The sequence below is a fragment of the Panicum virgatum genome, chromosome 1K (genome assembly GCF_016808335.1).
Source record: "Panicum virgatum strain AP13 chromosome 1K, P.virgatum_v5, whole genome shotgun sequence".
Taxonomy (NCBI): domain Eukaryota; kingdom Viridiplantae; phylum Streptophyta; class Magnoliopsida; order Poales; family Poaceae; genus Panicum; species Panicum virgatum.
In genome coordinates, this window is record NC_053136.1 from 30,805,718 (window position 1) to 30,949,896 (window position 144,179).

A 144,179-nucleotide genomic window follows, 5' to 3' on the forward strand; every position below is an offset into this window, starting at 1 on the left:
TACCAGAATTTAACTGATGCCCCGATATGAAAACCTTAAGACTTCAATAACTAACAGAAGAATCTAGACGAAACGACAACGATGCGCCCAGAAGTTACAGCCTAGAACACCTGATAGATGAAAACCGTAGTGAACTGGAAACCATGATAAACTTTTCTAGCATATCCTCTTTTTATAGCTGACGACCCCCTCCAAGCTTCTTTATCACGATTGTTCAAAACCAACGTGAAGAATCAAGTCAACCATATTCTTTCTGCCAAATAACTTGGGTTTTTGAAAGATTTTTTAAAATTAAAATAAAACTTTGCTCCTCAAATGACTTTCTTAGATCGCTCAATGTGTATGATTCCTCACCAAGGCATTGGGTCGCCTCTTTCCTCCCTATTTCTAATAAGGCTTTTTGGTGGAGCTCAGAGAAGGAGAAGAAGAGGAAGCATACTTGTACTACATATATTGCGACGTCAAAAACCGGACCCAATAGAGAAAATAGGTCATACAATCAGAGCAAGATGTGCATGTGTGTGGAATCTTTGGATGGAACTCACACTCCTTTCTGCATGACACTATCTTTTATTTTGGGATATTGGCTATCTCTTTTTTTTTCTTTCTTTTTCTCATGCTTCTGGGACGGACACATTTTTTTTTGTTTTTCTTTTCTTTTGCATAACCCATATCTTTTAGCATGATGAATATGAAGAGTCATGTCAAAGGGATGGAGCATTTTTGTGTGGATGGGGGGCATATTTTTGAGCAACTTCCAATGTAGAAGTTAGCATGTATATATGGAGTGTACGTGATCTCAATCTTAAAAGCATGAAATGAATCTCACAAGAGTCGCAAACAATTTGACAAAGCTCAATGCAAAACAAGTAGCATACGTATAAGGCTTTCAAAAACATATCAACATATGACTTTGGTAGGAATTTTATATCATTGAGGAGCTAAGCTATTTTTATTTTCGCAAGATAAAACCCCAAGTATCTTTGCAGCAAGAAGTAAGATTTATTTGATCTTACCAACATTGGCAGTGGAGCGGCAGCATCATAATCAGTTCCTGATGCTCAACAATCATTGGCTGCAGCATAACTAGAGCATTGGCTGATCATCGGCTTCTTGTATCTCCATCGGCTCCTTGAATCTCCATCAGCTAATGCCTGAATCCAAGACCCCTTCTGAATTTGCAACTATTGACCTTGATCTTCGTACAACACGATGGTTGATCAGCCAAGTGACGAGCGTCGGTTCATCAGGCGATCCCATCGGCCTATCCGAGCTGGGTTAGAGTAAGCAACCACCCACAATGCCTCTCGCTTCGTGGAGTGTACGTACATGCCACCACACAAGTAGTGACTTGTTTGTATTGGACTCCAATCTTGCAGCCGTCTCAAATCACAGTTTCATCAGCTACATGGATCATTCAGGATGAGCCGATGAATAGAAGCTCCAAAAGTTAATTAGCCAATTACCTCACCTACTGCATCATCAGCTTTTCTTTCTGTTTCATCATGAGACCCTCATTTGATAAGGACAAAGTCATCTTCAATGGGCTGCCATCAGGTTATTCTCTGAATGTTGAGCCGATCAGAAATAACCTTTCCATCTTTTCTCACGACATGCATGTTATTTTTGCAGAGTCCGGACCTAACAAAACCTGCTGTGTCTGTAGCTTCCTGACTTCGCCTCATTAGCCGATAATAAAAGAGACTTCCACCGGCCGGTGCCTCTGTATACATGATATGTACCTCCTCCTATGCATCATAGCCTGGATATCGGCCACGTACGCACCCCCTGACGGCTTCATCGTGTGTGAGATAATTCCTGCTAGCCAACTCCTGCACGATCGGCTCTTGTTATTTGGGCCATCGTCTCTTTGCCGATCATCATCGGTGATTTGGTGAAAGATTCTGGACCTATCGATTAGGAAGCCATTGGCGATCTTCCAATCGCTGTAGCTACTGCGATCGATGCAATATAAAATATCTATCGGCTGCTGGCTCTTCGCAGCAACGAGGACTCCATATAGCTGATATCTTCTTGCTAGCCTCCTCTTCATCGGCTTAATATTCTGCATGAGCCGATACTTCTTAAATGCTGGCTAGTGAGTCCATCGGCCATTTAAAATATTCCATCTTACATTATGAAACGCCAAGCCGATAATATTCAAGCTACGCATATATAACAGCCGAGATCTTCAGTTACCATTAAAGAATCAATTTATTCCATTGACAATATGCCAGCTGATGATAGTACGGCCACTTGATTTTTCATGTTCTCTGAAACCATCGGCTGCACCAGCAACCTTTTTGGCCTTTGATGATAATTCCAGCATCAATTAGCCGATACCTTCAGACTCAACAGATTAATTCTTAGCCGATTGAAACATCTCATCAGCTTTCCATATTGTAATAGTACTCCACTGTGGTAGAATCGGTAACCAATTCATCAGCATTTCAATCTAACCAATACATGGCTTGTTCAATCATCAAGGCTGATGCAATCAGAGCCACCGATGCATTTGACGCCAACTGGGTCACCGATACTAGGCCGTATCACGCCTGCCGCTTGTGCCGTCGACATCCTACCTTCGGCAGCTCCATCTTGTGATCTAGTCTGATATCCTAGCGGCGGCATCATCTTCATCGGTGGCGCACTGGTTCCTTGGAAGCCTCACAGCATCGTCGTGTCCAATTTGGGCTTGCAGAGATGCATGCACGTATATGTGCAAGACGCATGCCAACATTCTTGCCGCTGCTAGCTTGCTTCTTTCTCCTCCTTGGTTACCATGCTCAAAGGAATATACAATCCATACGGACGTGATCTTGCGGACTTCTCTCAAAAATACTACTTCCATAGATATTGAGTTGATGTCTTGAATTTTGACTGCTCCGATCAGAAACAAGCCGATGAGAATAATTTCTTAGACCCAATAGCTGAATAAAGTGACTTCATCGGCTGAACATAATAGTACGAGTAAACATGCTCAAGCCGAACAGCACACATTGGAGCAGTCAAACTCTAGTTGCCAGAGTAGAAATCGGCTGCTGCGAACTGAATATTGGTAGTCAATAAATCGATATAACCAATATTTATTTCTTATTCAGTTAGCCGATATGTGAACTCCCATTGCCCATTCGGATCCAATTGGCAGTCAATTGTGCCGACGCGCTGAACTGCGTGGCCAATTGATCATAGCAGAGATCATCCATTGCTCACAGTAAAGTTTGTTCCCTGCTTATCGAGAGAGGTCCAATGTATGTAGTCAGCAAATTCTATTAGTGAGCGAGGGTTCCACGACTCGATGCATATGCTAAAGGTAACATCAGACAACCCCCAATGATTTCCCCTCTATCTTCTCAATCGGCTACCCATGTACTTTAAAAAGAGAATACATGGCCAATGGAAGTTTCCGTATGAACACGATCGGCATAAAAAAATAGCGAGATAGCTAACACTTGCAGTTGATCAAACCTTGACAGAGCCTCAAAGCTAATTAGCTTTCCAATTGCCGTTTAAGAATCTGTAGCCTTCCCGTTGCCGACGGAAAAAAATTATATGCCTCCTTGAATAGCTTCTGTCTTCCATGGTTATTTCAATAAACCTTGCTTGATTGTCTGACTCGCAATAAGAGCAACCGATCGATGAAACTATCCATGATGCTTAAGATGTCTGAGACTCCGAGTATCCGGAGAATAAGAAAATCCCAATCGGTCTCTAACACGAGTAATGCGCTGATGTAACCCTGCTGATACCATCCTGTGTCAGGCATTTGTGTGCAGTACCAATCTCGACGTAATGGTGTCGATGAACTGACACCTGACGCACGATGTTTTGCTTTGGCAGCTAAATATCCCATCAAATTGATTGCCGACGAAGGTGAAAGCACCAATTAGTTGCCTTCTGGTTTGTTGGCCTTACGCATGCACGGTTGCTACTTCTCTGCCTGATCGGCTGACTGAAAAACAATATATATATATATATATATATATATTGTGGCCATCCTAATCTTGTACTTTTACCCAGCCGATGTTTACTCCGTCAATATTTCATCCATCGGCTTTGTGCCGTCCTCAGATAATACACACTAGCACACTTCACTGCATATTGAGTTGCTTGATACATTAATCTGTGATTAGCCGAATTTTCTATCGGCCTTTCAATAGTCTGATCAAACGGTCTTTATAGATTACTTCATTTGCCCAAAGGTATTATGATTTCATTAGCTGCGGGTTCATTAAGTATCAGACTATGGTGGCCTTGCAATACCGAATCCATCTCCGAACAATAATCAATATTTCATTTTGAATAATCATGAAGTGTACTGCAGCTGGACTGTCCATAGCCGATCTCTGTTTCTGTAATCAGGAGATGGGCTTGATGCCTTGAAGCTGATGGCTTGAGAGAGATATATCGGCATAATCATTTATTGGGAGGACATCAGCCAAGTATAGAATTATACTATTTTTAAAGTTGCCCTTCATTACCTCCCTAGGCCAAACCCTGTTGATGAAATATAAGCCGATGAATAATGGATTGCCGATACCCTCAAGGCACACGTAGAACTGACCATCAGGAGGTAATTAGCATGGGCATCTGCTTCTTTCTTCTCATCGGCTACTAGCCATCTACATGTGACAAGCTCCTGATACGGTGACACCTTCATGTGATGAGCGATCAATCCAATAATATTTAAACCACCATCACGATTGGATGGATCAGACTTAGCCGAGACAGCACCAACGCGCGGGGTGATGATCCAAATACTTGCAGACTGACAACGTCACGCTTCGAATTCTTTGGTCTAAGGATTTCTTCTTGGATCTTCTTCTATTATTCAACTCTGTTGCACGTTTTCCAATGAATGCTGAAACATCACCTTTGTGTTGAACTTGAGCATCCTTTTTTGGCACCCATGCTAAATTCCTCTCTTTCAGCTCTTGTGCACTTAGCTTCAGCAACTTCTGCTTTTGCCATCTTGATAAACCGAGCAGGCATCTCGGCCGTGATGTCGATGTAAATAATGGCAAATCCTCCTCGGCTTTTGAAATCTCCAACTTCTTTTGTTCAGATTTTGCATTAGAACTATCAAAGGCTGATCGCTTCATATCTTTACCTTTAGCAACCGAAGATTCTAACATCTTGATCGACTTTCCTTTATTTGAATTCAGATCTGAACATTTATTTTTGCGGCCATCTTTCTTGACACGGTACACTTGCCTTACCACTTCTCCCTTTTCTCGTTGAGCTCCGGACCTTTTCTTTTGATCAAAACAGTCTCTAGAAAATGATTCCAACACTGGACTTTTCGGAGCTGCATATTGTACATGATGTAGTCTGAGATGTGATGGAGGATGTGTCCTCGGACCATACCAATCCCTTGGAAAATATGAACAGAAATCAGCGCGATGATGTTCGTGTGATGTTGGCATTGTTGACACAGAAAAAGAATATGGAGCTGCTGCATGAAATCCATTCCTTCGCCAATTCTGGTCTTCAGGCTTGCACTTCTGATGTGATCTTAACTCTTTCATATTATTTGGCCGATAAGAACTCTTTGCTTTATTCTCCCTTTGATACTTAGCCAAAAGTTCTTTGAAAGTGAGCTTTGGCTTTTTATTTTTATGCTTGACAGACACGGCCTTGCACTGGAATCTCAAACCCATCAGCCGATACTTGCTCTTCAAGGTCAACGGCTTCTAACTCTTCGTTTGTTCTCGAAATTACCACTTCAGAGTCAAATTTCTCATCCTGGTTGTTAACTAACTGAAATTACCACTTCAAGTCCACTGGAAACGAGCCGTCATCAACCTCAAATATATTTGGCCGGTGAAGAACTAACTGAGAGCCCATAGCCGATGATTGGTAAATCTCTGACTGCTGGGACTGGTAAGCTACTGACAGTAGCTCCTGAAGAGCAGACTGCAGTTTGACATCTACATCTTTAGGTTGACAGTCCTCTTGCTGCTGATCTTGAGCCGATGGCTGTTGAGATAAAACCATCGGCTGTGACATTTGAGGAGCATACTGTGAGTGTTGCTCTTCTTGTTGCTGAGTCTGAGCTGATGGCCAAAACACCTTCTGTGGCCATTGACCAAACTGCCGCTGATGATCTTCAGACTGATCTTGGGCTGACGCTTGAGTACGCTGCAGCTGAACTCCGGTAAGTTGCAAGTTCTGTACTGATGCATGAAGATCTGAAGCCATCAGTTGAAAGGTCTTTGAAGCATGCTGTAACTGATAATTCTCCAACTGTTGTGATTGATACGATAGCTGAGCATGGGGAACCACAGACAAAGGTGTTGACACCCAAAATTGGCACGATTCAGGTTTTCTGGACAATCTGGACAGACCGGTCAGACCTCTCTTCTAAACCGGTCAGACCGGTCTAGATAAGTTTGTTAAATTGCCAAATGGACTATACCATTGCGTAGATCTCGTTGAGACGATCGAAATGCATATATAGAACGTCCAATTTGGAGTCCGGAAGAGGGAGCTATGCCTCCCGGAAGACCTGCACCACGGTCTGACCGGTCAGACCGGTCTAGAGCGGTCAGACCGGTCCGAAACGCCCAATCCGAGTCAAGAGTTGTATTTTGTCACGGGATTTGATAGGGTTCCGACTTCTAACGGGTACAGACCTCCCCACCCTATATATATGAAGGGCCACGGCCGATTGAGGGTAATCCCAATCGATTCACACATTTATCCTTTACTTTTTACCTCCAAACCCTAACTTTTCCAATCTCATCTACTATTCTTTGCTCGTCTCTACGGCGTTCGAGGATGTTCTGAGTGGCCTGCCGACCTCAGAGCAACCCTAGATCCACGAGCTCCGACGGGGTCCCTCCCGAGCTCGAGGTTTTAGGTTTTCGCGGATCTCCCTGGAGTACCGGTTTGACCGGTCGCTACAACTAGTCTGTGCGCAGGGAGCCCATTGGTGAAGATCATGTCAACGATCCGCGCGTTCTAGCGTTTTCGAGTGTGTTGGCGCAAATTAGTGTCAACACACTTTTTGGCGACTCCGCTGGAGACAGATTAATCTGGTTTTTAAACCGATCTAATCTAGTTCTCAAAGAAGATGGGCGTCATCATCGACCTTGACGAAGGCAACATCTCCACATCTATCGAGGAACTCAGCGAGGAGGAGCGCCAAGAGTACTTGGTGGTCAGGGAGCACTTCAAAGCACAATTCTTGAAGGGATTTAAGAAAAATCAGCAAGGCCAGGTCACGAGGGTTCAAGTCTTCGTGATGCCCTCCTTCACGCTCAAGAATAAGCAAGTCGAGGTAATAAGCAATGTAAGCACTTCGTCTTCCGACTTGTTTAGCCAATTATCATCTATTATGGATCAGAAGATTGCTGATATATATAAGCCCATGAATGATTTAAAAGATCAATTAGACATCATCAAAAAAGGCAAATCTGTAGATGATAATTGTGCTTTCCAAATCGTTAGTTCATCGGCTATGCCAGCATCTGTCCAAGAAGCATCGTATGCCATGCCAATGAACTACTATAAAGGGCAAACACTACCACCGCGAGCATCACAGCCAAACATGGCTAGACTGGTCAGACCGGTCCAACAGACCGGTCAGACCGGTGCATCAGCGGTCAGCCCAGTAACATCTACACCGAACATGTCTACTCTTTGCTCGGCAATCCTTAGCTGAACCAATGAGATGACAAATTGTGTGCAGCCTTCTCCTTCACAAGAATCTGGTTCTCCACATGATCCGATTTTTATTAATGTACATGAAAATTCTGCGGGGCATGCACCGATAAGTTCGGTTCAGACGATGGTACAAGATAATTCTATAGAACATCGTCTTACTTCTGTAGCACAAGCATCCACGAGTGGTAGATGCAAAGCCGATCCCGCTAGGTTAAAAGAGGATTCGGCTAGTGCGATGAAGACTAAATTCGGTGTGGATATAGGTAATTCTACATTATACCAAAAGCCATATCCTCCTGAATTTGATTTAGTTTCTTTTCCTGCTGGTTGGTGTGTTCCTGATTTTGTGAAATTTAGTAGTGATGATAATAAAGGACATTGGGAGCACATTGACCAATATATCTTACAACTGGGAAAAGCTGGTTTTCATGAGGCTTTGCGCATTCGCTTATTTTCATTATCTTTGACTGAAACCGCTTTTTCTTGGTTTTCTTCATTGGCCCCGAATTCTATTCAATTTGGAATTAGTTGGAACGTAAGTTTCATGATCGTTTTTATAATGGGCACAATGAAGCTAAACTGTCGGATTTGGCATCGGTTAGGCAAGGCCAAGATGAGCCTGCTTCGGATTACTTCCGAAGGTTTAAAGATATCAAAAACCGATGTTTAAATTTAATAGTTTCTGAAAAGGAATTGGCTGATTTGGCTTTTGATGGTTTGCGTTCTTATTTGAAAAAAGAACTCGAAGGCTTTGAGTACCACACTATTAATTATTTGCACATGAAAGTCTTGGGTTTAGAATTTAGACTCCAGAACGCAAAAGATGCCCATAATACTCATCGGTCCATACATGTTGATTGTAAATCTGATTCGGACGATGAAAAAAAGGAATTTGCTCAATTCATATGGCCATCAGAAGCTAAGCCATGTTCTTGTTCATCGCTTAAGCCGATTCCGAAGAATCGGCAAGAACAAGTCTGTTTCACATTTGATGTTTCTAAGTGTGATCGCATATTTGATGAATTGCTTAGAAGCGGAAACATCAAGTTGTCACATGTCATACCGCCAATTGAGGACCTAAAGCAGGATGCATATTGCAAGTGGCATAATACTTTTTCTCATGCAACTAATGATTGCAATATCTTTCGTCGAAAAATCCAATCGGCCGTTAATGAAGTACGATTGGCAATGCATGAGGTAAAAGATGATAAGGCGTCATTCCTTGTCCATACGATTGATTTGGATAAAGCCAAGGTACTCATTCGGCCGGAACAAGCCGAAGGAGCAAAAGGAAAAAATGTTATCATTGGTGAGCCAAGGTCGAAAAATGTCAATGACAAGGTTCAGGTTAGGGAAGTAACGATGGAGAAGACTCCTGATGGAGAGGAGTCACTGAAGATCACTGTCAAAGCTTCAAGGCCCGGAGGGCAAGAGAGTTCCTCACAAGACACGAGTCGGCCTGCTGCCCAGGCACGACCGGTCAAACCGGTCGCCTCAACCGGTCGGACCGGTCAGGCAAAAAGCCGACCCAGAACTTTCAAGTCTAAGCACCCGGAAGATGGTACTAGGAAGGTTAATGAGTCAAAGGTGCATGGGAGTTTTACAAAGCAGAAGCTCACCTTTGATCAGCTACTGAACAAGTACACAAAGACCGTTCCAAAAGATCGGCCACTAGAAAAACAACCAAGTTCACCTCCGCATCAAGGCAAGCATTCTTCTCCTAGGGGAGAATCTAGCAAGAGTAGGGGTGATAGCACTACAGTGTTGCCTCCTCAGAAGGTGTATGCTACTACATCATGGGCGTCACCGACATCGGGTTTTTCTTGTTCTACATGGGGGCATGAAGGAATTTGGATGTATTGTTATCCGATGCTATACCCACCGTCTCACCACAGGGAGGAGGATCACAGAAGGCTTGTGTTCAGCAAGGTTTCACGACCAGTGCACAACCGATTGGGACACCACCAATCAGGTCGGAGGCGGCAGCTTGCACCGGTCAGACCGGTCGCCACTGACCGGTCAGATCGGTCTCATCAGAGACCGGACAAAACTCATTCTCCAAGACAGGTTTACCATGTCAAGGAGAAGAAAGAAGAGGTACAACCCACTATTGATCCAGAGAAAGCTAAAGCCGATGATGTTGTGCAAATCGGCAATATCAAAATGGTTGTCAATGATGCGGGTAGAAGACCGATGGTTTTTGGTAAATCGGTCAATCCTTCTATCCAAAGGCCGATCATGGCTAATGATCATGAGGCTAGCAGCAGTAACTCGACATCGAAGTACTTTCAACCAAGATGGTGTCCTTCAGGGTTGACTCGTACTCAAAGAAGGAAGCTGCAGTGTCTACTTGCTCAGGAGAAGAAGGAAAAAGAGTTCAAGAGACTGAGGGACAAACAATCCAACCACTAAAGACCAATGGTCCCTCAAGGCAAGGTATGGAGGGTCAAAGCAGTTGACCAGCCAACACAACTGGTCGAACCACCTCAGGAGATCGGTCTGACCGGTACAAGTGACCGGTCTGACCGCCCAGAGCAACCGGTCAGACCGGTTGAGGTTGCAGCAGAACAGAAAGCCGAATCGGCAATGCCTGTTTCGGTTCCTTGCGATGGAGAAACACCGCTAACATTCTCGGTACAAGGCAATGAGGAGCTAGTGGATCATGAGGCTACACCAAAAGAGCAGCAATATGGAGCTCGACGACATTTAAGTGCTCGGGGGGCAAAATATTGGCAAATGATAATTTACCTCATGAAGTTTCTATGCAACAGATCAGTTTGCAAGGGGCTCTCAAGACTTTGATCATGTATTAGAGGTCTTGAGCTGGTTGAAAATTGCAAAATCAGCGGATAAAAGCCGAATTAGAAGTTTTTCAATTCGAGCTAGAAAATTGGCAAACTATTTGTAATAAGGCATATCGATCCTCTTACTTCTATTCTTCGGTTAAAGAATGAAACCGAATTTACTTGTGGGCAGAATAGTAAGAGGTCTTTGAAAAGATCAAGGTTTATTAGTCTTCACCACCTGTGCTCAAGGCTGAACTCCGGTAAGTTGCAAGTTCTGTACTGATGCATGAAGATCTGAAGCCATCAGTTGAAAGGTCTTTGAAGCATGCTGTAACTGATAATTCTCCAACTGTTGTGATTGATACGATAGCTGAGCATGGGGAACCACAGACCAAGGTGTTGACACCCAAAATTGGCACAATTCAGGTTTTCTGGACAATCTGGACAGACCTCTCTTCTAAGCCAGTCAGACCGGTCTAGATAAGTTTGTCAAATTGCCAAATGGACTACACCATTGCGTAGATCTCGTCGAGACGATCGAAATGCATATATAGAACATCCAATTTGGAGTCCGGATGAGGGAGTTATGCCTCCCGGAAGACCTGCACCCCGGTCTGACCGGTCAGACCGGTCCAGAGCGGTCAGACCGGTCCGAAACGCCAAATCCGAGTCAGGAGTTGTATTTTGTCAAGGGATCTGATAGGGTTCCGACTTCTAACGGGTACAGACCTCCCCACCCTATATATATGAAGGGCCACGGCCGATTGAGGGTAATCCCAATCGATTTACACATTTATCCTTTACTTTGTACCTCCAAACCCTAACTTTTCCAATCTCATCTACTGTTCTTCGCTCGTCTCTACGGCGTTCGAGGATGTTCTGAGTGGCCTGCCGACCTTAGAGCAACCCTAGATCCACGAGCTCCGACGGGGTCCCTCCCGACCTTGAGGTTTTAGGTTTTCGCGGATCTCCCTGGAGTACCGGTCTGACCGGTCGCTACAACCGGTCTGACCGGTATGTGCGCAGGGAGCCCGTTGGTGAAGATCGTGTCGACGATCCGCGCGTTCTAGCGTTTTCGAGTGTGTTGGCGCAAATTAGTGTCAACACAAGGATCCTGAGTATATTGCATCTGAAAATTCCCTTGGTGATGATATGATGGTTGCGGAACCATTGGCTGGTAGATAGGTGTTTCGAACATATGAGGCTGCACCGGTAATATTCCTCACCTGCCTGAGCCGATGATAATAATGGCAATGGCTGCTGACAAGCCATCAGCTGCGGAGCCGATGCATAATATTGATAACCGCCTGTCTGAGCCGATGTTTGATGCTGAAAAACCATCGGCTCTGAGGTATGATAATCAAACTGATGAACAATTTTGCCAGCATCCACACCTTTGACTGTATTATTTGTCGTGTTCGCCAGGCCATTAGACCAGTTGATCACTGCTTGTTTCATATCTCGATCAATTGTCTCTTGTAACTTAGTTGCATCCATTGGAAAATCCATGAGGATAATTAAACTATCAGGTCCCACCGAGCGTGCCAAAAGATGTGTTAACGCAAAAATCAACACACAAGAATTCGAGGGCAAGTGTTCGTCAAGCTTCGAAAAGTCAACCAAGCGTGCCAGTCAATTTGACTTGCAATGGACAAGGAAGATCTAAATGTTAAATTTGAGAGCGTATCGGCTGGAATTCTGAATATCTCTCCTGCAGGCGTATCGGCAGGCTCTGCCGATAGGGAAAATGACAAAAGAATATTTAATGCAAGCGTGAGGTGAATAGCTGTATCGACAGATTCAGCCGATGCAGCAAACGACAAGATCGGCTTGAGGGAACCGATTGCACGTGTTTAACACTATAAAAGTTACGAATGTGTAACTTAAATAATGTTGATCTATATCACCTAAAACGGATCTAAATCGGCTCTTACAATATTACAAGAATATCACATGATTTATAGCTGATCTCACGTGTTCTAGGTAGATAGATCTGATAACTGCCAAAAAGACAGGAAAAAACTTATAAATCTAGCCGATATCGATAAATTGTGAATAATTCTAGACGAGAAAACAGTGATGCGTCAGAGATCAAAGCCTAGACAAATTCGATAACTTTTGAATAGATCTGAACGAAGCCACAGCGATACGCTCGGAAGTTAAAGCTCAGATATACTCGGTAAATGAAAACTCACCAGCAAATCAAGCCGCTCGAATGTGAGGCATCCTTGATCAACTCGAAAGAACTCGTGAAGAAAAAGAAGATGGCGAAGTCGCCGATGAAAAAGTAAAGTGCAAGTAAATTGTAAAGTTGTGTTTGTTGGATGTGTATCCGTTTTTTTACAATGGACGGAGGTGCATATTTATAGCCTGAATTAACTTGCCTGATAAGCAAAATCTAAGCTAAAAAGAAATATAAGATACATGGACTCTATCTTCCATTTCCATAGAATCCTTCTCGATTAAGTCTCTCCTCCCACAGAGAGCGGGCGACAGAGGCGAACCCGAGGCGGAAGCATCTTCCGACGGCCGATTCGTCGGCTCCTTTCCTCTCGGGCGGCCCGGTGGGCGCTGGAGAGGGAGGGGAGCCGGCGAATCGCCGTTCGGACATGTATAGGGTAGGTTTTAGTATATCTACTCCTAGGTTTTGCTCCTCATTGGCGACGACGGCGGAGCTCGTAGATCCGGGGGTGGCGCCGGTGACGGAGCTGCTACTCCGGCGAATAAAGGTCCTTTCTGATTTCGAAGATGGTTACTCCGTCTTCCCTGGGAAGGAGTTCTTGAGGTTTGTGTGCCTCTTCTTTGGGTCGGCCGGGAGTTTGCTATGGGTTCCTCAGTTGTATTTTGGTTGGATGGGAGCTTTGGTGATTCTTGGGCGACTCTTCCTTTGCTTCGTCTCTGCGAAGGGATGTGAGCTTCCGGTCATCCCTGTCGTGGGGTGCGGAATCCGACCGCCAGTTGCCGTCTCTGGCGGTGGCGGACCCGTTCGGCGGATCTCAACGGAGATGATGCCGATGGTCTTTTAGAGGTTCAGATGTGGCTTGGAAGGCTCCGAGTCGCTGATTTTTGCGGCTTTACATGTGCTGGTCGTCTTCGTTGTTTCCAGCAGGGCAAGACGGTGGCCGGCGGCGAGCGGCGGATGCTGTGGCAGAAGCGGTGCGGCGCCGGGTTGGTTGGGGAAGAGTCTGGAAGAAGAGAAGTTTTGCAAAGAAGTCCTTGTTGTACTTTTTTGTAATTTTCTTTTCTTTCCAGGTTACCTGGGGATGTACTCTTCACTTTAATGAATTCCATATCCCTTCGCAAAAAAAAAAGTCTCTTCGCGAGCCATCCGTGCTGAGCCTGATCCTCATGATGCAGGTGTGATATAATATTAATATTCCTATTCCCAACTGATACGCATGCACACCTGACGTATCTTCATATCTCTTCCCAGCACGTGGACCCGTGCCTACCATCAAGCTTCACGTTTCCTTGCATGTGTACGTTAATCACCGTGCCATATTTTATTCTTTAATTTCCTTGCTTGATCCAACAAAGCCAATACACACGCCAAAGCTCCTGGCCCTATGTCTTGCACGAGCACGCTTCCTGGACAAACTAATCTTGCCAGCCGTCATCTGCACGTATGCTGGCACATTGTACACGATCCATGCCGATGTATACAAACACCTGATGATCTTTTGCTCGCTCCGAATAGTTTGAATTTCATTGACAACAACTGTTGATCGGCTTTCATATTGACACAAATAGCCGATTATTTCATAATTCAGATTACATCGGATTTACCAAAATCCGGTGTCAACAGACATGACCAAGAAACAAGACCTCATCCAACCAAAACTCACACTTACTCAACTTGGTATATTACTGATTCTCCCTGAGCTTCTGCAGAACAAGTCTCAAGTATTCCTCATGTTCTTCCTCATTCTTGGAGTATACCAAAATATCATCAATGAACACCACTACAAACTTGTCGAGATACTCCATAAACACCTTGTTCATCAGATACATGAAGTAAGCTGGAGCATTTGTCAAACAGAAGAACATCACAGTATACTCATAAAGCCCGTATCTGGTAGTGAAAGCAGTCTTGGGAATATCTGATGGTCGAATCCTCAACTGGTGATACCCTGATCTCAAATAAATCTTGGAGAATACCTTGGCTCCTCTCAACTGATCGAACAGATCTTCAATGCGGGGCAACGGGTACTTGTTCTTGATAGTGACTTCATTCAATGACATGTAATCTGCACACATCCTCTGTGTACCATCCTTCTTCTCAACAAAGATTACTGGGGCTCCCCATAGTGAAGAACTAGGACGAATGAACTTCTTATCTAACCATTCTTTTAACTGTGACTTAAGTTCCTCTAATTCACCAACAGACATTCTATATGGCCTCTTAGCAATAGGTGCAGTACCAGGTATAAGATCTATGATGAATTCAATGTCGCGTTCAGGTGGCATACCTGGCAAATCATCAGGAAAGACATTGGATATTCACACACTACTCTGATATCTTCAATAGAATTCCCTTGTAGCCGATTCATTGCACAGTCTGTTGCAGTGGGAAGTGTTGCCATGAACTCAAACCGTTCTCCTGCTGTACTAGTAAGTAGCACTGATCTCTTGGCACATTAGATGACAGCATCATACTTGGTCAACCATTCGATTCCCAGAATGATGTCAATACCATTAGACTCCAGAACTATAGGACTTGCATCAAACTCTCTGCCCATAATCTGTATTTTAACCCCAAGGCACTGGTACATAGCCCTCATATTTCTCCCAGGTGAATTTACTAGCATAGCTCTAGGCATAGTGCAAAGAGGAATAGAATGCTTGGCTACGTACTAAGCAGATATAAAAGACTGTGTTGCTCTGGAATCAAATAAAACTGAGGCAGGGGTTGAGTTGACTAGGAAAATATTGAACACAACATTATGTGCCTCCTGAGCGATCTCCGCGGCCACATGTTTCACTCTTCCACGGACGTAGTTTTGCTAGCCTTTGTTGCTCTACGGGGTCTGGTTATTGTTCCTGGGCTGCTGCTGTGGAGTTCGCCTCTGCCCACTATTGTTGAACTGGCCTGGAGTATTCTGTACATTCCGCCTGGGACAGTTGTTGGCATAATAACCAGGCTCACCACACTTGAAACAGACATTACCTCTAGTGGGTACATGGTTGTTGTTCCTCGTAGGGGTGCCGGTGGGAGTGTTCTGGCGGTTCTGTGGGAAGTTGGGGCGTTGCACTGATTGACCAGCACGCGAAGTCTGCGGGTTCTGCTGATTCTGCTGAGTGGGGCGCTGGTACTGATTCTGCCCATAATTGACATTTTGTCCTCCAGGGCGAAACGGTATCCCCTGGGGAGGTCCAAAGCGGGAGCGCGAGTTGCAGGACTGGCCATGTGACTCGAATTTCCTCTTCATTTCAATGCCCATTTCCTTGCGGGCCTACTCTACCATGATGGCGTTATCAACTAACTTCTGGAAGTTCTCAAAAGTGTGCACCATCAACTAATATTTAATTGGTGCACTCAGTCCCAACCTGAAGTGGCCCTGCTTGTCTTCATCATCAGCTACATCTGTGGGAGTGTAGTGAGACAATTGAATGAATTTGTCCTGATACTCACTCACAGACATACCTCCCTGCGTCAATGCAAGGAACTCCTGTCTCTTGAGCTTCATCAATCTCTTGGGTATGTGGTGCTCCCTGAACTGGTTTCTGAACTCCTGCCAGGTGATGGTGTTGGGGTCTGCGTGAGCGGCGGTGTAGGCATCCAACCAATCTGGTGCGGCTCCCTCCAGTCTACCAGAAGCATACATGACCTTCTCCCTGTCAGTGCACCGAGCAATGTTGAGCATCTTCTTTATTGTCTTGATCCAATCATCAACTTGAAGAGGACCAGGTAAGTGAGAGAAGGTAGGAGTATTGTGACTCATAAAGTCCCTATGGCGATCTCTCTATGGTGGCTGAGGTGGTGGAGCTTGGTTCATGTGAGCCTGCATGTTGGCCATTGTGGCAGACATGTTGATCAGCAGCTGCGTCTGTGCGGCGAGGAACTGCTCCATCCCTACCGGTGGTGGTGGTGGTGGTGCCTGGCTATTGTTCTAACCGTTCATGTTGTTGGGGTGGGGGTTGCTGTTGCTGCCTCTTCTCTGACGCTGCACTGCTGGTTGATCAACTCCTGATTCAGATCTGGTGTTCACCATCTGATCAGTTAGAAATGTGAGACTCATGAATTAATTCATGGTAAACATAGGAACAAGGATAAGATAGAGACAGTAAATAAAATAGATAACCCCAAGCACTAAACTAGCTAACTGTATTAAAACTTGATGCAATTATGGTCATCACTTCATAATTCCATCACAATCATTACAAAGATGCAAATCACATTGTTTCACAAATCCAAGCATTAAATCACACTGATTAAACTAACACACTTTAACGAATATTTCCGAACTAGTGATTACAAACTGACTCTGACAAGACTCTTCCTAATACTCTTAAGCCAAACAACTAGAGGTAATGGGTGTGGTAGCCGGGATCTATGTAGCGGACGCGCTTGTGTGCGGGTGAACTTGCCCAGTGGTCCTCCTCCTCATTGTCGTCCAGTGGGGGCGGCTCCTGTACTCCCTGCAGACGAGACTCCAAGATCTTGTTCTCACAACGCAGCTTCCTTAGATCATCCATGACTTCATCGAGCTCCACTCCAGCAGCATCTAGATCAGTGCTAAGGGCGGCGATCAGCTCCTGCATCGCGTCCATGGTGGGGTTCCTCTCCTCAGGGGGTGGAAGAGGAATGTGTAACACCCTAATTTAAATTTCAGTATTTAATAATAAATTTAATTGGCTTTATTTAATTTTCTAAGGTTTATATGCTTAGTCTTGCATTTAAATTAATTTTCTTTCCTAAGTAATTAAAATTTTCTAGGTTTTAACATGTTGTGCATTCATGCTAGTACATAAGTTTTAATTGTTTGAGTGCATAGGAGTTTGAATTCAAAATTGAATTTGAATTCAAATAGTTTGAGTGGTGTTTGGAAAAGGAAAGACAAAGAAAAAAAAACAAGAAAATGAAAGCAGCCCAGCCGGCCCGCTCCCTTCTTTCCTCAGCCCGTGACCTCCTCTCCCCGACGCCGGCCCAGTCTGTTTTCCCCCGCGGCCCACGTCCCTCCCGCTCGCCCACCGCCGCTCCAGCCCATCTCCCGCGCCGACGTCCACCACCGCTGTGGCACCCCTGGGCACGCACACCCAGGATCACCTCCGCCGCCCTATAAATAGCCCCGCTGCCTCCCCGAGCTCGCCCTCACCTCCGCCGCCCTAAACCCTAGCCCAGCGCCAGCCGCACTCCCACAGTTGGAGCAGAGGACGCCGCGCCGCCGTGGACCCGGGGCTCCACTGCCCCTCTGCGACACCCACGCACTCGTGGGGCTACGCTCGAAGGTTCGCAGATCCCGCCCGGAGCTCCGCCGCCGGGTCTGGACGTCTACAGCCGCCTCCGCCTCATTTTTCCGCGAAGCCCGACGTCACTCTGCCGCTCGAGCTCACCGCCGACCTACCTGCACCGCACCCCCACCTGAATCACACCCCTAGTAAGGTCCGCCGTGCTCGTCTCTTGCTCGTGATCTAGTCCCGCTCGGGCCTAGCCGCTTTCTGCTCCCCGCGCGTGCGAAATTGCTCAACGGTGTGTTGCTGCGCCGCCTTGCCGTGGTCCGTTGCTTCTGCTCGCCGTGAGCCCGCACCGAGCCCGTATTTGGGTTCGTGACGTCGCACACGTCACTCCTGAGCCAAACCCGAGTCAAAACGGCCTCCAGGTCACGTTTTGGCTGAACTCCGCAAGCTGCCGACGCTGCCAGCGCCGCCGCCCGCGCCCCCATCCATCCTGGACGTCCGATCTAAAAACTGCGGCCCAGATTAGAACGGCATAACCCTTTGATCTGAACCGCGGGATCGTGATCCAACGGATCAGATCCGCGCGTACCCCTTCGCCCTGGCAATCTTGTTAAAGAGCCCCTGAACTTTCCTATATGCAACCCGCGGTCCACTGCAGTTCAAAAATAATTGCAGAACAGTCCTACTTTTAACGTTTAGGCCCCTGACCTTTTTAAGAATAGGACCTGCCGTCCAGCCCCTGTCTTTTTGCACGTTAGACCCTAGATCTAACCATTAATTATATTTTAGTCCCTGGTTTTTGCACAGAACCCCCTAGAACCCTAGTTTTTCTCGCAGTTTAGTCCCTAGACCTAGTTTTAGCTCTAGTTTTCACGTTCTAGCTCCGTTTTAGGTGTTCTTTATGTCCACGCGATCGTTGTAACACGTAGAATAGTTCTAGACCAGTTTTGTTTGCTGTTTTAATGTAATGTTGTACTGTTTCTTAGCTTTTGCTCTTGTTTGCATGTATGTGTATGTGCTGGACTTGTTTTGGCGTTGCGATCGTGAGTAGACGTTGATCCTTCGGAGGAGTACCAGTATTTGGAGCAGCCACCGTCTTCAGAGCAGTTTGAGCAGTAGGAGAACTTTGAGGAATGCAAGTATAACATGAACCGCCTATCACTTTTAAATACAATTTCATACTGCATTTTATTACTGTATGCCTATAAGGACTTTCCTAGCCACTTTATATCCTTTATATATATCCCTTGGGTTGTATTTTGGTTAGTTGTGCTAGGTGCCGCGCTATAACACACTTGGTCCTTTTTAATTAATTTGTTAATGGTCTTATGCAACTTAATTATGAGCGTTACCCTCTGTCCTCTGTACTTGAGTGGTTTACGTCTCCTTAAAACATGTTTTTCTAGAAACTTGGTTTAGGGGGCTCACACTGTGTTTTGTGCTAGCTACTCTCCATAACGACCGTACGTCATTAGAGCGACAACCTGGGACAACTGCGCAACCACAAGACTGGAATGGGACGGTCTTGGCTTACTAATTAGGTCTTTTTGGTTTGGAGTAACTTACCTGCGGGGTAAGGGTGGTAAGCTTCAATGGTCCCTGCTCCCCCGGCTTGGTCTGTGCTACGTGCTTGTACCCCCGTGAGGTGGGCCCTATCGTCGCTGATCCAACTCTTTGCGGTTATGCCTTACCAACGAGATTCTTTGTAACGGCCTCGTAGTGAGTTTGCTAGTCATCTCACCTACGGAAGTGTGATGAACAACTAGCGTAGCTCACGACTTATGGGTAAAGATGTGCAACCTCTACAGAGTGTAAAACTGGTATACTAGCCGTGCTCACGGTCATGAGCGGCCCGGATCCTCCTTTTGATTAGTGGGGTTATCTTCCTTTGATTAGGGGGGTTCCCCGGGTGGTTTGGTTTGGTTTGGTTCTCATTAGTTCATAATTATTTTTGATTAATTTCTATGCAACTGGGTTATGGTAATTTCATCAACTTGTAGTAATTAGCTTTAATAAAATTTTGCCAAGATTAAAAGCTAATGCAGTTGAGTCAGCCAACCTTAGAGCCTCATAGTTTGTGTTATACTTGTTGAGTATAAGTTGTGTACTCACCCTTGCCTACTCTACTCCTTTCCTCTTGTTCTCTTTGGGGATACCCTACTGCTGCTCAGTTCCCGGCGATGTGGAGGAGTTCACGCAGAGCTACCAGGAGTACGAGGACTTCTAGGCAGTTGTCTCCCAGTCGACGTCCCTGTGGCGCCCAGCTTCTGAGTTTCGTACTTGTTTTACGCTTCCGCATACTCTGTATCAGACATTTGTCATTTATGTAATAAATAACATCCGTACTCGCTTTATTATGTCTTTTTACGTGATATGCACTGTGATATATTGTTCATTCTGTTGTATATACGTGTGACTTGATCCTGGCACGTATATGATTGCTTGGTTTATGTCCTTTTGTAAAGCGGGTGTTACAGAATGTGAGCACTGGCCGCACCCCTACTGCGGCGTGGGAAGAATCTGAACTTAGAGGACTCAAGCTCCTCCCTGTAGATGTAGTAGATCCTCGAGAGAGCTCTTTGTTGATGGTCATTAACGACCAATTTTGACCGTCAACTCCTGCACAAAAGGGAACCACAAAGTGGAATAAATGCTAGCATAGGGTTTATTTATTAAAAAATTCCACATATGGTGCTTGAGAATGTGTGCAGGTGGTTTTGAACTAATTTCGCAGGTTTCAAGTACACTTTGGCCCGACATAAATCGCAGAAATTATCAAAGCACCGATTCAGGCTCAAATGGACCAAGTGTAGCCCAAGAACCCAGTTTAGATCACTCAAGACAGGACAAGCCCAACTGGGTTAAGACAAGAAGGCCCAGGACAGCTTGCTGGACGAAGCTGGGGGCGGTTGGCCCACCTGGTAGGCCGACGGACCTACTGGTCGGCCGACCAGGCCCATGGGCCCCACCGCCTCAGCTTCGACACGTGGTGCCTCCCTGCTGGTTGCTTAAGTCGGTTCCAGGTGCTTCAGCCCGTGGCTCCCTCCTATAAATACAAGGGGACGGGGTAGAGGAATGGACACACACACACACATCACACCCTCTCAACTCACCTTTCTCCCTTGGAGCTTGAGGCCTTCATCCTAGATGCTTAGGTAGACTAGGAGGTGTAGAAGAAGAGGAGGAGAGTGAGGAGGAGTCGGGGGAAGTGCCGGGTCTGTCGGCACTCTTCTCCGCTTGTACCTCGACGGATGCTTATTCATTTGTAAGTGTTCGAGACTTTCTTTGTTTGTTTATTTGGAATTAGTGTTTAGATCGCAAGTTATCATCTCTGCCTTATATTAGTTGATGTGTATGCTAGCGAGTAGCATTTGATCTTAGCTTAAGACCCCGGATAGAAAAGGGTAGTCTTGGCCAGGGCTAAGGTTAGTAGGGAAAGGCGTAGACGTGGTGTCTAGGATGGACTATACCACTCAGTTGTCTGATAGTCCCACGGTTTATAGAGGTAGCCGGCAGGTGGTGACAGCCCTGTTCGAGCCTTTTAGTAATCCTCCACATTTGGATATCAGATAGAGCACATATTGGAACTACCGGTTTGCATAAGTCGGTCGATACCTTTAGCTCGAAGTATAACGGCGACGTGATCTCTTCTTCTAGGCATAGATTCTAGATATAGAAAGTCCTCTCTTCTGTCTTCTCCACACCGGCGTGTGTGTCCTAGGATGAGCCCGAACCTGTAGATAGCGTACTCACATTCCTCAGTGGATACGATACCCTGTAATACTATTGGGTGAAAGCTACAGCGGTATCCGTGCGCTTGCGGATTTTATTCGTGACGTTGCAAAATACCAACAAGCTTTCTGGCGCCGTTGCCGGGGAACGGTAGCTACATTATCTACAGACTCAGTCGTCCTCGTATCTTTTTTTTCTTTTTCCTTGATTCTATCTCAACCCCATCTACCCATGGAGCAGCAATCCCTTTTACAGCTCTCTTCACCCAAGAGCGAGTTCTATGAGCCAGCACCCTTTGCTGACCCAATTCTTTCTACTAGCTATGAACTCGACTCAGGCTACATAGCCTTTGTTCACGAAAATTCCTTTTCAAGAAGGGATTGTGAAAATCCCTACCATCATCTACGCGAGTTCGAGCAAGTATGTTCAGGCAAGAAAATTTCGGGCATGACACACGAAACTCTTAAATGGAAATTGTTTCCTTTTTCCCTTTCGGGAGAAGCAAAGCAATGGTACATTCCTGTCGTAGGCGGTGTGAATGGAAGTTGGATTGAACTTCGGGACAGATTCTGTCCTGCATTCTTTCTGCTTTCACGAATATGCGCCTTATGAACGGAAATTTTAACTTTCCGTCAGAATGATAAGGAATCAATCGGTGTAGCTTGGGCTAGATTTACCTTATTGGTAAAATAAGGCCCAGATTTATCATTACCTGAGCATTTATTGCTCCAGCATTTTTATGCTGGTCTTGACACGAAGTCTGCACACCATCTCCATCTTACCTCTGGAGGATCTTTCGCTCATCTTACCCCAACTGAAAGTAGGGAAGTCCTCGACAAAATCTTGGACAGAACCTCTTTCATTTGTATCCACGAGCCAGTCCCCACAGAGCCCGAGATGCGTCAAGCGGAGCCTTCAGAAATCAAATCGGAATCCCCTGAAAGCCAATCAGTAGATTCGATCTATGAGACCGCCCCTGAACATAAATCCGAAACATCGGAGGAAGAAGACCCTCTACCTCCGGAATTTCTCCGAAGTATCGAGCTAGACGTCTTTGAATATTTTGGCAACACCTCAAGATACTTATGCCAGAAGCGACCACCAAGCCCCGTCACTCCTACAGATCCCTTGAGGAGAATTTTCTTCGGGAGACAGTTCAAGAGTTGACAACATTGATCAGCAACGAATGGCTGTAGGAAGGAGAGTCATCCGTATCTCCAATTTATCTAAACTCTCCCTCCACATCATTCCGTTGCCGTCTCCAAAATCAAAATGTGGACGCTCTCTATAGTCCCACTGTTGGAGCTAATCTCATGTCAGATGAGTTTGCCTTAGCTTTTCTAGGCAATTACAAACTCACTCCGACAGACAGACAGCTCAAGAGACCTTCAAGTTCTCTTACAAGCAGCTACGGGATAATCACCGATGTGCCATTATGGCACAATGATATTAAAATCCGTCTGAACTTCCATATCTTCGAAGATCTCAACTTTGACTTCTTGATAGGACATCCCCTTAAAGCTCTCTTTTCGGATATTCCTAAGGATAGATGTTTAAACATCAAGTTAGGGAAGGACACGTTCCACATCCCCGTGGATCGAGCATTGACATGCTCAGTGGAAGATCTCCCTATTCCAGAGCCAATCGAGGAAATAATGGCCACTTCCACCTCCGAGTTTTTTGACTTGGGACTCGAGGAGGGTATCGAGGAAATGCCGGAAGAAGTCAGCGATGCAGAAGAAGAATCCGGTGAAACTTCTGAACTACTCGCGACTGAGAAGCCATCATGACCTCCGATTGAGCTAAAGCCTTTACCTTCAGGGCTTAGATACGCCTTTCTGAATAGCGATGTAGAGTCTCCCGTGATCATCAGCGACAAACTCTCAGAAGAGGAGATGAATAAGCTCATCGCTGTTTTAGAGAAGCATCGATAGGTCTTTGGCTATAGCCTACAAGACCTCAAGGGTATCAGTCCTGCCCTCTGCACCCACCGAATCCCATTGGATCCCACAATAGCACCTTCTAGGGAACCCCAAAGAAGGTTGAACAATGCTATGAGGGAGGTGGTAAAGAAAGAGGTTCTTAAACTCTTAGATGCCGGATTATCTATCTTGTTCCGCATAGTGAGTGGGTAAGCCCAGTCCAAGTTGTGCCCAAGAAAGGAGGCATGACGGTGGTGGAAAATAGCAAGAACGAGCTAATTCCCCAACGAACCGTCAAGGGATGGAGGATGTGTATAGATTACAGGAAACTCAACAAGGCCACTAAGAAGGATCACTTCCCACTACCTTTCATCGATGAGATGTTAGAACGGTTGGCGAAGCACTCCTACTTCTGTTTCCTTGATAGTTATTATGGTTACCATCAAATACCCATCCATCCCGAAGACCAGAGCAAGACCACATTCACATGCCCCTATGGAACATATGCCTACCAATGAATGTCGCTTGGGTTATGTAACGCACCCACGTCATTCCAAAGATGCATGATGTCCATTTTCTCCGACATGATTGAAGAAATTATGGAAGTTTTCAAGGACGATTTCTCGGTCTATGGGACGACCTTCGATCATTGCCTTGAAAATTTAGACAGAGTCTTGTAGAGATGCCAAGAGAAGGACCTGATCCTCAACTGGGAGAAATGTCAGTTCATGGTCCGTGAAGGCATCGTTTTAGGACACTTAGTGTCCGAAAGAGGGATACAGGTGGATAAGGCGAAGATTGAAGTCATTGAACAACTTCCGCCTCCAATCAATGTGAAAGGAATCAGAAGCTTCCTTGGCCATGACGGATTCTATCGAAGGTTCATCGCAAACTTCTCCCAGATTGCTAGACCCTCGCAAGTCTCCTAGCCAAGGATGCTCCTTTCCAATTCATAGATGAGTGCCATAAAGCCTTTGACACGCTCAAAAAGGCACTCATCTCGGCTCCAATCATTCAACCCCCAAATTGGAAGCTCCCGTTCGAGATCATGTGTGATGCTAGTGATTACGCGGTGGGGCCGTACTTGGTCAAACCAAGGATAAGAAGCATCACGCGATTGCGTACGCAAGCAAGACACTTACTGGAGCTCAGCTCAATTATGCCACCACAGAAAAAGAGCTCTTAGCAGTTGTCTTCACTATCGACAAGTTTAGATCCTATTTAGTGGGTACCATGGTCATCGTCTATACAGACCATGCCGCACTCAAGTACCACTTCACTAAAAAGGATGCTAAACCGAGGTTGATCAGATGGATTCTTCTACTCCAAGAGTTTGATTTGGAAATTAAAGATAAGAAAGGAGTAGAGAATTCAGTGGCGGATCATTTATCGCGTATGACCAATACGAATACCCAAGACCCGCCGATAAATGACTTCCTACGGGATGATATGCTTCTCAAGGTAACAGCTTCGCACCCCTGGTATGCGAATATCGTAAACTTCATGGTTTCGAGGTATATACCCCCAGGGGAAAGCAAAAAGAAGTTAGTGCATGAGAGCAGACGCCACCTATGGGATGCACCATATCTGTACCGAGTCTGTGCAGATGGGTTACTCAGATGTTGTGTACCCACGGCAGAAGGACAAAAGATCATAGAGAAATGCCATGCGGCACCATATGGAGGTCACTATGGTGTATTTCGCACTCAAGCGAAAATCTGGCAGGGTGGTTTCTATTGGCCATCTATGTATGAAGATACAAATAACTTCATCCGCAGATGTCCAAACTGCCAGAGGCATGGAGGGATCACAGCTCGCGATTCAATGCCCCTGAACTACAATCTTCAGGTCGAACTTTTTGGTGTCTGGGGTATTGATTACATGGGACCTTTTGTAAGATCCCAAGGATGCGAGTATATTTTGATCGCCGTAGATTTCGTCTCTAAATGGGTCGAAGCCATGCCATGCAGAGCAGCTGATGCAAAGCATGCCCGTAAGATGTTCCATGAGATTATCTTTCCAAGGTTTGGCACACCACGGATGGTAATCAATGACGGAGGGTCACACTTCATTGACTCAGCCTTCCGGAACTTTCTCAAGGAACTAGGGACAAGGCACAACATCGCGACTCCGTATCACCCTCAGACTAGCGGTCAAGCTGTAACACCCTAATTTTTAAATTTCAGCATTTGTTAATAAATTAATTGGCTTTAGTTAAATTTTCTAAGGTTTATTGTGTTTAGTTGGCATTTAATCTAATTTTTGTTCCTTAATTGATTAAAATTTATCATAGGTTTAAATTTTTGTTGCATTCATGCTGGTGCATGGCTTTATTTTGTTTGAATGCATAGGAGTTGAATTCAAATTTTGTTTGAATTCAAATAGCTTTGTTTGAATTAGAACTAGAAATAGAAATAGAAAGGAAAACCCAAATCTAGAACCCAGCCCAAACCCACCAGGCAGCCCAGCCAACCAAAACCCAAAACCCAGCTAACCCTAGATCCCGGCCCGCTAGCGCGCCAACTCCTCCACCCCGGCCTCTCCCCGCGGGCCCAAACCGCGCGCGCCCAGCCCGGCACCACCAGCGTCGCGTCCCGCTCGGCCCAGCCCCGCTGCAGCCCGTATCGCCCTCGCCTCTCCTCTCTCTGACCGGCCGGGCCCGCTCGTCAGCGACCTCCCCTCCACCTGCCTTCTTCCACCTCGCGCCCGAACTGCTCTGCTCCGCTCCGCCGCACCCCCGCTGACCGTGGTCCCGCTCAGCCCCGCGCGCGCCCGAGGTCCACTGGCCAGCCCTCCGAGCGCCTGTCTCTTCTAGAAGTTTCCCCCACACGAGCCGGATCGAGCCAGAGCCGTTACCGCGATCCCCGCCCGTAAATGTCGCCGGTTTCCTAACTTGGCGCGGACGCCGAGATCTCCGGCGCCCCTCCTCTAAAAACCACCCCGCAGCCCCCTGGAAAACCCATCCCCGCCCCCACAGCCGCCACCACACCCTAGTCGCCGCGCCGCACATTTTCCGCCTTGCCTCTGCTCGGAGCGAGCTCCGCCGCGGAGAGGCCTCCACGCCGGTGAGCCCCTGTTTTGCCTCAACTCGTCACCTCCGGTGACCCCCGGACTAATTCAGCTCTGGACCACCCTCGCAGGACCCTCACGGACCTCATCCGGCAGATCCAACGCCCGGAGCACCCCCGTACCGGCCCCGCCACCGAGCTCTGCTCCCGCTCGCCGCCGGTCTTCGCCACCGGACCCCCCTGCACGACCCCCCCACGCTCGTTTCGTCTCGGTGAGGACCTCCCCCACCCGCTCTTCCTTTTCGACCCGCTGGTGTAGCCTATAGCGCACCCCAGCAGCCCCTGCGCGCGCGCACCGGTGATGCGCCGCCGCGCCGTCCGCCCTCGCCGAGGCGAGCCCTGCCCAGACCTGGCCGAGCCCCGCTCCTGCCTCCAGTACCTTGCGCATACCGCGGGCATGCACCCAGGCCCAAGCCCGGGTCAAATCAACCCCCGGAGTGCCGGATTAGCGAACTCCGGCGAGTCATTCCCCACGCGCCGCCGCGGAAGCGTGCCGCCGGCGCGTTCCGCCGCCGCCCCACACCCAAACCCTCTTGAACCGTCCGATCCGAAGTAAGCGGCCGCGATTAGATCAAGGTTACTTTAGATCCGAGCCGTCAGATCCAAAACCGGCGGCCCAGATTAGAAGATACCCCTTCGCGCGTTACTTTTGTTAAAGAGGCCCTCAGTTTTTCTTTATTTAACCCGCAGTCCACCTCAGTTGAAAAATATTTCCAAATCTGCCCTTCCTTTTATGTTTTAGACCCTGAGCTTCTTTAAAATAGAACCCGCCGTCCATAGCTGCTGTTTTTGCACGTTAGACCCGAGATTTAGTCTTTAATTACGTCTAGGCCCTCGGTTTTAGCAGAAAAGCCCCTGAAACTCCAATTTTCTTACAAATAAGCCCCTAGAACTTGTTTTAGGCCTAGTTTATGCGTTTTAGCTCCGTTTTTAGCGTTCTTTATATCCACGCGATCGTTGTAACGTGTAGAATAGTTCTAGAATAGTTTTGTGCGCTGTTTTCATGTATTGTTGTACTGTTTCTTAGTTTTTGTTAATGTTTGCCTGTATGCTTATTTTCGTGCGTTGTTTTGGCCATGTGTTCGTGAGTAGACGTTGATCCCTCTGAGGAGCCCCAGTACCAGTACCCGGAGCAGCCGTCTTCGGATCAGTTTGAGCAGCAGCAGGAGCAGTACGAGGAAGGCAAGTATAACATGAACAACCTATCATCTTTAAATACAATTTCATACTGCATTTTAATACTGTATACCTTTAAGGATTTCCTAGCCAGTTTATATCCTTTAAATATACCTTTGGGTTGCATTTTGGTTAGTTGTGCTAGGTTGCTGCGCTATAACACACTCTGGTCCTTTTTAATTAAATTGATTAATGTTTTACTTGAACTTAATTCTGAGAGTGGCACTCTGTGTGGCTTGAGTGGCTCACTTCTCGTTAAAAGATGTTTTTTTTAGAAACATGGTTTAGGGGGCCAGCACGGTGCTTAGTGCTTGGTTGGCCACTCTCCATAAGGACCGGTTCATAGAGCGACAACCTGGGACAACAGCGCTACCACAAGGCTAGAATGGGATAGACTTGGCGTAATAATTAGATCTTTTTGGTTTGGAGTAACTTACCTGCGGGGCAAGAGTAGTAAGCTTCAATGGTCCCTGCTCCTCCGGCTTGGTCTGTGCTTGGATTGCGCTCCTGTGCTTGTACCCCCGGAGGTGGGCCCCATCGTCGCTGACCTATCTCTCGCGGTTACGCCTTACCAACGAGATTCTTTTTAAAGGCCTCGTAGTGAGTCGCTGGCCATCTCACCTAAGGAAGTGTGATGAACAACTGGCGTAGCTCACGACTTGTGGGTAAAGATGTGCAACCTCTGCAGAGTGTAAAACTGGTATACTAGCCGTGCTCACGGTTATGAGCGGCCCAGATCCTCCTTTTGATTAGTGAAGTTATCTCCTTCCGACGAGGGAGGTGCTTCTCGGGGTTTACCTTGGTGGCTTGGTTTTGGTTTGGTTCTCAGTAGTAGTATAATTAATTCTGATTAATTGCTATGTAACTGGGTCAATGGTAATTCATCAACTAGTAGTTAATAGCTTTAATAAAATTTGGCCAACACTTAAAAGCTAATGCAGTTGAGTCAGCCAGCCTAGAGCCTCATAGTTTGTGTTATACTTGTTGAGTACAAGTTGTGTACTCACTCTTGCCTCTTCTCTACTTTTTCCTCTTGGCTACGCTACTGCTGCTCAGTTCCTGCCGACACGAGGGAGTTCGTCCAGCGCTACCAGGACTACGAGGACTTCTAGGTGCTTCGTCTCCCAGTCGACGTCCCTGTGGCGCCCTGCTTCAGCTTCGGAGAGCTTTTATCGTATTTTGTACTACGCTTCCGCTGTATCAGACATTTTGTCATTATTGTAATAAATAACATTCGTATTCGCTTTATTATGTCTTTTTACGTGATATGTGCTATGATATACTGTTCATTCTGTTGTATATACGTGTGACTTGATCCTGGCACGTATATGATTGCTCGGTTTATGTTCTTTTATAAACCGGGTGTTACAGAGTGGTATCAGAGCCATATCGACTGTAGGACGAAGCCTAGATAGAACTGGTCGAGTTTTAGGACTTCTTCTCACCAATCCTTGTCTGCTGAAACTATTTTACTATTATACCCCTTGACTTCTATGACTTTTTACCCGTCTTGCCTTGATTTCTCTCTCTGAAGAATAGTTTTCGTAGATTTTGGCCTGATTCAGTCATCTGACCACCATGAGTTAGCTAGGTGACATTTTATTAATAAAACGATAGCACGTTCTGCGACGCGTTGTGTTAGTCGGGTCTTTGCTAAACTCGGCTAAGTTGTGAAAATTGTCTGCTTGTTATTATGCTACATGCTTGATTTGGATTTTTGACTGATTGCATAGCTTAGTAGTTTAAATTTGTTTAAAGAAAATCACTCAGATGTTAAAGTTAACCAATTAATAAAATGAGTTAGATCGTTGGGGGTAAAACAGTCAACTCTATCCTGTCTACTTTATCATGTCTGAGTCTTTTCCCGCAAAGAGTTATCATATCCATCTGAATTCATTCTTGCAATATCCTTACTCGTGAAATCTTTTGTTCAAATCAGATGGTGAACACCAGGAGCACCGGTTCCGGTTCTGGCCAGCAGCAGGGTCAGAACAACCAGGGTACTGGGATCCCGATGCCTCCGCCTTTGACTCCGGAGCAGTACTTCCAGCTCCAGATGCAGATGATGGCTACCCTGAACAACACTGTTCAGGCTCTTCAGCACGCTCACACTCAGCCTCCGCCTCCTCCACCGCCGCAGCCTCGCGACAGGCGTGCTGAGTTCCTGAGGGGTCACCCGCCGACGTTCTCTCACACGTCCGACCCTCTTCAGGCTGACGACTGGCTCCGTGCAGTGGAGCGTCAGCTGGACATCGCCCAGTGCGATGACCGTGAGCGTGTCTTGTACGCAGCAGGACAGCTGCGAGGGGCAGCTTTGGACTGGTGGGAGTCCCACCCAGCTCACGACCGCGAGTCTCTCACCTGGCTCCAGTTCAGGGAGCGCTTCCGCAGCCACAACGTCCCCGCGGGCGTTATGAAGATGAAGCAGAAGGAGTTCCTTGCACTGAAGCAGGTAATCTTAAGTATAATCATTCAGCGTTTTCCTTTGAGCTAATGCCCTTGTTCTATCCTTATGAATCTTGAGTTAATCTTCCGATATCCATCTGTCCTTGTGAATTCAGGGGACTATGTCGGTCACGGAGTATCGTGATCGCTTTCTTCAGCTGGCTCGCTACGCCCCTGCCGAGGTTGCGGATGACCGCAAGAAGCAGGAGCACTTCATGGAGGGTCTTGAGGACTACCTCCAGTACGCGCTGCTCAACCTCCGCTTCGACGACTTCAACCATCTGGTTGACAGTGCGCTCAACACTGAGCGTAAGCACTTGGAGATGGAGGACAAGAAGAGGAAGGTTGTTCCCGTTGCTTCCGGCAGCAACACTCGTCCTCGACTCCAGCAGCCCCAGCAGTACCAGCCTCAGTACCGGCCTCCTCAGCAGTACCAGCAGAGGCCACCGCAGCAGTACCCGCCTCGACAGCAGCAGGCAGGTCAGGGCCCGAGGTTACCGGCACCTCCGGCTCGTGCTGCTCCCCCAGCTCCACCGGCACCACAGGCTCCACGTCCGGCAGCTCCTACCGGACAGCAGGCTCAGGGACCTCCACGCACCTGCTTTCACTGCGGCCAGCCGGGGCACTACGCCAACGCTTGCCCCCGGAAGGCGCAGGCGGGACAGCAGGGGCGCCCCGCTCAGCCCAGGGCGCCAGCACAGGGCAGGGTGAACCACGTGACGGCCGAGTCAGCGGCCGAGGCTCCCAACGTGGTCATTGGTACGTTCATGGTTAATTCATATCCAGCTACAGTGCTTTTTGATACTGGTGCTACGCATTCCTTCATTACTCAGTCTTTTGTCGAGCATCATGGTATTCATACTAGCACATTAAAGAGGTGCCTGTTAGTATCTTCACCGGGAGGACAGTTGAGGTCTCATACTTACTGTCCGAGAGTCAGTGTTTCTCTGAGGGGAGTAGAGTTCTGTACTGATCTGATGGTGCTAGACACCAAGGGCATTGATGTCATTCTGGGAATGGAGACTCTGGCCAAATGGGGAGTTCGGATAGATTGTGCTCAGAGGACAGTCTTGTTATCAGCTTCCAGTGGCCAAGAGGTTGTTATCAGTGCAGTAGAGCCTTCTGGATTTCTTCATCAGATGGAGGCTAGACCCACGGACGGTATTCGCGTGGTGTCTGAATTCCCGGATGTCTTTCCGGATGATCTGCCAGGTATGCCGCCTGAACGCGCCATTGAGTTTTGTATTGATCTCTTGCCTGGCACAGCTCCTATTGCAAAGCGGCCCTACCGTATGGCACCCATAGAGCATGAAGAAGTCAAGAAAACCATTGATGAGTTGCTAGCCAAGGGCTATATCCGTCGCAGCTTCTCTCCTTGGGCTTTTCCATTGTTGCTGGTAGATAAGAAGGATGGCTCGAAGAGGATGTGTGTGGATTATCGTGAGCTGAATGCAGTCACTATCAAGAACAAGCATCCACTGCCCCGTATTGAGGATCTCTTCGATTTGCTTCGAGGTGCTCGTATATTCTCGAAGATTGATCTTCGTTCGGGATATTTTCAGCTGAGGATCCGTCCTGGGGATATTCCGAAGACGGCATTCACCTGCAAGTACGGGCTATATGAGTATACAGTCATGTCTTTCGGCTTGACTAATGCCCCGGCTTTCTTCATGCATCTGATGAACATGGTCTTCATGGATTATCTGGATGTCTTCGTGGTGATTTTCATTGATGATATTCTGATCTTCTCCAAGACAGAAGAAGAGCATGAGGAGCATCTGAGACTCGTATTGCAGAGATTGAGAGAGCATCAGTTGTATGCCAAGTTCAGCAAGTGCGAATTCTGGATTGACGAGGTGCCATTCCTCGGTCATGTTATCTCTCAGGGAGGCATTGCTGTTGATCCAAGCAAGGTGAAGGATGTGCTCGAGTGGGAGACACCGCAGACAGTGAAGGAAGTCAGATCTTTCTTGGGCTTAGCTGGATATTACCGGAGGTTCATCGAGAATTTCTCCAAGATCGCGAAGCCTTTGACTTCCTTGCTAGAGAAGAATGTGGCTTTCGTATGGACTGATGAGCGTCAGATGGCCTTTGATGAGTTGAAGAAGAGGTTGACTACGGCGCCAGTCCTGACTCTGCCAGACCAGACGAAGAGGTTCACGGTATATTGTGATGCTTCGAAGGATGGTCTTGGGTGTGTTCTGATGCAGGAGGGCAGAGTGATTGCTTATGCTTCACGGCAGTTACGCCGGCATGAGCTGAATTATCCTACTCATGATCTCGAGTTAGCCGCAGTTGTGCATGCTCTGAAGATTTGGAGGCATTACTTGTATGGGCAGCGGTGTGATATCTACACTGATCACAAGAGCCTCAAGTATATTTTCACGCAGAATGAGCTGAACATGCGGCAGAGAAGATGGCTAGAGTTAGTCAAGGACTATGACCTGGAGATTCACTATCATCCGGGCAAGGCCAATGTTGTAGCAGATGCTTTGAGCAGAAGGAGTTATGTCAACATGGCCGTTGCTTTCCAGATGCCTCCAGAGTTATGCGAGGAGTTCGAGCAGTTGAGTCTGGGCTTCTTGCATCATACCTCTAGTGCAGCTTTTGAGGCAGTACCGACTCTAGAGGCAGAGATCAGGCAGCATCAGAAAGATGATGAGAAGCTGCAGGAGATTCGTGAGTTGCTCAAGAAGGGCAAGGCTCCTCATTTCAGAGAGGATGATCAGGGTACCTTGTGGTACAAGAACCGGATCTGTGTTCCAGATGTGAAGGATCTTCGGAAGTTGATTCTGAGTGAGGCCCATGATACAGCTTACTCTATTCATCCGGGCAGCACGAAGATGTATTATGATCTGAAGGAACGTTTCTGGTGGTATGGGATGAAGCGTTCAGTGGCAGAGTACGTGGCTATTTGTGACACCTGTCAGCGTGTCAAGGCTGAGCATCAGAGGCCAGCAGGTCTGTTACAGCCTTTGAAGATTCCAGAGTGGAAGTGGGAAGAAATCACTATGGACTTCATTGTTGGTTTGCCTCGTACTCAGAAAGGGTACAACTCCATTTGGGTAGTAGTGGATCGTCTGACTAAGGTTGCTCACTTCATTCCAGTGAACACTACTTACTCCGGTGCTAGACTTGCAGAGTTGTACATCTCTCGGATTGTCTGCTTGCATGGCGTGCCGAAGAAGATTATATCTGACAGAGGGTCTCAGTTCACTTCTCGGTTCTGGGAGCAGCTTCATGATTCGTTGGATACGAAGCTGCGCTTCAGTACGGCTTATCACCCTCAGACCGATGGGCAGACAGAGAGGACCAACCAGGTGTTGGAGGATATGCTGAGAGCTTGTGCTATCCAGTATGGTACTAGTTGGGATAAGTGCCTGTCATTTGCTGAATTCTCATATAACAACAGCTATCAGGCCAGTCTGAAGAAGTCACCCTTCGAGGCATTGTATGGCAGAAAGTGCAGGACTCCTCTCTATTGGGATCAGATCGGTGAGAAGCAGCTCTTTGGTCCTGAGATCATAGATGATGCAGAGCAGATGGTTCAGGCTGTGCGGGAAAATCTGAGGATTGCACAGAGCAGACAGAAGAGCTATGCAGATGGCAAACGGAGAGACCTGACTTTCAGTGTCGGTGATTATGTGTATCTGAAGGTGTCTCCGATGAGAGGAATCCGCAGATTTAATGTCAAAGGGAAGTTAGCACCTCGTTACGTGGGGCCATTCAAGGTGCTAGAGCGGAAAGGCGAAGTTGCTTATCGCCTGGAGTTACCTCTCAGCCTCTCAGGAGTTCATGATGTCTTCCATATATCTCAGCTGAAGAGGTGTCTGCGAATACCCGAGGAGCAGGCACCCCTGGATGGGGTAGATGTCCAGGAGGACCTGACTTATACTGAGCATCCGGTGAAGATTCTGGAGACATCAGAGAGGGTTACTCGGAACAAGCGCATCAAGATGTGCAGAGTTCAGTGGAGTCACCACAGTGAAGCTGAGGCTACATGGGAGCGAGAAGATGAGTTGAAAAAGACATATCCAGATCTCTTTGCTAGCCAGCCCAGCTAAATCTCGGGACGAGATTTCTTTAAGGGGGTAGGGTCTGTAACACCCTAATTTTTAAATTTCAGCATTTGTTAATAAATTAATTGGCTTTAGTTAAATTTTCTAAGGTTTATTGTGTTTAGTTGGCATTTAATCTAATTTTTGTTCCTTAATTGATTAAAATTTATCATAGGTTTAAATTTTTGTTGCATTCATGCTGGTGCATGGCTTTATTTTGTTTGAATGCATAGGAGTTGAATTCAAATTTTGTTTGAATTCAAATAGCTTTGTTTGAATTAGAACTAGAAATAGAAATAGAAAGGAAAACCCAAATCTAGAACCCAGCCCAAACCCACCAGGCAGCCCAGCCAACCAAAACCCAAAACCCAGCTAACCCTAGATCCCGGCCCGCTAGCGCGCCAACTCCTCCACCCCGGCCTCTCCCCGCGGGCCCAAACCGCGCGCGCCCAGCCCGGCACCGCCAGCGTCGCGTCCCGCTCGGCCCAGCCCCGCTGCAGCCCGTATCGCCCTCGCCTCTCCTCTCTCTGACCGGCCGGGCCCGCTCGTCAGCGACCTCCCCTCCACCTGCCTTCTTCCACCTCGCGCCCGAACTGCTCTGCTCCGCTCCGCCGCACCCCCGCTGACCGTGGTCCCGCTCAGCCCCGCGCGCGCCCGAGGTCCACTGGCCAGCCCTCCGAGCGCCTGTCTCTTCTAGAAGTTTCCCCCACACGAGCCGGATCGAGCCAGAGCCGTTACCGCGATCCCCGCCCGTAAATGTCGCCGGTTTCCTAACTTGGCGCGGACGCCGAGATCTCCGGCGCCCCTCCTCTAAAAACCACCCCGCAGCCCCCTGGAAAACCCATCCCCGCCCCCACAGCCGCCACCACACCCTAGTCGCCGCGCCGCACATTTTCCGCCTTGCCTCTGCTCGGAGCGAGCTCCGCCGCGGAGAGGCCTCCACGCCGGTGAGCCCCTGTTTTGCCTCAACTCGTCACCTCCGGTGACCCCCGGACTAATTCAGCTCTGGACCACCCTCGCAGGACCCTCACGGACCTCATCCGGCAGATCCAACGCCCGGAGCACCCCCGTACCGGCCCCGCCACCGAGCTCTGCTCCCGCTCGCCGCCGGTCTTCGCCACCGGACCCCCCTGCACGACCCCCCCACGCTCGTTTCGTCTCGGTGAGGACCTCCCCCACCCGCTCTTCCTTTTCGACCCGCTGGTGTAGCCTATAGCGCACCCCAGCAGCCCCTGCGCGCGCGCGCCGGTGATGCGCCGCCGCGCCGTCCGCCCTCGCCGAGGCGAGCCCTGCCCAGACCTGGCCGAGCCCCGCTCCTGCCTCCAGTACCTTGCGCATACCGCGGGCATGCACCCAGGCCCAAGCCCGGGTCAAATCAACCCCCGGAGTGCCGGATTAGCGAACTCCGGCGAGTCATTCCCCACGCGCCGCCGCGGAAGCGTGCCGCCGGCGCGTTCCGCCGCCGCCCCACACCCAAACCCTCTTGAACCGTCCGATCCGAAGTAAGCGGCCGCGATTAGATCAAGGTTACTTTAGATCCGAGCCGTCAGATCCAAAACCGGCGGCCCAGATTAGAAGATACCCCTTCGCGCGTTACTTTTGTTAAAGAGGCCCTCAGTTTTTCTTTATTTAACCCGCAGTCCACCTCAGTTGAAAAATATTTCCAAATCTGCCCTTCCTTTTATGTTTTAGACCCTGAGCTTCTTTAAAATAGAACCCGCCGTCCATAGCTGCTGTTTTTGCACGTTAGACCCGAGATTTAGTCTTTAATTACGTCTAGGCCCTCGGTTTTAGCAGAAAAGCCCCTGAAACTCCAGTTTTCTTACAAATAAGCCCCTAGAACTTGTTTTAGGCCTAGTTTATGCGTTTTAGCTCCGTTTTTAGCGTTCTTTATATCCACGCGATCGTTGTAACGTGTAGAATAGTTCTAGAATAGTTTTGTGCGCTGTTTTCATGTATTGTTGTACTGTTTCTTAGTTTTTGTTAATGTTTGCCTGTATGCTTATTTTCGTGCGTTGTTTTGGCCATGTGTTCGTGAGTAGACGTTGATCCCTCTGAGGAGCCCCAGTACCAGTACCCGGAGCAGCCGTCTTCGGATCAGTTTGAGCAGCAGCAGGAGCAGTACGAGGAAGGCAAGTATAACATGAACAACCTATCATCTTTAAATACAATTTCATACTGCATTTTAATACTGTATACCTTTAAGGATTTCCTAGCCAGTTTATATCCTTTAAATATACCTTTGGGTTGCATTTTGGTTAGTTGTGCTAGGTTGCTGCGCTATAACACACTCTGGTCCTTTTTAATTAAATTGATTAATGTTTTACTTGAACTTAATTCTGAGAGTGGCACTCTGTGTGGCTTGAGTGGCTCACTTCTCGTTAAAAGATGTTTTTTTTAGAAACATGGTTTAGGGGGCCAGCACGGTGCTTAGTGCTTGGTTGGCCACTCTCCATAAGGACCGGTTCATAGAGCGACAACCTGGGACAACAGCGCTACCACAAGGCTAGAATGGGATAGACTTGGCGTAATAATTAGATCTTTTTGGTTTGGAGTAACTTACCTGCGGGGCAAGAGTAGTAAGCTTCAATGGTCCCTGCTCCTCCGGCTTGGTCTGTGCTTGGATTGCGCTCCTGTGCTTGTACCCCCGGAGGTGGGCCCCATCGTCGCTGACCTATCTCTCGCGGTTACGCCTTACCAACGAGATTCTTTTTAAAGGCCTCGTAGTGAGTCGCTGGCCATCTCACCTAAGGAAGTGTGATGAACAACTGGCGTAGCTCACGACTTGTGGGTAAAGATGTGCAACCTCTGCAGAGTGTAAAACTGGTATACTAGCCGTGCTCACGGTTATGAGCGGCCCAGATCCTCCTTTTGATTAGTGAAGTTATCTCCTTCCGACGAGGGAGGTGCTTCTCGGGGTTTACCTTGGTGGCTTGGTTTTGGTTTGGTTCTCAGTAGTAGTATAATTAATTCTGATTAATTGCTATGTAACTGGGTCAATGGTAATTCATCAACTAGTAGTTAATAGCTTTAATAAAATTTGGCCAACACTTAAAAGCTAATGCAGTTGAGTCAGCCAGCCTAGAGCCTCATAGTTTGTGTTATACTTGTTGAGTACAAGTTGTGTACTCACTCTTGCCTCTTCTCTACTTTTTCCTCTTGGCTACGCTACTGCTGCTCAGTTCCTGCCGACACGAGGGAGTTCGTCCAGCGCTACCAGGACTACGAGGACTTCTAGGTGCTTCGTCTCCCAGTCGACGTCCCTGTGGCGCCCTGCTTCAGCTTCGGAGAGCTTTTATCGTATTTTGTACTACGCTTCCGCTGTATCAGACATTTTGTCATTATTGTAATAAATAACATTCGTATTCGCTTTATTATGTCTTTTTACGTGATATGTGCTATGATATACTGTTCATTCTGTTGTATATACGTGTGACTTGATCCTGGCACGTATATGATTGCTCGGTTTATGTTCTTTTATAAACCGGGTGTTACACAAGCGGAAACATCTAACAAGCAAATAAAAAATGTTCTGCAGAAGACCGTGAATGAGATGGGGAGGGGATGGAAGCTGAAATTACCGGATGCACTGTGGGCATACCGTACAGCATACAAGACACCCATTGGAATGTCACCCTATCAGCTTGTCTACGGGAAAACTTGCCACTTACCCGTAGAGCTGGAGCACAGAGCGCATTGGGCTATCCAGAAGTGGAACATGGATCTTAAAATAGCTAGAGAATACCAAAAGTGTCAAATCTCGGAATTGGAAGAATGGAGAGACAAAGCTTATCATAGTGCCTCGATTTACAAAGAAAGAACCAAGAGATGGCATGATAAGCGATTGAAGCCTAAGAACTTCAATCCCGGAGACAAGGTATTGCTCTTTAATTCCAGGGTCAAGTTATTTGGTCATGGGAAACTACGAAGCAAATAGCAAGGACCGTATCACGTCATCGACACATCACCACATGGAGCCATCACGATACAAGATGATGATGGTAACACCTATAAGGTAAACAGTCAACGACTCAAACTTTTCCTAGACCATAATAAAGCTCTTGATGAGGAGATAGATGTGATTGACTTAGTCGATCCCGTACTTACATTCAAAAAGAGCCATATAAGCCAAATGGGCAAGTGGGCCCATCCTACCACTCAAACTTATAACCCCACCAGTTGACCCGCACAAGCTGGGGCCCACTGGGGCCCAGCCTGAGCCGGCCGACCTATAGGTCGAATCTGGGCCAGCCCCAGTGAGGCCCAACTTCGGGGCACGGCCTCCTTGACCCACCTAGAGTCCAACTCCGCGAGGCATAACGGCATTTCGCGACGAGAAAAATGTGTCTTGTACCCTTCTTCTTCTCTTCAGAAACCCTAAACTCCATACCTTATTTCCATCTATTCCCCAAAATCTCCATTGGTTCCACCAGCATTTCATCACCATCAACCCATGGCCGATAAGGAGATAGTCCCTTACATTGCGCCAGAATCCCGCCAGGACAATCCACTTAGCCCTATGGAGCAGTACTTCGTGGAGGCTCTTCAAGAAAAAGCCTTCTCAGTGGCAGCAAAATTGCCGGCAACACCTCAAAGCATCCCCAGAAGGAAGGACCCGAGGGGCGCTAGGGGTAGGTCGGCCGATCACCTTGGTCGGCTGACTTCCCCACGAGCCCATTCGGCTCCAGGCTCCTCTGGTGGTTCTCCATTGCCTGGTGGAGCACTTCTAGATGAGGTACGGCGAAGCAAACCACGAAACAGGCCCTCCAAAAAGAAATTGGAGGTCTTTGCGGTCAAGTTGTTCCAAGACGAGAATGCAACCGGGCCAAGACTTAAGCCCGACGAAGAATATGTGCACTCGTGAATGACAAAGGAGGGCCGGATAATCAGCCACGACTATCAGCGCAACAAGATATCTCCTGATGAGCTGCCACTCCAACCACGCCTCACAATCTTTGGAGTGAGGCCACCAGCAAGAGCGGAAGATTATCAAGACAAGTCTGAGATAAGGAAACTTTCCAATGAGCTTACAAAAGCTCATATGGCCGGTATCAGATTGGACACATCTCAGCAGAGGTTGAAAGAGGAGGTCAGAGAGATGCAAAGGGACCTCGATCTTTACCTCGAGTTTCTTGATGAGAGGATGGTTCGTCTAGCAAAGGCACTAGGGATCCAAAACTTTGAGTAGGGATCTTAGATAAGACCCCTATCGTTATCATAGGTTTAGTTAGGGCACTAGGCTTAGTCGAGTCGTTTAGGTTTAGGTTAATCTAGTCGCGCCCCGGTCTTTATTTCATCTAGATTTGTGAACTTTGGCTCCCCGGTGTTAATACCGGCAAAGCCCCATTATCTTTCATATTTGGTTTGTTTTTTCTATGATCGAAGAGCAGGTCGAAAACAAGTGTGGGGGGGGGGGGAGATCCCATGATGCTACACATCCATGATCACATTCACACGTCACGTGCACCTCCCGCTCCGACTCATGAGTTTGCACTACCTCACTTGTTTCCTCCCTTTAGCGTTTCTAAACATGAGCATATCTTTTCAAATCCTTGAACCTATTTAAGAAATTTGCTAATAAGAGCACTTGATAGATGCCTTGCATAAATGTTTTTATACCACGCTTAAGTTTGTGAACCATATTTTATAGGACCCATGATGCTTAGTTGTTGACTAACGTGACATGTCTGGTTAATGTTGTTCGTCTTTTTCATGTTGACCAGTCTGGGATTTTTAGTTAAAAAAATAAAAAAATAAAAAAAATTAGAACTAAGTTCTTGGTCTTATCTCTTTATCCACCATGCTACCAGAGCCATATAAAAATCCCATGCTATGTCTCTCGGCTACATGATTGAGCTTGATCAAATTTTGTGACCCATCATGGTTCTACTCTGTTTACGCACTTGATTTAAGGTTTTATGTTCAGATGAATCTTGTGCTCCTTAAACACTGTCTGACAATGTTATCAAAAAAAAAGAGACAGAGATGAAAAGAAGGCATGCCAAAGAAGCATGACCCAAAAAAAAAGAGAGGGAGAGAAAAAAAAGATGGCATGCCAAAGAAGCATGACCCAGCAAATAAAATCAGACATGAAAAGGATCACATATTTATCTGTGCACTAACCTAATCAGTCGTAAATATGAGTATAGACATGTGGATCCAATCTTAGCTGTGGCAGCCCCGCCCGAATTAATCCGGGGATCTCTTTTTGCGCAGAGGCCCCTAGACTTCTGTTTCTTCTCAGGAAAGGTCCCTGGCAGACTAGACAGAACAGGGGAGAGGTTTGAGTTGCATTTTCTGGCGTGCTTGCTCGCCGGCGGCGAGGGAGATGTGGGGGAAAAGGGAGAGGGGACTGAGTGCTACCTGTTGGTGCCTCGGATTGGGTCCGGGGCGGCATGTGGCGGCGGCGCCAGGGAAAGGGGCGGCCGTGGGGGCTCTGTGTCGCCGGCGGCAGCTCGCCAGCGGGGTTTGGCGGGGGCAGCCGGGTGTGGCGGCTTCGGTAGGAGGTGGGGGTCGTGCTGGGGTGCTCTATTTGGAAGGGAGAGGGCCGTAGAGGCGGCTCCACGGAGCAGCGGCTCCGCGCGGCGGCGAATGGCGACGGCGGTGGCGTTCCAGTATGTATGGGCGGCCGGGACCTCGCTGTGGAGCTTCAGGGGGAGGTGAGGATGCCGTTTCGGGGGTTGGCTTGGACGGAGGAGGGCTGGAGAAGGGAGCTTGGCGGTGGAGCTCGTGCGGCGGCCATGGCGGGCGGCTGTGGCTCGCGTTTCGGCAAGGGGAGAGAGTGCCGGGTGGTCGGGAAGCTTCACCAGGCTGAGGCGATGCTAGTGGAGGGGTCGTTCGGGGTTGTGAAGGGGAGAAAGGGAGGGCTCCACGGTGAGCCTTGGCTGGCGGTGGCAATGGTGGGCGCCGGCGAGGTGGGTGGCTCTGGGCACGCGTGTGAGGCTCGGCTTGGCCTTTATAGCGGCCAGTGAGAGGGGAGGGAGGGTTGGGAAGGGCCGGGGCGAGCTGTAGGGGCGCGATGCGAGCAGTGATGGCCCGACGTCGCCATGCCCCCGTCGTGGAGCGGCATTGAAGGCCAGTAGGGTCTCAGCGAGGAAGGGGCCATGCTGTAGCAGTGACGGGACAGAAGGGAAGGTCAGCGGGGGCGGGTACTCATCGTCGGGCAGTGGCCGCAGCAACGGTGCAGCAGGAACGGAGCATAGGAGGGAAGAAGGAGGGAGAGAGAGAGAGAGAGTAAGAGAGAAAGAGATTTGACTTTAAGTTTTCTCGAAATTTTTCACATGAACTCGAAAATCTCCAAAAACAAAAGTTGTTCAAAATTTAAAATCCTACAACTTTCGTTTCAGGCACAAACTCATTTGAAACGTAGTTAAAGAGTTAAATTTAAATTCTTGACAAATGTGCATTATTGCTCTATTTGAATCCAAATTCAAATTTTTCTTAAATTTTTGTGTAGCAGCTTGAAAAACTTTGAACATGAAAGTTGTTCATTATTTGAAACTATGCAACTTTGGTTTTGGGCAAAAGTTTATTTGAGCTATGGTTTGAAAATTATTTTCAAAGCATGTTAGTAAAGATTTGAATTATTTCATCATTTCATGTGACCACTTTAAAATTTGAATTTGATTACTCTTGCAAAAATTTTAAACATCACCTAGGGTGTATATCATTGCATTCTATTTGTCATTTCATGGCGATGGTGAACAATTATATTTAAACCTATAAAAGATGTATTTTACCTAAAGGTACATGCACATACACACATACACATGCATTTATTTCAACTTTTCTTGGTTAATTAGGCATAACACTATATTTAATTTCTCTTGCTTAGCATTTTAATTACCTGGGTTGTCACACTAGCTCTGCTCCTCTCCCCTCAACAACCAGCCTCCGCCTCAGCCTCCATCCACCTCCAGCCGCACCCCCTCCTACCGAACCATGGCCCGGTGCCGCCGCCACCACGCGCCGAGGCACCCTTCGACCGAGCGCTCCAGCATCCATGCTCCCTCACTCTAGTGCCTCCGTCGCCGCAGGGAGCATGACAGTCTCTCACACCTCGTGTCGTCGCCTTCTAGATTCGGAGCTCAGCAGCGACGGCCTTGCCTGGCCATGCGTGGCTGGCAGCGCCCGATGCTGGGGGCTGGCGTGTGCCAGATGCCCAGATCCGGCCGCAACGGACCCCCTGCTTCCGCTCCCCCATCTCCTCCTCCTCTGGTGCTACCCTCCCGCTCCTGCCCCTTCTCCAACTGGCTGGTGTGGTAGCGAGCTTCGACTCGTCGCTTTTTTCTCCTTTTGCTTTTTGGTGCAGGCGCTGGGGAGCGGGGAGGGGGTGGAAGTGTGGAAGCTGCGTGGCGTCCATGGTGATCATTTCCTCCAACTCTGGTGGCCATTGCATTCCTAGCTCCAGCGGCACCAGCAACCTGTTCAACCTGTTCACAGCGCCAGCAACCTGTTCGATCAAATGCCATAAAGGTACGCTGCATCACTCGGGCACATGTTGAAGTTTTCTATGCATAGAGATTTCAATTTTTTTAGAATGATGGAGATTTCAGTTAGGATGAACCATTAAGTGCATAGAAATTTACTGTCCTTTATGGTTAGCTCCTAGTCGGCATGCAGAAATAGTAGGCTTTTTGTGTGCATTACCAAACCGAGAAAAAAGAATAACGAGTGCCATGTTTCCACCATGCCTTTTTTGGTTTAATCACTGTCCATGTCCTTCTCTTGTGTGGACTGTGTATATGGTACTAATTCAGATTTACTGATTTAGTGGCTTTTTTTGTCACATTAGTTTCATATTATTTTAATTTAAATTATTTGGATGAAGGAATATGTTCCCTATGTGGTTTCTCATACTATATACCTATGATTTGCCTGAATTCGTTCCATCTTTGCATAGATGATTCAGATATTTTCTTCTTCGAGTACTTCCAGTGTCAGAGTTATCTACGCCCAGATAAGTCCCCTGCAGAATCCTAAAAACAAATTTCACAAAGCTGGCAAACCTACTGAAGAGTGTGGTTTTTTTTTTGAGGGAGAAGAGTGTAGTTTTTAACTGATCTATAAACATTTATGATAGTTCTTTCCTGGCAAATGGTCAGTCCTGCAGAACATATTCTTTGGGAATGCAATCCTTAATCATGTTCTATAGTTAATTTTGATAAGAACAACTTTCATGCAGTTTATTATCTTGTAACATAGTGTGTCGGCAATAATGCACTTTTCATTTTAGATATATGAGCTTACCTGACTACATTAAGTCAAAGCATCTTTATTGACTGAAAGTTTGTTATGAATTGTGATACTTATTTTAGTTGCATACTAATTTCAGTTGTGCCTAAGACTAGCCTAGTTATACTTGTGATGCTAATTGATTCTTGTTGTCTATCAGGAATAAATCGGCTCTCTATGGAGAAAACAACGACACTGCCAGTCCGACCACATTCTCCTTCTTTGAGCTCCAGAAACGACAACCTGGTTACTACTTTTTAGGGTGAATTGTGGATCTGGATTTTAGAAACTGCCTTTTTGTTGTTTAGACGTGAGAGAGTATCAGATTTGATGTTGTAATTCTGATAAATTATCTAAATACCATGTATGTGTTTTGGGCTGAATTGGCTATTCTAATTAATTTGTTGGAAAATTTGTCAAAATTTTTTGGTGGAATGTTTTTTTAATATGCTGTGTATATTAGTTTAGAACAGTGGGCTAAAAATGGCCGAGTTCCAAAATGGGCTTGTTAACAAATGGGCTAAGAATGAAGCATCATCATTCATGTCACTGGCCACATCATCATCCATGTCACTGGCCGCATCATCTCATTATCCACATCACTAGCCATGTCAGCTGCCATGTCAACATCCATGTCACTTATTGGGGATGTGGCTACTTTGTTCATGACGATGTGGCAACCATCTATGACGTTTATTTTTGTCATAAAAAGTGGGCTCGGGCTGGACTTTGGAGGCCCAAAGACATTCTATGATGATTTCAAAACGTCATAGATCAAGCAATCTGTGACGATTTTTTAAGGAACGTCACGAGGTGTAATCTGTGACGCTCAATACATGACGATATTTGAGATCGTTATAGATACTATTTTATGACGGTTTTTTTTGTGATCTGTGATAAAATTAATCGTCATGGATCAACAGATTTTTTGTAGTGGATGATCCAAAGGTCGAGATTTGCAGGTGACGTGGCCCAATGAGAGGCGTGAGCCAGGGTCAGGTTTCATATTTTAAAGATCCTCTACAATCCTACTATTGGAGCCAACATCATTTGCGGTGATTGTGCGTTACATCATTTGGGAGATGAACCATTGGTCCCGACCAACACCTTTTTGAAGACTCCCTATGTTGAGCTCTTGGAAGGGGTTGGGATTCTCCAGAATGTGTCCATTAGACACGGGGACATTGAAGCAATCCTTGATTTTCATTTTTTTTCAATGTCAAGGACTTCAATCTCATGATTTGTCATCCTATCGAGAAACTACTCATAGATGCCTCATCTCAACAAAAGCTGAAAGTCCAATATGAGAAGGATACCTTTTATGTCCAGATCTCTAGAGCCAAAAATTTCGCGACAGATCCTTCCAATGACTATGAACCGATTGAAGAGGTGAAGTGACTTCTCCCATTTTACTCACCAGAACCCCACCTTAAAAAGGACTCTGAAGAGTTCACAGACAAGGAGGAAGAACATACCGAACCCATAGACATATCTGAGTTTTAGAATCCCCCTAGACCTTCGAACGAGTTGAAACCGTTGTCCACAGGCCTTCGTTACGCCTTCCTCCATGGTGATACTGAGTCTCCCGTTATCATTAGTGACAAACTTTCGGATGAAGAATCCGAGAGAATCATCACCTTCCTAAAGAAACATCGAGCCATTCTTGGATATTCTCTCCAAGATCTCAAGGGAATCAGCCCAACTCTTTGTACTCATCACATGCCCTTAGATCCAGACATCTCACTCTCTAGGGAACATCAGAGGAGGTTAAACAATGCAATGAGGAAAGTCATTAAGAAGGAGGTCCTAAAACTCCTACACGCTGGGATCATATACCCCGTGCCGTATAGTGAGTGGGTTAGTCCTGTTCAGGTGGTGCCTAAGAAAGGAGGGATGACAGTCGTTCCCAATGAGAACGGGGAGGCAATGTCTAGCTTGAAAACTCATGATTACCATCTAATTCTACAGAAACTGTTACCCTTAGTGGTGCGTAGGATTTTGCCAGAAGCTGTTGTCATTGCATTGATTCAGCTTAGTAATTTCTTCGATGCACTATGTTCCAAGGAGCTGGTGGAAGCAGACTTGAACAGACTTAGCAGTTCAATTAGGGAGGCTGTTTGTCAACTTGAGATGCTATTCCCACCTTCATTTTTTGATATCATGATGCATTTGCCTGTTCATCTAGCTGAAAAAGCTAAACTTGGTGGGCCCGTGTGTTACAGATGGATGTATCCAGTGGAGCGTTACCTACGTACTGCGAAAGGATATGTGAGGAACAAGGCGTACCCTAAAGGTTCAATAGTCGAGGGATACATACTCGAGGAGTGCCTTACATTCTGTTCAAAATTCTTAGACGTGGACACCAAACTGAATCGTGTTGATCGACATGAAAGAATTGCTGTGAATGAGCCACCATCTGGTCTGAGCATATTTGCTGAAATGGATTACAAGAGGAGAGGACAGATTATCGAGATCATTGAAGCAAATGAGATGCTGAAGATGAGGCACTACATAATTTCAAATTGTGATGAAGCTAGACCATGGATCGAGTAAGATACATTACTCAACATCATTACTTTTAAATTCTATATTTTAAACTAACAGTAATATTCATTTCTATGCAGTGCACATTTGGAAGAACTGAAGAAATATGGATCACGAAATCTTAATAAGCGACACGAGGATCAATTTGTAAGCTGGTTCGAAGGCAAGATCAGAGATCTATATGCGAAAGGGGATGTAAGTTCAGAGATGTTTGCACTTGCTCAAGGACCGGACAGTCGAGCTCGTACATTGCATAGATGTCATATCAATAATTGGCTGTTTCGAACCGCTGACATTGAGAAAAGCCTCATAACACAAAATAGTGGTGTGCTTGTCAAGGGCGACGGTACTAGTGGCAACATGAACTGGTATGGGGTGATTAAAATAATGATCTCACTCAAATTTCCTAAACAAAAAGAAGTTATTTTGTTCCAGTGTGACTGGTTTGATGTGCCTGCTGCCACTACCAACAGAGGCAGAGGATACAATAAGGATCAATTTGGGGTTATTGATATCGATACTACTCGATACAGGTATAAGAATGAACCCTATATTCTGGCGGCATAGGCATAACTGGTGTTTTATGTGAATCTGGTAAACAAACCTGGTTGGAGCAGTGTTATTGCGTTGAAACCAAGGGACTTGTTTGCGATGACTGAATTAGAACTTGAGGACTCAATTGATGTGGGTATCGAAGGCATTAATTTACTCGGTGGAAAGCAAGATTTGATGAATTGGACAAGATCGGACAAGGAAGGCACAACCGGGGATGTCTCAGTTATTACTCAGGTGCAGGCCCAAGCAGTTGATGAACCAGACAATGCGGTCTTTGATGTTGATGATGAAGATGATGAAGATGACACGTACATTGATGATGGAGTTGTTGCACTAGTTGCTTCTGCAGTACAAGGACAAGATGATGACTTTTTTATTTGATAATTGCACGATTTGTTTGGCGTCTCAAGAGACAATGAGCCATTTAATTTGTTTGGCGTCCTCATAGAGAGTCTACAATTTTTTAAATTTTGTTCATGAATGTGGTTGTAGGGTGACCACACAAATTTAGCCGCGTAATGATCCGCACTTATAATATTGTATTCTTATTTTTATCTATGAATAAGTGATGTTTAATAGCTTAGTAATAGTTTCAAATCAAATTCTACAAATTTTTTGAAATAATTTGAATTTTTTTGAATTTGGTCCGATATTTCCGATATATCTTGTTTAACCTATTTATCTATGACCTCCGATAATTTTTTATTTCCGATAATGAAAACCTTGGTCCGGCTGTCAAATTTCCGTTAAGGCTTGACCATTGTCCAACGTATGTATACTGATTTGTGGGCCATGTGTGAGCCAAGGCGTGGCTGGGTCCACACGTCAGGGACATAAGGGGATTCAATTCTCTAGAGGACTGTCCCAACCAACTCAAAATATAAAGAACAGCCGCCGCCCCTTCATCTCGCACTCCCCCATTCGCCTCTCTACAGTGCAGACTCCAATCACTACCACCCCACCGCCGGCCCCTCACACGATCCCATCTAGTGGAGGCCAGCAGATCGAAGATGGCCGACTCGTTCTCGACGGCGGAGTCTAGGGTTTCGGCGCACCGTCGTGCAAGGAGTCGGGCACCAAAGCCCGCATTGGCGGCAGCATCGAGGCGCCCACAGACGGTGGCGGCGGCGGTTGCGAGGGGTCAAGCGGTGGCGGCGGCGGCGGCGGAGTGGGAGCGCTTCCCTGATGTTCCGCCGGGATTCAAGAAAGCGGACGCTGACCCCGCCCGGATGGCTCTGAAGCGCAAGGCCAACGAGGGTTTTCTGCACCCGAACAACAAGAAGGCCAAGAACGAGGATGCTTCGTCGGATGAGGAGGAGGAGTACTCGCCGAAATTTCCAGATTTCGACTGGCTACGTCCGGTAAGTTTTCTTGCTCCTAACAAATTGCCCCCTTTACAAATCGAGAACTCAATTTTTGATTCTCCTGATTATTCAGTGTAATTAATTTCTGCAGTTATTCAGTGTAGAACTATGTTCATTCATTTCAATTATTACATAATTCAGTATTAATTCATGACTCGATTTCTTAATTCAGGGATGTGGACTGAAGGTGACGTATGAGCTGAACTTTCCGCGAGTGAGGCTCTTTGTTGAATGCACTGAAGACATCGATGATGAGCTCTCCCGGCCCCTCATGCGTAGGGCCCCTCCTAACACCGAGGTATTTGCTTCATTCACTATGTTCCATATGCCCATATTGATGTACTTATCTCTGATAATGCATACTTAAAACATGTCAGATCGAGGCTATGGTGGAGGACCTTTGCGTGGCGATCAAGCGTTGGGTTTATTTCTACCCATAGGATACGAGTCAGCTTGAAGCAGTAGCTAGGAGCCATGTTTTAGCTTTTGTGTAATCACCAAGTAGGAATCATGGCTGGCTTTTGTGTAATGGACTAATGAACAAGTAGGTTTGATGAATTGGGAAGTTCTTTTGTGTAATGACCCTTGTGAAGTGGCATTACTTCAGTGTAAATATATGGTCCCTCGCCTTTACTGAATTAACTAAATATATGGTCCCTTGTATTACTGTGTTCATACGTTTAGAAGTTTTGCAGTTTGATGCTATTCTGAAATTGGATGTGGGGACAAGGGGATTAGTGAATTTATTTCTGAATTTACTTTTGATGCTTTTCTGAAATTGGATGTGGGGACAAGGGGACAAGTTTCTGAACCATCCAAAGTAGTAGTTCATACATATACATAAGAAATTGGATGCTATTCTGAAACATAAACAGTCACTGCAATACAACATAAACCAAAGTAGGAGTTCATAAACCAAACCCTTTCTTGTTGCCTGGTGTGGCAAATGAAAGGGTAGCAAAAGATTCAAACGTTTCGAAAAGAAGAAGAAATGACCCCAAACAACATCAGCCATCACCCTCCTCACTGGTATCATCAGAGAAATCATCGTACTCAGCTTCAGCAGCCTCCTCCTCATCACCATGAAGGTGTTGGCGAGCAAGCCTACGATGCTGCTCGGCGAGGGGGTCATCCGGGTTGAAGTTGAGGGCGTGCTCGATCAGGCGATACATGTTGTCTGTCTCCATGGCGTCGGGGCAGAACGGACATCGGAATCACACCTTGCTGCTGGCCGTGGTCCTTTCAGAGAACCGCATGGGAACCTCGGCATGTCCCTGCGATGTTCAGAGATGTTTGCACTTGCTCAAGGACCGGACAGTCGAGCTTGTACATTGCATAGATGTCATATCAATAATTGGCTGTTTTGAACCGCTGACATTGAGAAAAGCCTCATAACACAAAACAGTGGTGTGCTTGTCAAGGGCGACGGTACTAGTGGCAACATGAACTGGTATGGGGTGATTAAAAGAATGATCTCACTCGAATTTCCTGGCAGTGGCAGTGGCAGCGGCGGCAGAACCGCCGAGGCCGCCGGGTCGATGGCAGGGCAATGCCGCTAAGACGGCGGCGAGGGATACCCGCTACGCCGGACGAACGGAATATCGTGATCATTTTCTGCAGCTTGCTCGCTACGCCCCTGCCGATGTTGCGGATGACCGCAAGAAGCAGGAGCACTTCATGGAGAGGGAAGTGATCGCGTTCTTGTTCTTCTTAGTCGGCCCATGCAAGCATCATGTCTCGCAATGCTACAACCGAGCAAGGTATGTTTCTTCCGAAACCTCGGTACAGTTGTTGCGCGGCGAGGCCATTGTGAAAGCAGTCATTCACATCATCATCTGCTATGTTGGCGATGGTGGCTTGGGTATCAAAGAATCTCTTTATGTACGATCTCAGGGCTTCACCTCGCTCCTATTTGCACAGTCGTAGGTCATGGCGAGTGGCTGGGCGATGAATGGAGCCTTGAAAGTTGTCGATGAAGATCTTTTTCAAGTCCTCCCACGAGTTGATTGTGTCGTGTCTTAAGATCTCGAGCCATGTTAGGGGGGAAGATTCCAGAGCCATAGGGAAATATTTGACTCTAGTAGAATTTGTGCCCACTGCTACTTCGATAGCGGTCGAGTAGACCCGTAGCCACTGTTTGGGATCCTATTTGCCATCGTACTTCTTCAGATTCTGCATGTTTACTAGGTTGAAGCTAGTCAGGTACTCGGCGTAATTTATGTTCTGGCTGAAGGCTGGGAATCGATCAGTTTCATCTACAGGTCGTCCATGACGTTTGGCGTTGATGATGTCCCGTGCGTCGTTAGGATATCGGTCATGGCTTCTCGAAGGACCAGCATGATAGCTCTCATCCTGGAACCTTGGCTGAGGCTGGCCACGCGGGTGGTTGCCTTAATTTGCTTCCTGATGGCCCTTCTGTTTAGCAGGAGTCCGACTGTTGTGAGAAGCAGATGGAGTCGGATTCTGTCTCCCAATCTGACGCAAGGCGTCTCTGGTCAAGCGCTGAATTTTGCGAATTTGAGGAGTGTCTGGCAGGGCTTGCATCAATATAGCTGCCTCGGCCAGGTCGATCAGAGGATTGTCGAAAGCATTGTCGGCTGAGCACGAGCGGTCGCGTTCTTTTTGTGAGTGGCGCGGCGGCCGTTGCGTCATCGCCGGCTTTCCTTGTCTTATTGGGACTCATCTTGCGGAGCGTTGACTGACAGCTCATCGTCTGAAATTTGGTCTAGACTCTCGTTGGCGTACTGATCAGCCTGAGAGCCAAAGTGCACTTTCTTCTCCATGAAGTGAGCCGTACACTTGTCTATTCGGGGTCGAGTGAGTCGAGCTGTAATCGACCAGAGTAGTGTCACCAATTTCCTCTCCTCTGACTGGAGAAAGGGGTCTGCCTGGCTGGTAAGGCAAATCCCATAGGCAAGCTACCAACCTGGTATTGTTGACGTCATTGGCGGGTTCAGAGTTCTTCCAGAAGACGACTCGGCTTTGAGGTGTAGCCAAGACGGTCTGTAACACCCGGTTTATAAAAGGACATAAACCGAGCAATCATATATATGCCAGGATCAAGTCACACGTATATACAACAGAATGAACAGTATATTGCAGCACATATCACGTAAAAAGATATAATAACGCGAGTACGAATGTTATTTATTACAATAATGACAAAATGTCTGATACAGAGTATGCGGAAGCATAAAACATATACGTAAACTCTCGACGAAGCTGGGCGCCACAGGGACATCGACTGGGAGACGAATGCCTAGAAGTCCTCGTACTCCTGGTAGCTCCGGATGAACTCCCTCACGTCGGCAGGAACTGAGCAGCAGTAGAGTATCCCCAAGAGGAAAAAGAGTAGAGTAGGCAAGAGTGAGTACACAACTTGTACTCAACAAGTATAACACAAACTATGAGGCTCTGAGTACTCCCTCACGTCGGCAGGAACTGAGCAGCAGTAGAGTATCCCCAAGAGGAAAAAGAGTAGAGTAGGCAAGAACTTAAAATGCAGTGTGAAATTGTATTTAAAAGTGATAGGTGGTGTTTATGTTATACTTGCCTTCCTCAAACTGCTCCTGCTGCTCAAAGTGCTCAGAAGGTGGTGGCTGCTCCGGGTACTGGTACTGAGGCTCCTCAGGTAGCTCAACGTCTACTCACGAACACATGGCCAAAAACAATACACAACATATACATACATGCAAACAATGGCATATACTAAGAAACAGTACAACAATACATAAAAACGGCAAACAAAACTAAGCTAAGACTATTCTACGCGATACAACGATCGCGTGGACATAAAAAATGCCTAAAACAGAGCTAGAACGCGAAAACTATGCCTAAAACAAGATCTAGGGGCTTAACTGTAAGAAAAACAGAGTTCTAGGGGCTTCTGCGCAAAAACCAAGGACCTTTGAGCAAAAACCGAAAAGATCCAGGGGCTAACGCGTGAAAAAGCCAGGGGTGGACGGCGCGTTTTATATCCAAAAAGCTTAGGGGCCTAAACACTAAAAACTGGGCTTAACTGGAATTTCTTTTGAACAGGATTGGACCGCGGGTTGAATTCAAAGAAACGGAGGGGCTCTTTAGAAAGATTGCCAGGCCGAACCGTTATCTAGGGATGTGGGCTGTTGGATCACGATCTGGCGGATCAGATCGAATTGGCCCATGTTCTAATCTGGGCCGCTGTTTCCAGATCGGGCGGCCAGGGGCAAAGGGCGCGCGGGGCGGCGGCGGGACTCGCCGGCGACGTGCTCCCGCGGTGGGGCTCACCGGACTTGGCCAAACTTGGCTGTCCGGGGGTCAAATCGACCCGAACTTGGGTCTGGGGTGGCCTACGCGGCACGCATAGTCCACTTGGGGCCTTTGTGGGCCTCGGCGAGGTTCGTGGAGGAGGCACTTGCTGCGACGGCGGCGGCCCTGCGCGGCGGGGCTCGCCGGCGCGCGGTGTGCAGGCCGTTCTGGTGTTCAGATCCTAGTGCAAAGGGGTTGGTGTACGTGCTCCGGCCAACGCGAGGTGCTGCAGTGGTGTCCGCCACGGCGGATCCGCGGTGAGGGTCGCCGGTGACTGGCGTCCAGCCACTGGAGTGGCTTACGTGCCTAGGTAATGGGCGCATAAGGTAGAGGGGCGGGGGAGATGCTCACCGGGGGCTCGGGTCGGACAGGAGCGGCGTGCAGGGGTGTCGGCAGTGAAGTCCTGCGGTGGCGCACGGCGGAGCTCGGTGACGGGGTCGTTACAGGGCGTCTCCGGGCCTGCTAGTCCCACGGCTCGACTCAGGGAGGACCCGCGATGGTGTGAGGGGGGTCAGGGAGGCTGAAGCATCGACGACGGTGAGGAATCGCAGCGGCGGAGCAACTCACCGGCGGCGGCGTCCGGGCAAAATTCCGGCAAGGTGACGCCCTGGGGTCGGTGTAGAGAGTTCAGGAGGCTTCAAGGGACTGTTGCGAAGCTCTTGCGGGGGTTGAGGTGGTCCGGGGTGCGGCGGGGCGTCGTGGCCGCGGCGGCGCAGAGCGGCGGCACGGCGGATCAAGGCGCGGCGCGGTGTGGCTCGGCTCAAGCTGTGATGGAGGGCGAAGGTGAGGGCGCAGGGGGGCCCAGGGCGTTTAAGGAGGCTGTGCCGAGAATCTTGGCTCGGGTCCTATGGAAGGTGATCACGGAGATCACAGTGGCGCACAGGTGCTGATCATGCGCGGGGGATGCGGATCGTGCCAACCACTCGGCAGGATCCCGGACTTGGGGTGGAGCTTCTAGAAGGTGAGGGCACGGCATGGCTGGCTGGTGGGCCTGCAGGAGCTGGGGGTCCACGGGATTGCGAAGCTTCACGGCACGAGCGGGGTGTTGCAGAGCCGGGAGCGCGGCGGGCAAAGCGGGAGGAGGGTGATGACAAGCAGGCCCAGCTGGCAGCGAGAGCGACGCGGGATGCTGGATCGAGAGCGAGCGGAGGGGGTCGCGGGGGAAGCGGACTGGGCTGGAGGCTGCGCGAGCGGGCCGCGAGCGGGGAAGGAGAAGAGGTGGGCCGCGTCGCTGGCGCGAGCTGGGCTTTGCGAGAAAAGAGAAAGAGGAGGCAGGCTGGGCTCAGGGAATGGTTGGGCTGGGTTCACAGGTTTGGTTTTCCTCTTTTCTATTTCTTTCTCCTTTCCTATTTCAAACTAACTCAAACTAAACCTATTTGAATTCAAACCACACTCAAACAAATAAAATTATGCACCAGCATGAATGCACAACAAAATTTAAACTTAGACAAATTTTTAATTACTTGTGAGAGAAAATTAATTTAAATGAAAGTCTAAGCATATAAAATCTTAGAAAATTAAATAAAGCCAATTAAATTTATTATTAAATGCTAAAATTTAAATTAGGGTGTTACACGGTCAGATTCTGGCAACCGAGTGAATCCGAGTCAAGATCGAAGTCATCATCGGAGTCCGGGTAGGAGTCGAACATGGGAGGAGTCCGAGTCCCAGCTCGGTCCCTTTGATGAAGGAGTGCAGAGTACGACACGGCTGAATTCTTCAGTCCGAATGGAAAGCGGGTTGGTGTCGGGTCTGATAAGGACAAGTTCTTGATTTCCTTAACGATTCCGGGAAGAAGGATTTCGGTGGAAGTGATTTCGCCGAGTTGTTCTCGCCAGGGTGTCTCCATGCTTGCGGGGTTGATCTGATGGCTTGAAAAACCTCCTGATCCGTTGGCGATGCAAACCCACGAGCCGAACACGAAGGTGGTTCCGGCGTCGATCGCCGGGAAGCTGAATTCGAAGGATGCCATCGAATTCTTCTGTTGATCTTTGGCGAGAGGCCCCACGGTGGGCGCCAGCTGTCGGTGTTTTACCGTCGGATTCTCCGAGGGGTATCCCGAGGAGAGTGGTTATGAGTAGGGACTCACCGAGATCAGAACGCGATGGTGCAAGGAACACAAGGATTTAGACAGGTTCGGGCTGCCGTAGCGTAATACCCTACATCCTGTGTGGTGGTTTGTATTCCCTCAGGTATTGTTCGATGTCTTGGAAGGGTCCCTATTCGCCCTTATATAGTCTGGGGGAACAGGGTTACATGGAAAGTCCTAGCCGAGTACGTTTAGAGTCCTACTCCGAGTGGGTCGGGTAGTTTCCTTGTACTTGAGCTAGTTCTACTGCTGTACGAGTAGTTACAGTAGAGGTAGGATGTACCCATGCAGTACTCCCTACTCTAGAATATTCCACGCCCGTGAGCAGTCCTGCTGCCCCGGGTCTGACAGAACCCGACGGTAAAACACCGACAGCTGGCGCCCACCGTGGGGCCTCTCGCCAACGATCGTCAGAAGAATTCGATGGCTTCTCTCGACGACAACCCTGTGCTCGAAAAAGGCACTTCCCTTCGCGTCGGCTCTTGGATCTTCCTCGCCGACGGATCAGGTGGCTTCGAAAGCTGCTCAACCGATCAAGATCCTCCAGAAGTTTCAGAAGCTTTAAAACGACGCGAATTCGACGAATTCATTGATCAACTCAAAGAAATTGGATTTTCGGACCTCAACAATGAAGCCCGAATTCAACCCGAATTTGACGCAATCAAAGCCAAAATACTCTCCGAATTGGAAGAGGACTTCAAAAAACTGCTGGAAGATTCCAAGCAAGAAACTTCCACGAACGGAAAGACCACACTTTCCAATTGCATCCGCGTTGCTGAACCAAGTCTTCGGAAGAAAAAGTCAAAGACTAACTTCAAGAAAACTACCCACAAAAAAACAGTCGAAAAAAACTTTTTCAAACATCAATGATATCGATGATAAGATCGAGCACTACTTCCAGAAAGCTAAAGACACGTTTAACATCAGCACTTCTCTCGAAGAATTCTCCAACCAGTGGACTCTCAACTCTGCAGAGCTGGGACAAGAGCAAGCTTTCATTAAATATCTTGAAGAATTGGACGATCCAATATCCGAAGACGAACTAGCTGAATGGTCACACGACATCGACTTGTTTATGGAAGGATTAAACAATCCCGACAAGCTTGAAGCTCTCTTGGAGCAATCCAAAGCAAAAAAGCTATGGGACAACTCACAGAACAAGTCATCAACTCAACTGGACCGTCACTTGTCTAAATCCCACCTTGAGGAAGACTCTATTTCAATCGAAGATTATATGAATCGTTGGTGCAACGCCATCCAAACTCCAAATTCCCCTACTCCGCAAGAAGATCACCGCACCCCGCGGCTATTTTCTCCAAAAGAGCGGGACAATTTGGAAAAATATGATAAATTCATAAATGAACTTTCACTCCGAATCAAAGGCGGATGGTTCCCGGTAGGTACCCTCCCATAAGATAAAGACCTTCTTCGACACACTATTGGATTCTCTCCAGATTCGGACCAAGTCCTCAAAGGAGACCAACTCGCACTACAACCCGATTCGGACAAAAAGAATGAATCCGACAAGGAGTCGACTTCCACAATCACTACAAAAATGAAACTGCAGTCCTCAGATCAAAAAGAGAGGCAGCAATTCTCAAAAGACGAAGAACTTCTGTTCTAGCAGGGCCTTCTGCTCAAGGAAGACAACATCAACTCGAAAATTCGCGGCCATAATCGCGAAATTTTCATGGCTTTTCTCTCGGACGCTACAAACCGAGAAAGTGATTCAACAGCACTAGAAGACTTGGACTACGACGAATTCCTCTCTGAACCGAAAATAGCTGAAATAGCAGCAGCTAGCTGTGAAAATCCTCCACCAGGAATCACGGTCACCATCCATCTAGACAACAACCCGAAGATGATTCTCAAGACAGAGCATCATTAACAACTCGGCAACTCGTTCGACTACTCCAACAATGACTTACACAATATTATGAACATTGGCCGCAACGCAAAAATAGTCATCATCAACAAAAAAGAAGATTATGAGGAAGTTGAAGCCTACAGTCCAACATCTAATTACCGGATACCTGATATCTATGGGTACAATTCGCGAAAACAGCGTCGCGACAAGGCAGCACATCCTTCTCAACCAAAGCAGTCGACGACTGATTCTACTCACCAGAAAATCCATTCGAAATGCTTCCTGCACCCCAAAGGAAAGCACTCGAGCTTCCAATGCAGCACTCTTCGCAAAGCACTCGGAGCACCTCCAACTTCTGCCAACAAAGACAACAAATAGAATGTCAACACGAGCAATATACCCTCCCAATGAGAAATTCCGCATGCCAGCTACTCAAGAGAGTCATCTATTGGGCTTACCCCCGGTCTTACACCCAATAAAGGCTAGGATGGGTTCGCCCGAGCTCTGACTTAGCATCTAAACTACTCGTACTGGCAACCGAGTCATCTATTGGGCTTACCCCCGGTCTCACACCCAATGAAGGCAAGGATTGGTTCGCCCGAGCTCTGACTCGAGTCATCTATTGGGCTTACCCCCGGTCTTACACCCAATAAAGGCTAGGATGGATTCGCCCGAGCTTTGACTCAGTTCACCACTCGTGTTGGCAGAAGACAAATACTCAAATCGATTCCCGGTCTTACACCCAATAAAGGCCAAGATGGATCCACCCGAGTAAAATTCCAATATAAAGAATTCGAGTGCTTCAAAATTGGATGAAAGAAAAGATTTCGTCGCCGGAGACATGAGCTCCCCCCTCCCATGGGGTTACTTCTTCAGGAGTCATCACTCCATCAGTTACTCCGAATACCAACCTTTCCTTGTTAAGTTAAGGTCAAAGGCACGGCGAATCGGGTAGCTGGGGCTAGGGGACATAAGCCTCACGGCCCAAGAGACAAGTTCTCTACCTTCTTCAGGAGTCAATACTCCATCAGTTACTCCGAATACCAACCTTTCCTTGTTAAGTTAAGGTCAAAGGCACGACGAATCGGGTAGCTGGGGCTAGGGGACATGAACTTCACGGCCCAAGAGACAAGTTCTCTACCTTCTTCAGGAGTTGATACTCCATCAGTTATTCCGAATATCAACCTTTCCCTGTTAATTTAAGGTCAAAGGCATGGCGAATCGGGTAACTGGGGCTAAGGGACACGAGCCTTGCGGCCCTGAGGGACAAGTCCCCCATTTTTCCAAGAGGAATTTTTTCGTCCATGAGGTGACAAATTATCGACTACTATGATACTCGATCTTCGGACGGGTTAAGGTCCCTATTTCCCAAGAGGAATTTTTTTGTCCATGAGGCGACAAATTATCGACTACTACGATACTCGATCTTCGGACGGGACAAGGTCCCTATTTCCCAAGAGGAATTTTTTCGTCCATGAGGCGACAAATTATCGACTACTACGGTACTTGATCTCTAGATGGGACAAGCTCTCTATCTCCAAAACGGATCTCTCCTTCCACGAAATGACAACTGATCGACTACTTCGATACTCGATCCTCCGGATAGGACACGCTACCTATCTCCAAAAAGGATCTCTCCACCCATGAAATGACAACTGATCTACTACTTCGATACTCGATCCCCGGATGGGACACGCTCCCTATCTCCCAAGAGGACTCTTCTCGTCCATGAGACGACGACTTATTCGACTACTGCGGTACTCGATTTCCGGATGGGACACGCTCTCTATCTCCCAAGGGGATCTCCAGATGGGACACACTCCCTATCTCCCAAGAGGACTCTTCCCATCCATGAGACGATGAATTATTCGACTACTCCGGTACTCGACCTACGGATGGGACATGCTCCCTATCTCCCAAGAGGATTTTTCTCTCGTCTACAAGACAACAAATTATTCGACTACTCCGGTACTCGACCTACGGATGGGACATGCTCCCTATCTCCCAAAAGGATTTTCCTCTCGTCTACAAGACGACGAATTATTCAACTACTCCGGTACTCGACCTACGGATGGGACATGCTCCCTATCTCCAAAAATAATTTCTTCATCCTCGAGACGACAATTGGTCGACTACTTAGATGGGACAAATTCCCTATCTCCAACGAAGATTTAGTCATCCAAGAGCTGACAATTCATCGACTGCTACGCACTCGAAGAGAATATTCGACTACTACAGTACTCGAACAATTTGTCCATCTCCTACAAAGGAACTACTCGTCCTCAAGACGACAAGCAAATTGACTACTACGGTACTCGAAGAAATCATTTAAGACAGCCGATGACAAGCTTCATGAAAAGGAAACTAGCCAACCAGCCGTCAAATGAAAGGAAAAAAGTACTATACATCACAATGATAAAAGTACTCAAGTGGACTCATATCCACACAAAATCCAAGAGGACAGTACAATAAATGTTCAAGACTCTGGTGCCGTCTCCAACCCGCTGATAACCTTATCGGTGATGGGTTTCATCTCCGCGACATACTCAGAGAATTGCTCCTCTGAGCAGCCAACGGCAACCCCATCACCAATAGGTGACAAGTTCGTGGAGGGGAGAAAGGATTTAACTAATCCTAAAGCATGAGCCAAGTATTCTCTAGAGGTATCGGAGAAAAAGCTACTAAGTCGCTGAGGGGCTTCACGAAGACGCTCCAGCAGACTTTTTTCGGCAGCTCCCTTGTCCTCCACAATGTCAACGACTACTTTGGCCGCCACTTCAAGATCAGCCAACTACTGGGACAGCTCCCTGATCTGCTTCATATCACTGACTGTCTGCTTGTCAGCATCAGCTTTGATCTTGGTCAGCTTCTCCACAGCATCTGCGTGACGATACATAATATTGGTCAGATCAGTCACCTCGTTATCCTTTCGCGACAACAAGCTTTTAAGCTCTGTCAAAGCAAGGAAAACATGAGAACAGAAGAAAACTACTTGAAGGACACAAAAGGAGGAAAAGAATACCTTTCTTCTCCTCCCTAGTCCACCGAAGGAACTCGGCCTGCTCAGCGACTTGTTTGGCCGGACCCTGCCAACAAAACACGATCAAGACAAAGTACTCGACAACTCAACAAAAGTACTCAAGTTCAAAAAGCTACTTACGACAAGAGCAGAATGGCAGCCCAGAATTCCCTAGGCAACACCGGTCGACTCCACGACCGCTTTCTCCACCTCCTGCTGCGGCGTCTCCAGCGAGACCAGATCAACATTAGCAGCAGCCGAGGCACTCTTTGGCTGATCCTCGCCCTGTTTGTCTGAAAATACAAAGACATTAGCAAAAGCACGATGAAAAAACCAGTCGACTGCACCTAAAGACACTCACCAGCGCTAGCGGCAGGAGACTTCTTGTCCGCCTCCCCGACGGTCAGATTCCCCACCGTGCCAACAGCAGAGTCGCCCAACCAATCATCCTCCTTCGGCGAGCTAGGACGAAACTGGGCAATGTTCTTAAGGGAATAAAAAATTCCCTTCTCCGACTCATCAATCCCCAAAGCACCTAGATTGCTGCAAAAAGAAGCACTCGACACTTCAACCACAAAATCAAAAAAGCAAATACAAGCAGTCGATCAACAGTCACACTCATTGAGAAGATTGTTGCAAGACGAATTTCTTCGGCTTAACAAACTTTGGGACCATGCTCTGTCCCGAAGCTCCCTGCCCCTGGCAGAGCCACTGCCGCCAGACTCGGCCGGCGCAGCGGGAGTCGAAACAGTAGGGCTCACGACAGAGCCCACCGCCTGCCTCTTGGAAGGAGAAGAAGGCCTGAGAAAAAGAAAAGCCATAAAGGAAATGCAACAACTCAGAAGGGTACCAACCCGTACTCACCTGTCACTACTCCCAGCAGAAGTGGCACTCCGCTTCCGAGTCCTCACAGACTCGACGGCCAGCTCATCCGCCGCCTGCTCTTGGACATCCGACGCAGTCCGACTTGCCGAAGGACCTGCAAACAAGATCCAACTGCGATCAAACAAGGATCCAAAGGCAATTCCAAACCAGAATACAAGACAAAAGAAGTCAGATGCACACTTGAGTCAGTATGCGCCAAGGGAACATCTTCAGGTAGTGGAGGCCTACTCTGATAGTTTTTGGGATTAATCTGCACAAAAGATATCGAATCAACTCGACTACTCAACAAAAAGTACTCGAACTACACTTCAGTCGACTACTCGAAACAGTACCTCCCGAGGATGCCTGATAGCGCTGAAAGTCCCAGCAACATTGGCCATCCCTGGCATGCTCTTCAACAGTTCCAACACCCGATCCTTCAGATCATCCTCAAAAATCTTGGTTCGGGTATAACGGGAAGGATCCGCCTCTCCCGTATACTGAAAGCCCAAATTGACCCGCCGCTGCAGCGGCTGGATCCTGCGCATCGACCAATGCGCAATCACAGAAGCACCGCAAATCTGGTGGTCTGCATTCAACCTCTCAATCTACCCGAGGAGAAAGTTAACATGGTCCCCCCCGCTCCCCTTGGAATTCCAATTCGACTTCTTCACAGGGGGGCAGGAGTACGAAGAGGAAGGGAAGAAGAAAGATTCCTAATATAAAACCACATCGACTTCCAGTCGATGACCTTGTCACTCAAATTGTAGGGGATATACTTAGGTTTCCTCCCATGATGAAATTGCAACCCGGCTCCCCCAACTACATCCACCTTCGAATTGTTGGGATGAGGTTTCAGATGAAAGAAATACTGAAACAAATCAAAGTCGGGCCCTATCCCTAGGAAGGCTTCACACAAGTGGACAAAGATAGAGATGTGAAGGATGGAATTAGGGGTCAAGTGATGCACTTGAACCCCCTAGTAGTGAAGGAGGCCATGGAAGAAATCAGAAATAGGAAAACCGAGGCCCCGAAGAACATGAGGAAGGAAAACAACAGATTCGTTTCCTCCCTCATGAGGAAAAGACTCCCCCCATGGATCCACGCCAATGGATCACGTTCCGAGGTTGAAGAAGATGTTTTCCCACAAGATCCAGAATATGGGAGTTGGTACACTTACTCGACTTCCACCCGCGGACCTCCGCCTCGCCAACGGTAGCATCCTCCACCTTCCCCTTCGAAGCAGAGGTCTTCGGCACCATTAGAATGAGTCTCTCTCACCTCACGCTCGGGGGGCTAGCGGTGCCTAGTTTCTCGCAGCACTCGAGGGCGAGAGCATATGAGTTTTGAGGCAGCGGAGAAAGAAGAGGAAGCATGCTAAACCTAGATATACTAGAGCGGTTAAATAAAAGAGACAGGGGCAGTACGGTAAAAAACAAGAAGTAAAAAGGCGTAACCCAAGTTCTCAGAATTACTTCAGCCACCAACCTCAGGTGTCATTCCAAAGGAAATCCAGTTACAAGGATTACATCCCAATATAAGAAAATACACAGATCTCAACGGTTTCACCACTCGACTTCAACTACAATGAAGACAGCCCAAGGGGCATCGGGGGGGGGGGGGACAACCATAGTTCTCACCCAAAAAAGGTTCTGACATGGCCTCCACCAGCTCACCACAAAGACAACCAGGATGGCTGCGATGTGAAGAGCAAAGGTGGCGGCCTGAGAGATAACAAGTGTTTGTGCTGCTCGCAAACACTCTTCTAGCACCTACAAGGATGAATCGAGCACTCTCATCAGGAGATCAAGTACTCTCCATTGAAGAACTCCACTTGGAATCCATGGCTACATCTGCAAGAATGAAGATCCAAAATCAGCAGACCCTGCTTAAATAGAGGAAGCAGCAAAGCCATGGCTCAGCCCATGTCATCCAAGAAGCAGAGAGGCTTACGGGCGAAACAGAAAAGATTCTACAGCAGTACTCGCCATGTGAACCCACGGGTAAACAGTACACCACACTGCCACCTTTTCAGAAGATTCGCTGCAGCACTGATGAGCTCAGAAAGATTGCAGAAGACACGATATTATCTCCTGGACCGTTAACCCCAAATCACGGATTCGAACTCAAGGCTCGGGGGCTGCGAGATACGTGTCATAAATGACAACTTTTTCGAAAAAAATTCCAAACTTCAGACGGAAGATCAAAGAACCCAGAAAGACCGAGTTGATTCTCAGCCCGATTCATCAAATCAAACTAAGGCTCGAGGGCTACTCCATATGGAGCACGAGTACATCGCGCACCATTTATACAGATTCGGGGCTTGAGCACCTCATAGCCTCGATGCAGCCGAAGAAGCACTCGGAAGACTACTCAAAACAATCGATGGACTTCGAAGATGGACGACCCGCTCTAGAAGCACTCGAAGCGCTCGATTACACAGGTGAAAGTCCAAGAGCTCCCGAAGCACCCGACGGATGTCTTCAGAAGTGCTCGATGCCTGCAGGACTCGACTATGAAGAGCTCGGGGCTTGTCAGACCCGGGACAATGGGACTGCCTACGGGCACAGATCATTCTAGAGTAGGGAGTAGCACATGGTTATGCCCTACCTCTTTTTGTACCTACCCAAATACGAGTAGAACTAGTCGACGGTCTCGGGAACTAGCCGAACCTCGCGGACTAGAATCCTAACAGAACTCGACTAGGAATTTCGTGTAACCCTGCTTCCTCCGATCATATAAGGGCGGGCGGGGACCCCTCCAAAACATCGAACAACACCAGAGGGAATACAAACCACCACACAGGACGTAGGGTATTATGCTCCGGCGGCCTGAAACTGTCTAAATCCTTGTGTTCCTTGCACCATCACGTTCTGATCTCATCGAGTCCCTACTCATAACCACTCTCCTCGGGATACCCCTCGGAGAACCCGACAGTAAAACACCGACAGCTCTAGAGGCGCCGTTTGTGTTATCTGCTGCCGGCTCATCGCTAAGTCCACTTGGCATTTGGCCTCTTCCTCCATTCTTGCATCGTGTGAGAGGAGTTATTCCTCTAGCCTTCGCAAGTGCTCTCGCTACTTGTCCTTCCTTCTTTGCCAGCTTCGGTACGAATCAATGTACTCCCTGAACCCATACTTCCACGAAACCACTCCTTTGCACCTTGTGCGCCTCGGATATTCTGGATTCTGCAGGGCATAAGTCAACTCATCCTTTTCTCTATCCGGTTGGAATGTTCCCTAGGCAACTGCTTCTATGGCCTCCTGTGGCCGCTTGCTGTATATTTTGGCCAAAGATACATGCCCCAGTCTCTGGGTCCAAGCTTCCGCCATGAGCATAATACCAGTTCCGGGAATGCTCTGGCCAGTTCACGGTCATAGGTGTTATACCTTTGTCAATCAAATCCTGCTCTGTCTTCTCCCATTTTGGTCTTACGAGTTTGTAGCCACCTTGCCCTAGAGTGTGATGATATACTTTCTTCGAGGCATTTTATTTAGCCTTTATCACCTTTTGAATCCCAAGCTCCGAAGACTTGTATTCCACAAAGGCATCCCAGAGGGGCTTCTGCTTCTCAAGCTCTCCAGTAAACTCTGGCGTTTTTCCTTTCTTGATTTAGTTCTTTGTCAAATTTTTCTTGAATGTCAGCAGCTGTTCGGCCATCTTGGTCAGTGTCCAGCGCTTAGCTGCTTCTTCTGATTCTGCTGGAACCGTGAAGCTCTTCTTCATCTCCTGCCAAAGCCATTCATTTTCTCTTTCAGGTACCGCATTCTTTTGCTCGCTTGGATTGTTAGCTTTCCATAACCTAAAATTGATCGCTTGGATGCGGCTTCTGCTGGAGCTATCAGTTCGCCATCTGAAACCACTTCTGTTATAATGTATCGCCCTTCCAATTCTTTGGTCGGGCCTCGCTTCGTTCTTTTAGGCTACTGTGATGATTTAGAGGGCTAAAAAATACAAATATATAGTCATGGTCTTACATATTTCATTGCAAATATGACTTAAATAGAGGATCGCTGTTAAGATATATACATTAGTTTCTTGGTCAGCAGCATCATCTTCGGGTTGCTCAATTCCATCACTGGACATGTTGAGGTACGAATGGCTTGTTTCTTGGTCAGCAGCATCATGTTCGGCTAGGACGAATGGCTCGTCCCTGTACCCAAGATTGTTCAGATAAACTATTGTCATTCCGTACTGATCTTTTGTTACCCCTCCTCCAGTTAGCTTCACCCATTGGCACCGAAATAGAGGCACCTTGAAATTGAGACCGTAATCCAGTTCCCATATCTCCTCAATGTATCCGTAAAATGTTTACTTTTTTCCATTGCTGTCTGTGGCATCTATACAGACACCGCTGTTTTGGTTGGTGCTCTTTTTATCTTGGGCACTCGTGTAAAATGTGTTCCCATTTATCTCGTATCCTTGGTACATTAAGATATTCCAAGATGGTCCCCTAGCCAACAAGAACAGCTGGTCATCTATATCCAAGTTATACATTAGATGCTTCCGCAACCAGCCAGCGAAAGTATCCATGTGTTCACATGTAATCCAGGCCTCAGACTTTTCTGGGAATTCGGAGAGCAGAATCTTCTTATGTTCCTTGATATACGGATCCACCAAGAATGATTGTTGAAGAATCACGTAATGCACTTTCTTGAACGAGAAATCATCTGTGCAGACATATGATTTTTTTCCTAGTGTGCCCTTTCAATGTAGTCTCCCCTCATACCGCGATTCAGGGACCCCAATCGGTTTATGGTCATCAATAAAGTCAACACAAAAGTCAATACAGGTCCGAGGGGAACATGTTGTGTAGGAATACAGGTCCGAGGATATCGATATCGTTCACAAGGTGAACTAGAAGATGTGTCATAATGTTGAAGAATGATGGGGAAAATATCAATTCAAAGCCAACAAGACATTGTACCACATCGTTCTATAGCTTTATCAGATTGTCTGGGTCAATTACCTTTTGAGAAATTGCGTTGAGAAAGGCACATAGCTTCACGATGGTTAATCGGACATTCTCAGGCAGAATCCCCCACAACACAAGCGAAAGAAGTTCAGTCATAAGCATGTGGCAGTCATGAGACTTTAGGTTTGTCAATTTCTTCTCTGGCAAATTTAGGATTCCTTTTATATTAGAAGAGTATCCAGATGGGACCTTGATACTGCTCAAGCATTCAAACATGCTTTCCTTCTCTTCTTTGCTAAGAGTATAAATGGCAGGATTTAAGTAGTGCCGTCCCTTGTCTCGCTTTTCTGGATGTAGGGCATCTCGTTCTTCCATACGTTGCAATTCCTGACGTGCTTCCAATGTATCTTCTATCTTCCCATACACCCCCAAGAATCCTATCAGGTTGATGCAAAGATTCTTCGTGAGGTGCATCACGTCAATTGCATGGCGAACATCTAAGACTTCCCAATATGGTAGCTCCCAATAAATAGACTTCTTCTTACACATGGGGGCCAATCTGTTGTCGTTCAGAATAGGTTAGCTGCCAGATCCCTTTCCAAATACTACTTCCAGATCTTTGACCATTTTAAAGATGTCCTCGCCACTATGGTGCATCAGTTTTGTTCAGTGGTCCGCTTGCCCTTTGAAATGCTTGCCTTTCCTTTGTACCGGATGTCCGACAGGAAGAAACCAACGATGACCCATGTATACAACCTTTCTGCGGTGAGTCAACCATGTACTGTCGTTATCCTCTAAACAGTGTGTACAGGCTCTATATCCCTTGTTTGACTGTCCCGACAGGTTACTAAGAGCAAGCTAGTCATTGATGGTCATGAACAACAATGCTCATAGGTTGAAGTCCTCTTATTTGTATTTATCCCACATCCGTACGCCTTCTTCGTGCCATAGCAATAAGAGTTCTTTGACCAATGGTCTTAGGTACACATCGATGTCATTCCCGGGCTGCTTTGGGCCCGGGATAAGCACCGACATCATGATGAATTTCCGCTTCATGCATAGCCATGGTGGAAGATTGTATATGCATAGAGTCACGGGCCAAGTGTTGTGGCCACTTCTCATCTCACTGAAGGGATTCATGCCATTCGTACTCAAACCAAACCTGATGTTTCTCGCATCCAATGCAAAATCTGTGTAGGTTCTATCTATTTTTCTCCACTGTGACCCATCCGCTGGGTGTCTCAACATCAAGTCTTGCTTGCGTTCCTCTTTGTGCCATCTCATCAACTTAACATTCTCTTTATTTCTAAACAGACGCTTCAAACGTGGTATTATAGGTGAGTACCACATAACCTTGGCAGGAACTCTCTTCCTGTGATGCTCCCCCTCGACGTCCCCAGGATTATCTTTTCGGATCTTATAATGCAATGCACCGCATACGGGGCATGCATCCAAATTCTCAGACTCACCTCGGTAGAGGATGCGGTCATTGGGACATGCTTGTATCTTCTGCACCTCCAATCCTAGAGGGCAAATAAGTTGTTTTGCTTCATACGTTGTGCTAGGCAATTCGTTGTCCTTAGGAAGCATTTTTTTAAAAAAAATCAGTAATTCACCAAATCCCTTGTCGAACACACCATGTGTTGCCTTCGATTGCAGCAACTCCAGCGTAGTGCCAAGCTTCTTCAATCCATCTTCGCAGCCGGGGTACAACAGCTTGCGGTGGTCCTCTAACATCTGCTGGAACTTCATCCTCTCCTTTTGACTCTCACAATCTTCCCCCGCGCCGCGCAATGCCTGCCCAAGATTGTCGGTGGGGTCATTTTCTGCCGCCTCTGCTTCAGGCTCTTCCATGGCAGTGTCATCGTCAAAGCCACCAAATTCAGCATGGCTAGGAAAGTTGTCACCAAAATCTACTTCTTCATTGTCTTCCATCATAACCCATTTTTCTCCGTGCTTGGTCCAACAGATGTAGTTGGGCATGAAACCATGAGCGAAAATGTGGATGTGAAGAATTTTTTTTGAGGAGTAATCTTTCTTATTCTGGCAGTGTATGCACGGGCAGCACATGAAACCATTTTGCTAGTTTGCCTCAGCCACATCCAAAAAATAATGCAGGCAATCAATGAACTCCTGGCTATGTCGGTTAGCTTTGTACATCCATTGCCGGTCCATCTGCATTGTTTTCAAAAAAATTAAACTAATTTCACTACTACAATTCTCATATACATATATAGTTCACATGGATAGATTTAGTTATACGTATCGAATAAATTAAATGTAATCAAATGAACAACTTCTCATAAATACAGTAACATAATCCATTACAGAACAAGATAAAATTAAATGGTACAAATTAAAATACAGGACAAGATACATGCTAAAACAAACTACTCATGGGACCTAATACAAAGATATGAAATGCTAAAAGACGCTCCTCAGGGCGGAACTCAAGGGGTGCGCTTCAGATTATTGTGTATCGATGCCCAAGCAGATGCACGCCTCTCCATTGCATATCATGTTGCAAAGCCATACTCAATACTTATCACATAAATGTAAAAACTGAATAAATTCATAGAACTACAATGAAAAATATAATCATACTCACATTAAGTTGACATTTCACAAAAACTAGTTCTCATCCCTAGCTAATTATTTTGACACTCTTCAGTTTGAGGCGAACACTCTTTGTCCCAGGCTGGCGCCATACGAGATGCAATCACGGTTCGCACACTTTGTTTCAGGCTCAATAATCAAAAACCATCTAGAGTAAAAAAAATTATTTAGGAACATGTATATGTCATTAACCTTGACCCTATGGTGATTGCACTACCATCTGGAGCAAATATGATATCTGCAACATGGTGTGGTATAAGGATATCGCCGATCGGCTCGCCGTAGCACTAGCACTTGGCGTTGTTGCGGATGCAACACTTGGAGCAAGCAGCATGGCCGTTGTTGCACTGAAGGGAGTTCACTCCTTATACCGTAGCATCTTGCAGATATCATGTATGCCCCAAATGGCAGTGCCATCACCGCTGGGTCAAGGTTAACGATGTACACTTGTTCAAAAATAAAGATTTTTTTTAACTCTTAGATGGTTTCAATGTGAGCCTGAATAAATACATCACTAGAGTGTCAAAATAATTCATTCGTAAAACCAAATAATTACCAAGTATATATTGTTCCACCTCCAATAATTATTCCTTTTAAAATTTTATTTTAAATCCACATATGGTCACACATACCTACTCTCATTCTAAAAATTAAAAATTTCTACTATACTCATTTGAATAATTCATTCGTAATACAAAATAAATACCAACTATACATCTTTTTTCTCATTCAATAATTATTCAATTAAACATTTCACATTTCAATCCATATATACAAGTAAATCACATCTACATATACAAACCTTAAGTACTATATTTGAGCTCAAATGGTGTATAAATAAAAAAAACTCCAACATGGTCACAATCTAAAAAACCTCAAATTTCTCTATTTCTAAACTATGAAATGAGCTACACAAGCAATGTAAGATGAGAGGATCGAGTTTGTAACCTTTAGATCAGTTGGATAGAAGGGGGAATCAAAATCCTTCACAAATGAGCTTGAACTCCCCCCACCCGAGCCAAGAACAGCATGAACAAATGAGCTGAATGGCTCGGGCGGGGGGAGGTAGAAAGGGATAAGGGGGCGGGGGATTTTTGTCCCAGTTGGAGGCTCCAACCGAGACCAAAGTTCGCAATTTTGTCCCGATTGGTGGCTCCAACCGGGATCAATGGTCCACCAAGGACCATTGATCCCGGTTGGAGCCACCAACCGGGACTATTACGCCAAAGGGAAAACACGTTCCCTAGGAAAATTGTATCACTTCCTAGGGTTATACGCCACCGGGGCTATTACATGGCAGCGAGGGGAGCCCTCTATGCTATTCACCCCCGACGAAAAGTATAGTTTCCTAGGGAATGGCATGTTTCCCTACGGTTTTAGTATTCCATTGTAGGGAACACAAAGTCTCCCTAGAGTGCTCTGAATTTATCTAGGGAAAGCAAAAATGGTAGGAAACTTTGGAGATTTCTAGTCCCATTCTCTCCGCCGCTGGCGCTGCTAGCTCCGGCCGTCAGCCCGTCTCTGCCCCACTCGGCCACTACCCTCCGCCGCCGCTGCCGGCGTGGCCCGTCCCCGCCCCCTCCCCTCCGCCGGCCTGACGCTGGTGGCGGCGGCCTCTAGCTGCCCCCCAAAGGGCAGTGGTGGGAAATGTGGAAGAGCAGCGGGCCGGGATCTGTGATGCGAGGCCGGGATCTGCGGAACGGGGCCGGGATCTGCGAGGTGAGGCTGGATCTGCAGGACGGGGACTTTGCGCAAGCCGAGGCACCGCGCATGGCCCGTGGCTCCCTGACACCGGCGGCCGCCGCGCGTGGCTCGCGGCTGCCTGACACCGGCGGGCGCAGCTTGTGCCCCACGGCTGTGCTCTTCTCCGGCCCGACACTCGCGGGGGTGCCGTGCATGGCCCACACCTCCCAAACATGGGAGGGCCCCGCGCATGCCCCGCGCCTCCCAGATGCGGGCAGGAGTCACGCGTGCCGCCCGCCTCTGCTCCCGGTGCCGCAGCAGCCTGCCGCGCAGCGTGGTGCGCTAGGGATTTGGGAGATGGGGAAAAGAACGGGAGATGGGTTTGGGGAAGAAAACATGGGCAGAATCGCAGAGATAAGGTGGAGAGATAGCAAGCTGAAGGGTATTTTGGTAACAGCTGCACTTGCATTTCGCAGCAATAGGTGACCTAAGCTAACAGAATTGGCATTCAAAGGATAAAGTTTGGGTTCCATGGCACTGTAGGAATTTTGAAAAATGTTGTGGCATTGAGGGAAGCTACACAACTTTTTGTGGCACTAAGGGAATTGGCTCCATGGTCAACCTATGCATTGTATCTGTAGGACCATGTATGCATTCATGAACTGTTCTCCATGCATGTCATGTCATGATTGTAACACCCTAATTTAAATTTCAGTATTTAATAATAAATTTAATTGGCTTTATTTAATTTTCTAGGATTTAATTTGCTTAGCCTTGCATTTATAATTTATTTTTGCTTCATAAAGTAATTAAAATTTATTTTAGGGCAAACTTGTTTGTGCATTCATGCTAGTGCATAAATTTTTATTGGTTGAGTGGATAGGGTTTGAATTCAACATTTAGTTTGAATTCAATTAGACTTGAGTTAGTTTGAGAAAAAGAAAAGGAAATAGAAAAAGGAGAAGGAAATCCAACAGGACCCAAACAAAACCCAAGCAGCCCAGCAATCAACCAGCTCGGCCCTTCTCTTCCTTCCTTTCCCCGCAGCCTCTTTTCCCTGGGCCCGCTCCCCCGTGCGCGGCCTAGCATGCGCCCTCCACGCACAGCCCAGCGCCCGCTCCCTGCTTCGGCTCGCTCGCCCGCGCAACCGCTCGCCCTCGCTCGCTGACCCATCGGCCCCACACGCCAGGTCCGTCTCCCGCGCAGCGCAACGTCCGCGCCATCACGCCCGAGATCCCCGGCCATGTTCCCCGCCGGCCTTCCTTCCCGAGCCCAGGCGCCAAGATCCCCGGACACCCCCTTTAAACGCGCCCAGACCTTCCTTGCACCTCTCCATCCCGCAGCCGCCACCGCAACCCTAGCGCCACCAACACCCTGCTCCGCCGCGTAGAGGCTCTGCGCCATCGTGGAGTCCCCGCCTCGCCACCCCCAGGCCCTGCCAAGCACCGCAGAAGCTCCGCCTCGAGCCCAGGATTGACACCGAGCCCGCCATCCCCGACCTCGGACCCTGCACGCACCGGAATTCCACCCGGACGCCGCTGCCGGTGTTGACGCTCCTTAGCGCCCCGATTCGTATACCGCAAGCGCACGGTTTGTGTAGCTTTTTCCTTAGAGTATTCCCCCAAGGTTTATGAATCCACGGAACCAAAGATACAAGAAACAATCTACTAACATAGAGATTCCTTTGTGTTGGGATGGTGAAAAACGAATCTAATCTACTAAAACAACAAACACCGAAGGTAGCAAGAGAAAGTTAGAGATAACCAATCTAGATCACCTAGATCATGCATATGTTGTAGTTCCAGCTAGATGTAGTGAAGCAAGATAGATGTGAATCTCAATGAAAAGCATCTTTAAACCCAAAATCTCCAATCCGATCCTTCGATACCCCCATCTACTAAAGAAACGCCCTGTCACGACGCCCCCCTTTGGACGAAAGCACCCTGAAGCAAGTCGAACCCCCTTTGGTAGTTCCGCCATGAACCTCTAGCCACCATGACTACAAGATCATGCTAAGCGATCTATCTCGATAATAGATCTAGGATGAAGCAAACCCAAAGAAAAGAACGAAATCGAAAGAGAGAACATGGTCGCTAAACATTCGCAATCACAAATAACTTCACCATGAATGATTGTACATCACAAGATCACAACCGGAGCCCTACCTTGATGATGATCCTAGCTCCAGAACTCCGATGTGGTCTTCCTTGCAAGGTTCCCACATCGGCTAGGGAAGCCCCTAGACAACTAGCATGACCCTCGGCTCTCCGAGAGGTGTCCCTCTATCTTCTCTGCTCCTTGGCGTCGTCTCGCGAATTGATCCCTGCTTGAGCCTCGGGGAGGGGTCTTTAAATAGCCCCAAGAAACCTTAGGTCGAAGGGGAGGCCGAGAAGCCCTGGAAAAGGCCTGGGCCGGCTGGCTCAATGGGCCCAGGCCGGCCGGCCTGGCCCATTTCCTTGCCACCTCGCGTCCTCCTTTCTCCCCAAGTTTTCTGGAGTCTTCTGGAGTTTATGCCTTTAACGATTGCACCCCCGTAGGATGTCGTTATCTTCGAGATATCTTCGAGGAAAAGGATAGGATGGAAAATCCTTCCTTAAATCTCTCTTTGCTTTGCTTAGCCCCGAAGTATCTTGATCTTATCTTGTGGGTTTTGTCCTTTGGGCTTCATTGGAGGGTGGATGTGCATAAATGGGCCTCTAGTCTTCATGGCCTTTGGTCCTTTGTTCGGGCTTTGGCCTTCGTCTTTCTTCATGTCATCGCGTGATCGTAAGCCTCGTCATTTCATGCTCCAAAATTGGTCAAAAACCTGCAAAAACGAAGTACCTCCAAAATATATGTGCAAATGCGAAAACGACCAATAATCGGGCCGAGGTTAGGATGGTTAGTGATTTTGATATTAAATTCATGCCATTATCAAAGTTAAATAGGGGATAAAATGGATACTTAAGGAGCGCCAACATTCCCCCCATGCTTAAACCTTGCTCGTCCTCGAGTAAGTCTTTGATAAAAATCAGCGTTGCCTTTCGGTGTCCAATCCCTGCACTTGATCATACACGAGAAAACACAATGCTCCCAAAAATATTTTGCAGCTAATAGTTCAAGTTGTAACCAGCTTTTTCAATGTGGAAGGTAGATACAAGTTAAATGCTGCCCCACAATTATTAAGCACATACTCTCAAAATTAAACAAGTCTCAGAATTAAGAAAGTAAATTCCATAAATAATGCTAAACCAAGATCAATAATTTAAACCTCATTGCAGTTTGCTCATGGAAACTCTCAGCTCATCTTGTCTCTCAAACTTGCCAGAACTTTCTCCTTTCTTTCTCTCATATGTATGTGTGAGGCTTTATCTGGACCTCTGGAAAGGTTGGTCCTAACAAAATATATTATAATCAAGATATTATCAAAACAAGAAATACTGCTTATGGATTTACCGAGACTCGTCAAAAAGACCATTGGAAAATAATTTCTTTGTGGAGAGGGAGAGAATGGAACACACACTTTAGATGGTGGACATGTGCAAATGGCAACGGTCGATCCCAAGGCACAACTGAAGTCCTTGTTATCGGATTGCACATGGTTGGAATAATTGAGTATAGAATAATCTTCAAAGTACTTGGAGTTTAATGAAGCAAACGGGACCGAGGAGCTTTTCATCATCATTTATTTTTTTTCTTTTTTTTTCTTTTTTTCTTTTCTTTTCTTTCTTTTTACTCCTCAGAACCATTGGCAACACAATGCACTTACTCCACCTCCCCCCCATGCTTGAACGTTTGCTTGTCCTCAAGCAATGAAGTGATGATAACTTGATGGAGTGAGTGCACAAAACTCGTATCAATTCTCTGGACTCAACTTTGGAATTCAATGGGGCATCTCCTTGTAAAAGATTGAAGCCAACAGAGGAGGCAAAAGGGGCAGGCCGGCCGGCCTAGGGGTGTTGGGCCGGCCGGCCTACTGCCTGTAGGCCTCCACTTCTTCGGATTTTTCTGCTGCGAACTCTTTGATGCTTCCCAAGCTTATATTTTACTGAATTTTGCTCTTGATTCCACTATTTTGCCGTTGAAATAATAATATATACTCAATATATAGGTTGTGGTCAAGGAGGTGTTTCACAAAAAGATGTTTTTGGTTAAGGGTGGATATCCAGCGAGGTTTGCGATGTTCCCGGTATAGAAACTCACAATGCATGGATAGAATGGCTAGCAAAAGAGAGGTACACAAAAATACAGAATGGTCAGCTTCTTAGTCTCGTACCAAAGAAGATAATTCTTGAATTAATTCACCTGAAAATAAATCTTGCTCTATGGTTTGTCATGATATAACATTTAGGCTTTTAGAAGGGTAGAGCAATTGCAAAAGGTATCATTGACAAGGTTAGCTCAAAATTAATCCAAATTAAATTTTCCTTGACAAGCTTAAGTAAGAGAGCAAGAATAGAAGGATGTGGGTCTTAATTTATCATAACCTCCACAATTGAATTAGCCGGCATTTAATTAATTATTCAGATCATGTTAGGGAGAGCATTAGTTTAATCATGCATAAACCAAGCACAAGAAAGTAGACAAGGCGGCAACTATCATCATATTTTAACATGGCACAAACTTTCTATCATCATTACTAACCATATCATTAAAGCGTGGGTGATGCATTTATTTATCATGGTGATGAAAGCAAAACATAGCAAATTGCACACATGCTGAAAAAAATAAAACAGAAAATTGCTACGCACACACAAGCTTGCACACATGCTGAAAATAAATGAGAAGAAATAGAAAAATCCAAACCACACGTGCGAGCATTTTATTCATGTTCTTGTCATCGATCACTCTCCTTTATTGCCTCTTGCGTTGTATCCTTGGTCATAATATTGTTGAAATGCTCCTCCATTAAATTGTTCCGGTGGCGCTAGGCCTAGAAGTCCCATTTGATATGCATTTCCCGCGGTTCCATCTTCTAGTTGGCTTGTGTGCCTCCGGATGGCGTCTGTGTCTTCCATGTTTCTTCTTGCATAGGCACCCATGATTCTCATTCCTTGTTCCGGTTGAGGGAGGTCAAAAAATTGTGCTCCAAATGATGGGTCGGGCATCTCTCCTTGGTATGATGGGGGTGGGTAGCCATAGTTGCTAAATGGTGGGGGCGCCGGGTACACTGGTGGAGGCGCCGCCAAACTATGCCCCCATGCTTGATCTTGATTTCCTTCCCATTGACTCGTCCATCCTTGCGGGTGTCCTTGTCCACTTGATGCACCTTGAAATTCATTCCTCCAATAAGCGGAACTTGGTGGTGGAAGCTTTACTTCTAAATTTTCTTGTTGTGCCGACTCCGATGTTCCTTCAATCCACCTTCCTCTTTTTCTTTTCTTCACTTTTGCTCCAATGTTTTCAACTCGCCAATCGGTCCTTCCTCTTGCGAATAATTTAAGCCTTTGATCGAGGAGGTAAATATTCATCTCGGAAATAGTGAATCCCTTCTTTTCATCCCCTCCGATATAATGGCCTTGCCTCAAATGTTCAATCCGTATATCTCTTCCCGGGACATAATATTTTTGGATCACTGCTAACATCGGATTCATGGCTCGGGCTATTAGTGCAAGATAACACCCTGAACCAACTTCTCCTGTGCCGGATGATGCTTCACAAATCCATCTTTCAACCATAATGTAGGTGGGATCAATCACTTGCTTCTTCACCAATGCTACATACATCCAATTCAATTCTTGGTCGGTGACCTTTGATTCTCTCATCCTCCCGAGAACTCTTTTGCTCACCCAAGAGTGGAATATTTAGAGGATCACATTACTTATATTCTTCCTTTGGCGGTTGACATCTTTTACTATCTTTGTCCAAAACTCATCGAGCTCTCCATCTTCAACTTCCACCATTTCATTTGCATTGCTTTTGAACCCGAGCAAACTCCCTATTTCTCAATAGGTGATGACTTTTTCTTCATTCTTGAGCCGAAATTTCAGACATGGAACTTCTTCATCATCCACCACTTCCAATGTTTTCTCCAGTGTCATGAACATCTCCAAAGCCACTTCTTCTTGCATGTTTACCGTAACACCGTCGGAAAATAACTTCCAACCGATGTTCTCCAAGAGCTGGTAGATGTCATGATGGAATCCCAACTTCTCCAATGCTTCATCATCAAAATCATAATTTGCTCGCAGCCTTCCCTTCATGAACTTGAGCCTTTCTTTTTTCCTTTGACAAGATAATAAACCCATATTCTGAATTCTTGGGCTTGTATGGTGGTGGTGCGGATGACCTTGTCGAACGCCATGGAGGAGGTGGCATCCCTTCGGTGAATCTCATGGAGGAGCCTCTCGGGTCTCTCATCCCACCAAGGAGCAACATGTCGCTCCTCGGTGCGGGGTTGTCTTCCTCCATGATTCGCGGAGACTCGGAGACCGAGTGCCTCCACGAAGAACTTGCCGATGCGTCGGATGTTGATGAACACGTCCTTCTCCTCCCGGTGACGATCCTCATGATGCCACTCATGGTGACTCCTTGCTGCACACACTCAAAAACAAACACACCGGGGGTTTCTTGCAGGCGGGATAACAATATATCGAAGAATGGAGCAAACTAGGATTTGTGGCGAATTTTCGGAGATTTTTGGAGTTGATTTTGGTGGACGAATTTTTCAGGGCTCTAACTTATGTTTCTGGGTGAAGAACTTGAAGAACATAAGTAAGGAACTGAGGAGCGTACCTGTGAAAGGGGAGCACCAGAGCACTTAAAAAGAGGCCAGGTCGGCCGGCCTAGGGCCTTGGGGCCGGCAGGCCTAGGGCATTCCTGGCCCTCCTTTACTTCATCTTTCTCTGGTGGCTTCCTGGTGCAATTATTTGCTTCTGTCCAGTACATCTTTCATGCTTTGCACCATCCAAATCCCGTGAACCACTCCTTTTTTGCCTTTGATGTCCACTTGCAACATTATTTCTTCACTTTGTGTCATTCACCTTATCCCATGCTTCATCATTCATCACATGGTGCCATCTTTGCTGAAAATGACATGTCCTTCCCATGCATGGCTGCTCCCTTCTTTGGATCATTTGCATGTGGTGGTAGGTAGAGAGCACAATTCCTTCCTGTGAACTCACTTTGATCAATAGATGTTAATCAAGTACATAAACCCTATCCAAATCATGCTTAGATGTTGAATCCTCCTCTAACTTTGAAATTTCAGAATTAACTCAAAGCATGCAATGAGCTTAAATGAATAATCAGAGGGGAATTAAAACATCTTTACATTTGTAAGTCGAAAAATATTTCCCGACTACATTAATTTTGGTTGCACCGGAACCATTCACTTTCATGAATTGATAGCGAACAATCTCGAATTCAACCATGGGTCTTGGGTTTAGGTTCTAATTTTGGCCAAAATGAGAGAGAAATTTTTGAAAAAGGGAACAATTAAAGTTAGGAAAATTCTAGTCCTATGATAATGAAGCTGAAAATTCTCTCTATGTTTGAGCGAACCTACGCATCAAGAATTTAAATGATATAAACATAGCGCGGCTCTACTCTTGTCTTTTATCTCAACTTGGTCCGGCCGTCATGGAGAGGATGGTCGCCAAAAATAGGTATAGAATTTTGGATGTGGCTTTCTCAACAAGAGACAAATAAATCATAGGATGTCTCATGTCATTGGTTTAAAATAAGAAACAACATCGAAATGACCGAGCGAATAAAATCCAAATCGAATTGTTCGACTGAATGACCAATTGTTCAAAAGTTTATCATGTCCTTGCGTAGCAAAAATCTTGACTCACTTACCCAAATCTCTTGCGGGTTGTCCTCCCGACAGCTTATTCTTGACTCGACGAACGGGTTGAACTCCCGGCAGCTTTATTCTTGACTCGACGAACGGGTTGCCTCCCGCAAAGTGCTTCGTTTATAGTCTATAGCTAGACTTTCTTCTTCTTCACTTCGGGCCAACGCTCGGTGATGGCGCTGCAGTCTTGGGTACCCATTTCCGCACAATCCTTGGTGCGGGTTTGTCTTCCAGGTTAGTGTTCTTTTTTGTCTTCACAGGCGTGCTTCTAGCTTTTATCTTGACGGGTGCAGCGAACTTCTTTGTCGCGATGGACGCGACGACTTCTTTCTCCTTCTTCACTTCCTTCTTGTTCGGCTCCTCCTCTTTCTTTGTCTTCTCCTATGTGACACGGCGGTGAGGCGGAACATATTTGACATTGATCATGTTGCATACCTCGATGCGTGGATGAAACTTGAACTCGCTTGTGGTGCCATTGATGTCGAACTTGATCTCCCCCTTGCCAACGTCGATGTTCACCCTTGCGGTCTTGAGGAAAGGCCTCCCAAGTATGAGAGGCGCCTTGCTCCCTTCTCCCATATTGAGAATCACAAAGTCAACAGGGACTAAGTGTTCTCCAATCTTCACGGGCACGTCTTTGGCGATTCCCAAAGGATAGCGAACGGAATTGTCCGCTAACTCTAGGCACATGGCGGTGGGTTCCGGCTCCGGTAAACTTAGCTTTTCAAACACGTTCTTTGGCATGACGCTCACACATGTGTCGAGATCACAAAGTGCTCTTTTGAACATAAGAGATCGAATGGAACACGGGATGGTAGGACATCCGGGGTCCCTCTTCTTCTCAGGAGCTTTATTAGCGATTGCCGCGCTACACTCCTTGGTTAGCTTGACGGTGCTTGGCGGTATCTCGCGCTTGTTTCCCATGATGTCTTTGAAGTAGAGAGAATATGTTGGAACTTGTAGAGCGTCCAAGAGCGGCATGTTGATGCTCAACCTACGTACCATGTCAACAAATTTGTTGAATTGCTCATCTTCATGTTTACCTTTGCGGTATCATGGCCTTGGCGGTAGAATCTTGGTGTCTATATGATCCATCTCAAACTCCGGCTCTTCGGTGACTATCTCTGGCGTAGGAGTAGACGCCTTCTCTTTGATGATGGTCTCCACTTCAACTCTTGGCTTAGGCTTCCTTGCTGGTCTCCTTTCCCGAGCGAGTTTGAATTGCCTTTGCCGTCTCTGGACCTTGAGGTTTCCCGGGCAATTTTCCTTCATTGCTAGATAAGCGTCCGGCGAGCTGGGCTATTTGCTTTTCTAGCATCTTCATCATGTTGAGTACTTGAAGGTTAGAGCTCCCGACCTCCATCACCTTGCCATCAATGTTCTCCAAGATCTTGTCCATAGCCTTGAACTTGGTGACGGTGTCCTTGTTGATCTTTCCTTGCTCCTCCATGAACTCCTTCAATTGTATACGAAGAGGCACCGAGTTTTGTATGGAAGAGCTTGCATTAAATTAAGGTCTACCTTGCCCGTAGCGGAAGTTGGGTTGCGGGATCCATTCTCCCTTCTTCATGTAGTCAAGCATCTTGGCTTCCTCCGGGAAATTCTTTTGGACATGGCCGTACTCTCCGCATTCTTCACATGTAGACCTTGCTTCGGCCGCCTTTAATTCAATAGCTTGGGCTTCTCTCTTTTCCACTTCCATCTTCTCCAACCTTCTCATGAGCGAGTCGATCTTCCCTTCTAGCACTTCTTCACGTTCCACTTGCAATACACTCTTCGCGGCGCCAACGGCTTGGAGTGGTTGTAGGCGCCCCGATGATGCCCATGCGTCATTGTCCGCCACCTTCTTGAATAGCTTGAAAACTTGAGTCGGCGTGAGCTCTATGATCGATCCTCCTGCCGATGCGTCAATAATCCCCCTTAATGCAGTAGTGAGGCCTTGATAGAACTTCTGGACCACATCTTCCCTTGAGAACTTGTGATGAGGTACGGCGCGGATGTAGTCATTGAAGCACTCATAGGCTTCCGCAATAGTCTCCATCGGGGCTTACGTGAATGTAGCAATCTTGTTGCGCAGAATTTGGGTCTTGCCCGGCGAGTAGAACTCCGTCATGAACTCCTTCATCAAGGGCTCCCAATTTTGCACCGTGTGTGCCGGTAGAGAATGAAACCATTGCAGCGCTCTCCCAAGTAGAGAGAACGGAAAGAGTCTCGCTCTCATTTGATTTTGAGTCATCCCTTGCATGTCGAAGGTGCGGCATAGTTGGAGGAACGCTTGAAGATGTAGATTAGTGTCATCTTTTCCAGTGAAGGGTGTAACACCCGGTTTATAAAAGAACATAAACCGAGCAATCATATACGTGCCAGGATCAAGTCACACGTATATACAATAGAATGAACAGTATATCATAGCACATATCACGAATAAGACATAATAAATCAAAATACGAATGTTATTTATTACATTAATGACAAAAATGTCTGATACAGCGGAAGCGAAGTACAAAATACGATAAAGCTCTCCGAAGCTGAAGCAGGGCGCCACAGGGACGTCGACTGGGAGACGAACACCTAGAAGTCCTCGTAGTCCTGGTAGCGCTGGACGAACTCCCTCGTGTCGGCAGGAATTGAGCAGCAGTAGCGTAGCCAAGAGGAAAAAAAAGTAGAGAAGAGGCAAGAGTGAGTACACAACTTGTACTCAACAAGTATAACACAAACTATGAGGCTCTAGGCTGGCTGACTCAACTGCATTAGCTTTTAAGTGTTGGCAAAATTTTATTAAAACTATTTACTACAAGTTGATGAATTACCATTAACCCAGTTACATAGTAATTAATCAGAATTATTCATACTATTACTGAGAACCAATCCGAAACCAAGCCACCAAGGTAACCCCGAGAGGCACCTCCTTCGTCGGAAGGAGACAACCCCACTAATCAAAAGGAGGATCTGGGCCGCTCATAACCGTGAGCACGGCTAGTATACCAGTTTTACACTCTGCAGAGGTTGCACATCTTTACCCACAAGTCGTGAGCTACGCCAGTTGTTCATCACACTTCCTTAGGTGAGATGACTAGCGACTCACTACGAGGCCGTTACAAAGGACACGTTGGTAAGGTGTAACCGCTAAGGAATCAGGCTCCGCAACGATGGTAACCACCTCGAGGGGGTACAAGACACACAGACCAGCCTCGTAGCCTGGCCACCATTGAAGCTCACCACCCCCCATGCCCCATCGGTAAGTTACTTCCCGAACCAAAATGGCCTAATTAGTAAGCCAAGACCGTCCCATTCCAGTCTTGTGGTAGCGCTGTTGTCCCAGGTTGTCACTCTATGAACCGGTCCTTATGGAGAGTGGCCAACCAAGCACTAAGCACCGTGCTGGCCCCCTAAACCATGTTTCTAACAAAACCAATTTTAACGAGAAGTGAGCCACTCAAGCCACACAGAGTGCCACTCTCATAATTTAATTCAAGTAAAACATTAATCAATTTAATTAAAAAGGACCAGAAAATGTTGTAGCGCAGCAACCTAGCACAACTAACCAAAATGCAACCCAAAGGTATATATAAAGGATATAAAGTGGCTAGGAAAGTCCTTACAGGCATACAGTATTAAAATGCAGTATGAAATTGTATTTAAAAGTGATAGGTTGTTCATGTTATACTTGCCTTCCTCATACTGCTCTGGCTGCTACTCAAACTGCTCCGAAGATGGCTGCTCCGGGTACTGGTACTGGGGCTCCTCAGATGGATCAACGTCTACTCACGAACACATGGCCAAAACAATGCACAATAATAAGCATACAAGCAAACACTAACAAAAACTAAGAAACAATACATCAATACATAAAAACAGCACACTAAACTAGTCTAAAACTATTCTACGCATTACAACGATCGCGTGGATATAAAGAACGCTAAAATCGGAGCTAAAACGCATATTCTAGGCTAAAAACAAGGTCCAGGGGCTTATTTGTAAGAAAACTGGAGTTTCAGGGGCTTTTCTGCTAAAACCGAGGACTAAAACATAAATAAACATTAATTCCAGGGTCTAACTCGCAAAAAGGACATGTCTGGACCGCGGGTTCAAATTATAGGAAGCTCAGGGTCTAGAATGAAAAAGGAAGGGCAGATCTGGAATTACTTTTCACCAGAGATGGACTGCGGGTTGAATACTCAGAACCCGGGGGGCTCTTTAACAATTGTTACAGGCTGAAGCGGTAAGTTTGTTCGTGGGCCGTTGGATCGCGTTCCAGCGTTTCAGATCTAATCAAAACAGGTTCTAATCGCGGCCGTCTAATCCGGATCGGGCGGTGGGGCTTGCTTCGCGGCGGCGGAACGCGTCGGCGGCGGGTTCCCGCGGCGGTGCGTGGGGAGAACTCGCCGGAGTTCGCCCATCTGGCGCTCCAGGGCTCGGCTTGGCATGCGGTTTGGCCTGGGAGGGTCTACGCGGGGTGCATGATCCACTAGGGGCTCAGGAAAGGGCTGCATCGGCCGGAGAGGATGGCCGGCGGTGACCGGCGGCTTGGGTTCGCCGGCGTACTGCGTTAGCGCGGTTCCGGCCCCGTTTGGCTCGGGTTTTCGGCACTGGGAGCATCTACTAGGCACGGTTAAACTACACTGAGGCCTAGCTCGGGCTGCGGCACAGCAGAGCGGCGGTTCAGCCATGGCGCGGCGGCGGCGGAGCGCCGGCGAGTGCCGCTCCGGCCTTGGAAGGGGCTGTAACACCCTAATTTAAATTTCAGCATTTATTAATAACTTAAATTGGCTTTATTTAATTTTCTAAGGTTTATTATGTTTAGTTGGCATTTAATCTAATTTTTGTTCCCTAAGTAATTAAAATTTATCATAGGTTTAAATTTTTGTTGCATTCATGCTGGTGCATAACTTTAATTGTTTGAGTGTGGTTGAATTCAAATTGGTATTTGAATTCAAACCTTGTTTGATTTAGTAGGAGAAAAGTTTAGAAATAGAAAGGAAAAACCCAAAACAAAACCCAAAACCCAGAAAGCCCAAAACCCAGCCAAAACCCGGCCCAAATCAACCCAGCACCGGCCCACTCCTCCCTCTCCTTTCCCCTCGGCCCAAGCCGAGACGGCCCAGCCAGCACCCCGGCTCGGCCCGCGCCACGCCGCTTGCTCACACGCGAACGCCGGCCCAACCCGCCCGCACTCGCTCTCCCCTCTCCGCGGCGCTGACGGCCTGGTCCCGCACGCCAGCTACCCCGCCCGCGCGCGCGTCGCCCCCGCTGAGCCCCCGGGCCCGCCCGTCATCCCCTTCCCCGCCCCCCCTTCCTTCTCTAGCGCGCCAGCAAAGCCGATCCCCCCGCCGGAGATCTCGCCGCGCCCATAACCCACAGGTCCCAGGATCACTGCCGGCCTATAATTGGCCCTAGGGGACCCCCAGCACCCGCACCCCAAGCCAAAGGCCGCCACAAACCCTAAGCCGCCGCACCAGTACAACCCCGCCGCTCGGAGACCCTGCGCCGCCGCGTCCACGTTGCCCCGCCGCACCGGAGTCCCAGCTAGGCCGCGCAGCAGCCTTGCCGCGACCCCAGGAGCACTACGGAGGCCGCCATCCCCGACCTCGAACCTCGCCTGCCTCTGATTTTCCACCCGAGCGCCGCCACGGTGAGTTGGCTCCTCACCGGATTTCCTCGCCGCCGGCCCAGCTCCGGCCATCCTGACCCCCTAGTTCACTTCGCAGCGCCACCACTCGACGATCCGTGCGGCCCAGGAGCTCGGAGGAGCCCAGCACCGCCCGGACCGCAAGACCCGCCCCACCGCCGCCGCACGACCACGCCGGCGTCCACCCTGCGCGACGTCTCCGGCCACCAGAAGCCCCGGTGAGAACCCACAGCCCTCCCCGTTCCTTTTGGCATTAGAGTTCGTGGTCTGTAGCCCTTGGCGTCGCCCAGAACGCTCGAGCCGGCGAACTCCGCCGCGTCCGCCCGCCATCGCCGCCGCTCACAGCGTCCCGCGCCCCAATCCTCTCCCCAGAGTGCCCCAGTGGCTTGCGCGTGCCACAAACAAGCTCCCGAGCCAAGCCGCAGCCCAAAATGAGCCCAGGAGCGCCGCCTTGGCCTTCTCCGGTCACGCGCCGCCGCGGAGCAGAGGCGCTCCGGCGACCCAGCGCCGCCGGTGAGCCCCAATCACCTGGGACCGTCCGAACTGAAGTGTGTGTCCAGGATTAGATCTTGGATCCATTAGATCTAGACCCTCAGATCTAGATCCAACGGCCAGAAACCGCGCGTACCGGTTCGGCCTGCTCTTTTTGCATAAGAGCCCCCCAACTTCCTCGAAATGAACCCGCGCTCCACACCAGTAGAAAAATATTTCCAAACCCGCCCCTGCTTTTACGTTTTAGACCCTGGGTTTCTTTAAAATACAACCCGCCATCCAGCCTGGTAGTTTTTGCGAGTTAGACCCTGGAGTTAACGATTAATTACGTTTTAGCCCTCGGTTTTAGCAGAAAGCCCCCTGGAACTTCAGTTTTCTTACAAATAAACCCCTATAACTTATTTTAGCCTAGATTATGCGTTTTAGCTCCGATTTTAGCGTTCTTTATATCCACGCGATCGTTGTAACGCGTAGAATAACTTTAGACTGGTTTAGTGTGCTGTTTTTATGTATTGGTGTACTGTTTCTTAGTTTTTGTTAGTGTTTGCTTGAATGCTTATTTTTGTGCATTGTTTTGGCCATGTGTTCGTGAGTAGACGTGGATCCATCTGAGGAGCCCCAGTACCAGTACCCGGAGCAGCCATCTTCGGAGCAGTTTGAGCAGCAGCCAGAGCAGTACGAGGAAGGCAAGTATAACATGAACAACCTATCACCTTTAAATACATTTTCATACTGCATTTTAATACTGTATGCCTATAAGGACATTCCTAGCCAATTTATATCCTTTATATATACCTTTGGGTTGCATTTTGGTTAGTTGTGCTAGGTTGCTGCGCCATAACACACTTTGGTCCTTTTTAATTAATTTGATTAATGGTTTACTTGAACTTAATTCTGAGAGTGGCCCTCTGTGTGGATGAGTGGCTCACGTCTCGTTAAAAGATGGTTTTTGTAGAAACATGGTTTAGGGGGCCAGCACGGTGCTTAGTGCTTGGTTGGCCACTCTCCATAAGGACCGGTTCATAGAGCGACAACCTGGGACAACAGCGCTACCACAAGGCTAGAATGGGATAGACTTGGCGTAATAATTAGATCTTTTTGGTTTGGAGTAACTTACCTGCGGGGCAAGAGTAGTAAGCTTCAATGGTCCCTGCTCCTCCGGCTTGGTCTGTGCTTGGATTGCGCTCCTGTGCTTGTACCCCCGGAGGTGGGCCCCATCGTCGCCGACCTAACTCTCGCGGTTACGCCTTACCAACGAGATTCTTTTTAAAGGCCTCGTAGTGAGTCGCTGGCCATCTCACCTAAGGAAGTGTGATGAACAACTGGCGTAGCTCACGACTTGTGGGTAAAGATGTGCAACCTCTGCAGAGTGTAAAACTGGTATACTAGCCGTGCTCACGGTTATGAGCGGCCCAGATCCTCCTTTTGATTAGTGAAGTTATCTCCTTCCGACGAGGGAGGTGCTTCTCGGGGTTTACCTTGGTGGCTTGGTTTTGGTTTGGTTCTCAGTAGTATCATGATTAAATTTGACTAATTACTATGTAATCGGGTTAATGGTAATTCATCAACCCGTAGTAAATAGCTTTAATAAAATACTTGCCAACACTTAAAAGCTAATGCAGTTGAGTCAGCCAACCTTAGAGCCCCATAGTTTGTGTTATACTTGTTGAGTACAAGTTGTGTACTCACTCTTGCCTCTTCTCTACTTTTTCCTCTTGGCTACGCTACTGCTGCTCAGTTCCTGCCGACACGAGGGAGTTCGTCCAGCGCTACCAGGACTTCGAGGACTTCTAGGTGTTCGTCTCCCAGTCGACGTCCCTGTGGTGCCCTGCTTCAGCTTCGGAGAGCTTTATCGTGTTTTGTACTTCGCTTCGGCTGTATCAGACATTTTTGTCATTATTGTAATAAATAACATTCGTAATCGCTTTATTATATCTTTTTACGTGATATGTGCTATGATATACTGTTCATTCTGTTGTATATACGTGTGACTTGATCCTGGCACGTATATGATTGCTCGGTTTATGTTCTTTTATAAACCGGGTGTTACAGAGTGGTATCAGAGCCGTATCGACTGTAGGACGAAGCCTAGATAGAACTGGTCGAGTTTTAGGACTTCTTCTCTTCAATCCTTGCCTGCTGAAACTATTTTACTATTATACCCCTTGACTTCTTTGACTTTTTACCCTTCTTGCCTTGATTTCTCTCTCTGAAGAATAGTTTTCGTAGATTTTGGCCTGAATCAGTCATCTGACCACCATGAGTTAGCTAGGTGACCTTTTTATAATAAAACGATAGCACGTTCTGCGACGCGTTGTGTTAGTCGAGTCTATTGTTAAACTCGGCTAAGTCGTGAAAATTGTCTGCTTGTTATTATGCTACATGCTTGATTTGGATTTTTGAATGATTGCATAGCTTAGTAGCTTGAATTTGTTTAGAGAAAATCACTCGGATGTTAAAGTTAACTAATTAATAAAATGAGTTAGATTGTTGGGGGTAAAACAGTCAACTCTATCCTGTCCACTTTATCATGGCTGAGTCTTTTTCCGCAAAGAGTTATCATATCCATCTGAGTTTATTCCTGCAATATCCTTACTCGTGAAATCTTTTGATCAAATCAGATGGTGAACACCAGGAGCACCGGTTCCGGTTCTGGCCAGCAGCAGGGTCAGAACAACCAGGGTACCGGGATCCCGATGCCTCCGCCCTTGACTCCGGAGCAGTACTTCCAGCTCCAGATGCAGATGATGGCTACCCTGAACAACACTGTTCAGGCTCTTCAGCACGCTCACACTCAGCCCCCGCCTCCTCCACCGCCGCAGCCTCGCGACAGGCGTGCTGAGTTCCTGAGGGGTCACCCGCCGACGTTCTCTCACACGTCCGACCCTCTTCAGGCCGACGACTGGCTCCGTGCAGTGGAGCGTCAGCTGGACATCGCCCAGTGCGATGACCGTGAGCGCGTCTTGTACGCAGCAGGACAGTTGCGAGGGGCAGCTTTGGACTGGTGGGAGTCCCACCCAGTTCACGACCGCGAGGCTCTCACCTGGCTCCAGTTCAGGGAGCGTTTCCGTAGCCACAACGTCCCCGCGGGCGTTATGAAGATGAAGCAGAAGGAGTTCCTTGCACTGAAGCAGGTAATCTTAAATATAATCATTCAGCGTTTTCTTTTGAGCAAATGCCCCCTTGTTCTATCCTTATGAATCTTGAGTTAATCTTCCGATATCTATCTGTCTGTGAATTCAGGGGACTATGTCGGTCACGGAGTATCGTGATCGCTTTCTTCAGCTGGCTCGCTACGCCCCTGCCGAGGTTGCGGATCACCGCAAGAAGCAGGAGCACTTCATGGAGGGTCTTGAGGACTACCTCCAGTACGCGCTGCTCAACCTCCGCTTCGACGACTTCAACCATCTGGTTGACAGCGCGCTCAACACTGAGCGCAAGCACCTGGAGATGGAGGACAAGAAGAGGAAGGTTGTCCCCGTTGCTACCGGCAGCAACACTCGTCCACGACTCCAGCCGCCTCAGCCGTACCAGCAGCAGTACCGGCCTCCTCAGCAGTACCAGCAGAGGCCACCGCAGCAGTACCCGCCTCGACAGCAGCAGGCAGGTCAGGGCCCGAGGTTACCGGCACCTCCGGCTCGTGCTCCACCGGCACCACAGGCTCCACGTCCGGCAGCTCCTACCGGATAGCAGGCTCAGGGACCTCCTCGCACCTGCTTTCACTGCGGCCAGCCGGGGCACTACGCCAACGCTTGCCCCCGGAAGGCGCAGGCGGGACAGCAGGGGCGCCCAGCTCAGCCCAGGGCGCCAGCACAGGGCAGGGTGAACCACGTGACGGCCGAGTCAGCGGCCGAGGCTCCCAACGTGGTTATTGGTACGTTCATGGTTAATTCATATCCAGCTACAGTGCTTTTTGATACTGGTGCTACGCATTCCTTCATTACTCAGTCTTTTGTCGAGCATCATGGTATTCATACTAGCACATTAAAGAGGTGCCTGTTAGTATCTTCACCGGGAGGACAGTTGAGGTCTCACACTTACTGCCCGAGAGTCAGTGTTTCTTTGAGGGGAGTAGAGTTCTGTACTGATCTGATGGTGCTAGACACCAAGGGCATTGATGTCATTCTGGGAATGGAGACTCTGGCCAAATGGGGAGTTCGGATAGATTGTGCTCAGAGGACAGTCTTGCTATCAGCTTCCAGTGGCCAAGAGGTTGTTATCAGTGCAGTAGAGCCTTCTGGATTTCTTCATCAGATGGAGGCTAGACCCATGGACGGTATTCGCGTGGTGTCTGAATTCCCGGATGTCTTTCCGGATGATCTGCCAGGTATGCCGCCTGAACGCGCCATTGAGTTTTGTATTGATCTCTTGCCTGGCACAGCTCCTATTGCAAAGCGGCCCTACCGTATGGCACCTATAGAGCATGAAGAAGTAAAGAAGACTATTGATGAGTTGCTAGCTAAGGGCTATATCCGTCGCAGCTTCTCTCCTTGGGCTTTTCCGTTGTTGCTGGTAGATAAGAAGGATGGCTCGAAGAGGATGTGTGTCGATTATCGGGAGCTGAATGCAGTCACTATCAAGAACAAGCATCCACTGCCCCGTATTGAGGATCTCTTCGATCTGCTTCGAGGTGCTCGTATATTCTCGAAGATTGATCTTCGTTCGGGTTATTTTCAGCTGAGGATCCGTCCTGGGGATATTCCGAAGACGGCGTTCACCTGCAAGTACGGGCTATATGAGTATACAGTCATGTCCTTCGGCTTGACTAATGCCCCGGCTTACTTCATGCATCTGATGAACATGGTTTTCATGGATTATCTGGATGTCTTTGTGGTGATTTTCATTGATGATATTCTGATCTTTTCCAAGACAAAAGAAGAGCATGAGGAGCATCTGAGACTCGTATTGCAGAGATTGAGGGAGCATCAGCTGTATGCCAAGTTCAGCAAGTGCGAGTTCTGGATTAATGAGGTTCCATTCCTCGGTCATGTTATCTCTCAGGGAGGCATTGCTGTTGATCCGAGCAAGGTGAAGGATGTGCTCGAGTGGGAGACACCGCAGACAGTAAAGGAAGTCAGGTCATTCTTGGGCTTAGCAGGATATTATCGGAGGTTCATTGAGAATTTCTCCAAGATCGCGAAGCCTTTGACTTCTTTGCTGGAGAAGAATGCGGCATTCATATGGACTGATGAGCGTCAGATGGCCTTTGATGAGCTGAAGAAGAGGTTGACTACGGCGCCAGTCCTGACTCTGCCAGACCAGACGAAGAGGTTCACGGTGTATTGTGATGCTTCGAAGGATGGTCTTGGGTGTGTTCTGATGCAGGAGGGCAGAGTGATTGCTTATGCTTCACGACAGTTACGTCGGCATGAGCTGAACTATCCTACTCATGATCTCGAGTTAGCCGCAGTTGTGCATGCTCTGAAGATTTGGAGGCATTACTTGTATGGGCAGCGGTGTGATATCTACACTGATCACAAGAGCCTCAAGTACATTTTCACGCAGAATGAGCTAAACATGCGGCAGAGAAGATGGCTAGAGTTGGTCAAGGATTATGACCTGGAGATTCACTATCATCCGGGCAAGGCTAATGTTGTAGCAGATGCTCTGAGCAGAAGAAGTTATGTCAACATGGCCGTGGCTTTCCAGATGCCTCCAGAGTTATGCGAGGAGTTCGAGCAGTTGAGTCTGGGCTTCTTGCATCATACCTCTAGTGCAGCTTTTGAGGCAGTACCGACTCTAGAGTCAGAGATCAGGCAGCATCAGAAAGATGATGAGAAGCTGCAGGAGATTCGTGAGTTGCTCAAGAAGGGCAAGGCTCCTCATTTAAGAGAGGATGATCAGGGTACCTTGTGGTACAAGAACCGGATCTGTGTTCCAGATGTGAAGGATCTTCGGAAGTTGATTCTGAGTGAGGCCCATGATACAGCTTACTCTATTCATCTGGGCAGCACGAAGATGTACTATGATCTGAAGGAACATTTCTGGTGGTATGGGATGAAGCGTTCAGTGGCAGAGTACGTGGCTATTTGTGACACCTGTCAGCGTGTCAAGGCTGAGCATCAGAGGCCAGCAGGTCTACTGCAGCCTTTGAAGATTCCAGAGTGGAAATGGGAGGAAATCACGATGGACTTCATTGTTGGATTGCCTCGTACTCAGAAAGGGTACAACTCCATTTGGGTAGTAGTGGATCGTCTGACGAAGGTTGCTCACTTCATTCCAGTGAACACTACTTACTCTGGTGCTAGACTTGCAGAGTTGTACATCTCTCGGATTGTCTGCTTGCATGGTGTGCCCAAGAAGATCATATCTGACAGAGGGTCTCAGTTCACTTCTCGTTTCTGGGAGCAGCTCCATGATTCGTTGGATACGAAGCTGCGTTTCAGTACGGCTTATCATCCTCAGACAGATGGGCAGACAGAGAGAACCAACCAAGTGTTGGAGGATATGCTGAGAGCGTGTGCTATTCAGTACGGTACTAGCTGGGATAAGTGCCTGTCATTTGCTGAGTTCTCATATAACAACAGCTATCAGGCCAGTCTAAAGAAGTCCCCATTCGAGGCATTGTATGGCAGAAAGTGCAGGACTCCTCTCTATTGGGATCAGATTGGTGAAAAGCAGCTCTTTGGCCCTGAGATCATAGATGATGCAGAGCAGATGGTTCAGGCTGTGCGAGAAAATCTGAGGATTGCACAGAGCAGACAGAAGAGCTATGCTGATGGCAAACGGAGAGATCTGACCTTCAGTGTCGGTGATTATGTGTATCTGAAGGTGTCTCCGATGAGAGGGATCCGCAGATTCAATGTCAAGGGGAAGTTAGCACCTCGTTATGTGGGGCCATTCAAGGTGCTAGAGCGGAAAGGCGAAGTTGCTTATCGCCTAGAGTTACCGCTCAGTCTCTCGGGAGTTCATGATGTCTTCCATATATCTCAGCTGAAGAGGTGTTTGCGAGTACCCGAGGAGCAGGCACCCCTGGATGGAGTAGATGTCCAGGAAGATCTGACATATACTGAGCATCCGGTGAAGATTCTGGAGACATCAGAGAGGGTTACTCGGAACAAGCGCATCAAGATGTGCAGAGTTCAGTAGAGTCACCACAGTGAAGCTGAGGCTACTTGGGAGCGAGAAGATGAGTTGAGGAAGACCTATCCAGATCTCTTTGCTAGCCAGCCCAGCTAAATCTCGGGGACGAGATTTCTTTAAGGGGGTAGGGTCTGTAACACCCTAATTTAAATTTCAGCATTTATTAATAACTTAAATTGGCTTTATTTAATTTTCTAAGGTTTATTGTGTTTAGTTGGCATTTAATCTAATTTTTGTTCCCTAAGTAATTAAAATTTATCATAGGTTTAAATTTTTGTTGCATTCATGCTGGTGCATAACTTTAATTGTTTGAGTGTGGTTGAATTCAAATTGGTATTTGAATTCAAACCTTGTTTGATTTAGTAGGAGAAAAGTTTAGAAATAGAAAGGAAAAACCCAAAACAAAACCCAAAACCCAGAAAGCCCAAAACCCAGCCAAAACCCGGCCCAAATCAACCCAGCACCGGCCCACTCCTCCCTCTCCTTTCCCCTCGGCCCAAGCCGAGACGGCCCAGCCAGCACCCCGGCTCGGCCCGCGCCACGCCGCTTGCTCACACGCGAACGCCGGCCCAACCCGCCCGCACTCGCTCTCCCCTCTCCGCGGCGCTGACGGCCTGGTCCCGCACGCCAGCTACCCCGGCCGCGCGCGCGTCGCCCCCGCTGAGCCCCCGGGCCCGCCCGTCATCCCCTTCCCCGCCCCCCCTTCCTTCTCTAGCGCGCCAGCAAAGCCGATCCCCCCGCCGGAGATCTCGCCGCGCCCATAACCCACAGGTCCCAGGATCACCGCCGGCCTATAATTGGCCCCAGGGGACCCCCAGCACCCGCACCCCAAGCCAAAGGCCGCCACAAACCCTAAGCCGCCGCACCAGTACAACCCCGCCGCTCGGAGACCCTGCGCCACCGCGTCCACGTTGCCCCGCCGCACCGGAGTCCCAGCTAGGCCGCGCAGCAGCCTTGCCGCGACCCCAGGAGCACTACGGAGGCCGCCATCCCCGACCTCGAACCTCGCCTGCCTCTGATTTTCCACCTGAGCGCCGCCACGGTGAGTTGGCTCCTCACCGGATTTCCTCGCCGCCGGCCCAGCTCCGGCCATCCTGACCCCCTAGTTCACTTCGCAGTGCCACCACTCGACGATCCGTGCGGCCCAGGAGCTCGGAGGAGCCCAGCACCGCCCGGACCGCAAGACCCGCCCCACCGCCGCCGCACGACCACGCCGGCGTCCACCCTGCGCGACGTCTCCGGCCACCAGAAGCCCCGGTGAGAACCCACAGCCCTCCCCATTCCTTTTGGCGTTAGAGTTCGTGGTCTGTAGCCCTTGGCGTCGCCCAGAACGCTCGAGCCGGCGAACTCCGCCGCGTCCGCCCGCCATCGCCGCCGCTCACAGCGTCCCGCGCCCCAATCCTCTCCCAGAGTGCCCCAGTGGCTTGCGCGTGCCACGGACAAGCTCCCGAGCCAAGCCGCAGCCCAAAATGAGCCCAGGAGCGCCGCCTTGGCCTTCTCCGGTCACGCGCCGCCGCGGAGCAGAGGCGCTCCGGCGACCCAGCGCCGCCGGTGAGCCCCAATCACCTGGGACCGTCCGAACTGAAGTGTGTGTCCAGGATTAGATCTTGGATCCATTAGATCTAGACCCTCAGATCTAGATCCAACGGCCAGAAACCGCTCCTACCGGTTCGGCCTGCTCTTTTTGCATAAGAGCCCCCCAACTTCCTCGAAATGAACCAGCGCTCCACACCAGTAGAAAAATATTTCCAAACCCGCCCCTGCTTTTACGTTTTAGACCCTGGGTTTCTTTAAAATACAACCCGCCGTCCAGCCTGGTAGTTTTTGCGAGTTAGACCCTGGAGTTAACGATTAATTACGTTTTAGCCCTCGGTTTTAGCAGAAAGCCCCCTGGAACTTCAGTTTTCTTACAAATAAACCCCTAGAACTTGTTTTTAGCCTAGATTATGCGTTTTAGCTCCGATTTTAGCGTTCTTTATATCCACACGATCGTTGTAACGCATAGAATAACTTTAGACTGGTTTAGTGTGCTGTTTTTATGTATTGGTGTACTGTTTCTTAGTTTTTGTTAGTGTTTGCTTGAATGCTTATTTTTGTGCATTGTTTTGGCCATGTGTTCGTGAGTAGACGTGGATCCATCTGAGGAGCCCCAGTACCAGTACCCGGAGCAGCCGTCTTCGGAGCAGTTTGAGCAGCAGCCAGAGCAGTACGAGGAAGGCAAGTATAACATGAACAACATATCACCTTTAAATACATTTTCATACTGCATTTTAATACTGTATGCCTATAAGGACATTCCTAGCCAATTTATATCCTTTATATATACCTTTGGGTTGCATTTTGGTTAGTTGTGCTAGGTTGCTGCGCCATAACACACTTTGGTCCTTTTTAATTAATTTGATTAATGGTTTACTTGAATTTAATTCTGAGAGTGGCCCTCTGTGTGGATGAGTGGCTCACGTCTCGTTAAAAGATAGTTTTTGTAGAAACATGGTTTAGGGGGCCAGCACGGTGCTTAGTGCTTGGTTGGCCACTCTCCATAAGGACCGGTTCATAGAGCGACAACCTGGGACAACAGCGCTACCACAAGGCTAGAATGGGATAGACTTGGCGTAATAATTAGATCTTTTTAGTTTGGAGTAACTTACCTGCGGGGCAAGAGTAGTAAGCTTCAATGGTCCCTGCTCCTCCGGCTTGGTCTGTGCTTGGATTGCGCTCCTGTGCTTGTACCCCCGGAGGTGGGCCCCATCGTCGCCGACCTAACTCTCGCGGTTACGCCTTACCAACGAGATTCTTTTTAAAGGCCTCGTAGTGAGTCGCTGGCCATCTCACCTAAGGAAGTGTGATGAACAACTGGCGTAGCTCACGACTTGTGGGTAAAGATGTGCAACCTCTGCAGAGTGTAAAACTGGTATACTAGCCGTGCTCACGGTTATGAGCGGCCCAGATCCTCCTTTTGATTAGTGAAGTTATCTCCTTCCGACGAGGGAGGTGCTTCTCGGGGTTTACCTTGGTGGCTTGGTTTTGGTTTGGTTCTCAGTAGTATCATGATTAAATTTGACTAATTACTATGTAACCGGGTTAATGGTAATTCATCAACCCGTAGTAAATAGCTTTAATAAAATACTTGCCAACACTTAAAAGCTAATGCAGTTGAGTCAGCCAACCTTAGAGCCCCATAGTTTGTGTTATACTTGTTGAGTACAAGTTGTGTACTCACTCTTGCCTCTTCTCTACTTTTTCCTCTTGGCTACGCTACTGCTGCTCAGTTCCTGCCGACACGAGGGAGTTCGTCCAGCGCTACCAGGACTTCGAGGACTTCTAGGTGTTCGTCTCCCAGTCGACGTCCCTGTGGTGCCCTGCTTCAGCTTCGGAGAGCTTTATCGTGTTTTGTACTTCGCTTCGGCTGTATCAGACATTTTTGTCATTATTGTAATAAATAACATTCGTAATCGCTTTATTATATCTTTTTACGTGATATGTGCTATGATATACTGTTCATTCTGTTGTATATACGTGTGACTTGATCCTGGCACGTATATGATTGCTCGGTTTATGTTCTTTTATAAACCGGGTGTTACAGGGGCCTACGGACCACTACATCTAGTGCAGAGGGAGCGGGGAGTTGAGTGGGTGCTCACCGTGCTTTGGATTGAAGGGAAGGCCGGCGCGGTGTGCTCGGCGACGAGGATCGGCGGCGGGGGGAGAACAGAGCTCGCGTCCGGGGTCGAGGGAGGGGTGCGCCGGGCTCCTGGACGCCTCAGATCGACGCGGGGTGCTCCTGCGGCGGCAGTGGGGGGGTCAGCGTGGCCAGAGCAAGGCTGGCGGCAAGAAATCGTGAGAGGAAAAGCTCACCGGCGGCGGCGGGTGGTTCTGCTTCGACTCCGGGAACACAGGCGGCGCGGCTTAGGGTTTTGGGGTGGCGGCGGGGTGGAATGAGGAGGCAGGGGGGGTCCGTGGGGTGCTAATTAAAGGCAGGCGGGTGACCTGGGCGTGCGCGCCCGGTTTGGAAGGCCGGCGAGATCCCAGGCGGGGGTCGCGGGCGGGCGTTGCGGGAGGAGGAGGACGAACCTGGCGAGCGGGCCCGGGCTGGCAGTGAGATTCGGGTGAGCGGCGCGCGGGCGAAGCGGAGCTGAGGCGCGGGTGCGCTGTCGTGCGGGCCCAGGGGGTCTGTGGGTGAAGCGCGTGCGCGGCTGGGCCAAGCGGGTCGACGTGGAGAGGAAATGAGCTGGGCCGAACGGGAGAAGGAAGGAGGCGGCTGGTTGGGCCGTAGCGGGGTGAGGAAATGGGCCGAGCGGGTTTGGGCGCCGGGTGACTGGGCCGCGGGGAGCTGGGTCGGGCTGAGAGGGTTTTGGGTTTTCTGGGTTTTGGGCTCCTTTTTCTACTCCCTTTCCCTTTCTATTCTATTTCCTCTCTTTTCTATTCCTAATTCAAACAAAGTTTGAATTCAAATTCACATTTGAATTCAACCCACACTCAAATAAAAGTATGCACCAGCATGAATGCAACAACAAAAAAATTAAACCTATGGTAAATTTTAATTACTTATAGAACAAAATTGAATTAAATGCCCTACTAAACACAATAAACCTTAGAAATTTAAATAAAGCCAATTAAAATTATTAGTAAATGCTGAAATTTTAAATTAGGGTGTTACAAAGGGCGAGCTTTGCACCATCCTTATGATTGAAGTCTTGATCTCGAATGGAACTCCGATGTTGTCGAGATTTTGGATCGGCAAGTCCCAAATTTCTGGAGTGCATAGCTCTCCGATTGTACGCTCCTGCTCCAGTAGCGCCATCCCTTGGTGAAGTGGCACCTCCTTTGGACTTGTTGGTGGAGTCGCTTTAGGTGAAGACGATGAACCGGCGACTTCTTCTTTTGGATCTACTAGTTCCAGCTTCCTTGATCGTGCTTCTCGTCTCCTCGGCCTTTAAATTTTTTCTGGATCATCCACAAAATTTTCGGGTTTGTTGGAGAGGCTCCCGTCCATCTCCTATTAGGGGTTAGTGAAAAGAAAAATATATACGAGATCTAAAAGATGAATATACAAGATCTAAAACATAAAAGAAAAATAAAGCAAACTCTAGATTAGATTGATTTTCGTGGAATAGATCCGTTTTTTTAGTTAGCACAAAAAAAGGGATCTAAAAAGGTCAAAAAGAAAAATCAAGAAAAATAAATATTTATGAATCCAAGTAAGATTGGATCTTAAATCGATGGTTCTCCCGCAACGGCGCCAGAAAATCTTGTTGACGCTCCTTAGCGTCCCGATTTGTATACCACAAGCGCACGGTTCGTATAGCTTTTCCCTTAGAGTATTCCCCCAAGGTTTATCAATCCACGGAACCAAAGATACAAGAAAAAATCTACTAACATAGAGATTCCTTTGTGTTGGGATGGTGAAAAACGAATCTAATCTACTAAAACGACAAACACCGAAGGTAGCAAGAGAAAGTTAGAGATAACCAATCTAGATCACCTAGATCATGCATATGTTGTAGTTCCAGCTAGATGTAGTGAAGCAAGATAGATGTGAATCTCAATGAAAAGCATCTTTAAACCCAAAATCTCCAATCCGATCCTTCGATACCCCCATCTACTAAAGAAACGCCCTGTCACGACGACCCCTTTGGACGAAACCACACTGAAGCAAGTCGAACCCCCTTTGGTAGTTCCGCCATGAACCTCTAGCCACCATGACTACAAGATCATGCTAAGCGATTTATATCGATAATAGATCTAGGATGAAGCAAACCCAAAGAAAAGAACGAAATCGAAAGAGAGAACATGGTCGCTAAACATTCGGAATCACAAATAACTTCACCATGAATGATTGTACATCACAAGATCACAACCGGGGCCCTACCTTGATCTTGATGATCCTAGCTCCAGAACTCCGACGTGGTCTTCCTTGCAAGGTTCCCACGTCAGCTAGGGAAGCCCCTAGACATCTAGCACGACCCTCGGCTCTCCGAGAGGTGTCCCTCTATCTTCTCTGCTCCTTGGCGTCGTCTCGCAAATTGATCCCTGCTTGAGCCTCGGGGAGGGGTCTTTAAATAGCCCCAAGAAACCCTAGGTCGAAGGGGAGGCCGAGAAGCCCTCGAAAAGGCCTGGGCCGGCCGGCTCAATGGGCCCAGGCCGGCCGGCTCAATGGGCCCAGGCCGGCCGGCTGTAACACCCTAATTCAAATTTCAGCATTTAATAATAAATTTAATTGGCTTTATTTAAATTTCTAAGGTTTATTGTGTTTAGGCTAGCATTTAATCTAATTTTTGTTCCACAAGTAATTAAAATTTGTCTAAGTTTAAAATTTGTTGTTGCATTCATGCTGGTGCATAATTTTGTTTGATTGAGTGTGGTTTGAATTCAAATTTGAATTTGAATTCAAATAGGTTTAGTTGGTTTGAATTAGAAAAGAGATAAGAAATAGGAAAAGAAACCCAAACCCCAAACCAGCCCAAAACCCAAATGGCAAACCAATCCAAGCCCCGCGGCCCAGCTCTCTTTTCCCCCTTCCGCGCGGCCCAGCGCTAGGCCCAGCTCCCTCTCTCCGCTCACCCCGCAGCCCAGCGGTCCCACGCGCGCGCCCACCTCTCTCCCTGGCCCAGCAGACCAGCACCCGCGGCCCAGCCTCCCTCCCCACGCTCGGTGCAAGCGCAGACCAGCACCCGCGGCCGCCCCCACCTATCAGCGGCACTCCCACACGCGTTCCCCTCCCCTCGCTGACAGGCTGACCCCACCCGATAGCTCCTCCTTCTTCCCCGTTCCTCGCCCGCGCAAAGGACCGGCCGAGATCTCCGGCCGAAGCCACCGCGGCCTTCCTTCCCGAGCCCGGACCCCGAGATCTCCGGCCCGCCTCCTTTAAACCGCCCGCGATCCCCTGCGCCCCCTCCCATCCACCAGCGCCGCCAAACCCTAGCCACCGCCGCCTTGAATCTCAGAGCAGAGCAGAGCTCTGCGCCGCCGTGCTGCCAGCGCCCTAGACCTCTGCTGCCGTCAAGGACCACCACAGGATTGCCGCCTTGGCACCAAGAGCACCACCGGCCATCTCCTCAGCCCTCTGCGCCGCGCCACACCCGGGAATTTCCCTTGGAGCTGCCGCTGCAGGTAACATAGCCGCCGGCAAAGCCTAGTCCCTTCTGACCCCTTGTTGACCTTCACAGGGCCCGTGTGGACCTCCTCCGTGGATCAGCAGGCCCGGCGCACCCCTTCAGCGGCCACCCCCGTGAGCGCCGCCCGCGACCCGCCGCTCGACGTCATCGCCGTCCACCCTGCCCGGCCGCGCTAGCCCGTTCCGACCCCCGGTAACCATCAAACACACCGTTTTCCCTTCTGCGCAAGCTCTTGTAGGCCGCAGCATCCCTATAGTTGCCCGAACGAGCACACCGGCAAGCGCCGCCACACAAACTCGCCGCAGCCAGTGCGCACGCCGCCACGGACCTCCCCGAGGCCCGTAAAAGCCCCAGGTGGACTACGCATGGCGTGTAGTCCATCCTAGACCCAGAGCCGGGTCGGATTGACCCCTGGGTCACCGGTTTGGCCAACCCCGGCGACCCCCCCCCCCCCCCCCCCCCGCCGCGGAGCAGAGCTCCGGCGACCTACCGCCGCCGCTCCCACGCGCGAAGCATCTCAGCCACTCGATCCAAAACCAACAGCCCCGATTAGATCTCTAACCCTTTTAATCTGAGCCGCGAGATCCCGATCCGATGGATCAGAGCCGCGCATACCGCTTCGCCTTGGCCGTTTTGCAAAAGAGACCCTGCGTTTCCTTGTAATAAACCCGCGGTCCAAGTCTATTCAAAAGTAATTACGGATAGGTCCTGTTTTTAATGTTTAGGCCCCTGATCTTTCCAGAAATAGTGCCCGCCGTCCAGCCTTGGTGTTTTTGTGAGTTAGACCCTAGATCTATAGTTTAATTATGTTTAGGCCCTCGGTTTTTGCAGAAAAACCCCAGAAACCTAGTTTTTCTTGCAGAAAAGCCCCCAGACCTTATTTTTGCTCTAGTTTTCACGTTCTAGCTCCGTTTTAGGCGTTCTTTATGTCCACGCGATCGTTGTAACGCGTAGATTAGTTCTAGCCTAGTTTTGTTTACTGATTTCATGTATTATTGTACTGTTTCTTAGTGTTTTCTCTTGTTTGTATGTATGTATATGATTGTGGACTTGTTTTGGTGTTGCGAACGTGAGTAGATGTTGAGCTACTGGAGAAGCATCAGTACCAGTACCAGGAGCCATCTTCTAAGCAGTTTGAGTAGTAGGAACAGTTTGAGGAAGGCAAGTATAACATGAACACCACCTATCACTTTAAATACATTTTCATACCGCATTTTAATATTGTATGCCTATAAGGACTTTCCTAGCCACTTTATATCCTTTATATATATCCTTGGGTTGCATTTTGGCTAGTTGTGCTAGGTGCCGTGCTATAACACACTTGGTCCTTTTTAATTAATTTGATTAATGATTTATGCAACTTAATTCTGGGAGTGGCTCGTTTGAGGGGCTCACGTCTCGTTATAAAATGGTTTTGTTAGAAACATGGTTTAGGGGGCCAGCACAGTGCTTACTGCTGGGTTGGCCACTCTCCATAAGGACCGGTTCATAGAGCGACAACCTGGGACAACAGCGCTACCACAAGACTGGAATGGGACGGTCTTGGCGTAATAATTAGGTCTTTTTGGTTTGGAGTAACTTACCTGCGGGGCAAGGGTGGTAAGCTTCTATGTCCCTCGTACTGAGTGGCATCATCTGTGGTATTCTTGACGCCCACTAGACCTGCTCCATAGTCGCCGATCCAACCCTCGCGGTTATTCCTTACCAACGAGATTCTTTGTAAAGGCCTCGTAGTGAGTTTGCTAGTAGCCTCACCTAAGGAAGTGTGATGAACAACTAGCGTAGCTCACGACTTGTGGGTAAAGATGTGCAACCTCTGCAGAGTGTAAAACTGGTATACTAGCCGTGCTCACGGTCATGAGCGGCCCAGATCCTCCTTTTGATTAGTGGGGTTATCTTCCTTTGACGAGGCAGGTTTCCCCGGGTGGCTTGGTTTGGTTTGGATCTCAGTAGTTTCATAATTTAATTCTGATTAATTACTATGTAACTGGGTTTATGGTAATTCATCAACTTGTAGTAATTAGCTTTAATAAAATTTTGCCAAGACTTAAAAGCTAATGCAGATGAGTCAGCCAACCTTAGAGCCTCATAGTTTGTGTTATACTTGTTGAGTACAAGTTGTGTACTCACTCTTGCCTACTCTACTCTTTTTCCTCTTGGGGATACTCTACTGCTGCTCAGTTCCTGCCGACGCGAGGGAGTTCACCCGGAGCTACCAGGAGTACAAGGACTTCTAGGCGTTCGTCTCCCAGTCGACGTCCCTGTGGCGCCCTGCTTCCGAGAGTTCTTCGTATATGTATTCTACGCTTCCGCTGTATCAGACATTTTGTCATTAATATAATAAATAACTTTCGTACTCGCTTTATTATGTCTTTTTACATGATATGTGCTGTGATATACTGTTTATTCTGTTGTATATACGTGTGACTTGATCCTGGCATGTATATGATTGCTCGGTTTATGTCCTTTTATAAACCGGGTGTTACAGAGTGGTATCAGAGCCGTGTCGACTGTAGGACGAAAGCCTAGATAGAACTGGTCGAGTTTTAAGTCTTCTTCTCTCTCAGCCTTGTCTGCTGAAACTATTTTGCTATTATACCCCTTGAATTCTAAGATTTTTACTCGTCTAATCTTGATTTCTCTCTATAGAATAGTTTCCATAGGTTCTAGCCTGAAGAAAACCATCTGACCATCATAGGTATAAGCTAAATGACCCCCTTTATAATAACACGATAGTACGTTCTGCGACGCATTATGTTAGTCGAGTCGTGTGTTAAACTCGGCTAAGTCGTGAAATTTGTATGCTTGTTATTATGCTACATGTTTGATTTGGATTTTTGAATGATTGCATAGTTTAGTAGATAAATTTGTTTAAAGAAAATCAGTCTTAAGTTAAAGTTAATTAATTAATAAAATGAGTTAGATCGTTGGGGGTAAAACCATCCACTCTATCCTCTCTACCTTATCATGCCTTGGGTTTCTGTCTTGTTGAGAAGAAGGATAGCGCGAAGAGAAGGTGATATCCAGAGATTCACCGATGAGGACGTCGGTTTCTGTAAGGGGGGTAGGGATGTGACACCCCGGCCTACAGATAGTACAGGAGAATTTGAGAATCTCTCGGACGAGGAAGAAGAGTTATGCTATAGTTCCTTTTTCCCGGATTTGTGTAACACCTATGTAACACCCGGTTTATAAAAGAACATAAACCGAGCAATCATATACGTGCCAGGATCAAGTCACACGTATATACAACAGAATGAACAGTATATCACAGCACATATCACGAATAAGACATAATAAAGCGAATACGAATGTTATTTATTACATTAATGACAAAATGTCTGATACAGCGGAAGCGAAGTACAAATACGAATAAAGACTCTCCGAAGCTGAAGCAGGGCGCCACAGGGATGTCGACTGGGAGACGAACACCTAGAAATCCTCGTAGTCCTGGTAGCGCTGGACGAACTCCCTCGTGTCGGCAGGAACTGAGCAGCAGTAGCGTAGCCAAGAGAAAAAAGTAGAGAAGAGGCAAGAGTGAGTACACAACTTGTACTCAACAAGTATAACACAAACTATGAGGCTCTAAGGTTGGCTGACTCAACTGCATTAGCTTTTAAGTGTTGGCCAAATTTTATTAAAGCTATTTACTACGAGTTGATGAATTACCATTAACCCAGTTACATAGTAATTAATCAAGTTTAATCATGAAACTACTGAGAACCATACCAAAACCACCAAGGAAACCCCGAGAAGCACCTCCCTCGTCGGAAGGAGATAACTCCACTAATCAAAAGGAGGATCTGGGCCGCTCATAACCGTGAGCACGGCTAGTATACCAGTTTTACACTCTGTAGAGGTTGCACATCTTTACCCACAAGTCGTGAGCTACGCTAGGGGTTCATCACACTTCCTTAGGTGAGATGACTAGCGACTCACTACGAGGCCGTTACAAAGAATCTCGTTGGTAAGGCGTAACCGCGAGAGTTAGGTCAGCGACGATGGGGCCCACCTCCGGGGGTACAAGCACAGGAGCGCAATCCAAGCACAGACCAAGCCGGAGGAGCAGGGACCATTGAAGCTTACTACTCTTGCCCCGCAGGTAAGTTACTCCAAACCAAAAAGACCTAATTAGTAAGCCAAGTCTATCCCATTCTAGCCTTGTGGTAGCGCTGTTGTCCCAGGTTGTCGCTCTATGAACCGGTCCTTATGGAGAGTGGCCAACCAAGCACTAAGCACCGTGCTGGTCCCCTAAACCATGTTTCTACAAAAACATCTTTTAACGAGACGTGAGCCACTCATCCACACAGAGGGCCACTCTCAGAATTAAGTTCAAGTAAACCATTAATCAATTTAATTAAAAAGGACCAGGATGTGTTATAGCGCAGTAACCTAGCACAACTAACCAAAATGCAACCCAAAGGATATATATAAAGGATATAAAGTGGCTAGGAAATCCTTATAGGCATAAAGTATTAAAATGCAGTATGAAATTGTATTTAAAAGTGATAGGTTGTTCATGTTATACTTGCCTTCCTCGTACTACTCCTGGTGCTACTCAAAGTGCTCGGAAGACGGCTGCTCCTGGTACTGGTACTGGGGCTCCTCAGATGGATCAACGTCTACTCACGAACACATGGCCAAAACAATGCACAATAATAAGCATACAAGCAAACACTAATAAAAACTAAGAAATAGTACATCAATACATAAAAATAGCACACTAAACTAGTCTAAAGCTATTCTACGCGTTACAACGATCGTGTGGACATAAAGAACGCTAAAAACGGAGCTAAAACGCATTTTCTAGGCTAACAACAAGTTCTAGGGGCTTATTTGTAATAAAAACAGGGTTCCAGGGGGTTTTCTGCAAAAACCGAGGACTAAAACATAATTAACCATTAAATCTAATGGCTAACGCGCAAAACCGGTGGCCCTGGATGGCGGGTTTGATTTCTAGAAAGCTCAGGGGGGTCTGTGCAAAGTTCTGGGCCGATCTGTAATTAGTTTTGAACTGCACAGGACTGCGGGATGAATCTGAAAGACCCCAGGGTCTCTTTAGCAAGTAAGCCAGGGCGAAGGGGTATGCGCTGATCTGGATCGTTGGATCCAGATCTGATGGCCTGGGTTTTAAGGGCGCTGGATCTAATCTTGGGCGCATATTCTCGATCGGACGGCTCAGGTTGAAAGGGCGAGCGGCCGGCGGCGGGACACGCCGGAGCAGAGCTTTGCGGCGGCGGGCTCGCCGGAGACGCCCAATCCGGCGCTCCGAGGGTCAAATAGGCCCGGACTTGGGTCTGGGGTGGACTTCGTGGTATGTGTAATCCACCTAGGGCATTAGCGGGGCACGGTGGTGCGCGGAGCTAAGCTAGCAACGGCGGCGGCGGCACTGGGCACCGGGAACCCGCCGGAGTAACCCGTTCGGGGGTCTACAGGGTCTACGGCCTACCTAAACCAGCACAAAAAAGGGGGCCTGAGGGGGTGCGGAGGCTCACCGGGGCTCGGGCTTGAGCAAGGAGTCGTGCAGGGGGCCCGGCGGCGAAGACCGGCGGTGGAGGCGGGCGGCGTTCGTGGAATCTGGGGAGGAGTCGCTGCAGAGGTCCCCCGGCTTCTGGATCCAGTCGAGGAGATACGGAGACGTGCTGTGGAGGTGCAGAGGTGCATAGGTGGTCAGGCAAGCTGGAGAGCCACCGGCGCCGAGAAATCGTGGCGGCGGTCGAGCTCACCTGTGGCGAAACTTGGTCAAATTCCGGTGAGGGTGCGGCTCGGCCGGGGCAAGCGGGCTCAGGGTGAACCCTGGGCTCAGGGCGGATCTCTGGTGGGGCTCGGCAGGACGTTGTGGCCGTGGCAGCGCCGGCGTGCGGTGCGGCGGAGCAAGGCGCGGCGGAGCAGAGCGGCGTGGGGGCGGCGGCTAGGGTTGGAGGGAGCAGGGGGGGTCCGCGGGTGGTATTTATAGGGCGGCGGAGCGCCCTTGGCGTGCGCGCCCGGGCGGGGAATCACGGCGTGGGCTTCGCCGGGTATCACGGGCGATTTCCGTTGCGCGGGCGAGCAACACGGGAGGTGAGGGATGACAGGCGGGCCCAGGGGCGCAGCGAGACGGGGCGGGGAACGTGTGCGTGCGACGCGGGCTGCGGCTGAAGGGTGGGCCCAGCACTGGCAGGTGGGACAGGCGTAGTGGAGGGCGACGCGCGAGAGTGGGCGCTGCGGGACTAGGCCGGCGCAGTGAGGTGCGAGTGTGGGCCTGTCGTGTGGTCTGCTGGGCCGGGTGAGCGGGATGGGCCACGAAAAGAGAGTGGTCGGGCTGGGTTTGGGCTGGGTTAAGGGTTTGGGCCCTCTTTCCTTTTCTATTCTTTTCCAACACACTCAAACTAAATTGAATTCAAATTCAAATTTGAATTCAACTCTAGCACTCAATCAAATAAAAGAGATGCTCCAGCATGATGCAACAACAAAAATTAAACCTATGATAAAATTTTAATTACTTAAGGAACAAAATTGAATTAAATGACATACTAGACACAATAAACCTTAGAAATTTAAATAAAGCCAATTTGATTTATTGATAAAAGCGGAAATTTAAATTAGGGTGTTACAGACCCTACCCCCTTAAAGAAATCTCGTCCCCGAGATTTAGCTGGGCTGGCTAGCAAAGAGATCTGGGTATGTCTTCTTCAGCTCATCTTCTCGCTCCCAAGTAGCCTCAGCTTCACTGTGGTGACTCCACTGAAGTCTGCACATCTTGATGCGCTTGTTCCGAGTAACCCTCTCTGATGTCTCCAGAATCTTCACCGGATGCTCGGTATAAGTCAGATCTTCCTGGACATCCACTCCATCCAGTGGTGCCTGCTCCTCGGGTACTCGCAGACACCTCTTCAGCTGAGATATATGGAAGACATCGTGAACTCCTGAGAGGCTAAGAGGTAACTCCAGGCGATAAGCAACTTTGCCTTTCCGCTCTAGCACCTTGAATGGCCCCACATACTGAGGTGCTAACTTCCCCTTGACATTAAATCTGCAAATTCCTCTCATCGGAGACACCTTCAGGTATACATAATCACCGACACTGAAGGTCAGATCTCTCCGTTTGCCATCAGCATAGCTCTTCTGTCTGCTCTGTGCAATCCTCAGATTTTCTCGCACAGCCTGAACCATCTGCTCTGCATCATCTATGATCTCAGGGCCAAAGAGCTGCTTCTCACCAATCTGATCCCAATAGAGAGGAGTCCTGCATTTTCTGCCATACAATGCCTCGAAGGGGGACTTCTTCAGACTGGCCTGATAGTTGTTGTTATAAGAGAACTCAGCATATGATAGGCACTTATCCCAACTAGTACCATACTGGATAGCACAAGCTCTCAGCATATCCTCCAACACTTGGTTGGTTCTCTCTGTCTGCCCATCGGTCTGAGGGTGATAAGCCGTACTGAAACGCAGCTTCGTATCCAATGAGTCATGGAGCTGCTCCCAGAACCGAGAAGTGAACTGAGACCCTCTGTCAGATATGATCTTCTTGGGCATACCATGCAAGCAGACAATCCGAGAGATGTACAACTCAACAAGTCTAGCACCGGAGTAAGTAGTGTTCACTGGAATGAAGTGAGCAACCTTTGTCAATCGATCCACTACTACCCAAATGGAGTTGTACCCTTTCTGAGTACGAGGCAATCCAACATTGAAGCCCATAGTGATTTCCTACCATTTCCACTCTGGAATCTTCAAAGGCTGTAACAGACCTGCTGGCCTCTGATGCTCAGCCTTGACACGCTGACAGGTGTCACAAATAGCCACGTACTCTGCCACTGAACGCTTCATACCATACCACCAGAAACGTTCCTTCAGATCATAGTACATCTTTGTGCTGCCCGGATAAATAGAGTAAGCTGTATCATGGGCCTCACTCAGAATCAACTTCCGGAGATCCTTCACATCTGGCACACAGATCCGATTCTTGTACCACAAAGTACCCTGATCATCCTCTCTGAAACGCAGTGATGCATGGGCAGTGTTGTCTAGATAAGATAGAACCTTAAATAGTGGAGTTTTTCTCTCTTCCTTGGCCTTACCTGTGTTTCCTCTTTACCCAGCTCAGATGTCAACAAAACAAAAAGGCCTTGGAGACAGTGCAATGGGTGATGGTGTTCATGCAACAGTTTCCGTGAAGCAGCCGACAACGGTACAAGATCAGTCCTCGAAAACAACATACCTCCCGAAGAATGGTGAGAAAGCTTGCCCATGCTGCCAATTCTATGGCGTTCCTTGTCGTCAAGTTCGTGCGACTGAAGATGAAGCCACAACTAGGAGGAACCAGAGGTTGTTCTCCAGTACAAAGAGAAAGAGGTCTCATCAAGAGCAGCTAGCAGAGGATTCCCTTTTCCTTGACGGTCCATCGGTCGATGAGCTACAGACTACCCAAAAGAGCAAGGATCCTGAGTGCTCTAGAGATACACAGGTCAAGAACAAAGCACTCTATGATTATGTTGATGGGTTGACTATCACTATGAATGTGATTCAGCCACGCGGCTGCAAGGAGTCCAAAAAGCAAGCAGCAGAAATAATGCCAGATGTGATGTTAAGTTCACAGGAAGGTCAACCAAGTAGCGCCATTCACCGCTGCCGCTTGTGCTACCAATGCAGGCAAGAAGGTCATTATGCCAAAAGTTGTCCTCAGAATCAGCTGTCACCGGTAGCACTAGTCCAGGACCTTTCAACAACCCCGCGTACCAGTGGTGACGAGACCCACCTTATTTCCGGGAACTGCTCCAAGCAAGATGCCCAGAATGATCAAGATCAGCAGCAGGTGATACCAGTATGCAGTGATCGTACAAAGCATGAGCAATCCAAGAAGGGACCAAAAGAGTACCTCCAGGGTAGAGTTCACCATGTGTCAGCAGAAACCATTCGAGATAATAGTCCAGTCATTCTTGGTATGCTTCTGGTCAACTCTTTTCCAGCTTCAGTGTTGATAGATCCTCGTGCTACACATTCATTCATCAGCACGCAGTTTGCTGCTAAGCATGAGATATTGAAGCTTCCCATGAGGAAGAGAATGGTCGTCAAATCATCAGTAAAGGAACAGATCTCCAATTACATATGTTCTCGAGTCAGCATAAGGATATGCGAGGCAACCTTCCCTGAGAACCTTATTGTAATGGAGTCAACAGGAATTGACATCATTCTTGGTCAAGACTGGTCAGCTCGAAACAAACTTGTGATGCAGCCTACCAAAAGAGTGGTAAAGGTCCAGACCTCGTCAGGAGAGCAAATTGAGCATGAGGTTCAACATACTTCCAACTCAAGTCATGTGGGTATGAGAATCCGACTCCGAAGTGAGTAGAAATTAATCCCATCCTTGTTTCTCTTTGCTAGCCAGACCAGAATCTCGGGACGAGATTCCTGTAAGGGGGTAGGATTTGTAACACCCTAATTCAAATTTCAGCATTTAATAATAAATTTAATTGGCTTTATTTAAATTTCTAAGGTTTATTGTGTTTAGGCTCTATAACACCCGGTTTATAAAAGGACATAAACCGAGCAATCATATACGTGCCAGGAACAAGTCACACGTATATACAACAGAATGAACAATATATCACAGCACATATCACGTAAAAAGACATAATAAAGCGAGTACGAAAGTTATTTATTACATTAATGACAAAATGTCGGATACAGAGTATGCGGAAGCGTAAAACATATACGAGAAACTCTCGGAAGTAGGGCGCCACAGGGACGTCGACTGGGAGACGAACGCCTAGAATCGTCGTAGTCCTGGTAGCGCTGAGCGAACTCCCTCGCGTCGGCAGGAACTGAGCAGCAGTAGAGTATCCCCAAGAGGAAAAAGAGTAAAATAGGCAAGAGTGAGTACACAACTTGTACTCAACAAGTATAACACAAACTATGAGGCTCTAAGGTTGGCTGACTGACTGCATTAGCTTTTAAGTCTTGACAAAATTTTATTAAAGCTATTTACTACAAGTTGATGAATTACCATAAACCCAGTTACATAGTAATTAATCAAAATTAATCATGATACTACTGAGAACCAAACCGAAACCACCAAGGTAACCCCGAGAGGCACCCCCCTCGTCGGAAGGAGATAACCCCACTAATCAAAAGGAGGATCTGGGCCGCTCATGATCGTGAGCACGGCTAGTATACCAGTTTTAGACTCTGCAGAGGTTGCACATCTTTACCCACAAGTCGTGAGCTACACTAGTTGTTCATCACACTTCCTTAGGTGAGATGACTAGCAAACTCACTACGAGGCCTTTACAAAGAATCTCGTTGGTAAGGAGTAACCGCGAGGGTGGATCGGCGACTATGGAGCAGGTCTAGTGGGCGTCAAGACACGAAGCACAGACGAGGCCACTCAGTACGAGGGTCATAGAAGCTTACCGCCCCTGCCCCGCAGGTAAGTTACTCCAAACCAAAAAGACTTAATTATTACGCCAAGATTGTCCCATTCCAGTCTTGTGGTAGCGCTGTTGTCCCAGGTTGTCGCTCTATGAACCGGTCCTTATGGAGAGTGGCCAACCAAGCACTAAGCACCGTGCTGGCCCCCTAAACCAAGTTTCTAACAAAACATATTTTAACGAGATGTGAGCCACCCAAGCACGAAGCACAGAGGGCCACTCCCAGAATTAAGTTGCATAAACCATTAATCAGATTAATTAAAAAGGACCAAGTGTGTTATAGCGCGGCACCTAGCACAACTAACCAAAATATAACCCAAAGGATATATATAAAGGATATGAAGTGACTAGGAAAGTTCTTATAGGCATACAGTATTAAAATGCAGTATGAAATTATAATTAAAGGTGCTAGGTGGTGTTCATGTTATACTTGCCTTCCTCAAACTGCTCATGTTGCTGCTCAAACTGGTCTGAAGATGGCTGCTCCGGGTACTAGTACTGGGGCTCCTCAGATGGGTCAACGTCTACTCACGAACACATGGCCAAAGATAATACACAACATAAACATACATGCAAACAATAGCATATACTAAGTAACAATACAAAAATCCATAAAAACAGCAAACAAAACCATGCTAGAACTATTCTACGCGTTACAACGATCGCGTGAGCGCAAGAACCAATAAAAACGGAGCTATAGATAAAAAGATATAAGCGTTGTAAGATACAAGGGTTTATATGAAATACTGCACAAATAACAAGAATTAAACTGTAATGGGCATACTGTAGCGTGAACAGTAACCCGAAAACTTGCATCAGAACATGTTCTGGTGTGCAGCGCCCCGGAATTAGGATCAAATCAGTGATTAACAAGGTATTCAGGGGCTACAAGGAAAAATTAGCATGACACAGAAAAGTTGTGCCGCAATAACAATTAAGGACAAGGTCTGAATTGCAAAAGTGCATGTGTACAGCAGCCCTTACGTGGATGTGTTGGGCACTGTTCTGTGAACTCAGTCTACGGGTTCCATGGACCAGAGAAGAGTGAACTGCGGTCTACGGTGAACTAGGTCCACACGAAGGGGTATGAACCACATCTATTATGAACCATAGATTTCAGATCCAAGGGCTCATAGTGCTTCTTCTACCTCTGGTCATCAGAACGTGATGAACAAGCGCATACTCCTTGAACGCACCTACAGAGGCTCTATGCTACAACCCTAGATCGGTCTAGGCACCACGGAAAACGCCCGGAAGCGGCAAAACGGAAAGCTCTCGGCATGGGGATCTCACCTAGGGCACTGGGGGAAGCTGCGACGGCGCGGATTGATCGCGGGACGTGGAGAGCTCGAACTGGGACTTCCTGGAATGGCGACAACGAGCGACGTCGAGCGGCGGCAGTTCCTTCTGGTGGTCCTGTGATGAGAAAGAGGGTGCGAGATGGATGAGACGTTGCCGTAGCGGCGTCGCGCCGATGGACAGGAAGTGGTGGCGGCGACGGCAACTTACTGGAACCGAGAGGAAGGGCTATGATGACTCGGTGATGGGAGGAAGTTCGAGTAGATGGGAAGGGCGACTGGCGGTGCCTCGGTTTATAGAGCGAGAGGGGCACGCGGAAGGTGATCACGGAGATCACGGTGGCGCACGGGTGCTGATCATGCGCGGGGGATACGGATCGCTCAAACCACACGGCCGGCTTGATCCCAGACTCGGGGTCGGCTTCTAGAAGGAAGATGGCGTGCAGGGGTCTGCGAGTGGGCCATGCCACTACGCAGCGGGGTCACGGCGTGGAGCGGAGGGCCTTCGGCAGCGGGCTCGGGAAAGGAAGGTAGGGGATCATGATGCAAGCGGCGCGGACTATTTGGCTAACCCGCCGGGCCAGACAGCGTCGTGAGCCCACATATTTCTGTATCCCAGCCCACTTCGGTGAATGGGTTACGTGCGGGTAATCCTGCACAGCCCGTATATCCCGCCTCGCCCACGGCAGCCGTAGCGCCGGCGACCTGGACGACCCCCTGTCCCTGCTGCCTCACCCCCGGCGGCGGCTTCTCACAGTTGCACGGAGGTACCTCTGCACACGATCCGGACGCCATGGTTCAGGACCTCAAACTCTCCATCTCAAGGGTGAGTCCTAGCTGAATTGACTTGAAGATCATGCTTGCTTCCTCCTGCGTTCTGCTCGTATGTCAAGGCGTTGCAGAGGCCATGCGGCTTGGCGTCAGAGGCAGTGACGCTCCACATCTCGGCAAGTAGCACATCAAGAGCAGGACCTGGTCCTGCAGGCCAGCGTAGAAGTCATCGTACAGGAATAGCTGCTCAACGCTGCCGTCGACGACGAGATCGGGCAAGAACACGTCATCGTCTACCACCGCCTCGATGCCACTCGCTGCCGCGAACGACGTCCAGACGACGCTGGCTAGCTGCGCGCGACAGGCGGTACGGGCGTGAGCTCACTACTTCGTGGTGTCTGCAGCTAATCGTCGCCCCGTAATGCCGAACAGCTTATTGCCGACGGAAACGCTATGCGGTCTTTGCGGCGCCGCTGGGTATCGCAAGCTAACCCGCAAAGTCCGCTTCAACTGGTGGGTTCGCGGTGCAGGCTATGTGGGTTTGCGGCGCGCGTGGAGCCGGCGGGTTTGCAGATTGGCCCGCGCCACTTGCATCCTGGGTCGTGCATGTGTGCGTTAAGGGGCACTTCAGGCTGTGTGCCCTGCGTCACATGCGCATGCGTGCATGCAGGATGCAGCATGCAGGCTGCCGCATGCCCGTGGCGTCTGGAGGGCAGGCCAGGCTTGCGCTGGGCCGTGCGGGAAAAAGGGTGTGCCGAGGAAAAAGGGAACTGGGCCGGTGAGAGGGAAAGGAGAAAGGGGAGCTGGGCTGTTGGCGCTGGACTGGGCCGCGCGGGAGGAGGGAAAAGAAAAAAAAGGTGCTGGGCCGCTGCGCTTCGCGGGCTGAGCTGAGAGGAGGGGTTGGGCTGGGTTAGCTACTGGGCTGGGTTTTCTTCTTCTATTTTCTTTTCCAACACACTCAAACTAATCAAACTATTTGAATTCAAATTCAGATTTGAATTCAAAACCCTAGCACTCAAACATAATAAAAACCATGCACCAGCATGAATGCACAAACAAGTTGAACCTAAGATAAATTTTAATTACTTTATAAAGCAAAAATAAATTATAAATGCAAGGCTAAGCAAATTAAATCCTATAAAATTAAATAAAGCCAATTAAATTTATTATTAAATAGGAAAATTAAATTAGGGTGTTACAAATCCTACCCCCTTACAGGAATCTCGTCCCGAGATTCTGGGCTGGCTAGCAAAGAGATCCGGATATGTCTTCACAAACTCCTCTTCCTTCTTCTGGCAAGTCCTCCGGAAAGACATCCGGGAATTCAGACACCACACGAATATCATCCGTGGGTCTAGCCTCTATCTGATGAAGAAAACCAGAAGGCTCTGTAGCACTGACTGTCACCTCTTGGCCATCAGATGTTGACAAGTGAACTATCCGCTGAGCACAATCAATACGGACTCCCCATCTGGTAAGGGTCTCCATGCCCAAAATCACATCTATCCCCGAGGAATCAATGACGATCAAACCAGTGCCGAATTCTGCCCCCCTTATGACAATACTAACTCTAGAGCATATAGAGCATGTGTGTATCTGGCCCCCAGGTGAGGTAACTACCATAGCTGTCCTCATACACGAAACTGGTATACGATGCTGCTCGGCAGATGACTTGGAAATGAAAGAATGAGTAGCTCGCATTTAATCTAATTTTTGTTCCACAAGTAATTAAAATGTGTCTAAGTTTAAAATTTGTTGTTGCATTCATGCTGGTGCATAATTTTGTTTGATTGAGTGTGGTTTGAATTCAAATTCAAATTTGAATTCAAATAGGTTTAGTTGGTTTGAATTAGAAAAGAGATAAGAAATAGGAAAAGAAACCCAAACCCCAAACCAGCCCAAAACCCAAATGGCAACCCAATCCAAGCCCCGCGGCCCAGCTCTCTTTTCCCCCTTCCGCGTGGCCCAGCGCTAGGCCCAGCTCCCTCTCACCGCTCACCCCGCAGCCCAGCGGTCCCACGCGCGCGCCCTCCTCTCTCCCTGGCCCAGCAGACCAACACCCGCGGCCCAGCCTCCCTCCCCACGCTCGGCGCAAGCGCAGACCAGCACCGGCGGCCGCCCCCACCTATCAGCGGCACTCCCACACGCGTTCCCCTCCCCTCGCTGACAGGCTGACCCCACCCGACAGCTCCTCCTTCTTCCCCGTTCCTCTCCCGCGCAACGGACCGGCCGAGATCTCCGGCCAAAACCACCGCGGCCTTCCTTCCCGAGCCCGAACCCCGAGATCTCCGGCCTGCCTCCTTTAAACCGCCCGCGATCCCCTGCGCCCCCTCCCATCCACCAGCGCGCCCCCAAACCCTAGCCACCGCCGCCTTGAATCTTAGAGCAGAGCAGAGCTCTGCGCCGCCGTGCTGCCAGCGCCCTAGACCTCTGCTGCCATCAAGGACCACCGCAGGATCGCCGCCTTGGCACCAGGAGCACCACCGGCCATCTCCTCAGCCCTCTGCGTCGCGCCACACCCGGGAATTTCCCTTGGAGCCGCCGCTGCAGGTAACACGGAATCCGCCCCGATTTCTCGCCGCCGGAGAAGCCCAGTCCCTTCTGACCCCTTGTAGACCTTCATAGGGCCCGTGCGGACCTCCTCCGTGGATCAGCAGGCCCGGCGCACCCCTTCAGCGGCCACCCCCGCGAGCACCGCCCGCGACCCGCCGCTCGAAGTCGTCGCCGTCCACCCTGCCCGGCCGCGCCAGCCCGTTCCGACCCCCGGTAAGCATCAACACATACCATTTTCCCTTCTGCGCAAGCTCTTGTAGGCCGCAACGTCCCTATAGTTGCCCAAACGAGCACGCCGGCAAGCGCCGCCGCACAAACTCACCGCCGCCGGTGCGCACGCCGCCACTTACCTCCGCGAGGCCAGCAAAAGCACCAGGTGGACTACGCATGGCGCATAGTTCATCCTAGACCCAGAGCCGGGTCGGATTGACCCCTGGGTCGCCGGTTTGGCCAACCCCGGCGACCCCCCGCCGCGGAGCAGAGCTCCGGCGACCTACCGCCGCCGCTCCCGCGAGCGAAGCATCTCAGCCACTCGATCCAAAACCAACAGCTCCGATTATATCTCTAACCCTTTTAATCTGAGCCGCGAGATCCCGATCCGACGGATCAGAGCCGCGCATACCGCTTCACCTTGGCCGTTTTGCAAAAGAGACCCTGCGTTTCCTTGTAATCAACCCGCGGGCCAAGTCTATTCAAAAGTAATTACGGATAGGTCCTGTTTTTAATGTTTAGGCCCCTGATCTTTCCAGAAATAGTGCCCACCATCCAGCCTTGGTGTTTTTGTGAGTTAGACCCCAGACCTAGTTTTTGCTCTAGTTTTCGCGTTCTAGCTCCGTTTTAGGCGTTCTTTATGTCCACGCGATCGTTGTAATGCGTAGATTAGTTCTAGCCTAGTTTTGTTTGCTGTTTTCATGTATTGTTGTACTGTTTCTTAGTGTTTTCTCTTGTTTGCATGTATGTATATGATTGTGGACTTGTTTTGGCGTTGCGAATGTGAGTAGACGTTGAGCTACCGGAGAAGCATCAGTACCAGTACCAGGAGCCATCTTTTGAGCAGTTTGAGCAGTAGGAACAGTTTGAGGAAGGCAAGTATAACATGAACACCACCTATCACTTTAAATACATTTTCATACTGTATTTTAATACTGTATGCCTATAAGGACTTTCCTAGCCACTTTATATCCTTTATATATATCCTTGGGTTGCATTTTGGTTAGTTGTTCTAGGTGCCGCGCTATAACACACTTGGTCCTTTTTAATTAATTTGATTAATGGTTTATGCAACTTAATTCTGGGAGTGGCCCGTTTGAGGGGCTCACGTCTCGTTATAAAATGGTTTTGTTAGAAACATGGTTTAGGGGGCCAGCACGGTGCTTACTGCTGGGTTGGCCACTCTCCATAAGGACCGGTTCGTAGAGCGACAACCTGGGACAACAGCGCTACCACAAGACTGGAATGGGACGGTCTTGGCGTAATAATTAGGTCTTTTTGGTTTGGAGTAACTTACCTGCAGGGCAAGGGTGGTAAGCTTCTATGTCCCTCGTACTGAGTGGCCTCGTCTGTGGTATTCTTGACGCCCACTAGACCTGCGCCATAGTCGCCGATCCAACCCTCACGGTTATTCCTTACCAACGAGATTCTTTGTAAAGGCCTCGTAGTGAGTTTGCTAGTCATCTCACCTAAGGAAGTGTGATGAACAACTAGCGTAGCTCACGACTTGTGGGTAAAGATGTGCAACCTCTGCAGAGTGTAAAACTGGTATACTAGCCATGCTCACGGTCATGAGCGGCCCAGATCTTCCTTTTGATTAGTGGGGTTATCTTCCTTTGACGAGACAGGTTTCCCCGGGTGGCTTGGTTTGGTTTGGATCTCAGTAGTTTCATAATTTAATTCTAATTAATTACTATGTAACTGGGTTTATGGTAATTCATCAACTTGTAGTAATTAGCTTTAATAAAATTTTGCCAAGACTTAAAAGCTAATGCAGATGAGTCAGCCAACCTTAGAGCCTCATATTTTGTGTTATACTTGTTGAGTACAAGTTGTGTACTCACTCTTGCCTACTCTACTCTTTTTCCTCTTGGGGATACTCTACTGCTGCTCAGTTCCTGCCGACGTGAGGGTGTTCACCCGGAGCTACCAGGAGTACGAGGACTTCTAGGCGTTCATCTCCTAGTCGACGTCCTTGTGGCGCCCTGCTTCCGAGAGTTCTTCGTGTATTCTACGCTTCCGCTATATCAGACATTTTGTCATTAATATAATAAATAACTTTCGTACTCGCTTTATTATGTCTTTTTACGTGATATGTGCTGTGATATACTGTTCATTCTGTTGTATATACGTGTGACTTGATCCTGGCACGTATATGATTGCTCGGTTTATGTCCTTTTATAAACCGGGTGTTACACCGGCCTGGCCCATTTCCTTGCCGCCTCGCGTCCTCCTTTCTCCCCAAGTCTTCTGGAGTCTTCTAGAGTTTATGCCTTTCACGATTGCACCCCGTGGGACGTCGTTATCTTCGAGATATCTTCGAGGAAAAGGATAGGATGGAAAATCCTTCCTTAAATCTCTCTTTGCTTTGCTTAGCCCCGAAGTATCTTGATCTTATCTTGTGGGCTTTGTCCTTTGGGCTTCATTGGAGGGTAGATGTGCATGAATGGGCCTCTAGTCTTCATGGCCTTTGGTCCTTTGTTCGGGCTTTGGCCTTCGTCTTTCTTCATGTCATCGCGTGATCGTGGGCCTCATCATTTCATGCTCCAAAATTGGTCAAAAACCTGCAAAAACAAAGTACCTCCAAAATATATGTGCAAATGCGAAAACGACCAATAATCGTGCCGAGGTTAGGATGGTTAGTGATTTTGATATTAAATTCATGCCATTATCAAAGTTAAATAGGGGATAAAATGGATACTTAAGGAGCGCCAACATTCCCCCCATGCTTAAACCTTGCTCGTCCTCGAGTAAGTCTTTGATAAAAATCAGCGTTGCCTTTCGGTGTCCAATCCCTGCACTTGATCATACACGATAAAACACAATGCTCCCAAAAATATTTTGCAGCTAATAGTTCAAGTTGTAACCAGCTTTTTCAATATGGAAGGTAGATACAAGTTAAATGCTACCCCACAATTATTAAGCACATACTCTCAAAATTAAACAAGTATCAGAATTAAGAAAGTAAGTTCCATAAATAATGCTAAACCAAGATCAATAATTTAAACCTCATTGCAATTTGCTCATGGAAACTCTCAGCTCATCTTCTCTCTCAAACTTGCTAGAACTTTCTCCTTTCTTTCTCTCATATGTATGTGTGAGGCTTTATCTGGAGCTCTAGAAAGGTTAGTCCTAACAAAAGATATTATAATCAAGATATTATCAAAACAAGAAATACTTCTTATGGATTTACCGAGACTCGCCAAAAAGACCATTGGAAAATAATTTCTTTGTGGAGAGGGAGAGAATGGAACACACACTTTAGATGGTAGACATGTGCAAATGGCAACGGTTGATCCCAAGGCACAACTGAAGTCCTTGTTATCGGATTGCACATGGTTGGAATAATTGAGTATAGAATAATCTTCAAAGTACTTGGAGTTTAATGAAGCAAACAGGATCGAGGAGCTTTTCATCATCATTCTTTTTTTCTCTTTTTTTCTTTTCTTTTCTTTCTTTTTGCTCCTCAGAACCGTTGGCAACACAATGCACTTACTCCACCTCCCCCCATGCTTGAACGTTTGCTTGTCCTCAAGCAATGAAGTGATGATAACTTGATGGAGTGAGTGCACAAAACTCGTATCAATTCTCTGGACTCAACTTTGGAATTCAATGGGGCATCTCCTTGTAAAAGATTGAAGCCAACAGAGGAGGAAAAGGGGCAGGCCGGCCGGCCTACTGCCTATAGGCCTCCACTTCTTCGGATTTTTCTGCTGCAAACTCTTTGATGCTTCCCAAGCTTATGTTTTACTGAATTTTGCTCTTGATTCCAATGTTTTGCCGTCGAAATAATAATATATACTCAATATATAGGTTGTGGTCAAGGAGGTGTTTCACAAAAAGATGTTTTTGGTTAAGGGTGGATATCCAGCGAGGTTTGCGATGTTCCCGGTATAGAAACTCACAATGCATGGATAGAATGGCAAGCAAAAGAGAGGTACACAAAAATACAGAATGGTCAACTTCTTAGTCTCGTACCAAAGAAGATAATTCTTGAATTAATTCACCTGAAAATAAATCTTGCTCTATGGTTTGTCATGATATAACATTTAGGCTTTTAGAAGGGTAGAGCAATTGCAAAAGGTATCATTGACCTTCCTCTTGCAAATAATTTATGCCTTTGATCGGGGAGGTAAATATCCATCTCGGAAATAGTGAATCCCTTCTTTTCATCCCCTCCGATATAATGGCCTTGCCTCAAATGTTCAATCCCTATACCTCTTCCCGGGACATAATATTTTTGGATCACTGCTAACCCCGCATTCATGGCTGGGGCTATTAGTGTAAGATAACACCCTGAACCAACTTCTCCCGTGCCGGATGATGCTTCACAAATCCACCTTTCAACCATGATGTAGGTGGGATCAATCACTTGCTTCTTCACCAATGCTGCATACATTAAATTCAATTCTTGGTCGGTGACCTTTGATTCTCTCATCCTCCCGAGAATTCTTTTGCTCACCCAAGAGTGGAATATTTGGAGGATCACATTACTTATATTCTTCCTTTGGCGGTTGACATCTTTTGCTATCTTTGTCCAAAACTCATAGAGCTCTCCATCTTCGACTTCCACCATCTCCATCTTTTCCCTGGGCCCGCTCCCCCGCGCGCGGCCCAGCACGTGTAACACCCTAATTTAATTTTCCTATTTAATAATAAATTTAATTGGCTTTATTTAATTTTCTAGGATTTAATTGGCTTAGCCTTGCATTTATAATTTATTTTGCTTCATAAAGTAATTAAAATTTCTTTTAGGGCTAATATGTTGTGCATTCATGCTGGTGCATGGTTTTACTTGAGTGTTGTAGGGTTTGAATTCAAATCCTCCTGAATTCAAATAGTTAGAGTTGAGTTTGAAAAAGGAGAAAGAAAAAGAGGAAAGGAAACTAGAAACCCAAACCAGACCCAAAGCCCAGCGAAGCTCAGCCTTGGCCCAGCCCACGACCCCCTTTCCTTTTCTCCCGAGCCGGCCCAGAACCCACCTTCCCAGCCCAGTGCTCCAGCCCTTCCCCAGCGCGGCCCGACAGTGTAGCTCAACCGGCCCAGCACCGCGCCTTCCCTCAGCCGTAGAAGGGCCAACGTCCCTTCTCTCTAACCAGGAAGCCCCACCGCACAGCACCACGCGTAGCGCCCTCTTTACCTCTCTGACAGCCGGCCCCGCTCGCCAGATCTTCAGCGCACGGACGCACTCTCGCCAGTCCGAGCATGCAAACGCGACGCTGACCCCACGCACCAGACACACAGCAGCACACCCTGGGCCCGCTGACAGCCACTCTTCCTCCCACTTCAGCCCGCACGCAAACCGCGCGCACGGCCCAGCTCCTTTCCTTCCCCGCTCGGTCCGTTTCCCTCACGCCAGCCCGCACCCCGCGCTTGCTGGTCATCTCACCTACGAAAGTGTGATGAACAACTAGCATAGCTCACGACTTGTGGGTAAAGATGTGCAACCTCTGCAGAGTGTAAAACTGGTATACTAGCCGTGCTAACGGTCATGAGCGGCCCAGATCCTCCTTTTGATTAGTGGGGTTATTCTCCTTTGATTAGGGGGGTTCCCCGGGCGGTTTGGATTGGTTTGGTTTGGTTCTTAGTAGTATCATAATTAATTCTGATTAAATACTATGTAACTGGGGTATGGTAATTCATCAACTTGTAGTAAATAGCTTTAATAAAATTTTGCCAAGATTAAAAGCTAATGCAGTTAAGTCAGCCAACCTTAGAGTCTCATAGTTTGTGTTATACTTGTTGAGTACAAGTTGTGTACTCACTCTTGCCTACTCTACTCTTTTCCTCTTGTTCTCTTTGGGGACGCCCTACTGCTGCTCAATTCCCGGCGACGCGGAGGAGTTCACCCGGAGCTACTAGGAGTACGAGGACTTCTAGGCGTTCGTCTCCCAATCGACGTCCCTGTGGCGCCCAGCTTCCGAGTTTCGTACTTGTTTTACCCTTCCGCATATTTGTAACAGACATTTTGTCATTTATGTAATAAATAATATTCATACTCGCTTTATTATATCTTTTTATGTGATATGTGCTGTGATATACTGTTCATTCTGTTGTATATACGTGTGACTTGATCCTGGCACATATATGATTGCTCGATTTATGTCCTTTTATAAACCGAGTGTTACAGAGTGGTATCAGAGCCATATCGACTGTAGGACGAAAGCCTAGATATTACTGGTCGAGTTTTAGGTCTTCTTCTCTCTAAGCCTTGTCTGCTGAAACTATTTTGCTATTATATTCCTAGAATTCTGAGACTTTTACTTCTTTACCTTGATTTTTCTCTATAGAATTAGTTTCCATAGGTTTTGGCCAGAAGTAAATCGACTGACCATCATAGGTGTAAGTTAAATGACCCCTTTATAATAGTGCGATAGAACGTTCTGCGACGCGTTGTGTTAGTCGAGTCACGTGATAAACTCGACTAAAGTGTGAACTTTTGAATGCTTGTTATTATGCTACATGTTTAATTTGGATTTTTGGTTGATTGCATAGTTTAGTAGTTAAATTTGATTAACTAAAATCAGTCTTAAGTTAAAGTTAATTAATTAATAAAATGAGTTAGACCGTTGGGGTTAAAAACCATGCACTCTATCCCGTCTACTTTATCATGCTTAAGTCTTCCTTGCAGAAAGATATCATATCCGTCTGAAATTATTTCTGCAATATCTTTGCTCATACATCTTTTATTCAAATCAGATGGTGAACACTAGGAGCACCGGTTCCAGTAAAGGCCAGCAGCAGGGGCAGAACAACCAGGGTACCGGGATACCGATGCCTCCACCCTTGACTCCGGAGCAGTACTTCCAGCTCCAGATGCAGATGATGGCTACCCTGAACAACACTGTTCAGGCACTGCAGTAGGTTCACATGCAGCCTCCGCCTCCTCCACCACCGCAGGCCCGTGACAGGCGTGCGAAGTTTCTGAGGGGTCACCCGCCGACGTTCTCCCACACGTCTGACCCACTCCAGGCAGACGACTGGCTCTGTGCAGTGGAGCGTCAGTTGGACATCACCCAGTGCGATGATCGGGAGTGTGTCTTGTATGTAGCAGGACAGCTGCGAGGGGCAGCTTTGGACTGGTGGGAGTCCAACTGGATTAAGGACCGTGTGTCTTTCACCTGGATCCAGTTCCGAGAGCGGTTCCGCAGCCACAACGGCCCCACGAGCGTGATGAAGACAAAGAAGGAGTTCCTTGCACTTAAGCAGGTAAACTCAGATATAATACTTCAGCGTTTCCTTTTGAGCTAATATCCCCCTTGTTCTATCTTTCTGTAGCATGAGCTAATCATTCTACATACATCTGCCTTTTTTCGCATCAGGGAACTATGACGGTCACGGAGTATCGTGATCGTTTCCTTCAGCTCGCTCGCTACGCCCCTGCCGAGGTCGCAGATGATCGCGACAAGCAGGAGCACTTCATGGAGGGTCTCGAGGACATCTAGGCGTTCATCTCCCAGTCTGTAACACTCGGTTTATAAAAGGACATAAACCGAGCAATCATACACGTGTCAGGATCAAGTCACACGTATATACAATAGAATGAACAATATATCAAAGCACATATCATATAAAAAGATATAATAAAGCGATTACGAATGTTATTTATTACATTAATGACAAAATGTCTGATACAGCGGAAGCGTAAGATACATATACGAGAAACTCTCGGAAGCAGGGCGCCACAGGGACGTCGACTGGGAGATGAACGCCTAGAAGTCCTCGTACTCCTGGTAGCTCTGGGTGAACTCCCTCGCATCGGCAGGAACTGAGCAGCAGTAGAGTATCCCCAAAAAGGACAAGAGGAAAAAGAGTAGAGAAGGCAAGTGTGAGTACACAACTTGTACTCAACAAGTATAACACAAACTATGAGGCTCTAAGGTTGTCTGACTCAACTACATTAGCTTTTAATCTTGGCAAAATTTTATTAAAGCTATTTACTACAAGTTGATGAATTACCATACCCCAGTTGCATAGTAATTAATCAGAGTTAATTATGAACTACTGAGAACCAAACCAAACCAACCACCCGGGGAAACCCTCCTAACCAAAGGAAGATAACCCCACTAATCAAAAGGAGGATCTGGGCCGCTCATGACCGTGAGCACGGCTAGTATACCAGTTTTACACTCTGCAGAGGTTGCACATCTTTACCCACAAGTCGTGAGCTACGCTAGTTGTTCATCACACTTCCTTAGGTGAGATGACTAGCAAACTCACTACGAGGCCGTTACAAAGGATCACGTTGGTAAGGTGTAACCGCTAAGGATTCAAGCAATGCAACGATGGTGCCCACCTCAAGGGGGTACAAGATAACACAGACCAGCCTTGTAGCGCAGGGACCATTGAAGCTCGACCCCCCCTCTTGCCCCGTTGGTAAGTTACTCCTGAACCAAAATGACCTAATTAGTAAGCCAAGACCGTCCCATTCCAGTCTTGTGGTAGTGCTGTTGTCCCAGGTTGTCGCTCTATGAACTGGTCCTTATGGAGAGTGGCCAAACCAACAGTAAGCACCGTGATGGCCCCTAAACCATGTTTCTAACAAAACATATTTTAACGAGACGTGAGCCACTCAAACGGGCCACTCCCAGAAATTAAGTTGCATATACCATTAATCAAATTAATTAAAAAGGACCAAGTGTGTTATAGTGCGGCACCTAGCACAACTATCCAAAATGCAACCCAAGGGATATATATAAAGGATATAAAGTGGCTAGGAAAATCCTTATAGGCATACAGTATTAAAATGCAGTATGAAAATGTATTTAAAAGTGATAGGTAGTGTTCATGTTATACTTGCCTTCCTCAAACTGTTCCTACTGCTCAAACTGCTCAGAAGATGGTGGCTGCTCCGGGTACTGGTACTCCTCCGAAGGATCAATGTCTACTCACGATTGCAATGCCAAAACAAGTCCAGCACATACACACACATGCAAACAAAGGCAAACACTAAGAAACAGTACAACAATACATAAAAACAATAAACAAAACTAAGCTAGAACTATTCTACGCGTTACAAAGATCGCGTGGACATAAAGAACACCTAAAACGGAGCTAGAACGCGAAAACTAGGCCTAAAACAAGATCTAGGGGCTTAATTGCAAGAAAACAGGGTTTCTAGGGGCTTCTACGCAAAGACCAGGGACCTATACATAATTACCGGGTAGATCCAGGGTCTAACGTGCAAAAACTACAGCTCTGGACTGCGGGTTAGATTTTTAAAAAGGTCAGGGGCCTAAACATTAAAAACTGGGCCTTTCTGGAATTATTTTTGAACAGGCTAGGACGGCGGGTTGATTTTGAAGAAGCTGAGGGGCTCTTTAACAAATTTGCCAGCCCGAAGTGGTATGTTTTAATCTGGGCATTTGGTTTTGGATCTGACGATCCGGACCCGATCTGGATCTGATCTAATCTCACCCGTTGGCTTCTAATCGGGCGGCTCAGGATGGTTGGGGTGCGGGCGGTGGCGGAAGGCCGCCAGCGACTCTGTTCTGCGGCGGCGCGGGCTGATGCTCGCCGGAGTTTGGCATTTCCGGGGTTCCAGGGCCCCACAGCGGTTTGAGTCGCAGTTTGGCCCAGGAGGTTCATCACGCCATGCCTGATTCACTTGAGGAAATAGCTGGGCACATGAAGGCTCGGAGCGGGGTGTTTGGCGACGATGGTGGCTCTGGGCGGCGAGTCTCGCCGGAGTGCACGCGTTGGGTGGCTTTGGGGCTCGGATCCGGGTGCTGGGGTTCTGCGTACGTGCGCTGAGCTAGTGCAAGTCAGGAAGAGGCTCGTGTGGGGCTAGACCGTGCTGCAGCAAGGTCTGGCATGGCGGGCTCGCGGCGAGGGTCGCCAGTGACCGGTGCACTGGAACCTACGGTGCGCTACGCAACCTAAAACTTAGCGCAAAAGGACAAGGCGGCGGCACTGATTCTTACTGAGGGCTTGAGGCGTCCGTGGTTGCAGCGGAGGGACGTCGGCGGTGAACTCTAGCGGCGGCGGGGAACGGAGCTCGTGGCTGGGGTCGAAGAAGGGAGCCTCTAGGCGTCTGGGCGGTACGGCTCCACTTGTGGTGGACCTGGGACGGTGTAGCGGAGGTTAAGGAGGTCCGGAGATCAACGGCGGCGAGGAACGGGGCGGCGACCATGTTACCTGCAGCGGCGTACGGGCAAAATCCCGGTGCAGACGAGGTCCGGGGTCGGGGCAGCAAGCTCGTAGGTGGTCCTGGGGTACGGGACGGAGCTCCAGCGGGGGTTCTTGGCGGCTGCGGTGCAGCAGAACGGCCTGGCCGCGGCAGCACTGGGGTGCGGTGCGGTGGCGCAAGGCGGGCAGCACTCTAGGGTTTGAGGCGGCGGCTTCGGGGTGAAGATGAGATGCAGGAGATGCCGGGGATCCCATTTATAGGGCGGCTGATGCCTAGGCGTGCCTGCCCAGGGTGCTGACGCGGCGCGGGGATCACGGCGGAGACTGGGCCGGCCATTGCGCGAGGTAGCCGGAGGATCAAACATGCAGGCCCGGGCGATCAGCAAGACAGCGCGGGCGCGCGCGGGACGTGGCTGCGTTCGGGAGAGGGGCTGACAGGAGGGCCACCCTTGTCAGGGACAGCGCGCGCGCACGAGCTGAGCGGCGAGCGGGCGAGCGGCTCGCTGGGCCAGGAGAGCGGGTGTTGGGCCGCGCGGGGCATGCGGGAGGGAAGGGAGGAACGGGCGACGCGGGTGTGGGCCGCGCGGGGAGGGGCGCTGACTTCTGCGGGCTGGGCTGCTGGGCCGCTGGTAAGGGAAGGTGGGCCGCCAGGTTTGGGATGGGGAGAAGGGAAGTGGGCCATGGGGTTTGAGTGCTGGGTTTCCTTTCCTTTTCTATTCTCTTTCCTTTTCTAAGTCAAACCAAACTCAAACTATTTGAATTCAAATGAAATTTAAATTCAAACCCCTACGAAATCAAGCAAAATAAAACATGCACCAGCATGAATGCAACAACAAAATTTAAACTTAGACAAATTTTAATTACTTGTGAGAGAAAATTAATTTAAATGCAAGTCTAAGCATATAAAACCTTAGAAAATTAAATAAAGCCAATTAAATTTATTATTAAATGCTGCAATTTAAATTAGGTTGTTACACAGTCGACGTCCCTGTGGCGCCCAGCTTCCGAGTTTCGTACTTGTTTTACGCTTCCGCATATTTGTATCAGACATTTTGTCATTTATGTAATAAATAACATTCGTACTCGCTTTATTATATCTTTTTAAGTGATATGTGCTGTGATATACTGTTCATTCTATTGTATATACGTGTGACTTGATCCTGACACGTATATGATTGCTCGGTTTATGTCCTTTTATAAACCGGGTGTTACACAAGCCATCCTACTTTGGAAGAAAGGAGCCAACCTTGATGACTTGGTGAACATGGCTCACCATGGTACAAAGAAGAGTGTTGACCAAGGTAAGAACAAGGTTGAGGATACAACAAAGGTCAACACAAGCAACAAGAATGCATCATCTCTCATACCACACAACTACACCATTGACTACACGATTGTGATTCAAAATGGGAAGATGGTGGTCAAATACATTGGTGCTCATACTAGGAAATTGAGGAGTGTGTGGGTGCCTAAGATGGCTTATTCTAACCTCCAAGGACCCAAACAAGTTTGGGTACCTAAAACTTGAGCTTCACTTTGTTTTGTAAGCATGCTCCTCCGGTGGAAGCGCATGGTTGATTGACAGTGGATGCTCAAATCATATGATCAAGGAGAAGAACTTGTTCACTTCTTTGAAAACGGATGACACTCCTAAAGAAACTATTGTCTTTGGAGACAATAGCAAAGGAGAAGTGATTGGTTTGGGTAAAATTGCTCTTTCTCATAATAATTTAATTAATGATGTTTATTGGGTTGAAAAGTTGGGGTATAATTTGTTGTCCGTCTCACAACTTTGTTTGATGGGCTACAATTGTCTCTTTACTAACGAGGGTGTGGCCGTCTCTAGAAGGGAGGATTCCTCTATTGCTTTTACGGGTCTTTTGAAGGGCAAAGTTTATTTTGTTGATTTCTTGAAAGAGAAAATCGAGCCCAAGACTTGTTTGGTGGCAAAATCCGACTTGGGTTGGCTTTGGCATCGCCGACTAGCCCATGTTGGCATGAGGAACTTGGCCAAACTTCAAAAAGATGGGCACATCCTAGGACTAACCAATGTTGTTTTTGAGAAAGACATGTTATGTAGCGCATGTTAAGCGGGGAAACAAGTTGGTGCTCCACATCCTGCCAAGAACATCTTGACATCATCAAGACCATTGAAGCTTCTACACATGGATCTATTTGGACCAATTACCTACATTAGCATTGGCGGTAACAAATATGGTCTTGTAATTGTTGAAGCTTCTCGTTTCACTTGGGTATTCTTTTTGCATGACAAAAGCAAAGTTCAAGGAATTGTCAAGATATTCATTAGAAGAGCTCAAAATGAATTTGAGTTGAAGATCAAGAATGTTAGAAGTGACAATGGATCGGAATTTCGAAACACGATTGTTGAAGAATTTCTTGATGAAGAAGGGATCAAGCATGAATTCTCTGCTCCATATACCCCTCAACAAAATGGTATTGTGGAGAGGAAGAATAGGACATTGATTAAAGCTATAAGAACCATGCTTGATGAGTACAAGACTCCGGATATCTTTTTGGCCAAAGCAATCAACACGGCATGTCATGCAACCAATCGCCTCTACATCCACAAATATTTGTGCAAGACACCCTACGAGATAATCACCGGTAACAAGCCTAAGGTATACTACTTTAGAGTTTTTGGTTGTAAATGTTACATACTTAACAAGAAAGCCAAAAGTTCAAAGTTTGCACCAAAGGTTGATGAAGGTTTTCTACTTAGTTATGATACTAATGAACACGCCTATCGTGTTTTCAACAAAACCACCGGTGTTGTTGAAACCACGGTAGATGTGAAGTTTGATGAATCCAACGGCCCTCAAGTAGAGCAAGTTGTTACAAACCTTGTAGATGATGAAGAACCTCCAAACTTATCAATCATGAGAATGGGTTTAGATGAAGTGAAGCCACGAGAAGAAGGGGATCATGCTACGGTTGAAGCAAGAAATGAAGATCCATCATCATCCACTAGAGTTGAGCCACCAAGTTCACAAGTCCCTCAAGATCAAGGTCATGCTCATGGTAACGATCATGATCATGGCATGGATCAAGGGGGAGCACAAGGTGAAGAAACTCAAGAAGAAGCACCTCAATCTGAAAATGATGATGATGATGGACCTATTCAACCTCAACATCAAGTGTCTCATCCAAGAGTGCATCAAAGTATACAACGGGATCATCCCGTTGATACCTTGAGAGTATTCGAAGAGGGGTAACTACTCGATCTCGTTTAGCAAATTTTTGTGAAAATTACTCGTTTGTTTTCTCTTTGGAACCTCTTAAGGTAGATGAAGCATTTGGTGATCCGGATTGGGTGATGACAATGCAAGAAGAGTTGAACAACTTCACAAGAAATAAAGTTTGGGAATTAGTGCCAAGACCCAAGCAAAATGTGATTGGAACCAAGTGGGTTTTCTGTAACAAGCAAGATGAACATGGTGTTGTCACAAGAAACAAAGCTAGATTGGTTGCTCAAGGTTTCACTCAAATTGAAGGATTGGATTTTGGTGAAACATATGCTCCGGTGGCTAGGCTTGAGGCAATAAGGACATTACTAGCCTATGCCGCTCATGATGATTTTAAGCTATATCAAATGGATGTCAAGAGTGCTTTCTTGAATGGACCTCAATCCGAGCTAGTATATGTTGAGCAACCTCCGAGCTTTGAAGATCCTAAGCATCCTGACTATGTGTACAAGCTCCATAAGACGCTCTATGTGCTTAAGTAAGCTCCTAGAGCATGGTATGAATGCCTTAGGGAATTCCTTCTCAAGAACGGCTTTGTAATGGGCAAAGCCGACTCTACTATCTTTACTCAAAAAATAGACAAAGATCTCTTTGTTTGTCAAATTTATGTTGATGATATTATTTTTGGTTCTACTAATGAAAAGTTTTGTGAAGAGTTTAGTAGGATCATGACCAAGAGATTTGAGATGTCCATGATGGGTGAATTGAAGTTCTTCCTTGGTTTTCAAATCAAGCAATTAAAGGAAGGGACTTTCATATATCAAACCAAATATACAAGTGACATGCTCAAGAAGTTTGACATGGCCGATGCTAAACCTATCAAGACTCCTATGGCCGTGAATGGACATCTTGATCTAAATGAAGATGGAAAATCCGTGGATCAAAAGGTATATCGCTCCATGATTGGTTCTTTGCCTTACCTTTGTGCATCTAGGCCGGATATTATGCTTAGTATGTGCATGTGTGTAAGATTTCAAGCTAATCCTAAGGAATGCCATTTGGTAGCTGTTAAACGAATCTTGAGATATTTAGTGCATACTCCAAACCTTGGCTTGTGATATTCCAAGGGCTCCACTTTTGATCGACTTGGCTATTCCGATTCGGATTATACCGGTTGCAAGGTAGATCGAAAGAGTACAACGGGGACTTGTTAATTTCTTGGCCGGTCCTTGGTGTCTTGGAGCTCTAAGAAAAACAAAATTCTGTTGCGCTATCCACCGCCGAGGCCAAGTATGTTGCAGCCGGTGCTTGTTGTGCTCAACTGCTTTGGATGAGGCAAACATTGAGTGACTTTGGCTATGAGTACAAAAAGATCCCTCTCTTGTGTGACAATGAGAGTTCCATTAAACTAGCCAACAACCCCGTCCAACACTCAAGAACCAAGCACATTGACATAAGACATCATTTTCTAAGAGATCACGAAGCCAAAGGAGATATCACTCTAAGTCATGTGAGTACCGATAAACAACTAGCCGATATCTTCACCAAGCCTCTCGATGAGCAAAGATTTTGTCTTCTTAGGATTGAGCTAAATATCTTAGATTCTCATAACTTGGCTTGACTTGTTGCATGCGCCTTGTATTGATGCCTAAACTAAGAAATATCTTATTTGTGTGAGTTTTTCAAAATTACTGATGTTATGATCTTTGGGTCATTCCTTGCCTCAAATGATCATTGTTATGTATTGTTGATTGTGGCTGATCATTTTGAGTCAAGGGTCTTATATGTCCATACACCTTTTATCATTCTCCTCGGATCCAAAATCTCTCATCAAGTATTAGTTAAAATCCTCTGTGGAAGAAACCGGATGATTCGGCCCTCCATCGGATCATCCGGCCATTTAGGTCATTTCGTCTCTGGTAGATCCCAGATAATCCGGCCCTTGCCTGGATCATCCGGCTCCACTGCTTGTTTTCAGCTCTGGAAGGTCCCGGATGATCCGGTGTTACCCCGGATCATCCGGCCCCGACAGTTTCCACGATATAAAGCCTGAGCAGTTGGAGCCCTAGTTCATTATTTTCTTTCTAGCGCCACCGCCCCTTTTCTCCTCCAAACCCACGCGCGGTGATTTGGGGATTGAACCAAGGATTCGTGGAGCTCTCTTGTCTTTTGATTTCCCACGCCTCGGAAGACCCAGAACCCCACCGGAACTTCTTGGATTTGCGCGGGAAATCTCAAAGTATTTCATTCAAAATCCTCTCACCCTGATCTCTCAATGTAGGAAGTTCTAGGCGATTTCCTCCGATGAATCACTTCCTTTATCTATCTAGAGGTCATGCCTAGAGTTTCACATGTTTTGGTGGGTCGAATCCTCGAATTCATGAGAGTGGTGTTCTTCCCCGCGCCTAGCCGGATGATCCGGGCATAGGCCGGATGATCCAACCCTAGACAGGGCCGGATGATCCAACCCTATGCCGGATGATACGGCTATGCTCAGGAAAGAACACCTCATTCATGAATTCGCCACCCTTCCTCCATCATATCTTAAATCATGTTTCCATGTCTTTTGATCTAGATGGTTAGAGAAAAGGTTACCAAGAAGAAGGGTCACCCCAATGACTCTGAATCCAGTGAGGCATATGAAACGGGCTCTGATGGGGATATCTATGTCAAGCTGTTGTCGGTCAAAACCCACCGGCGAGTAGTGACAGGCAACACGAGGAGCCGGGAGGCTGCCGGGGCGCTGGCTGGCACCGGTCCCTCGGTCAACGGCCCAGATCCTGGCACACGCCTGTAACACCCTAATTTAAATTTCAGCATTTAATAATAAATTTAATTGGCTTTATTTAATTTTCTAAGGTTTTATATACTTAGTCTTGCATTTAATCTAATTTTGTATCACAAGTAATTAAAATTTTGTCTAAGTTTAAAATTTGTTGTTGCATTCATGCTGGTGCATTGTTCTTTTGTTTGAGTGCTAGGTTTGAATTCAAATTTGAATTTGAATTCAAATGGTTTTAGATTGAGTGGTGTTTGAAATAGGAGATAGAAAGGGAGAAAAGGAAAGAAAACCCGGCCCAGGAAACCAATCCAACCCAGGCGGCCCAGCACCCAGCCCGACCTCCTCTATTTCCCGTGGCCATCCCGCTCACCCGGCCCAACTCTCTTCTATCCCCGCTCGGCCCACTCCCTCTTTCCCTTCTCCCGCGTGCAGCCCGTCTCCCTCTCTTCCCGGGCCTGCTCCAGCGCTGCGGCCCAGCTGGCCAGCAACTGCGCGCGTCGCCCGCGCCCCCGCCTTCAGCCCGACCCGAGCGCCCCGCACGCCCTTCCCCTCTGTCTAGTGGCCCTCGCTAGTCAGCCGCAGAAGCGCGCCTCGCCAGCACCCGCTGACCAGCCGGGCCCGCTTAGCAGGTCCTCCTTCCCCGACGTGCCCGTGCCCAACGGCCCCCGCCAATCTCGCCGGCCTTCCTTCCCGAGCCCAGGCGCCGAGATCCCCGGCCCTGCCCTTTTAACCACCCACGCCGCACCCCCAGGAAACCTATCTCCTACGCCCGCGCCGCCAGCCCGAGATCCAGCACCCTCCACCTCGCCCCACCGCGCAGAGCGCCGTGCGCCGCCGTGGCCATGCCGTACCACTGCACCGCCGCATCCTAGCCCCGGCGAAACCCCGCCGTAGCTCTGCCTCGGCACCAGAAAGCTTCCCCAGGCCTGCACCCGCGACCCCGGCCCGTGAAGCCATCAGATTTGCACCGGACGCCGCCGGAGGTGAGCCGGTCCGCCGCCGCATTTCCACGCCTCTGGTTCCGCTCCGTGCCTACTGACCCCCGTGGCTCCCTCGCAGGACCTTCACGAACTGATCCGAGGAGCCCAGGAGTCCCGAGAACCCCCGCAGCGACTCCTCCCCGAACTCCACGTCATCCTCGCCGCCGGTTCTTTGCGCTGCGCAATCCGGCTGCCCCAAGCCCTTGGTGAGCACACCCCGACCTCCCCTCTCTTCTGCGCTAGTTCTAGTAGCCTGTAGGCCACTGCAACGGCCAAAATGCCGCACGCCGGTGAGCCTGGCCGCTCAGAGCCGCCGCCGCAGCTAAATCCACCGCCCTGAGCCTCGCTTTCCCTCGCTGTGGCCCTAGGTCGATCACGCACGGCGTGATTAGCATCCCAGACCCAAGCTCGGGTCGATTTGACCCTCGGAGCACCAAGATTGGTGAACTCCGGCGAGCCCGAGCCGCGCGCCGCCGTGGAAAGCCTGTTCCGGCGACCATCGCCGCCGCCCCATGCGCAGACCTGATCCGAACCGCCCGATTTGAGGCCAATGGTCACGATTAGATCCAGAGCCCATCAGATCTGAGCCGCAGAATCGAGATTCAGTGGATCAGATCTAAACATACCCCTTCGCCCTGGCACTTTTGCTAAAGAGCCCTTAGGTTTTCTAGAAATCAACCCGCAGTCCATCCTAGTTCAAAAGTAATTCCAGTTAAGCCCCTGCTTTTACGTTTTAAACCCTGAGCTCTCCAGAAATTGAACCCGCCATCCACCCCTGGCTTTTTCACGTTTTAGCTCCTGGATCTTTTCAGTTTTTACGTTTAGGTCCTCGATTTTTGCAGAAAATCCCCAGAACCTCTGTTTTTCATACAGTTAAAGCCCCTAGATCCTGTTTTAGGCCTAGTTTTCGCGTTCTAGCTCCGTTTTAGGCGTTCTTTATGTCCACGTGATCGTTGTAATGCGTAGAATAGTTCTAGCTTAGTTTTGTTCGCTGTTTTTATGTATTGTTGTACTATTTCTTAGTGTTAGCCTTTGTTTGCATGTATGTTTATGTTGTGTATTGTTTTTGGCCATGTGTTCATGAGTAGACGTTGATCCATCTGAGGAGCCCCAGTACCAGTACCCGGAGCAGCCATCTTCATATCAGTTTGAGCAGCAGCAAGAGCAGTTTGAGGAAGGCAAGTGTAACATGAACAACACCTATCACTTTAAATACAATTTCATACTGCATTTTAATACTGTATGCCTATAAGGACTTTCCTAGCCACTTTGTATCCTTTATATATATATATCCTTTGGGTTGCATTTTGGTTAGTTGTGCTAGGTGCCGCGCTATAACACACATGGTCCTTTTTAATTAATTTGATTAATGGATTATACAACTTAATTCTGGGAGTGGCCCGTTTGAGTGGCTCACATCTCGTTAAAATATGTTTTGTTAGAAACATGGTTTAGGGGGCCAGCACGGTGCTTACTACTGGGTTGGCCACTCTCCATAAGGACCGGTTCATAGAGCGATAACCTGGGACAACAGCGCTACCAAAAGACTGGAATGGGACGGTCTTGGCTTACTAATCAGGTCATTTTGGTTCGGGGGTAACTTACCGACGGGGCAAGAGGGGGGTCGAGCTTCAATGGTCCCTACGCTATGAGGCTGGTCTGTGTTATCTTGTACCCCCTCGAGGTGGGAGGTGGGCACCATCGTTGCATTGCCTGAATCCTTAGCGGTTACACCTTACCAACGTGGTCCTTTGTAACGGCCTCGTAGTGAGTTTGCTAGCCATCTCACCTAAGGAAGTGTGATAAACAACTAGCGTAGCTCACGACTTGTGGGTAAAGATGTGCAACCTCTGCAGAGTGTAAAACTGGTATACTAGTCGTGCTCACGATCATGAGCGGCCCAGATCCTCCTTTTGATTAGTGGGGTTATCTTTCTTTGGTTAGGAGGGTTTCCCCGGGTGGTTGGTTTGGTTTGGTTCTCAGTAGTATCATAATTAATTCTGATTAATTTCTATGTAACTGGGTTTATGGTAATTCATCAACTTGTAGTAAATAGCTTTAATAAAATTTTGCCAAGATTAAAAGCTAATGCAGTCGAGTCAGCCAACTTTAGAGCCTCATAGTTTGTGTTATACTTGTTGAGTACGAGTTGTGTACTCACCCTTGCCTCCTCTACACTTTTTCCACTTGTTCTTTTGGGGATACTCTACTGCTGCTCAGTTCCTGCCGACGCGAGGGAGTTCACCCGGAGCTTCCAGGAGTACGAGGACTTCTAGGCGTTTCGTCTCCCAGTCGACATCCCTGTGGCGCCCTGCTTCCGAGAGTTCTTCGCATATGTATTCTACGCTTCCGTTGTATCAGACATTTTATCATTAATGTAATAAATAACATTCGTATTCGCTTTATTATATCTTTTTACGTGATATGTGCTGTGATATATTGTTCATTCTGTTGTATATATGTGTGACTTGATCCTGGCACGTATATGATTGCTCGGTTTATGTCCTTTTATAAACCGTGTGTTACAATGCCGTCGCTTCCGGAGATGCAGGGCGTGCCACCTGATCTATACCCGATCAGGAGGGTGCAAACGTGCCTTTGACGATTTGCCTACAAGCACAGACACGTGTAAACATTAGTCCGAGCCGTGGTCGGCTCCCCGGGATGACTCTTGCATCGGCTTTAAAGAGCCGATCGAGTCCCGGTGTCAGATTGGATCTGCATATCTAGATGGTAATGGATAAAGAAATTAACTGCAAAAACTGCTTCAATTGAATCTTGCTAATCTAATCCACGACGGTAAAAGCTTCACTGCTAGATCGGAACATCCTACACGTAGTTAGGCCTAACGAGCGTAATAGATAACCAAACCTTAACCAGAAAAGAGGCCTAAGAACAAGCAAAAGCCGATTCCCGGATCAATCCCTATTAAGATCAAAGCAAAGCATCTAATACGTCGCCGGATCGTCCAACCCGTTTGCAAGGCCTAACCTAGCAGATATTAAGCCGATTCTTAAGTATAAGAACGAACCATAACAGATTAGATCTACTAGATAAAAAAGAAGCAGGGTGTTATCTCTACGCGCCTAATTCCATGCAACGAGAATTAGTATAAGATTAAAAGATGATCGCGCAAAGATGACATGATGTTCGTAGATGATAAGCAACAAAAGCACGATGAATCTACTAAAAATCATGCTACGAAAATCAGGATAATTAGCACTACTCGCCATCAAAAATGCTTCAGTACGAGTAATACCAAGGTAAAAGCAAGAACAACGCTGCCCTGATCGCAAAAAGCGATTAGGGAAGCATGGCGCTTACTTGGACGAAACCCTAGAATTAGGGGTGGTGGTGCGCCGAGAGTTGTTGTTTGCAAAACGTGATGATGTTCTCCTTGACAAATGTCATAGAGTACATATTTATAGTCCGGAGACTTGGACGACAATCCAAACTAATGTGTCCATATCGGACTCTATCTCTAACTCAAACTGAACTAAATCTAAAGATACATGGTCCACATGGCCCAAACGCTCACGCAGGAGCCGATTCGTAAGCCTCTTTTAATTTCTTCATCAAGCCCAACTCACTCGCGGCCCTAACACATGCCCCCCTGGTTTTGGCAATGATAATTCCAAAACCACTTCGTCGCTTCATCTTCCCATTGATGCTCATTAAAACGCACTATAACCACCATGGAAGACGCAACGTCTCTGCAACTGGCTCCTCGTGGAATGTGAAAGTGCCGATTCATCTTCCATTTTTTTTCTTATTTAATCTTACCCTGAACTGACTCCTTTCGCCACAAATTCATCTTCCTCCCTCAGCCAACAGCGCATAAAACCCCAACTTCCTGTAGCCATGGCGATCTCCTCCTCCTCTGGTTCCAACTCAATCGGCTCTCCTCTCTCCCCCTCTTCCTCGAGTTCCTCTGCCTCTTCCCTCGACCCCATCTCCGAGAGCTGGGAACTGACGCCAGAGTATGATCCGACGGCGGCGCACGAGGCACTCGCTTCTCTGCATTGGGACGTAGAGGAGTTCGACTTTGAAGTCGTCTCCAAGGACGACGAACCCAAGACCGACGACGAAGACCTCTGGCTCCTGTTCCAGGAAGAGCCAGAGGAGAACAGCGATGATCGCTTCTCCTGGGACGGAGCCAATGTGGCAGAACCACCTGAATTATCCCGGCTCAAGTGTGCAGGCCATCACCATAAAGGCAACATCGGCTCAAACGCACTTCAAACAGAACAATTCTTGGTCTGTCGGGTAACGTCCCGATACAACCACCGGTTCTCGGATCGAACAAGGATACCCCGCACGAAGGCGAGTCCAGAGATATTACAACCACAATTTTACAACACATGCAAAGTAGTGATTACAGCTAGTTTAAGACATTATTACAAAACCAAACTTAGTAAACCAGTTATACAAAACATAAGGGTAAAGCTTCAGAGTTTAAACAACGGAAGATAACACACGACGGCTACAACACGTCGCAAAAGTATACCAGGCTAGCCCAAGCATGGTATCACTCGTCAGGGTCATTGCCGGCCGAAGACGTATCCCACTCTACGGACCATTTGGTCAAGATAGATCTCTGCATACCTCTTGGCAGAATAAGTTGTATGCACTGGAATAAAATGAGCGGTCTTGGTGAGTCTATCAACGATTACCCAAACAGAATCATGCTTCTGAGAAGTAGTGGGTAGGCCAACGATAAAATCCATACTGATGTCCTCCCATTTCCAGGATGGAATGGGTAAAGGTTGGAGAGTACCAGCTACTTTCAAGTGACTAGCCTTAACTCTTTGACAGACATCACACTCAGAAACATATCTGGCGATCTCTCTTTTCATTCGAGTCCACCAGAAATTTTGTTTAAGATCTTGGTACATCTTGGTGCTACCGGGATGAATCGAAAACTTCGATAGATGTGCTTCATCAAGGATTTGCTTTCTAAGCTGATGATTCTTGGGTACAACAAGTCGAGATTCAAACCATAAAACTCCTCTATGATCCACTCAGAAACATTTGTATTTTGCTTCTCCTTGGGATAACTTTTCTTTGATGATTTTGATACCTTCATCATGTAATTGTGCCATGATGATGCTATCATGAAGTGTAGGCTCAATAGATATATGATTCAAACTTCCTTGTGGTATCATTTCTAGATTTAATTTCATCATTTCCTGGCATAGAGTTTCATTGAATGGCTCTACAGATAGACAATGGCATTGTGACTTGCGGCTGAGTGCATCCACAACCACATTAGCCTTTCCTGGATGATAGTGCACTTCTAGATCATAATCCTTTATCAACTCTAGCCAGCGTCTCTGTCTCATGTTGAGATCAGCTTGGGTGAAGATATACTTGAGGCTCTTATGGTCAGTATAAATATTACAATGAGTTCCCATAAGATGATGTATCCAGAGCTTAAGAGCGTGTATAACAGCTGCAAACTCCAGATCATGTGTTGGATAATTCTTTTCATGATTCCGGAGAGCTCTTGATGCATACGCGATCACCCGGTTGTCTTGCATAAGTACACAACCAAGTCCCGTACCAGAAGCATCACAATAGACATCAAAAGGTTTGGTACTGTCCGGTGTAGCCAATACTGGAGCAGTACTGAGTCGTGCTTTGAGAGTTTGAAAGGCTTCTTCACATTTGTCATTCCAAACAAACTTCACTCCCTTCTTTAATAACTCCGTCATAGGCTTGGCTATTCTGGAGAAATCAAGAATGAATCGACGATAATATCCAGCTAAACCCAGAAAAGTGCGAATTTGATGAACTGAAGTAGGAGATTCCCAATCCATCACTTCTTGTACTTTAGTTGGATCAACTAATATACCATCACTGGAGATAGTATGGCCTAAGAATTTCACACTATCTAGCCAGAATTCACACTTGGAGAATTTGGCATAAAGATGATGATCTCGTAATCGTTGAAGAACGATACGTAAATGTTCAGCATGATCTTCTTCATTCTTGGAGTAGATCAAAATGTCATCGATGAATGCCACGACGAATTTATCTAGCTCCGGCATGAAGACTAAATTCATCAGGTACATAAAATATGCCGGGGCATTAGTAAGACCAAAAGACATAACCAGATACTCATAGAGTCCATATCTGGTCGAGAAAGCAGTCTTTGGAATATCACAAGGCTTGATCTTTATTTGATGGTAGCCAGAACGAAGGTCAATTTTAGAGAATACCTTGGCTCCAGCTAAATGGTCAAACAGGATATCAATGCGGGGAAGAGGATACTTATTTTTAATAGTAACCGCATTAAGTGGTCGATAATCAACACATAGCCTCAAACTATTGTCTTTCTTCTTCACAAATAGGGCTGGACATCCCCAGGGTGAAGAACTTGGACGAATAAAACCTTTGTCAAGAAGGTCTTGAAGTTGGATTTTCAATTCTTCTAACTCATTTAGAGGCATTCGGTACGACCTCTTAGAAATAGGGGCGGTACCGGGTTGAAGTTCAATAACGAACTCGATATCTCTATCAGGGGGCATTCCAGGTAAATCATCTAGAAATACGTCCACATACTCGCTCACAACAGGAATATCTTCAATCTTAACTTCTTTTGTAGCATAGGCACAAGAGTTGAAGCACTCTTGTTGTGGTAGATAGAGTATGGTGGCTCCTTGATATGGTGAATCTATCTCGATAGCTCGGGAAGAGATATCTAACAGTACTTTATATTTAATCATCCAATCCATGCCCAATATAATATCCATGCCTTCTAAATTTAACAAGATCAAATCTGTCTTGATCAAATTGCTACCCAGCTTAATTGGCACATGTCTAGTGATTTGATTGGAAGCTATCTTCCCACCAGGAGTTATTATCATAAAAGATCCCTTAGTATGACAAAAGTCCAATCCTATTCTTGCTCCAAATTTGGCACTTATAAAACTATGAGTTGCACCAGAATCAAATAATATGACTGCGGGTTTATTGTGAATAGAGAAAGTACCCGTCATGACTGGTGCTCCTTCGGGAAGCTCTGCAAGAGTAGTAAAGTTAACTCGCCCTTGCCGAACTTGCACCATTTGCCTTTTGCCATTTCCCTTGTTGTTGTTCTGGTGAGAGTTCTGCCTTGGATTAGACCTCTTGGGTCGCGGACAATTTCTGGCGAAATGATCAGTACTGCCGCAGTTATAGCACCGATTGTTGCCATTCCCACGATTGAACTGTGGGGCATTCGGCCTTGGGCCAAACTGCTGCTGCTGAGGTACTGGAGGTCTGAATCCTCCTTGCTGTTGAGGCGGCCTAAAAACAAGCCTGTCCATTGGGGCATTTCTCTGTGGAGGTCTTGGTGGAGTATTTTGCACCAGACGATATCTCGAAGGCTGAGCACTCGAGGGTCCTGTTGGTGCCTTTCGCTTCTTCTCGGCGCGATGTGCTGTGATACAGTCCTCTTGAGTAATGGTCATATTAACCAGCTCATTATAAGTATTGGGTTGAACCAAGTTCAGACGTTCCTTGAGCTTGGTATTAAGGCCACGACAAAAACGGTCACGCTTCTTAGCATCAGTATCTGCATGATGGCCCGCATACTGGCACAGGTGATTGAAGACCTGTGCATATTGTAGAATAGTGCGGGTTCCTTGATTCAGAGCCAAGAACTCATTCAACTTTCTTTCAATCAGTCCCTCAGGAATATGATGTGATCGGAAGACATTTCGGAATTCGTCCCAAGAGATGACATGTCCAGCAGGCTGCATTGCACAATAATGATCCCACCATATACGTGACAGACCACGAAGCTGTTGGGCGGCAAAGTGGGCCTTGTTTGCGTCCGCACAAGGTACTGCTAGCAAAGCAAACTTAGAATTGATAGTACGGAGCCAAGCTTCGGCGTCCAGTGGGTCATCAGCCTTGCTGAAAAGCGGAGGTTGGGTACCAAAGAATTCCTGGTAACCCGCTAGTTGTGCATCCCGTCCTCCATGCTGCTGGCGTGGTTGATTCTGCTGCCCTTGGACCAGCTGGCGAAGCAATTCTGTTTGCATGGCCATTAACTCAGCCAGATTTGACGAGGGTGGCGGTGGCTGCTGAGATCCACTGCCAGCTTCACGACCGAAGCCATCAGGCGTTCCACGAGTATGACCATCTAAGGTGCCTAGAAGTCGTCGAGGTTGCCCATAGAGGAAGCACTGCCAGAAGAAGAGTCGTCCGGCTGAGGGTTAGGCTCAGCAAGTGCGTGCTCTGAATCTAAATCAGAAACTCCCTCAATCTGCTCTAGATCCTCTTCTGCTGCTGCAGGCGCGGCTGGAACAACTGGCTCCTCCTGGAGGATACCAATATGGGCCATAGCATCATCCAGATCTGCTTGAAGCTCATGCACCTGCCCCTGAAGAAAACCAATCACTGTATTACGTTGCACTATCTCAGCACCATGCTCCATAGCCTGATGCTCAAACTGTGCAATGGCATGATCTCTTCCTGCAACAGCATCCTGAAGCCCCTGAATCTGAGTATCCCTCAAACGAAGGCCTCGCTGGAAGGTCTGAGCCAAGTCTATCACCTGGTCCATATGTCGCTGCTGAAGAATCTGATAGTGCGACTGAGCATTCATATATCTAGTCACAGCTTGAATAGTCTCATCCGCTACATCTCCAACTAAGTGCCCGAAGTGTGTGATCCTGAAAAGCCACTCTGCATTGCCAGCATTGACTGCTGGAAACAAACCAATAGGATACGCAGCTACCTCCTCGGGATGGTGCTCACAAAAAGTAGTGATAGCTTTGAGAGCTGCTATCTCAAAAGCATCCACAAGACGGTACCTAATCACCTCAATCTCAATAGGTGGCCACTCCAAGGTGGGGTGCTGAGGAATGGTCATGGTAACTCTGTTCTTCTGAACTCCATCCTCAGAAAACTGGCGTCCCTTGTGCCGGGGTGGGTCTCTGTAGTGAAAAATACGGAGTGTATCCCACAAAATCCTCGGAAAGCCCTCCCAGTATAAGCAATCAGTATGAGCACATCCCTCCTCATCCCAAAAGATATGGTGACAGCCCGCCATCTGAATCAAAAATGATTCAAATGTGAGTAATATGATTATCTCAAGACTTCTCAAATATAACTTTAAGAAGACTGCGGGAAAATGTGATTCTAACTCCAAAGTTTACTAGGCTCAGGAAGTAAACAAACCACCATTGGTACTGGTTCATCATTTGAGATTCTAAGGAACGAAAAGATCATCAAGACATCAAGATGGAACTATGGATAAAGACATGACTCAAACTCCCTCTCTCAAACCAAGTTTTCATTCAACCCTTTGTTTAACCACACTAAACATATTCATGAAAACAACTCTAGAGATTCCTTAAGAAGACTCATGTAACAATTTCCAATTCTAGGAATCAAAGTAAACATCAACCAAATATGCATGCACGTCTTGTTCATTCCTCACAAGATAAACAATTGGCAACTATGGTTGGACTTACGTGGTTAGCACGGTGGCATAACATAGATACGGCTCTCCCTATATAGCTAGTCGATAAATTCTAACCATTCTTAACTTATCGAATCGCGGTTAGTGTACCTGCAGAAGATTGACAGAACACACACACACACACACAGATATATATATATATATATATATATATGTATATATATATATATTGAACCTTTCATGCCAGCACTCATGAAAGCGTCCCCATATAGTACCGCTCACTATAGAAGCGGCAGCCATACAATTTCCGCCGTATGGCCAACGTTAACATACGCTACTCTGTGGTGTATTCACAAGTTCCTTTACTCCCAATATAATCGACCGAGGTCGGTATATTGGCAGCAGCTCAAGTAGGCTACTGCTTGAGCGCAGCGTTCAGTTCGCATCGCCGACGGGAAGGTCAGACTCCCTCAACTGACCGAGTACACTTTACTTCCAATATAGTCAACTAATAGTTGGTATATTGGGAGCACCTCAAGTAAGCCACTGCTTGAGGGCAGCGTTCGGCTCGCATCACCGACGGGAAGGTCAGACTCCCTTAGCTGACTGAGGATCCTTACCTTCTTACCTTAACGTAGGTGCGTCGTTACAAAAATTAAGGGTTGCTTGTGAGTATGGTTTGACAAAAATGTAAAGTGTTGGAAATCAGATAACATAAACCATACATAAATAGCCACCTAGTAATTCCCGTAAATTCCCTAGGACTTTACGTTCTATGCACAACCCTTAACGAATCCAACGTAGTTTTTAGAAATACCTTGTTGGTCAAATTTTATACGGAAAGCGATTTTTAAGGTTCCAACACCTCTGGTGTATGCTTGCAGCTCGGATACCAGCTGTGGCAGAACCACCTGAATTATCCCGGCTCAAGTGCGCAGGCCATCACCATAAAGGCAACACCGGCTCAAACGCACTTCAAACGGAACAATTCTTGGTCTGTCGGGTAACGTCCCGATACAACCACCGGTTCTCGGATCGAACAAGCATACCCCGCACGAAGGCGAGTCCAGAGATATTACAACCACAATTTTACAACACAGGCAAAGTAGTGATTACAGCCAGTTCAAGACATTATTACAAAACCAAACTTAGTAAAATAGTTATACAAGCCATAAGGGTAAAGCTTCAGAGTTTAAACAGCGGAAGATAACACACGACGGCTACAACACGTCGCAAAAGTATACTAGGCTAGCCCAAGTATGGTATCACTCGTCAGGGTCATTACCGGCCGAAGAAGTATCCCACTCTACGGACCAGCCAGGAGGCAAAGAGCAGGGCCAAGACAAACTAGCGACCTGGTCCTCAAAACTCATACCTGAAAAAGGGTTTCAACAGCAAGGCTAAGTATTCTAATAGTCAGAAATACTTAACCGTCAATGGGTATACGTAGCCCACCTAACTAGACTATGCAAGGTTCTGAGAGCCTCTGGTTTTCCTTTTGCTGAAAAGCAATAAAGAGTAGGTCCTTACTTTCAAATTTTAGCTTCCAAGATTCTAGTTGATTAACCATTCTATGTAAGCAACTACTATCCAATCATGGTAGATCTTTAAGCAAACATCAAAATTGAATATCATAATGTTGTCCTTATTACTCTGTGTGGCAAAGAGATCAAGCAGTCCCAAACTGTGGGAAGCAGACGATTCGAATCGAATTTGTTAACCTGGCCTGGCAGACCTAACACACACGTTTGGAACACCGTCGGGTCGTTCCCAAACAACCATTTGCCTTTCTTTCCGGCTTGTGGATAGGAACACTCTCCCCGACTACAGGGCTCCAAGGTCCAACCTTGTCCCTCCTAGTCATGGTGTTGATCAACATAAACATAAAAACCTATCTCTAAAGAGAGAGTGTCAGTATATCCACTCCCCGGTCCAATCGGTTACTAGGCTTACCGCGTACCATATTTACGGCATGTGGCTAGTACGTTCAAAAACTTAACCAGCACTACCACACACCGCGACCTTAGCAAGTTCATCGACACAGACGGGGTCTCACATAAAGTCATGATATCGAACACAACCCCGTCCGTCGTCCTTATATTGATAACAGAAAATAAACAAGCAATACCTAGAGCTCGCGAGTGACAGGCAATCACTCGACTTTTACCGGTCCTATAAGTTTAGCAATTAATCGAACTCAGGTCTAGTGTTCAGTACATAGGTTCCTAGGATCATGCATCTAGGGTTTCAATTCAAATCCTAAGAACTGTAAATGCACAAGTAAGTAATAACAGTAAATGGCAATAATTTGAAATATAGGTTATGTCCGGGGCTTGCCTTCTTGGTAGTCACTAACTATTTCAGCCCTGGGCTCTTCCGAACTTTGGTCCGGGGCTTCAGTTAGTACAGCAGTGTTTACTTGAGCTTCGAGATCACCTCCTTCGGAATCCGGGATCAGCTCGTACGTCCCGTCTGATAGAGCAGACAAAATTAATACACACATGGGCAATCGTTTATAGAGTAGTAACTCAACATATCTAACTACACAAGGCATCATGATCAACGGCACAAAAGAAGCTTACTAACTTCATAAAATAATTTGTAGTGGTTTCCTATAACAAGTAAACTATGGTTTGCTAATAAATAAACAACTCAACACACATACAGTAGTAAATTCAGAAAAAATTACATCAAACAGAAGGTAAACAGAGTGATCTATCTTTTAAAAATCATGCCAACTCATGCAGTCATTTAATTATAATAAAACAATTATTCAGATAGCACCTAGATCAAGATCGAATTATACAGAACAAACCAATGCAAACCAGAAGCTAAATATTTAACACCATGTCTATACAGAGATTATTTAGCTAATCTGAATTTTTCATGATTTTATCTATATAAAATTAATTCTGAGAAAATAAACAAAAGATACATCAATCTAAAAAGATTCATTTTTAACTTCTGTTTTAGTCATGAACTGGGGCTCAACCTTCATGGACAAGCTATACTATACAAAATTAACACTCATAAATATTTTCATGATTTATCATCAAAAAAAATATTTATCATAATTAAAGTCTACTAAACAAGCATTAAATCAAAGAAATAGCTACACATGACAACTGACCACGGAATTTTTATATAACTACTATATTCACATGAGTAATTCACCATAAAAATTTCACTGCAAGACATGGCCTCAAGCAATAGTTAAGAAAAAGATAAAACAACTAGTCTTTATATACCTAGTGACACAAATCTACCTCTACAGCAAAAACTTTCAACTAACACCCATCATATTTTGATTTTACTGCATTGATCTGTACACAAGGATTCCAGAACAACTGGATTTGCTATTTTTCGAATTTTCTACAAATTTCTATTGAATTTCAAAGTTTACAGCAAAAAATACAAAGGGGCCGTTGCTGCTACTATTCACTTGAGTCTACGGCTATTCAAATAACCCCCTGGGTTTTTGTTTCTTTCAACCCGAGGTCCCTGGCCGAGGTCAGAGCAGGGGCGCGGCGTTGACCGGCCAAATCCCGGCAAGGGGGTCGGCGGCGGCGAGGGGAAAGAGGCGTGGGAGCTTCACCGGGTCAAGGCGCACCTCTGGGTGGTCTTGGGGTGCGGGGAGGTGCTCGGAGGCTGCGGCTCGACGGAGTAGGGCGGCGGCGGCGGAGGTTCAACGGCGGCTAGGGTCGGAGAGCTTCGCGGGCCCACGGTGGAGCTTGCTAGGGGGTCAGAGCGGGCGGAGGAGGGCTGCAATGGCGGTTCCGCGGCGGCGTCGAGCTTGCCAGGGTTGTGGGTGGACGGCGACGGCGTTCTGTGATCTGGGTGTGAGGAATGAGCGAAAGAGTGAGGGGAACGGCTTGCTGGGGTTCTTGAAGGGCTGCTGTGTGTGAGAGGAGAGAGCGGCGAGCTCTATCCCGAGCTCTCCACGGCGGCGTCGAGGTGGCGGCCGCGGGCGGTTTTGGGAGCGTGGCAAGGAGAGGAGAGCGCCAGCGCGAGGGCAACGGGCGGTGGAGGAGGTGCAGCGCGACGCGTGGGCGCCACCGCGAAGCAGGAGGTGGCTCGGGGGCGGCCCAGAGCGGCGGGCGGCGCGTCAGTGCGCCGGCGGTGAGCAGAGCAGGCAAGCAGGCAGGAGGAAGAGGAAAAGGGGCCGATTTGCAATTTCCAAAAATTCCAGGGACCCAACTGTAAAACAGCAATAACTTTTAAACTAAAGCTCAAATGAAAAAGTGCCCAACATGAAAGTTGTTCAACTTTTCATGATCTACAACTTTGATGTTGTGCAAAAATTGATTTGACCAAAGTATAAAGTGATATTTTTGAAAACATAGAAGGGATTTTGAATTCAAAGGATTTTTGTCTTTTTCAAAGTAAATTCACTTAAAACTAGGCTGAAATGAAAGTTTTCCTGCCATGCAATGATTGCACTACATTTTGCAAAAACACCCTCCACAAAAGCTATAATTCCACAACCTATTCAAATATAACTATAGAAAGGACCTTGCATAAAATCATAATTACACAGATAACCTTTATATTTACAAAAAGATCCTTTTTCAAGCAATTCAAGCACATAATGCATAAAATACACAACTACTGTGCAGACACCTAGGGTGTCACAACCGACTCCTCCTCGGAAGAAGAAATCGACTACCCCTCTGTTGAGGAGGGCCCGATGGCCGAAAGGGCCTTCCGGTTCCTTGGCTCCTCCGAGGAGGAAAGCAAGGAAAATAGTGATGGCGGTGGCGGCGGCTGGAGCGGCGACGACGAAGCCAGCAACGGCAGCAGCGCCGACGAGAGCAGCGGCAGCGACGACGACGGCGACGACAGCAGCGACGGAGACATGCCGGCGCGAGGCCCCAAGTGCCATAGGCATTAGGCACCTACGGGTGGTAGGAAGTACTGTAGGAGTAGTATTGTAGCATAGATTGAGCCGAAGGATTCGTTCCTTTGTCAAATCGGCTCTTTCCCTTGTAAAGACTCTACCCTTGATGAATAAAGTCCCTCATCTCTTAGTTTCTTGCTCGGA